The 142,500-nt window shown below is 41.6% G+C and overlaps 6 protein-coding genes across 10 annotated transcripts in view; 1 reads left to right on the top strand and 5 right to left on the bottom strand.

The window, feature by feature from the left end:
- The window catches only part of prkcg (protein kinase C, gamma), a 24,110-nt gene extending 7,330 nt beyond the window's left edge, over window positions 1–16,780 (bottom strand). The window contains exons 1-12 of one of the 2 annotated variants that reach the window (XM_088997879.1): window positions 16,623–16,780; window positions 16,430–16,545; window positions 13,367–13,436; window positions 11,671–11,869; window positions 7,705–7,736; window positions 7,530–7,612; window positions 6,102–6,213; window positions 5,515–5,643; window positions 4,595–4,751; window positions 3,339–3,540; window positions 1,737–1,934; window positions 8–181 (exon numbers count right to left, since the gene is read on the bottom strand). In XM_088997879.1, coding sequence (XP_088854005.1) covers window positions 8–181; window positions 1,737–1,934; window positions 3,339–3,540; window positions 4,595–4,751; window positions 5,515–5,643; window positions 6,102–6,213; window positions 7,530–7,612; window positions 7,705–7,736; window positions 11,671–11,864 — 1,281 coding nt within the window. In that variant the 5' untranslated portion in view covers window positions 11,865–11,869; window positions 13,367–13,436; window positions 16,430–16,545; window positions 16,623–16,780. The remainder of the gene's footprint in view (window positions 1–7; window positions 182–1,736; window positions 1,935–3,338; window positions 3,541–4,594; window positions 4,752–5,514; window positions 5,644–6,101; window positions 6,214–7,529; window positions 7,613–7,704; window positions 7,737–11,670; window positions 11,870–13,366; window positions 13,437–16,429; window positions 16,546–16,622) is intronic. The other variant, XM_088997878.1, reaches the window with a different exon arrangement.
- A 6,973-nt stretch (window positions 16,781–23,753) lies between these two features.
- grin2db (glutamate receptor, ionotropic, N-methyl D-aspartate 2D, b) lies at window positions 23,754–73,282 on the bottom strand. Its single transcript, XM_088998205.1, has 16 exons — window positions 73,135–73,282; window positions 52,989–53,338; window positions 51,390–51,596; window positions 48,438–48,704; window positions 44,230–44,558; window positions 42,510–42,624; window positions 38,019–38,224; window positions 37,352–37,520; window positions 36,764–36,917; window positions 36,445–36,570; window positions 35,790–36,019; window positions 35,530–35,690; window positions 33,642–33,711; window positions 33,415–33,532; window positions 29,299–29,534; window positions 23,754–28,807 (listed from the first exon to the last, which is right to left on the bottom strand). The coding sequence occupies exons 2-16, from the start codon at window positions 53,274–53,276 to the stop codon at window positions 25,688–25,690; spliced, it is 5,796 nt and encodes a 1,931-aa protein (XP_088854331.1). The 5' UTR covers window positions 53,277–53,338; window positions 73,135–73,282; the 3' UTR covers window positions 23,754–25,687.
- Window positions 73,283–86,903: 13,621 nt separating this feature from the next.
- Window positions 86,904–102,665, top strand: pitpnc1b (phosphatidylinositol transfer protein cytoplasmic 1b). Its single transcript, XM_088999555.1, has 10 exons — window positions 86,904–87,315; window positions 92,489–92,637; window positions 95,444–95,532; window positions 95,773–95,780; window positions 96,765–96,836; window positions 97,409–97,498; window positions 98,260–98,415; window positions 100,014–100,077; window positions 100,645–100,722; window positions 101,073–102,665. Exons 1-10 carry the CDS (start codon window positions 87,268–87,270, stop codon window positions 101,219–101,221), a joined length of 903 nt encoding a protein of 300 aa, XP_088855681.1. The 5' UTR covers window positions 86,904–87,267; the 3' UTR covers window positions 101,222–102,665.
- Window positions 102,666–108,911: 6,246 nt separating this feature from the next.
- LOC148897200 (uncharacterized) lies at window positions 108,912–121,225 on the bottom strand. Of its 2 annotated transcripts, none has more exons than XM_088999461.1 (16): window positions 120,968–121,225; window positions 118,735–118,811; window positions 116,362–116,415; window positions 115,108–115,163; window positions 114,996–115,041; window positions 114,779–114,901; window positions 114,526–114,686; window positions 114,323–114,448; window positions 113,683–113,848; window positions 113,468–113,603; window positions 113,204–113,297; window positions 112,595–113,092; window positions 111,968–112,066; window positions 111,730–111,873; window positions 111,564–111,618; window positions 108,912–111,487 (listed from the first exon to the last, which is right to left on the bottom strand). In XM_088999461.1, exons 2-16 carry the CDS (start codon window positions 118,787–118,789, stop codon window positions 111,108–111,110), a joined length of 2,193 nt encoding a protein of 730 aa, XP_088855587.1. In that variant the 5' UTR covers window positions 118,790–118,811; window positions 120,968–121,225; the 3' UTR covers window positions 108,912–111,107. The 2 variants fall into 2 exon arrangements, with proteins under 2 accessions (XP_088855587.1, XP_088855585.1); XM_088999459.1 differs by having other exon boundaries at window positions 114,969–115,041.
- A 6,663-nt stretch (window positions 121,226–127,888) lies between these two features.
- On the bottom strand, window positions 127,889–135,601 carry LOC148897201 (uncharacterized). 3 transcript variants are annotated; one of them, XM_088999340.1, is made up of 4 exons: window positions 134,957–135,600; window positions 134,687–134,883; window positions 130,068–131,924; window positions 127,889–128,888 (listed from the first exon to the last, which is right to left on the bottom strand). In XM_088999340.1, the coding sequence occupies exons 3-4, from the start codon at window positions 131,898–131,900 to the stop codon at window positions 128,562–128,564; spliced, it is 2,160 nt and encodes a 719-aa protein (XP_088855466.1). In that variant the 5' UTR covers window positions 131,901–131,924; window positions 134,687–134,883; window positions 134,957–135,600; the 3' UTR covers window positions 127,889–128,561. The 3 variants fall into 3 exon arrangements, with proteins under 3 accessions (XP_088855466.1, XP_088855467.1, XP_088855465.1); XM_088999341.1 differs by lacking the exon at window positions 134,687–134,883 and having other exon boundaries at window positions 134,957–135,601; XM_088999339.1 differs by lacking the exon at window positions 134,957–135,600 and having other exon boundaries at window positions 134,687–134,950.
- A 340-nt stretch (window positions 135,602–135,941) lies between these two features.
- ntd5 (ntl-dependent gene 5) overlaps window positions 135,942–142,500 on the bottom strand; it is a 13,579-nt gene continuing 7,020 nt past the window's right edge. Inside the window, exons 4-8 of the mRNA XM_088998527.1 lie at window positions 142,316–142,433; window positions 140,617–140,693; window positions 138,907–139,089; window positions 136,984–137,181; window positions 135,942–136,401 (exon numbers count right to left, since the gene is read on the bottom strand). Coding sequence (XP_088854653.1) covers window positions 136,310–136,401; window positions 136,984–137,181; window positions 138,907–139,089; window positions 140,617–140,693; window positions 142,316–142,433 — 668 coding nt within the window. The 3' untranslated portion in view covers window positions 135,942–136,309. The remainder of the gene's footprint in view (window positions 136,402–136,983; window positions 137,182–138,906; window positions 139,090–140,616; window positions 140,694–142,315; window positions 142,434–142,500) is intronic.

Below are 142,500 nucleotides of genomic sequence, written 5' to 3' on the forward strand. Positions count from 1 at the left end.
GTCCCACGTCAGTCTGGAAGGCGCAGTAGAGGGAGGTGAGAAAGTGTGGGCGCATCTGCAGCGCCAACACCCTCCTTTCCACCAGGGCGCTTTCCGTGTCCTCGTCCTGGAAGAGGACGTCCTTCTTCAGCACCTTGACGGCAAAAAGACGCTCGCTGCCTCGCTCCTCCGCCAGCAACACCTTGAGAGGCGAACATGGAGGAAAGTTCACACCGTTTCATTCTGACCCACTGGCGCCGCCATCTTGGATCTTTTTTTCGGCAGGCGTTAGTTAGCCCATGTCGCTAGCCATGTTAGCCATTCCAAAAATGTCACCGGCAATCAAACTGTTTCATTTTGTTGAATGGCGTCCACGGGCACGACGATAGATAGTCAAACTTCGGTTTTCATCCCATTCGCTTACTACTATTAGTACTACAAATACTACTACTACTACTATTATTACTTCTACCACCACCACTAATACTGCTACTAATACTAATACTACCACTACTGATACTATTTTCTCATTGGAGATGAGAATAAAAATGGAAATACTGTACTACTACTAATACCATGTCTACTACTACTGCTACTACTACCGCCACTACTAATACTACTAATACTACCAGCACCACTACCACTATTACTACTACTACTACTAGCACCACTACTACTACTACTATTAGTACTACAAATACTACTACTACTACTATTATTACTTCTACCACCACCACTAATACTGCTACTAATACTAACACTACTGATACTACTATTTTCTCATTGGAGATGAGAATAAAAATGGAAATACTGTACTACTACTAATACCGTGTCTACTACTACGACTACTACTACCGCCACTACTAATACTACCAGCACCACTACCACTATTACTACTACTACTACTATTAGTACTACAAATACTACTACTACTACTACTACTATTATTACTTCTACTACCACCACTAATACTGCTACTAATACTACCACTACTGATACTACTATTTTCTCATTGGAGATGAGAATAAAAATGGAAATACTGTACTACTACTAATACCATATCTACTACTACTACCGCCACTCCTATTACTACTAATACTACCAGCACCACTACCACTATTACTACTACTACTACTAGCACGACTACTACTACTACTACTACTATTAGTACTACAAATACTACTACTACTACTATTATTACTTCTACCACCACCACTAATACTGCTACTAATACTAATACTACCACTACTGATACTACTATCTTCTCATTGGAGATGAGAATAAAAATGGAAATACTGTACTACTACTAATACCGTGTCTACTACTACTACTACTACTACTACTACTACTACTACTACCGCCACTACTAATACTACCAGCACCACTACCACTACTACTATTAGTACTACAAATACTACTATTATTACTTCTACCACCACCACTAATACTGCTACTAATACTAATACTACCACTACTGGTACTACTATTTTCTCATTGGAGATGAGAATAAAAATGGAAATACTGTACTACTACTAATACCATGTCTACTACTACTACCGCCACTACTAATACTACTAATACTACCAGCACCACTACCACTACTACTACTACTGCTACTACTAGCACCACTACTACTACTACTACTACTACTAATACTACTATTAATAATAATAATAAGTCTGGTTCGACTGTAAGCAAAGTGCTATGTTGGGCCAAATGAAGCTCCTCAACTCACGGAGGGTCTGCGGTCTGCTTACCTTTCCAAAGCTGCCTTTACCGAGCACCATGAGGAAGTGGAAGTCGTGGATGCCCACCTTGCCCTTAACCGGCCCGTGGGAGTGGGAGCGGGCGGGGCGACAGGAGGTCGCGGGGGTCGGGGGCAAGGGGACCTCGTCGGACGGGGAGGTGGGGCCAACCTGAACCGGCGAGGGTGCCACACCGTCCAACTGGGGTTCCTGCGGAGGTGACGGTTGATCAGATGGCGTTCGAAGGCGAGGGACGAACTTTGACCTTAAGAGGTCGCTCATGGAAGAACGAGGGCGCGCCTTGGTGGATACCGTCAAGCACAGCGGTGGGGGGGGGGGGTCATCTAGAAGATATTTTTCTTTTTTTGAATAGCACTTGAGAATACAGTGATACCTCAGCTTACGAACTTAATCGGTTCCCAGAAAGTGTGTATAAGGCAAAAAATGTGTCTTCCAAACATTAATTTCCTATAGGAAACCATTAAAATGAGAATAATCCGTTCCCAGGTCCCCATAAAAAATAATTTTCAACTAAATAAGCCTTAAAAGTACACAAAATATACCTTACTTTATGTATAATAAATGTGCTACTGTATTATAATTAAAGAAATAAACGGTACTGTATAATAAAATCATTTTATTGACCTTTGTGATGGTCGTTGATGTAGTTGTCCTCTTGATGATATCCGAGTGAAGTTGCCGTGCTTTCTCTGCGATAATACCCTCACTCACACTGTCCCCTGCTAGCTGCTTTTCGTTAATCCAAATCAACAGAAGTTTTTCAACCTCTTCTATTGCCTGAGACCGTTGCTTGGACAACACGGAAACACCCTTAGCCACATTAGCAATGGTCTTAGCATACTGGTACTGGGACGCTAAATCACACAAACGCACACCTCGTTCGTGTTTCTCGATTATCTCCTTCTTCTGCTCGACTGTAATTTTCTTTTTCGGCCCCAAAAAAGCTAAAGTATCCACTCGATAACAAACCACGTCTGCACTCAAAGAAAAGTGGTGACGAAAACTAGTCCCCCAGCCAATGTGGCGCTCCGTGTGTGACCCAAAAACTAGTTCGTTTGCCAAGATTATATTTCGTGAATTTAATGTTCGTAAGGCGAAATGTTCGTAAACCGAGGTATCACTGTCGTGGATTTTTTACAATTGCATTTGTGTCACACTGCTTCCCAAAAATGCCGGGCGGAATCTAGTTTCTGGTGTACACCCCCCCATTGGCCACCAGGGGGCAGTATAAGACGGAAAAACTGATACTACTCATTGAGACGTCTCAACTCCTCATAGGTCAGTGGTACAAGGACCCATCACGGGGGATCATATGACGCTCAAATCGTCTGTCTACATGTGTTGCCGCACCGTGTTTGGTGTGCCGCTTCAATGCTTCCGGCACTGCAGCAAAGATGCTAATTAGCATTAACATGATGCTAAGTGCTTATTTTAAACGCGTAACATGCATTTATCGCTCTGTTGTGGTTTTATTTGCATATAAACACCCCAAAGCGTCTTTTCTAAGGATAAATATAGCACGTGAAAATGCTAAATAGCAACCTTCCTGTCTGGTTAACGGCTCAAAATGCGCCGGTGAAACGTTTGTCGTACCTGCAGGTCCGGATCGGGCACGGGGATGTTGTAATATTCTCCCTCGTCTTGGTCCAGCAGCTTGAACCAACCGCTGATGGGACGGCGGAAGATTTCGCTGACTCCGAAGGACAGCGCGCCCATGAAATCGTTTCGCGACGTGCGGTCCCAGTCCCAAACCTCCACCGACAGGCGACGGTCCCACTGGTGGCCGCGAACGGAACTGCACACACGGTTGACGAATTTTGGAAAATCACTTTCTGTCATGTCTCCATGATATAATAATAATAATAATAATAATAATAATAATAATAATAATAATAATAATAATAATCTTCTTTTCCTTTCGGCTTTTCCCTTCAAGGGGTCGCCACAGCAAATCAGTGTCCTCCATCTTTAGAGGTTTGATCCGCATGTTTGTTTTGGCTAATAATAATAATAATAATAATAACAATAATAATAATAATAATAATAATAATAATGATGTGAATAATAATAATACCAACACTAATAATAATACGAATAATAATAATAATAATGCTAACAATAATGAAAACAATGACAATAATAATAATAATAACACTAATAATAATAACAATACTTCTAATAACACTAATAATAACACTAATAATAGCACTAATAATAACACTAACAATAATAATAATAATAAGAATAATGTGAGTAATAATAATACCAACATTAATAATACGAATAATAATAATGCTAACAATAATGAAAATAATGACAATAATAACACTAATAATAATAATAACACTCATAATAACACTAATAATAGCACTAATAATAACACTAACAACAACAACACTAACAACAACAACAATAATAATAATAATAATAATAATAATAATAATAATAATAATACTCATAATAACACTAATAATAGCACTAATAATAACACTAATAATAGCACTAATAATAACACTAACAATAATAATAATAATAATAATGTGAGTAATAATAATACCAACATTAATAATACGAATAATAATAATGCTAACAATAATGAAAATAATGACAATAATAACACTAATAATAATAATAACACTCATAATAACACTAATAATAGCAATAATAATAGCACTAATAATAACACTAACAACAACAATAATAATAATAATAATAATACTCATAATAACACTAATAATAGCACTAATAATAACACTAATAATAGCACTAATAATAACACTAACAATAATAATAATAATGATAATAATAATAATAATTACAATAATAATCTCCCGCAGGCTTTTACTCACAAGGTAAAACTCTGGTTCCAGACTGGATTGAGTGTGGAGCGGATGGTCTTGGTCTTCTGTTTGCTGTGACTCTTCGGGTCGGGAATCAATTTCAGTTTGACGTACGGGTCGGACAGGCCGTTTGGATCCATGGGCATCAGGTTGCGAGCCTCCCGCACTGCCGATCACAAGACACGACCGATATTTAAAGGACAACCGACGTCACTTTTGTGTTTCCTAACTCACATCAGAAACACGTTTTATAGCATCTAAAATACCCAAAACACGCAGTATGATATTTTTCGTCAAATGCAAAACACCAATAAAAATGACTTCAAGTGTCCAAAATCTGCAAAAAATTGAGCTGCGAATTGGTCATTTTCAGAAAGTCCCGCCCCCAGTTCGTGACGTCACGCCAAGACATCTTGCTTCGCTGGAGAATCAAAACAATGGCTTCAGAATATGCTTTCTTGTTACACTTCCAGTTATGAATATGATTCAAATAGTTCCGAAGAGGAAAGCATACATGTTTGCAATCAATTAAAGAATTTATTCCGTGCCATTATGAGGCAACATTGAGGGAAAATGTCTCAACAAAAAAGAGGCACAAAATGGCGACCTCCTGTGGCCACCTCCGTTTCCACAGGCTGATAAATTCCTTATATGGAGCTTGGACACCCTCTTCTGGCGGCTTTTGGGTGCAACACAAGGTTTTCAGACCAAACAATACAGCAAAATACATTGACGTGATGGAAGGACTGCTACAATGTGTCTTTTTTTTTCAGTCACGGGGCGTTCCTTTAGTGACGTCACGTACGGACTCGTCACCAACTCAAAAACAAGACTTCCGGAATATTCAGCGCGAGTCTTAAAACGTAAAATATAGTTATAAGAAAACACAACCCCTGTCCTAATGCATGCTCCCGTTGAGCGTGTCTCACCTGTGACAAAAACGTCTTCCTTCTCGCCTCGCACCGTCAGGTGGATGCGGCCACGCTTCTCGGTGTGGTCCTGGCCGCAAAGACTCGGGACGCTGGTCTCACATCGTCGGTGGACGTTCATGTCGCAACCTCCAAAATAAAGTCAGGAAAAAAAAAATATATATATATATATATATATATATATATATACACACACACACACACACACACACACACACACACACACACACACACACACACACACACACACACACACACACACATATAACTCCCCCTGTCTCCCCACCCAAAAAGTAAAAACGAAAAAATATATATGTATAAAATATACACACACAAATATATATAGAGAAAGAGATAAACAGCTAGCTAGTTAACTAGATAGATGGAAAATATAATATAAATATAATATATATATATATATCAATAAAAGCAATATTTTCTACCAAATGCGGAATGGCCATCAGACCCGATAAAGTGAGAGGAAAAAAAACCTCCCTTTGGGTCAGGCTTTAAAACAAAAATCAAAGAAAGACGACTGGCCATAACTGTGCCCAATTTCTCTTTGGCTAAGTGTCAATTGTACCTACAGGCGCATTTCATGCCTTGATGAATGAGGCCGTAGAGCAGCGAGCCGCAGTGGTCGCAGAAGGTGGGGCTAGCGTAGGTGTGCACCTTGAAGGCGTGGCGACTCCTCAGGTCCTGGAAGGGAGGGGGAAAAAAAAAAAAAAAAACCTGATCGCCGCGATGGAACGGAATACTCGTCAATCAGAAATGGGCCGACGTGGAAACGGGATCAAGTGTATGTGCTTGTATGACTAGTCTTGTGAGGACCAATAACATTTTATACCATACGTAGTGAGGACATTTTTGACAAGTGACGACCTTTTGGCCGGTCCTCTCAAATTTTTCATTTTTAGAGCAGGGGTGTTAAACATACGGCCCGTGGGCCGAAACCGGCCCCCAAGGAGGTTTGATGAGGCCCGCTGGATAAGTTAAAAGTGGAGAAAAAAAAAATGCAAAAACGACACGGAATTTATACTTTTAATTGGGTGCAATTCAAGGATTGTCCACTAGCGGTGCTGTTTCGTTCAACATAGAAGAAAACAGCAGTTTCGACACCCTCATTAGCCAAAAGGCCATTATCCAAACAGAGAAAAGTAGATAAGGAGTGGAGAATTTTCAATAAAAAATGGACCATGTCATTTTTTTCACAGAGGGAGGGAAACCATTGTGTTTGGCGCGTTTTCAACAAGTTTCGGTATTGAAGGAATGATATTTGGTTATTTATAGCATATATGGTATAGCCCACTTGACATCTACCAAGGCCATATGTGGCCCACCATGTGAAATGAGTTTGACACCCCTGTTCTAGAGGGGCTATATATGCACCTGTTAAAGTTTCAGAAAGGTCCTCACAAATTCACCCAAAATGATTTTTTTTGGTGTGTATTTTCATTTCACTTGGATACACACACTTTTTACTCACTGTGTGTTTATGTGTGTGTGTGTGTGTGTGTGTGTGTGTGTGTGTGTGTGTGTGTGTGTGTGTGTGTGTGTGTGTGTGTGTGTGTGTGTGTGCGTATGTGTGTAGTTAATGAGAGGAAAAAGTTCATACCACAAAAAGTCAAACAATATTTTAACCAAATTCACTACAGGGGTGAGGACTTTGAATGTACCCATTCAGAAACCTCACTCCCGCTGCTCACCCACAGAAAAACTTATTCCGTGACTGTAAAGTGACCTTGAGAGTTTTGAAAGGTGCTTAAAATGAAATATATTATTATTATTATTATTAAATAAGTCCAAAATTTTAAAATAATTTAAATAAGGATGCGTATGTGGAACGGTCGCGGCTTGGAATTGAAGCGGATTTACGGAAATATGAGGCAGTCTCTTTTTAATGTTATTTTTTTATTAGTCTCTTTTTTATTAGTTGGCCAACCCCCCTGAAATAGATGATGAATGAATGTGCTTTTTCTTCTACGCTAATAAGATCAAAAGGAAAGGCATCTCACATCAGGTGTGGGCGCCGTCACCGAGCCGGGACAGGTGAAGGTCACAAACTCGTGACATCTTTTGTGTACCACAAAACTGCAAACTAAGAAGAAAAAAAAAAAGATTTGAGAGGCGCAAAAAAAGAGAGACGCTCAAGTCAGCAAATCATCGCCGTTTCGATCCGTGTGTGCGTACCTTGACATTGGAATCCCTGTTTGCCGATCCCCCTGCGAGCAAGCGAAGAAGAAAGAAAGTCCAAACAATTAGGACACCAAACGCCATTTTCCACAGCAGCAGCAGCAGCAGTTATATAACATTTTTTTCCCCCGCTGCGCCGCCTTGACACAGTCAAAGCGTCTCCTTGGCGCGTTCGTTGAATCATTCAAGCCGTTGATTGACCCCCGAAAGGCCACTCGGCATCAGGGCCTGCAGTCGATCGGCCATTTTGGGGCTACGGGGTGACAAATAACGGCCATTTTGGGGCTACAGGGAGTACATACCTGTCAAATTATACACTTTACCCATATTTTCATCATTTCAAATAATGTACGCCGTACTATACGGCAAACCAGCAAAAGTAATCCTCAATTGTCTATCTATCTATCTATCTATCTATCTATCTATCTATCTATCTATCTATCTATCTATCTATCTATCTATCTATCTATCTATCTATCTATCTATCTACAGTGTCGACCTACCTACCTATCTATCTATCTATCTACAGTATCGCCCTACCTACCTACCTACCTACCTACCTATCTATCTACAGTATCTATCTATCCATCTATCTATCCATCCATCCATCTATCTACCTATCTTGTCGCTGCGTACGGTCGGATTGATAAATGCACAACATGCGTATGCACAGTAAGCTATCTGTATTTCCGCGTTTGTTAGCGTTTTTTTTAATTACAGTGAGACCTCAACTTACAAACACCTTATCTTACAAACTTTTCATCTTACAAACGTCAAATTTATGAAAATTAAACCTTATAATAAGCACTATTTTCATAATACACACCCACCACGGCTGGCGGAGTGATCTTCGGCGGAAGCACACGACCGAACAGCACCAGAGGTTAAGTTACCAACAGTCCTTATGGAAGGTGACTGTCCTTCCATAAGCCATCAACAACCATCAAAAAGGTCAATAAAACTTTATTTTACAGCACAGTTTATTTCTTTGATTACAGTCGTCATGTAATGCGCCTCTCTTTCCAAACAGCAATTCCCTTTGACCTTCGACCTTCAACGCCATTCCATCAAGACATAAATGATCATCACAAATGTAAATAAAGTGACTTTATGATACAATGCAGTGTATTTCTTTCATTACAATACAATAGCACATTTATTATACACAGAATAAGGTATGTTGTGTGTAGTTTAAAGGCTTATTTAGTTGAAAAGTATATTTTATGGAAACCCGGGAACGATTTATTCCCATTTTAATGGTTTCCTATGGGAATTTTATTTTTGAGATACACACTTTTCACCTTACACACTCTGTCTGGGAACCAATTAAGTTCGTAAGTTGAGGTCTCACTGTATTTCAAATAACGTACGGCGTACTACAACTTATATACGGTAATTGTAATCATTTATAAGGGAAGCTATTAGCTAAGGTTGACAGGTATGGGAGTATACAGATAACGGCCATTTTAGGGCGACGAGGAGACTAATAACGGCCATTTTGGGGCTACGGGGAATATACAAATAAGATGCGCTTATACGAAAAGAGAGACCCGAAGTGGGAGGGGGTGAGGGGGTGGGGGGTGATGTGCCACACGTGAGTGATATTCTGCTTTTGACCAGCAGAGGGCATGAGAGAGACGGCTATGACGCAGCAATTCAGGTTCATCGGACGGAAAGAAATCATGTGTTCCTTATTATGAAATCAATATTTCTGTAACTACAATAAATAAATAAATAAATAAAACAAATAAAACAAATAAACGAATACAAATATAAATAACATAAAATAAAACAAAAAAATATGTAAATAAAATAAATAATTAAATATGTGAATACAATAAAATAAAACAAATAGATAAATAAAAAAATGTTGCAAGAAAACTCATCTTGGTACTACCAAAAGCCATCAAGTACCATGCCTACAAATAAATAAATAAACAAACTAATAAATAAATACATAAATAAAACAAATAAATGAATAAAATAAAATAAATTAAAGCAAACAAATAAACACGTAAATAAAATAAAATAAACTCATTAACTCATTCACTGCCATTCCCGAATTTGTTCGGGTTTTGTTTTTTTTCATGCTTGGGTGCCAATCAAGCGCTGGCCATGACCTCTGGCAATGTTTTTTTATTTTCCACAAGGGGGAAGCATTTCCTTTTTTTCCCCATGTTAGCGCTTTGCTCCAGCTTCAGCTGTTGTTAAAGCGCTATATGATCCAATATGTATGGATTGCATTGTATTTTGGACAGATGCCCTCATTTCATGCTCATATAACTCCAGACCCATATAACTTAGGAATTAACAATTTTTTTCTGCTGAAACAATGGAGTCTAAGGTTTCTTACGCTGCATTGAATGTTGATGTCGTCCTAAAACTCAATATTCTGTGGGTCCTGGAATTCGAGTGACAATGACAAAAACCCTGGCACTGGAGTGAACGCATTGTTTGATCGTCTGGCAGTGAATGTTTTAAAATAAATAAGTAAATAAATCCATAAATAGCCCATAAAATAAATACATCTATTCATCCATCCATCCGTTTTCCACCTCACAAAAGACCAAACAAGCAGCTGCTTGTTTGGTCACAACATACGAGTTTGACTGCCAGTCGCCATAGTAACGGAAGTCAGTTTCTGCATGGCGCACGGGCAGGCGAGCCGTAATTTCTATTGTATTTTATTTGTATTTTTTTGACACGACATGGACTAGTGTATCTCACCTCGGCCATTTTGTTTTTTGTAACTAAGCAAAAACTCAAGTGAAACGACGCCCGTGAAGAAAAGATTGCGATAGCGCAATCAAGATGGCAGCCAACTGGTGGGGAAACTACCCAGAGGCTGCTGGCACGCACGCACGCACCTGCGACTTCGAGCCTCGCCATATGTCACAGCGCACCCACTTATCCAACGTTCTGCTCAGCATCTCGACCAATGTCGCTCACCAGGATTCACACATTTTGCCTTTTTTTTTTTTTTAACCCTTGATGGGAAAAACGACTCCTATTGCTAAGCTCGCTAAATTTGTGAAATCCTTCTTGATTTGTAGATTGATCGTCCATATACGGTGATACCTTGGCTTACGAACTTAATTGGTTCCCAGACAGAGTGTGTAAAGCGAAAAGTGTGGATCCCAAAAATTAATTTCCCATAGGAAACCATTAAAATGAGAATAATCCGTTCCCAGGTCCCTATCTAGGCTATCTATTAACTATTAGCTATCCATTAGCTATCAGGCTAGCTATTAACTGTCGGCTATCTCGGTGTCTCTTAGCTATTTATTAGCTATCCATTAGCTATCTAGCTAGCTATTAGCTTTCTAGCTGTTGGCGATCTGGCTATCTATTAACTATTTATTAGCTATCCATTAGCTAGCTGGCTAGTTATTAGCTGTGTAGCTGGCTAGCTGTTGGCTATCTTGCTGTCGTTTAGCTATTTATTAGCTAGCTAGCTATTAGCTGTCTAGCTGGCTGGCTCTCTGGCTATCTGGATATCTATTCGCTATTCATTAGCTAGCTAGCTAGCTTTCTATCTATTTGAGTTACTACTTGTTGTCGAATTTGTCGTCGCGAGCTCAGTCAGTGTTGCTTGATAATCAATAGTGACTTTTAAATGATAGCTAGAGAGCTAGCTGTTAGCAATATAGCTAGCTAGCTAGCTATTTGAGTCAGGAAACATATTAGGTATCTCGTTAGCTGGCGATCTATTAGCTAGTTATCTAGCATTCTATTAGCTAGCTAGCTATCTATCTTTTTGAGTTATTCCGGGTTGAGTGAACACTGCCGCGTGAGGCTGCCGCTGCTAACCCACAGAAAAACCGTATCCTGTGACTGTAAAGTGACCTTGAGCGTTTTGAAAGGCACTTATAAATCAAATGTAATATTATATTTTTATTTTTTCGTGTGGGCTAAGGCGGGGAGGTGTTGGTGTTTGATGACTTTATGCGGGTGCGCGCGTACCAGATGAAGTCGGTGCAGTGGCTGCAGAAGGTCGGCTGCTTGAAGAAGCGAGCCGTGAACTGGTGATCTTTCACCTCCACAATCCTTTTGTGTTTGAGGGCCCCCTTCCTTTGGAAAACCGGCACCCTGGGCGGGGGCGAGAGGGGCGACGGCAGCGTCGGGGAGGCCGGCGTCGCCGAAACGGGGGCCGACATCACACCTGGGGAAAAAGAGAAGCCAGAATGGACTCACTGGAGGCGGAACGGAGCGTGCGCTCCGGTCACCCGAGTGTGAAATCACGATTGCAGAAGCACATGATGGCCATTTTCACCTCCGTGTCCTCCCCTTAACGTGTCCAAAAGATCAATGGCCGCCCGCATTAGAGCTTCATCACGTTTGTTAGAAGTCACCCTGTTAGGGGCCAGGGTCACTCTTTTAGTTTGGTCGTTAAAGGCAACGCCATGTTCGTTTATGTCAAAGTGCGGCCCGAGGGCCAAATGCGGCCCGTGGTCCATTTTCATTCGGCCCGGAAAGCCTCCGTCATGATATCAATCATGTCATGTCTAAAAAAAAATTGGAAATTTTCTAATAAAAAAAAATATAAAATGGAAATTTTCTAATAAAAAAAAACAAAAATGGCGATTTTCAAATTTTAAAAAAATGGCAAATTTCTAATTTTTAAATACATTTCAATTGATGATTTTCTAATTAAATAAAAATATTAAATGGCAAATTTTAAATAAAAACAAACTAAAATCGGGATTTTGTAATTAAAAAAATTAAAAATGGCGATTTTCTAATAAAAAAAAATAAAAATGGCAAATTTCTAATTTTTAAATACATTTCAAATCGTGATTTTCTAAGTAAATAAAAATTTAAATCGGCTAATTTTAAATACAAAAAAACTAAAATCGTGATTTTTTAATAAAAAAATCAAAAATGGCGATTTTCTAAAAAAAAAAATGCCAATTTTGCAAGTTAAAAAAAATATATATATAAATGGCAAATTTCTATTTTGTTTTTTTTAAACGGCCATTTTCAAACTGTGTAAGAATAATCTAAAATGGCCATTTTAAAAATTCGTAAACGTTTTCTAAAATATATGTCAAAAACTATCGGGCCCGTCCAGTCATGACTCTCCATTTGACATTTCCTCAAAAGCTTTTTTGGGATAACCGACGGCACATCCGGCTTACAAACTGGGCCACCATTTTCTCCAAGATTGGATCTTTTTAGCCATCAAGTGACAGGTGTGGAGGGAAAAAGGACATCATGAAGGAGAGAGAGCTTAATTCGGCGGCAAAGCGCTCTTTGGGGAGAATTTCCGTCACGAAACAATTAGCGCAACTGTCCCACATAGCGCCAACAAACTCTCCCCCTCCCCCACCACCGCTCGGCCCGGTCGCCATGTCCAACCCAACTTCCTCTGTTGCCCTATCAACAACACCCTGCGTCCACATCAGAGCCCGGGTTACCATCACCCCCATACTGCATCCCCCCCCCCCCCCCCCCTAATCGCCTATTGAAAACGTAGTTTGTAACCCGAGCGTCGCGACTGTCACACCGATGGATTTGGGTATCATACACGAGTTAGCCCGAAGCTAAAAGCAGCGTCTGGAAATGGGGGGGGGGGGGTGTTGGAAAAATGGGGTGTGGGGGGTGGATTGAAGATGCCAAGAGGGAGATATTCGACGTTCCATCATGCAAGGTAAAGTACCTGGAAATGTCAAGTCTTTCGGAGGAAGGTTGGCGTGGCGACAGGGGGGGGGGGTTTGAATGGCCGTCACCTATCGTCGAAAAGGGCGGGGGGGGGAGGGGTAAGATGCGAAAAAACAATCAAGAAACAAAGTAAATTAGCAGAATTGGAAAGGAAATGAGGCAGCGTAAATGACAAAAAAAAATCCTAATAAAAATAACAAACCAAGATGGACGTTTTCTCAAAACAAACAACGAGAGATTAAAAAAAAACCAATGATTGGACGCCTTCCTGGAAGCAAAAGATACAAGTTGTAAATATCCGACAAGCCGACGGCGAAAAACGGAGAAACGGAGAGGTGCAACTCGCTTTCTAAGATTCGCTCCTGTTTTTAGTGCCACGAAGAAAAAAAAAATTTCGAGAGAGAGAGAAAAAGAGAACGCGAACGAGTGAGCGAGAGGAGAGGCCATTCATTTGGAAATCTGGGTTACGTCTCTCAAGAGGGGCCTGGGGAGGTGGAGCGCCAAAAGGGCCGGGGGAGGGTGCAAAAGGCGCCCATTTAGCTAGCTAGCTAGCTAGCTAAATGCCCACCCGGAATATAAATTGTATAGTTAGCTATCCAGTTAGCTATCAGGCAACTGTATAGCTAACTATATAACTAATTAGCTATCTAGATAGCTATCTAGTTAGTTAGTTATATAGTTAGCTAATTAGCTATCTAGTTAGTTAGTTATATAGTTAGCTATCAGTCAACTGTATAATAATAATAATACATTTCATTTCTAAGCGCCTTTCAAAACTCTCAAGGTGACTTTCCAGTCACAGGATAGCTAACTATATAACTAATTAGCTATCTAGTTAGTTATATAGTTATGTATCAGGCAACTGTATAGCTAACTATATAACTAACTAGATAGCTAATTAGATAGATACATAGCTAGCTATCAAGCTAGCTATCAAGCAAGAATGAATGAAGAATGAATGACTTTTTTTTTGCCATCGTTTCTATTTATTTATTTATGCTACTTAGATAGATAGGTAGCTTGATAGCTAACTAGATAGATACATAGCTAGCTAGCTAGCTAGCTAACTGCCCATCCAGAAAAGGCGTGAGAGGCGGTTGGCACTTAATCGGCGGCAAAAAAAAAAAAAAACGTTCATTCTTCATTCATTCTTGCTTGATAGCTAGCTTGATAGCTAGCTAGATAGCTGGCTTGATAGCTAGACAGCTCGCTATGTATCTATCTAGCTATTAAGGTAGATAGCTGGATAGCTTGATAGCTAGCTATATAGCAGGCTTGTTATCTAGCTAGCTAGCTATCAAGGTAGCTATATAGCTAGCTATTTGTCTATGTATCTATTTTATTATGTGTGTAATTACGTATTTAATTATCTATTTATTTATGTATGTAGTTATTTTTGCTATTTAGTCGCCTCCCAAGCTGTCATGAGCAGTCCCAACCAGGCCAAATCTGGGTGACGACGCGGGTCGGAGGGCGCTGGGTGGGGGTGGGATTCTGGCTAACATGCGGGTATGTAGAGAGGAGAGAACAAAAAGGTCAAAGGTCTAATGAACGGAAATGTAGGTTATTAGTCTCCCGATGACCACGCTGCCAGACAATTAATTCACAATTCTAATTAGCAAGATTGTTCGAGAGCAAAACGGTGTCAGCGGCGGCCCGGATAAGAAAGCGCTAGCGGGCGCCATCATGCGCCAACCCACGTCTGCTTGCCATACGCATGTCGTCGCCGCGCCGCTCGCTGCCGACGTGCGCCTGTCCGTTCATTCAGCAATCAGGGTGTACGTCCAGGCGACAGAGATACTGGAAATTGCTGAATGACACGGCTTTGAGGTGATTAGTGAAGGAGGTAAAAGAAGCCATTTTGCTTTTGAACGACGAACGGGAACGCTACGTTGCCCAGGCCAGCTAACCGACGCTTCAAACTTGCGAAACAGACGGAATAATGTAGCTTTTTTTTGTCTTTTCTCTTACGATTGAATGTATCTAGCGATCTAGCTAGCTAGTTACCTAGCTGGCTACCTTGCTAGCTATCTATTTGCTATCTATTAGCTGGCTAGTTGTCTATTAGCTAGCTAGCTAGCTAGCTAGTTGAGCCAAGGTAGCACCAGGTAGCAAGCACCTCCATCTTAAACATTAGAAGCCTGTTCTAAAAAAAGTGATTGGGCACCATCAAAGTCAACAATCTTAGCGATCTATTAGCTAGCTAGCTAGCTAGCTAGCTAGTTAAGCCAAAGATAGTGACTGAGGGCACCAGATAGCAAGCACCTCCATCTTAAACATTAGAAGCCTGTTCTAAAAAAAGTGATTGGGCGCCATCAAAGTCAACAATCTTAGCGATCTATTAGCTAGCTAGCTAGCTAGCTAGCTAGTTAGTTGAGCCAAAGATAGTGACTGTAGGCACCAGATAACAAGCACCTCCATCTTAAACATTAGAAGCCTATTCTAAAAAAAAGTAATTGGGTACCATCAAAGTCAACAATCTTAGCGATCTATTAGCTAGCTAGCTAGCTAGCTAGCTAGTTGAGCCAAAGATAGTGACTGTAGGCACCAGATAACAAGAACCTCCATCTTAAACATTAGAAGCCTGTTCTAAAAAAAAGTGATTGGGTACCATCAAAGTCAACAATCTTAGCGATCTATTAGTTGCTAGCTAGCTTTCTATCTATTTGAGTTACAGTTATACCTCGGTTTACAAACCCCTTGGATTACAAACTTTTCTGTTTATGAATGTTAAATTTATGAAAATTTAACCATGGCATCCAAACTATTTTTCGGGATACACACGGAGCGCCACAATGAGTGATGAGTCGTTAATAGATAACTAATAGCTAGCTAGTTAGATCGTGAATAGATAGCAAATAGATAGCTAGCTAGGTAGCCAGCTAGCTGGTTAGATAGCAAATAGATAGAAAAGATAGCTAGCTAGGTAACCAGGTTATAGATAGCTCCCAGCCAAAAGCTAGCTAGATAGCCAATATGTTTCCCGATTCAATTAGCTAGCTAGTCAGCCATATAGCTAATAGATAGCCACAAACCCTTTGACAGAAAGATTTTCACCTACCGGGTCAGGCGGGCCCACTGAAAGACATTTTGACAGGAAGTGTCCCCCGGCAAATGTCCATCTGTCCACAGATGGTTCACTTGGCGTTCATTCTAGCGCATGTTTGTAGCGTCAACCTGTTTCGGATAGAATAAGCAAAATAAATTAAAGCCACTGCGAAACTTGAATTATTGAATTAATTCAGAAGACGCACATTTGCATTGAGTCCATTTTCTGGATCTTCAAATGGTCCATCCTGGGCCGCATGAGACATTCGTTTTTGTCCAACTTGCCTTGAATGTGTCCTCTCTGGTAACACAAACACACTTTATAACAGCAAAGTTAGCTCATGTGTCCGTTTGGGGCCTTGTGTGTGAAAAAGAGGAAGCGAAAGATGGCATATGCAAAAGGGGGTGAAAAAAAACATTTTTTTAATCCAATACAGTGATACCTCGGTTTCCGATCATAATCTGTTCCAGAAACCTGTTAGAAAACTGATTTGTTCAAAAACCGAATCAGCACTTCCCACTATAATCAATGTAAAAAAAAGTAATTTGTTCCATGTCAAGAAAACAACTTTTTAAAAGCACTTTTTCACTATTTTACAGCATAAACTGCACACATGCGTAATAGAAGAGCAGGTTATTTGTAAAATACTATGAAAACAAACATCACTTATTTTCCTTTTCTTTGTGATGGACGCTTGTTGTTCTTGGTCGGAGAGAAATGCAGCAGTTTTTTTTTCAATTTTTATTTTGTCCAACATGCCTTTAATTGCTCCTCTCTAGTTATACAAACACACTTTTCAACAGCGAGGTAAGCTCGTGTGTCCGTTTGGGGCCTTGTGTGTAAAAAAAAAAAAAGAGGAAGCGAAAGATGGCATATGCAACAGGGGGGAGAAAAACATAAAAAAACTAGATGAAAGGATGGTTTTTTTTTGCCTTGTCCGCAAAACCGATGAGGTGTAGAACCCCGCGGCACTGCACGCATGATGAAAGCAAGAACAACTCTGTTCCGAGACCCCCCCCCCATCCCCCCCTGCCACCCCCCTGATGCATTGTGCACTGTGTGCATGTCTGACGAATCACTTTCGATCTTAACTGTTACTAGTCTGCCACTTGGGGAAATACTTTTTTAATTTTATTTTTATTTTGAAGTAATTGGAAGGTCAATTTCTAAAAAATAAAATTATGGCCTACTAGGCATCCCACTGTGAAAATTATATAAAATTATCTAAATAAAATACAACTGAAAAAAAATCCTCTTGAAACCAAAAATCCTACTCTAAAAATGATATAAAATTAACTAAAAATAAATAAACTAAAAAACCCACTCTAAAAATGATATAAAATTAACAATTTTTAAGAGGCATTCCACTCTGAAAATTATGTAAAATTATCTAAAAAAACTACAACTGAAATAAAAAAGAATGAATTTTCTAACTAAGCAACCCAAGTTGAAAATGATATAAAATTAACTAAAATAAATAAATAAACTAAAAAACCCACTTGAAAAAAGATATAAAATTAACTATTTTTTTATGCAGCATCCCTCTTTAAACAAAAATCCCACTCTGAAAATTATGTAAAATTATCGAAAAAAACTACAACTGAAATAAAAAAGAATGAATTTTCTAACTAAGCAACCCAAGTTGAAAATGATATAAAATTAACTAAAAAAATAAATAAACTAAAAAACCCACTCTAAAAATGTTATAAAATTAACTCTATTTTTTACTAGGAATCCCACTGTGAAAATTATATAAAATTATCTAAAAAAAAAAAACTGAAAAATAATCCTCTTTAAACTCGCAACCCATTCTGAAAATGCTATAAAATTAAGTCAATTAAAATAACAGAAAATAAGAATAAATCATTTTCAAACTAAACAACCCACACTGTTGCAAAGCCCCCCCCCCCCCCGCCATGAGACAGCAAAAAGCGCCGCAGCTGACCTCATATCAACGTTAGAGGGCCATCTGAACGTCTGTAAGTGGATCTTATTAGAGCGTGAAGTCATTAGTGGGCGTCGCGATGCAATTAGCCATTAGCCCGTTGTAGCGACACAACGGGTGTAATTAGCAGATCACACAAGCGGCAGATCGGGGGCGGTGGGTGGGGAGAATGTTGCGCAATAGGCCGGCTTGTCAATTGTCGATACCCCCTGCGGTGGGGGGGTTCGTGTGTCAGGTGCTTATTTTTGTTTCAGGTGTCGCTTCGCGGTTTGCCGTGTTGATTACAGGGAGGTGTTGTGACATTGAAGGAGGCGGATTGTTTTTTGTGGGTTTTTTTCTCTGGTCGGATGGCGGCAAATCACAGCGGGGCAGATAAAAGAGGAGAGATGAGAGACCCCCCCCCAAAAAAAACAAAACAGCCATCAATCCCACTGTTTGCTACTGATTATGATGGCTGTGTGTCTGCGATCCCAAATTTGGTCTTGGCAGGGTGAAATGGACCACCACGATGTCTGTAAAATGTAAATGTTCATCCATCCATGCATCCATCCAAAAAAAAATCCATCCATCAACCTATCCATTCATAATCAAATCCATCCATTCATCCATTAATAAATCCATCCATCCATCCATCATCAAAGTCATCTATTCATCCACCTATCCATCCATCATCCAATCCATCCATCATCAAATCCATCCATTCATCCATCATCAAATCCATCCATTCATCTATCCATCATCAAATCCATCCATTCATCTATCCATCATCAAATCCATCCACCTGTCCATCCATCCATCCATCCATCATCCAATCCATCATCAAATCCATCCATTCATCCATCCATCATTAAATCCATACATTCATCCATCCATCATCAAATCCATCCATCAACCTATCCATTCATAATCAAATCCATCCATTCATCCATTAATAAATCCATCCATCCATCATCAAATCCATCCATTCATCATCAAATCCATCCATTCATCCACTCACCCATCCATCATCCAATCCATCATCAAATCCATCCATTCATCCACCTGTCCATCCATCCATCATCCAATCCATCCATTCATCCATCATCAAATCCATCCATCATTAAATCCATACATTCATCCATCCATCATCAAATCCATCCAGCCATCGATCATCAAATCCATCCATTCAAAAAAATCCATCCATTAATCCACCCATCCATCCATCATCCAATCCATCCATCATCAAATTCATCCATTCATCATCAAATCCATCCAGCCATCCATCATCAAATCTATACATTCATTCATCATCAAATCCATCCATCCACCCATTCATCTATCCGTCATCAAATCCATCCATTCATCCACCAATCCACCTATTCATCCATCATCAAATCCATCCAATCTATTCATCCATCCACGCATCCATTCATGCATCCATCCACACACCCACTCCCTGCATCCATTCATCTATTTTTTGCAGGGGGCGCTGTAGCCTATCCGAGCCATTTAGATTGTTCAATGAGCCCGCCTTTGACATTTTTAGGAACATGAGAGGAATCGAACCCAACCACCCGTTCAAGTGCAAACTCCATTTTCCACTCACTCCACCGTATCGCAAGAAACACAGAACCACAAGAAACAATGAAAGAGAATCAGATTTTTTTTATGAAGCAATTCTCAAGAAATAAGTGCAGCACGGACCCCCTCCAGCCCCCACCCCGGAAACACAAGCTCAAATAAAATCACACATTTTCAATTCGGACCAGTTTCAGGGTTAGTAACAACATCAAATTTGACGAGGAACCTAGCTTAGCAACCCGTTAGCGGAGCTTTTTGGCTTTGATTTCTGTGGTTTCGACTCAAAAATGGGTACAAACGCAACAACCCTGGACCTGCTGGGCACTACCAGCGGCACCCCGATGATTTCCTTGATATAATTCATGGCCGATTCTAGCCAATGAGGACCCTGTTTGAATGGCGGAGCGCCGCTCGTAACGCTTCCCAGGTTCACGGGTCCGAGAATTTATTGGAGGGGGGGGGGGGGGTGTTGAACCCCCGATGTCCTCGGCTGGACCGGACCGGGCGAACGACGGTAAATCGAATCAAACGTCGGAATTTAGGACGGCGGGTCTGTGTAAGCTCTCAGTCATACAGGAGTGGTCCATCGATGAAAAGGTTTCTTTAGCCGTCAGCTGTACTTCTTTGAGGGTGTCGGACGTTTTGCTTCTTATCCAAGAGGCTTCGTCAGCGAACAAAAATTTTGCTGGTAGCTATGGCCCTATATATATATATATCCCTACTGTCCAGACGTGGCTGTGCCAGATTTTGCTATTATTGGTCCCTGCTCTCAGTTTGGGTAAAGCAGAGGACTACTCCCTGCGGCGACACTGATTACTTGTATTGTCCTGCCTGAGTATGAGGTCCACAACTGGCCTGATTGCCCCATTTTCTCTGGTATCACTTCATCAGCATAACTAAGCCTATGTTGCCTAAGAAAACCATCGATCAAACCATCGATTTTCTTTCACTAAGATGTTAACCTCATTGTCGTCAAATGAGTGGCGGGGTTGAACCCAAAGAGGAGCAGAGTCGGTCAAAGGGGGATCCAAATGTATGTTAAAAATGGACGCTGGGGGGTAAAAAAAACGTTGACATGCATATAGCACAGTAATGGGGGGGGGGGGGGTCGTCCAGAGCACATGCAACACCTCTTGTGGTTTTTTTCGAAGACCAGAATGATCGAGACGTTTTATCGTTGCGCCCAGTCCAGACCAGTTCGTGCCGCGTTTGTCTTTTGGCTATCTTTGATTAGCATTTTGGGGCGAGAGGGTGGGGGTAAAGGAATTGATGCTACAATACCCAGCAGGCATCAGGTAGTGGCGGCGCGCAGGTCACCGTGGCGACACCATAGCAACGGCGGTCCGGTTCGCCCGCCCGGTGGTGCATTTACATCCCAGACTGGCTACAGTGACGCGGTCGGCGGATTCACACGTCAATCACATCGTTGGCACGGTAACTCTTGTCCAAAAGGCGACCCCACCCCCGTGTTAGCGATGAATCCATCGTCATCATCAACAATCACTCAAAAGGAGCAAGAACACAGTATCGACTGGTCTCTGTTTTTGATAGGCGGGAGATGGTGGTGAGGGGTTAGGGGGGGGGGGGGGCTCAAGAAAGGCAAGTTACTAGTTGCTAGCCGAGGGTTTGTGTTGCTAATTGCTAGCCAAACGAGCGGACAACAACGTCCATGGCTCCCAAGTAAAACAGGAGGCAAGCTAGCAAAACAGTAGACAAACTAGCAAAACAGGAGGCTTGCTAGCAAAACAGGAGGCTTGCTAGCAAAACAGCAGGCTCGCTAGCAAAATTGGAGACTTGCTAGCAAAACAGGAGCAAAATAGGAGGCGAGTTAGCAAACCAGGAGGTGAGCTAGCAAAACAGGAGGCGCGCTAGCAAAACAGGAGACAAAAAAGCAAAACAGGAGGACCACTAGAAAAACAGGAGCAAAATGGGAAGCAAGCTAACAAAACAGGAGCAAAGCTGGAGGCTCGCTAGCAAAACAGGAGACAAACTAACAAAACAGGAAGCAAATTGGCAAAACAGGAAGCGAGCTAGCAAAACAGAAGGCGAGCTAGTAAAACAGGAGACAAACTAACAATACAGGAAGCGAACAAGCAAAACAGGAGGCAAGCTAGCAAAACAGAAGGCAAACTAGCAAAACAGGAGGCTCGCTAGCAAAACAGGAGGCTTACTAGCAAAACAGGAGGTAAGCTAACAAAACAGGAGACAAACTAGCAAAACAGGAGCAAAACAGGAGCAAAACAGGAGCAAAACAGGAGCAAAACAGGAGGCTCGCTAGCAAAACAGGAGGCAAGCTAGCAAAACAGAAGGCAAACTAGCAAAACAGGAGGCTCGCTAGCAAAACAGGAGGCTTACTAGCAAAACAGGAGGCTAGCAAGCAAAACAGGAGGTAAGCTAACAAAACAGGAGACAAACTAGCAAAACAGGAGCAAAACAGGAGGCTCGCTAGCAAAACAGGAGACAAACTAGCAAAACAGAAGGCAAGCTAGCAAAACAAACGCACACCGAGGTGAGGAACACTGCCACGTAGGGCGGGTGAGGGTGTGGGGGGAATGGAGGGACAGAAAGAAAATCATGGGGAGTACGAAAGGAGCGACGGTAACCAATCGAGGTGTTGTAAATACAGATGAATCGCAAATTACGACATTTTTTTCCGCTGTTTTTTGTGTGTGTGTCGTCACAGGCACTCAAGTCTTCACAGTCATATAAGAAGGAAAATCCAAGTTGCTAGTTTGGCTACAAAGCTAAAACATTTAAAACTAGTTCAAGCTAACATTTTCTTCCAAAGATACCAAACTTAACTAATATATACACCCGTTGTATGTATGGATACCTTATATTTGTGTAGATATATATATATATTTATATTTATATATGTATATATTTATTTGTACATATATATTTCTTGATAAATGATAGAATCCAAATGATTTGAATACGATAAAATAGCTCAAGTTAAATCACAGTATAACATGGTACATTCTCCAAAAAAAACAGTATATTTTAATATATACTTCTTTTTTGTTTGTTTTCTCTCCTTCGCGTCAACTAATAAAAATAAACCAATAAAAATAGCCCAATATTTGTGTTCATGCAGTCACAGACTTGAGAATTAGCGCAAGTCAATAGCGCTCACTCGTCGGAATACGGCGGGCCGGGCAACCAAAGTGTTGCCGTGGTAACCGCCGTGGGCACCTAGCATAAAGCGCTCTCATTAGCACATCCAAAAGGCGCAGTCTTTTGCTTCTAATTCTAAACGGAAACTTTCCCGCCGAAAATCTTTTGAGATTTATTTTGGTTTTTAACATGCACCGATTTAGGGGGGGGGGGGGGTGACTTGAAAAGGGGGCGACGGCGCAAAAAAAAGGGAGGGAAATTAGCGCTTTGTTATGGTGAGAGATTAGCATTTTTCCCACTAATTTCCCAACGTAGATAAACAAAAAAAAAATAATTTGACCTCAGTCGAAGGAGTTCAAGGTCAAAGCAAGAAATCTTTCGTCTGTGACGACATGCACAAAGTCGTCCCGCCTTTGCCACCCCCCCCACCCCCCAAAAAAAACAAAACAAATAGCTACAAAGTTTCAAAGTAGGCGACTTTTTTTGCTACATCATCACAAAGCTACATTCCACAACAGTAGAAGAAGAGCTGGGCTGTGGCTGGTGAGGAAGTTAGGAAAACGCCTTGAAAAACCCTTTAAAACGCCTTGAAAACTGAATCTGTTGTTAGCGTTGGTAGCATTTTTTGTTTTACATACGCAGCGGGATGGCTTCTGACGCCGCTAGCAGCCATGCGCTAACGCCGATTTTTTTTCCGAAACTGAAGACAATGCATTTTGGGTACTTTTTTTCTGGGCGCTACATTGGCGTCCAGACAGCTCGAATTGATCCGGAAGGATTTCTTTAATCGATTGCAAACATTTATGCTTTCCTCTTCAGAACTATTTGTTAAGGAGTATCCTGACGAGACGTCACGAACTGGGGGCGGGACTTTCTGAATTTGTCCAGTTTTGAGCTCATTAGAGGCAGTTTTGGACAACTTTAAGTCATTTTTATTGGTGTTTTGCATTTGACTAAAAATATCATCCTGCGTGTTTTGAGTATTTTAGATGCTATAAAACGTTTTTTCTGATGTCAGTTAGGAACCAAATAAAATGGTGTCGGTTGTCCTTTTTAGAACTTCTGTAAAAAGAATACCCAAGAAACCGAAAATCAGCCACCAGAAATGAATCACATATTCGGAAAAATACAAAGTAAGACATGCGGCGGGACTATTGCTCGGTCAGACAGTCTTACAGAAGTTAGATTTATCCGCAACTGCGGTGGTTGAGGTGTCAGCGCCCCGAAACATTCACAGTATTAAACCCCCGGGATAACCATTCAAGGCAAAGCAGTACGCCAAAATCAGATCTACGGTCCTCGTAAATCGTCCGACGAAGCAAACTGCAAATGGACGATTCGTCTGGACAATAACGTGACGTCTTGGAACTGTTTCAACAGACTACGATGACCAATTGTGCTTCATTGTAAACTGGCTCCAAAAATCGACCTGGTGTGGTTTTGTAACTGGAATCCGGTCACCCGTCACTGCGGCTAGTCTTCTAGTCTTCGCGCTTCCCTCGTTCTTCATCTTTACAAAATGGCCACCTCGGCGCAAACAATCACCAACTGTTCGTTCTGTTAATTCAGATATTGAACTAGCCGTCAATCGGCGGTGGTCTCCAAAGCTGACTTGAATATGATGCCGCCATCTAGTGCCAAGTACAAATACTACAGCAATCATCCACTCGGTTTTCGAGCCGAATTTTAGCACTGTGGCCAAATCCTTCCCACTTCCAACACGAGCCACATCCAGCCTTCCTCTTTCTCCAAATACCGACTAACCAAATGAGAGAAATAGATTCATATAACATAAAACAAGATTGGAGATAAGATAAAAGCAAAGAAATTAAGAAGATGCTACATGACTTTTTTGTTTTTCATCTCTTTTCCGTTTTTTTGTTATTGTATCTGTTCTGGTTCTAGTCGGACCTGAAACTCATACGCAGGACCGGATCCTGGACAGTCCGACTCATTTCTAATCAAACATGACATCAGGAGGTGGCGGCGGCGTTTCGGGGTAGAGCTCGATGGGTCTTGGTAGCGTAGCAAAGTCAAAGAGTACATTGGTAGCATAGTCCCAAGCGCTCAGTGAAAGGTGATCCTGCTCATCCCAGGATGTGAGAGAACTGCTATTCAACTCATTTAAAAAAGCAAAGTAGGGGGTCGAGGGGAAGTAGTCCACCAAAAACAAAAGGGAGAGTACGTGTCCCTTTGAAGCCACCATAATCCTCAAAACCATAGTCCTCAAAACCAGAGGGAGGGAGACCTTTCGAGCATAGGACATATTTCGCCAGTGTCTACGTATGTCTATAAATATGACATCATTACTCACGGGTTGGAAACTTCAACTCATTCCTAGCTCTGGGTACCAGAACCGAGGATGACATCACAAAGCTCAACTCTGAGCGAATGAGAAATTCCGGAGCTGTCGGCCCCGCTGACGCGGCCTCGACTTCACTGCCGCCGTCACTGGAACCGTCCGTAGGGTTGTAGCTTAACCTGGTGTGGCGTCTCACCGTGGCCCTTACGAGAACGTGTACCATGGCGCTCTCGCGAGCTTTGCTTCCGGCGGCAATGGCCGCCAACCGATGACCTACACTTAGTAAGGTAGCCACGTTTCCGGGTCCGGCTAGCGCGGTGACGTCTCCCTCTCTGGTCTCCCCCTGTCATACCTCACTCTCCAGACTGGAGAAGTGAGCTGACCCTCGACGCGAGCACAGACTCTTGGCTTTCAGTGGCAGGTGAGGTGAGTAGAACCTTCGTGGCTGCGGCACGGAACGGAGTCTCTGGTATTGGAGTTTAGCACTGGCCTGAATCTGGCTGGGGCCAGGCATCCCCACCCCTACCGGGGGCGAGACCGGCGATGAGGAGGGCGGAGGCGGGATAGGCATTGGGAGGGTAGTGGGAGATAGAGATGGCTGCTGCGGTGGCGACGGTGGGGGTTGAGGTGAGAGCTCGCTGGGCTTTGTGCTGAGGTTCGATTGGCTTCCCGATTTAGCCTGACTAGGATCCGGTTTTGGAGGGAGAGGCTTAGGACGAGAGCCCCCGCTGAAACTGCGGCAGTGGGGGAGAAGCTCTTCCTGGCTATGCGACACTGAGGCGGGTCGTCTTTTGGAACGGGAGGCGCGTGAGCGGCTGGGTGGGTGCGGGTAGGGATGAGGGTGCGGGTAAAGGCTACAAGAACACACGGTGGCCCGGCGACTTTCGTCCCCTCTGTCCCTCGCTTGCCTCTTACTTTTCCTACCGGCAGACTTCCACTTTTTCTCCCCCTTAACCGGGATCTTGTCCATCGACCAGTATCTCCTTGGCGGAGGAAAGGCCGAGGGGGGCGGCGGCCACTGTGAGCCCAGCCCCCCTCTCCCTCCCCCCGATTCCCAACCGGCGCCTGGCCCCGAACTCCAAAAGTCAGCCCCGATCCATCCCTCCGCCCTGGTTCCGAGCAAGGAATCGTCCCGACTATTGATACTGCCTCCTCTCTCTCTGGAGGGGTACGTTCCGAAAAACCAACCGCCACCCACGGCTCCCATAGCCCCCATCCCGGAGCTGTTGGCCCCGCCCTCATCCCAGTACCTTTCAAAACGCCCAAACTCCCCCGAAGAATCGTCGTCCGAGTAACTGTCTTCTGCCCTTCTTTCTATTCTATCCCTTTCGGTTTCAGACACGGCTCCTCGCCCCACCCTCCGACGCCGTTCCCGAACTCCTTCCCTAACCTCCTCTTCCTCGTCGTCATCATCCGAGTCCCACTCGTGTAAGGAAAGACCCTCTCTGGTCTGGGCTTTGTCCTTTGCGTAAGGCATCAGCAAAGGACGGCGTTCTCCCCCTCTACCGCTTTCTTCCCTGTCCAGGCCTTCGCTTCGCCGCCGCTTGCTGGATTGAAGGAAGGGTTGCAGGGATGTGGACGGAGTATTTTGGCTATCACCCCTTCCGTTCACCCAAAATTTCACTGATGCAGGGAGTTTGTTCAGGTTGGAGTAGCGCTTAGTCGGGGCTCGGTGTCTGGAATGGGGATGGGATGACTTGCAATGCCTTTCTCTGCTTCTCCCACTGTCCTCCCCTTCCCGGTCATTGGCCTCCTCTGCGCCGGGTCTCTCCCGCTCACCTTCCCAGGAATCCCGGCGTTTCTCGCCAAACGTATTCCGATACTGGGCGGAAAAGGGAGAATAGTCCTGTATTCCCGCGTCCCTCTCTGCTTCCACCTCTCCCTCCCTCTCCGGCTCGATATCGCCATCTTCCGGCTCTGATCTTTTACCCCCGGTGGATTTCTTTCTTTTCTTGGTCTTGAGCGCCTTTTTCTTCTTCTTTTTCACTTTCCGCCGTTTTCTTTCTCGCTCTCGCTCCCTTTCCCGATCTTCCCTTTTCTTCCTTTTTTTGTTTTTCTTCTTTTTCTTCTTCTCCTTCTCTTTCCTTCTCTTCCTCTCGCGTTTTTGCCTCTCGGCCTCTCCGACGGCGCCGCTCTTTTCTCTCTCGCTCCAGCTTGCCCACCACTCTTGTAGTTGAGACAGCTGGCTGCCCCCCCTCTCTCTTTGACGTTCCCTGTCGCCCCAGGGTGCCCGCGGTCTTCTGGGGGGTACGGGCGGAGGCGCGCGCCCGTGGCTCAGGGAACGGGGCCGGATGATGGAGCGTTCCCTCTCTCGCTCCCTCCCGAGGAGAAGGCTGGATTCTTCCGTCAGCGCCTCATCGTCGTCATCTTCTTCTTCTTCATCGAGACCCCTGGAGGAGCTGTAAGAGTACGTTGGGGAGGTGGAGCGAGAAGACGAGGCCGACGAGGACGTGGACGTTGACGACGTGGTGGACGAAGAGGACGAGGACGTGCAGCGCAAGGACGCCGACGGCGAGGGTGGGGTGTAGGAGGGGCTGAGGGGTACGGGCACAGGAAGTGAGAGTGGGGGGGAAAGGGGGCGCGCCCTCCTTCCTCCGCCCTCCCTCACTCCATCTTGTGCCTCCACCCGCCGCCCCAGGGGCAAAATGTTCTCATAGAGCGGCCCCCCGCGTTCTTTGGGCTTCTTGGGCCTTCGCCTTCTCCAAAAGGATGAGGGGAGAGGGGGAGAGGGGTGTGGCAGTGGGGGTGTAGGTGGCAGAGGGGCTTGACTCTTGGGAGGCGCCCTCGGTGTTCCAAGAGATTTAACGGCCCCTTTCCCCTGACCTCCGCTGCCAACGCCGACCGCCCTCTTCCCTACCCCGTGGTCCAAGCCCTTCTCTGAGTAGAAGGCCACGCTGGCTGGAGGGGGCTGCGGGTGGCCCCTGGGCATCGTCTTGGGGGTCTGGGACCCTGCCTGCTGCTCCATGCAGGGTCGCAGTCCCTCGGGGTCAATAGGACCGTAGTATCTCTTGTAACCGTCGAGTCCCCCGCCTCCTGCGGCGGACGAAGTCCAGTTTGCGGGGACTTTTTGAGCAAAGGGTCCCATGTCCGGAATGCCCCCCCTGACGGCCCGAGGGTTGGCGGCCGTCGCGGATTTGGGTAGTCTCCAGCGATCCACCACGGCCAGCCTGCGATCTGGCCGGGGCAGGAAGGTGGAGCAAGGGAGGGGCGCACCAGCAATGGGGGCGCTGGAAGGACCCGCCGCCGTGGGAGAAGAGCCGGGCAGAGGCGTCTTATACACGGAATGCGGTTGCTGCTGGGGCGGTTGTTGCTGCTGCGCGAGGGCCAGCGCCGGGACGGTCATTGACGTTGAGATAACGTGAGCTTGGGACGGGACAGCTAGCATGGCTGTGTGGTGATGAGAACTCAACGATTTAGCAGCCCCTGGTGCTGTTTCATCTTCAAAGCTACAGCAGCTATACATGCCCTGAGGAGAAGAGAATAAAAAGCCAGGATGAGATATGGCCACAAAAATCCTCGTTCGATGCCTAGCGCGAAACACAAATGACTATTTGTGCACGATAGACAGATAAAAACGCTGTCGTTTGGTATTAGGTGACCGATTGGCCGTGAGAGTACATAAGCTCGAATAATGACAAGTAGGGGAGGAAATATGAGCTCCTATGTATTAAGCTCCGTCTAGGACGTCGTCAAAGGATCGGGATATCCAGGGATGTGAGCGGAATTGAATTTCCATGAACCTCTCCAATATAATTGATCCCAGACCGCATACTTAGAAAGACTTGCACTCTGTGACTCTGTGACTGAAACAGGCAGGCGAACTCAGTGTTCTGCCATTTGGTACTAATTCTGAGTTGGGATCATTGACTTCTTTTAAAGGCCGAGCAGTCGCCGTTCTAGCATCACGTGATAAGGTAACGAACAACCGTCGCCCAACCGACATTGAAAAAGACTTACCCTGCTGATGGCTAGTAGAAAATCCAGTTTGCCTGAGCTGGTGGCCATGCAATGGCGCAATTTCCAGTAGACCATGTGCTCCCAGGCAAACACCAGTAGGCTAAGGCCCATAGCCACCAGAAGCATGTAGAAGACCCCAGCCATGTTGTCAATATCCAGCTTACTGCTCATCACCTCAATTTTGTCATTATGGCAGATACCTGACAGCCAAAGGCGCTCCAGCATTTCAATTTCATCTGCAAAGGGGTACAAATGGTGGAAAGGGGGTGGTGAGAACCACGGTAAGAAGGGAAAAGACTTTAGGGTTAGATTCACAGAGATCGACATCGAGATTACCAGAGACAAAAACTGCATTTTATTGCATTGTTCTGTTTTAGCTTCCCGGTCTTGATGAGGTTGAGGGTCAATCATACAGAAGGATCTCAACTGCCCTGTAAACCTATGATTGGCTGCCAGGGTTGAGATCGACAGAGCATGGATGGAGATCCCGAGAGCATTTTTTTGCGTTGTTCAGTGTTTAGCTTCCTGATCTTCGTGAGGTTGAAGGTCAATGGTACAGAATGAGGTATCTCCCAAACAAAACACACAACAAAGAGGAAGGTCAGTCAGACAGACTCCAAAACAAACAACGAGTCATACAGAGACTTTTGGTTACTGAGCTCAGCCGGCTAACAGATCTCAACTGACCTGCCAACCTATGATTGGCTGCCAGGGTTGAGATCGACATGGCAGGGACAGAGATCGCTACAGCATTTTTTGCGTTGTTCTCTGTTTAGCTTCCTGGTCTTGATGAGGTAGGGGGTCAATCGAACAGAGTCCTGTGTTTAGCCGCCTGGTCTTGATGAGGTAGGGGGTCAATCATACAGAGTTCTGTGTTTAGCTTCCTGGTCTAGATGAGCTTGAGGGTCAATCATACAGAGTTCTGTGTTTAGCATCCTGGTCTTGATGAGGTAGGGGGTCAATCATACAGAGTTCTGTGTTTAGCTTCCTGGTCTAGATGAGCTTGAGGGTTAATCGTACAGAGTTCTGTGTTTAGCTACCCGGTCTTGATGACGTAGGGGGTCAATCATACAGAGTTCTGTGTTTAGCATCCTGGTCTAGATGAGGTTGAGGGTCAATTGTACAGAGTTCTGTGTTTAGCTTCCCGGTCTAGATGAAGTTGAGGGTCAATCGTACAGAAGGGGGTATCTCCCAAACAAAACACACAACAAAGAGGAAGGTCAGACAGACTCCAAAACAATCAACTCGGTAGCGAAGTTAAATGACACCGACAACCTCATCTCGACATAGTCGGCAGGAGTAAATGAAGATGAGAAAGGGAGCCCAGAGGGAAGAGGTAGCAACGGGCACGGAATAGAAAGCCGCGTCTAATGAGACGAATCTTGATCTAGGCATCGAGCGAGCGCGATTATCAAAAACCAAACAAACAGACGTGAGAGGCGGGAGAGAGAGAGAGAGGGAGGTCGAGATTCCGTCCTGATGACAAACATCGGGGGCCACCCCACCAGCCAGAGGGTGATCGCAAAGAAAGCGTAGGTCGGGAGTGACAGAAACGGGCGGAAGGGCAAGATCGTAATCATTTAATTGTGGCGGTGAGACGATCAGAACGGCGGCGGCGGTAGACTCGAAGGAATCCGAGATTGCCATCGAGCTCACCTGCCGGCCACCAGTTCACCTCAAACACAGACTTTTTGGTTAATGAGCTCAGCCGGCTAACAAATCTCAACTGCCCTGCCAACCTACGATTGGCTGCCGGCGTAACCATAGCAACGGAGTCGGGTTCACGAGGGAAACCGAGAGGCGTGCTCACCAACCGAGCTGGTAATGAGCGCTTTCTTGTCGCACTAATGGCGATGGAGCTGCAGAAAATAAAACCCTATACAGTGATACCTCGTTTTACGAACTCCTTGGCTTACGAACTTTTCGGTTTACGAACATTTTACCTTGGCATACGAACTATTCGCGAACGAGCCCGTTCTCCTAACAAGAAAATGGCAGCCGGCTTGTTTTGCTCCTGTATTCCCCACCCCCAGTCGTCGGTTAAAGCCACGTTTACAGACAGAGAGAGAGTGAAGCCATTCTCCAGAAAAGAAAATGGCCGCCGACATTTTTTTTGTCTTCTGTGGCTGCCGCTGCTAACCCACAGAAAAACTTATCCTGTGACTGTAAAGTGATATTGAGAGTTTGGAAAGGTGCTTAATCGTTAATTTTGGCAAAGTTGCAACAAATAGAAGTCCGATGCTATTAATAACAATAATAATACATTTCATTTCTAAGCGCCTTTCAAAACTCAAGGTCACTTTAGTTCACTCAACCCGGAATAACTCAAACAGATAGAAAGCTAGCTAGATAGCTAATAGTTATCTAGCCAGCTAGCTAATATAGTTTATGATCGACGGGGGAAGAAGCTGTTTAAATATCTGCTGGATTTGGTGCAGGTAGCACCTGCCTGAGGAGGAGACACTGGAAAAGGTGGTGGGCAGGGTGCGGAGGGTCCAGTCGGATTTTTCGACTTCCTTTTTTTGGACTTCCTGTCCATGTCGGGAACAAGGCGCGAATCAACGCCTGAGTCGTGATGTTCTTATTCCAACCAGGACTCATAAAGATCATTTCATTTTATTGTTTTTTTTTGTGTTTGTTTGTTTTTTGCCGAGCAGGGAAAATTGATATTGGGAGGGCGGCGGTAGGGGCTTGTTGCCATCTTACTCAAGCAATCTCTTCAGTGGACAATCATATTCCTCTTGGCGCTAGTCTCGGTTTTATTTTCCCCACTCCCAAACGAACAGTAAAGAGAGCTTTTCAGGCATCTTTCTTTCCAACGCTAACCACTAGCATCTCTGCTACATGCTAGTACACGTATTTTCACCGTCAATCGATCAAAACACACAACACAGGATACTCACTCTGTATTGTGATTGTCGACATATGCGACAAAATCATGCTGTTCTTGATTTTGATTGGACAGGATTGCGGGAAAATCTTTTTTTGCACAGCAACGACTTCATTGTTATTTATTTTTTTCCTCTCTTCACTTCTTTTTCATTTATCTAACTATCCAGCTGTCTATCTAGCTATCTATCTATCTGGATATCTAGCTAGCTAGCTACCTAGCTAGCTATCAACAGTGATACCTCAGCTTACACATTTATTTGGTTCCCAGAAAGTGTGTTTAAAGCAAAAAGTTTGTCTTCCAAACATTTATTTCCTATAAGAAACCATTAAAATGACAATAATCCATTCCCAGGTCCCCATAAAACATAATTTTAGCGAATTCGAAGCTTCATTACTCGACAATGCAAGGACGTAGACCCGTGCGGCACATGGTTAATGTTCATCCGGCCCGCAGCCTCCGTTATAAAATCAATAACATCTGTAAAAATGAATCCATTGGGCAGTAGCGATGTTCCAATTGTGTGCTAAGGGCTGCCATCTAGAGGCTCAATTAGGAACTGCAAATTAGTATTATACTAATTTGAATCTTACAAACTTAATTGGTTCCCAGAAAGTGTGTGTAAGGCAAAATGTTCGTCTGCCAAACATTTATTTCCCATAAGAAACCATTAAAATGAGAACAATCCGTTCCCAGGTTGCCATAAAACATAATTTTCTACTAAACAAGCCTTAAAACTACACAAAATATACGTTATTTTATGTATAATAAATGTGCTATTGTATTGTAATTAAAGAAATAAATAATCTAATCGCTATTCAATAGCTATCTTTTAGATGTCTCGCTGGCTGCCTAGCTATCTATTAGCTATCTAGCTTGCTATCTATTAGCTGGCTGCCTATCTGGCTAGCTATCTAGGTAGCTAGCTATTAGCTGTCTAGCAGCTATTTGGCTAGCTATCTAATAGCTATCTAATAGCTGTCTAGCTGGCTTATCTAATGGCAATCTAGCTATCTTTCCATCTATTTGAGTACTGCTCACCCGCAGAAAAAATATCCTGTGACTGTAAAGTATGTGAGAGTTTTGAAAGGCGCTTATAAATTAAATGTATTATTATTATTATTATTATAAATGAAATGTTTATTATTATTGTCGTGATACACCCCCCCTTTACAATTAATTGAATTACTCCCCCAACCCGTCCCCCCTCCCCCAGTCATTCTCACCATCTCCCACCAGCTGCAGAAGAGCCAAATCGAGAGGACGTTTCCAGCGTGAGTTTTTGTGCAGGGCGATACCGTAGCCTGTGGTGGCAAAAACCTTCCCCGAGCCTATGGTCATCACCTTGAACAGAGGGGGGGGGGGGGGTCACTTTAAACAAAGCCCATCGCATATGTCAACTTCTCTCTATTTACGTCGTCAGCACAGTGTGTGCTTGGGAGCTGGTCCGTACCTTACAACCTTCGTCCTTCCTGGCCATATAGTTCAACACTGCAGCGTCGTAAATAAATGCGTCCAGTTTTCTGAATAAGGATCAAAAACAAACACATTCATCATTTGGCGTGCGATGGACAATAAGAAGTTATCATATTTAAAAGTTTTATCCTGTTATATGTTTAGTCAACACTTGTGACTCAATACACAATTGAAGCACAGACAACCTGGGGTCAATCTGAGGTCAACAGACACAGCTTGTTAAACTGTCATCTTCATCTAGAAGAGAGGTCCCCAACCCCCGGGCCGCGGACCGGTACCGGTCCGTGGGTCATTTTGTACCGGGCTGCCCAGAAAGAAGAAATAATTTACATAAAATGAAAAATGAAAAACTACCAGATTACATCCATCTATGACTTACTCTAGACGCATGTCAAAACGCTTGCCTAGATCACGTGACACATACCGCTAAAATTAGCCCACCGTAAGCTAGCAAAATGAGTAATTTTATTTTGTTGTATTTATCCGCCGGTCCGTGAAAATATTGTCGGACATTAAACCGGTCCGTGTCGCAAAAAAAAGGTTGGGGACCACTGATCCAGGAGGTCTGGCCTTGGACAGAATTTAGGACTTGGGAAACTCCTTTATCACAAGAGCAATTTACGACTTGAAACCCGTTCACAGGAAGAGCTCATTAGCCAAGTTACAAATGTATCAGTTCATGGAAAAGACAATGTTTTATTGCTTACAGCTGTTCGTGCTTAGAACTCAAGAGGTGTGATATTCTAATCAAGAAAACTATGTTTTACTAATGTATCACTTTAATTTGCATATAGTCTCAATAAATAGCTTGGCAGAAGGCTGCAGAATTCAGACGTCTGTCATGAATGGCTGCGTCTCCTGCCGGCAGTAAAAGACAATCTTTCTGGGTTCGAGTTTGTCCACAGTGTCCGATCGAACATCTCTGACAGCGTGACCTGGCGCCAAATTGCCGACTCATTAATGAATTACAGAGTAGAAAACCACAACGAGACCCCCCCGAGGACCACGTTCCGAATTTCAGATTTTAGCACACAAACCCGGAGGAATAAAATGATGCTTGAGATGAGGGAAGCATACACGAGGGAGGAGGTGGAGGTGGAGGGGATCAGGATTTATATGCCGTGAAGAGCGCAGTGACAAGGGGAGGGGGGGGGGAGAAAATTTACACACTTCAGGGTGGGAAACGACAGAGTAGGGGAGGATTAGAAAGTTTAAATACGGACATAGCGAGGAAGAAAACACTTGGAGGATGAAGAATAGACCAAAAGTGAGGCAAAGAAGCTGCGATGCGATAGGAAGCACTCGAACGCAACCGCCGACTCATACACGCAGCCACAAAATGATTTGTACCACAAATAATAAATCAATTATGAAAGAAAGTAGGATTTAAAAAAAACTAATCCGATGCCGAGTCACTGACTGCACTGGGTAGCTCCTTCAGCCAGAGACCGTTACACCCGCGCTGCAAGAAAGGGAGGTACCGCCGCTCATTCCTACCGACTGTTCTCGGGCTTAGAATACAGGTAACATCCGAGTTACGAACCGGGTTGCGTTCCGACAAAACGGTCGTAACGCAACCCGGTTGTTACCGCGTCGTGTAAAATGGAGCATTTACGTTACTGTCAGTCCCGCCTTTACCGCCCATCACCTGTGTCCTTAGTTAGAAAACAGTTTTTGGAGTCATTTTAGGTAGTCACGTTTTCTTTTCACGGTCTAAATCTCGTTGTGGCTTCCTGTCTGGATTTGAAGTTTTTTTTTTGTTCAATGAGCAAAGATGTTCCCAGAATAGCCAAAGGACGTTTAAATGCTTAACCGTGATGGAAAAAAACAACCAAATAAGCGAGACTTAGTTCAGGCACACCAACCCGGTCTTGAGGTTGACAATGGCGTCCTCCACTCCTCTCTGGTTGTATTTGCCCATGTACTGGTGCATGTCTGGGTAGTTGGAGCGGATGTTTTTTTCCGTGCTGCCGTTGGGCACCGTTCCGAACTTTAGCGGCGGGTATTGCTCCTCGGGATGCTGAAACTGATAGCAGAGGAAAAGCCGTCAGACACTTCAGGCTACCCCCGTAGACCCCCTACACATTGTCTAGTACAGCTCCTGATCATTCAAGCGACAAAGTACCTTCTTGTCGGAGAGCCCTGACACCGTGTCAATGTATTCCTCCTGGATCATGAAGGCGGCCAGGTTAGCGGTGTACGAGGCCAGGAAGATGACGGCGAAGAAGGCCCAGATCAGCACCATGATCTTGCTCGTGGTTCCTCTGGGGTTCTCCACAGGCACCGAGTTATTGAAGACGATGGCCCATAAAAGCCACACAGACTTTCCGATCGTAAAAGTCGACCCGCCGGCCTCTGTCCGGAGAAAGGAGTAAGAAAAATGGTGAGCGGAAGAAACGAAGCGTTTCGAGGAAGCGTTCCGAGGAAGCGTTCCGAGGAAGCGTTCCGAGGAAGCGGTTTGAGGGAGTGTTTCGACTAATCGTTTCATGGAAGCGTGTCAATGCAGCGTTTCAATGAACCGTTTCAGCGTTCCAGCGAAGCATTTCGACGAAGCGTGTCGACAAAGCATGTCGACGAAGCGTTTTGACAAAGTGTTTCGATAAAGCCAGGTAATAGATAGCTAATAGATAATAGACAGACATTGGTCCCGATTTTATTTGGAGTCAGTTCTGGACTCTGAATTTGACGCACTAATCACTGGACCACCAGGTCACCCCGTTATAATAAAAATAATAATCATAATTATAATTAAAAAAAGCAATTTTGCACTCTGCACTCACTCTTGCTAGTCTGTAGACTTTGGTTGTAGCCCACCGGACTGAAGAACTCAAAGATGAAGACGGTCACGGCCACCACCGTCAGGCACATGACGAACATCATCACCCACACTGCCGGGCTGTAGGGTTCTTTGGAGGCAAACGGAAGAGTCCATTTCAAAAAAATAAAGAAATAAAGGCTAAAGACGCATTCCATTTTGAGCGGAACCGGTTTAGCTAGGCTAAAAAACCGCAAAGACGTCGTATTCTTTTGAGTTTGATGGTGTAGAGCACCTCAGCGTGTTTGGAGACTGCACCTCAAAGAGGAGTCCAGTCCTCTTACCCAAGAAAGCCGACGGCGACACGGTTCCGTTGCTCCGGGAGACCATGACGCTGATGCCCGTTTCCACAAAAGGGACGGAGAAATCCACCACCTCGGACCGTTCCTCGTTGATGGTCAGAGAGCCGATGGCCATGTCCGCCCGTTTGTAAACCACCTGCATGGGATGGACACCAAAGGCATTGGTTTTCCAGAGCGAAGCAGCCGAAAAATGGTATTGAACCGAAACGCCTGGTCTTTGATCGAGTTTGGATGACCTGATCAACGAATTGGCAGACTTGGGAAAAGCTGATCGAAAGGCACGGGTGAGTCATCTACGCCATTTTTAAGGATGGGCAGAGACCAGGTCTGCCTACCGGTTCAAGGAAGGTCTTGCTTAGGCCCCCGCTACCTCGATGGAGGCGCTCTGAGCGATCAAACATTTTAAAATAATTAAAAAACTAACTCCAAGAGCTAGAAGTTAGCTCACTGTAGGCCAAAAGATGGTCTGCCGCCTTTACTGACCGCACAGAGTCACAATCGTCGCAAACGTGTCGCGACGCATTGAGGAACGAAAATCCCGCGCGAGTAAACAACCCGGTCGGCACTCGCCTCTCCGATCATGCCGTTCCAGACTCCGTCGATTTTCTTGCCGTGCTTCCCATTGGTGACGAGGTAGAGGTCGTAGGTGAATCCGACAATCTTGGCCAATCGCTTGAGGATGTCGATGCAGAAGCCCTTGCAGCATTGCTTCATGGGAGCCACCCCCTCGTGGTTAGCGCTGCGAAAGAGTCGCGTGAAATGAAGGTTTTGAGGAGGTGAGCAAAAGAAAGCAGGTCGCACACGGCAACGATATGATAGAAGTTATCATATTTAAAAATTTCATGCTGTTGTATGCTAAACTGGCCGAACATAAGGCCCACAATGGAAGTACGAAAAATCTGGGGTCAATCTGAGGTGAACAGGCGGAAAAAAGTTTCCGTAACTCAAATAGATAGAAAGCTAGCTGGCTAATAGCTAGATAGCTCGTTGTGTTAAGTTCATTCTGTCTCCTTATTGTCCTTTACAAATTAGCTAGACAGCTATTTAGCTAATAGCAAGAAAATTATGTTTTATGGGGACCTGGGAACGGATTATTCTCAGTTTAATGGTTTCTTATGGGAAATAAATGTTTGGCAGAAGAACTTTTCGCCTTACATACTCTTTCTGGGAACGAATTAAGTTCGTAAGCTGAGGTATCACTGTACCCTTAATAAATCTGTAAAAGGAGGCAACAAACCTGGCGTTGAGAGGCCGCCGACAGGGTACCGAGTCCCGGATGCAAGTTCCCGACGCGGGATCCGCTAGTTCCACGATAACGAACGGTCGTTCCTCGAGCGTGACGACGCGCAGATGCTGAGCGTCGTCTGGAGGTTTTAGGAAAGGCCCGTAACGGGACCACGCCGGGTAGCGCAGTCTCAGGACGCCATTTTCCCACCAGCCTACCTGGGGAAGACGGAGAAGCGGCGTCAAACGAAAGGCGCCGTTGCGGATCGCTTGCATCATACGGTGGAAGGTTGACATGCAAATTAGAAGCTAGCAATACCGCTCCTACCATTACAAGAATCATTGAATGTAAATAATAATTATAATAATAATAATACGTTTCATTTCGAAGCGCCTTTCAAAACTCTCAAGGTCACTTTACAGTCACGGGATACAATTTTTCTATGGGTGAGCAGCGGCAGCCACATGCGCCAGCGTTCACTCAACCCGGAATAACTCAAATAAATAGAAAGTTGGCTAGCTTGCTGATAGCTAATAGATAGCTAGCTAGATAGCCAGCCAGCTAGATAGCTAGCCAGCTAATAGATAGCCAGATAGCTAATAGATAGCTAGCCAGCTAGATAGATAGCCAGCTAATAGATAGCAAGCTACAGTTTCTTATTTGTTAAAAACATTTAAATTATCCAATAAATGTTGTTCCACTTCACGATTGTGTCCCACTTGCTGTTGATTCTTGACAAAATATTAAAATTTCATATCTTTATGTTTGAAGCCGGAGATGTGGCGAAAGGCTGCAAGGTTCAAGGGAGCCGAATACTTTTGCTAGGCACTGTAGCCAGATAGCTAATAGATAGCAAATGATCACCCTCTAAGGCGCTACGCTAACTAATTCCGCGAGATTGCTTCGAAAATCAACTCATACAACACCGCAAATTGCCCACCAAGATGAACGACCTTCATTGCGACGGCCTCCCCCCCAAAAATACAAACAAAAATCTCCATCAGTGTGTTATTTACAACACCGTTATTGCTAGCTTGACATGGTAACATGTACCCAACGCCTCTAAATTACCATCGCAATGGCGCATTAGGCGCGACGGCGAGCAAAAATCACGCCCTTGCGAAAGCCTCGGTTGATTGATAGCACCAGATTTGTTGCGCCCGTCATCCGTTGACGCGTAGAGCCGCATAATAATCATTTTGGACATTACGGAGGGGGAGTAAAATGCTAAGCGGGCACACGTGACGGCGCAAGATATGGATTACAGACAAACGGACACGCTAGCCGATAAAGACGCCTTGATGTCATTTGGGCGAGCAATTCCAAGATCATAGCGGCGACGTATTGGATAAAACGTGTAAGCCCCGCCCCCCCCCCCCCCTACCCGCAGCTCGGACTTAATTCAAAATGGATGCCTTGCAATTAAAATCTCACACTTCAATCAGAGTCTGGCCGAAAGGACCTACAGGGGGACGACATGTGCTAAGCCCGTACGAGCCATTAGCGAGCGCCCGCCGCGTCGCGCTCTGACTCACGCGTTTCTTTGTCATGTTTTTTTCCATGGCCGTGGAAAAAAAAAAAATATATATATATATATATATATATATATATATATATATATATATATATATATATATCGCAATGTGAATTTGATTTACTGACTAAAAAGGCACAATTTTTTCCCTCTCTCTTGACGACAATTTTTTTTTCCCATAGGCACAGACGAAAATCACAACCCCGCGCACACATTTTCGGCAAAAAGCTATCAACACAGCTAAACAGAACACAATTGATGAGGAACTAGGTAAAATTATGGCAAAGAAAGCACCTACAAGGGATCATTCCTGAAGATGGTGAAAGAAGAAGGCTACGTTCCTCATCAAAAGTTTAATGCTGAATTTCATTCAATCAAGCCATCAACGATCATCATCACAAAGGTAACTAAAATGACTTTATTATACAATAGTTTATTTCTTTATTTATAGTGCAATAGCACATTTATTATACATAAAATAAGGTATATTTTAATTTATGTAATTTTTAGTTTATGTAGTTTTAAGGCTTAGAAAATTATGTTTTATGGGGACCTGGGAACGGATTATTCTCATTTTAATGGTTTCCTATGGTAAATTAATTTTTGGGATACACACTTTTCGCCCTACACACTCAAAAGATGGCGATTTTCTTTTAGCCGCACACTCGTTTCTTTTGTACAGCGGCGCAAGCGGAACATTTTGACGGCGGCTGTGAAAGTGGCCATCTTGGGAGTTGATTACAGCTTGGCAATCAGACCCCGTACAACGCTCAAATACACAAAAGTGAAGCTTTGACTTGGGATTTGAATTCTTTATGTATTTTAATCCCTTTGGAAATCAATTTGGATTCAAAGGCAATCATCGAGGGCGCGACCGATCCAGAGGTGGCATTTTTTTCTGAAAAGGCACTGACTCAAATCACAACGACGCACACACATTTTCGCCATTTCCAACTCGGTACGAATTCGGAAAATTATGACGAATTTATTGTCTCTGGGATTCAATAACATTCATTTTGTTCTCCCCACTCCTTTTCCGGCAGCCATTTTGATTCTGTTTAAGAAACACTAGCATGTTAAATATAAAGAAGCTAATCTTTGTGTATCATTGTTATAAAACTCTTATATAAATATCTTATATCTTATATATATATACAGTAAAGTCTCGTTATATCGATATTCAAGGGAGTCCGAAAAAATATCGATATAACCGGGACTATCGATATATCCGACCCTGTTTGCATGTAATTTTCTCAGTGCGTGCATAGAAATAGTATCGATATAACCGGGACTATCGATATATCCGATATCGATATAACGAGACTTTACTGTATATCTTATATAAATATATGGGGGTGGGGGTCAATTGAGACACCCCCTACCCGCCTTCCCGAAATTTAAACACAGCATATTTTCAATTTCAAAGCTAAAGCCCCTTCTGATTTTTTTCGTAAACGTTCCCAAACGTGAGGTTAAGGGACCCCGACAACCTTGGCTAGCCTTTGCGTAGCGTTTCAGCAGCCGAACGACGATGCTCTCGGCCCGTCGTTAATGGTGCAGTCATTCTAAAGCCAACGTTAAATATTCAGGGAGCGCCGACGGCGCGGATGTGCATACTCGGCAGATACGGGGGCGGGGCGGGGGGGGGATCTCTTATTATCCGCTTTGGCGGTGTTTGTGCGCAGCAGCAGCATCCACATAGGACACATACTGATTGCGTGCTTGTTTCTAGGCGGCGAGGCTTAGTGCATGTGTGAAGGGGGACGGAGGGGGGTCACGGACGAGGGTTAACGGTACCCTTGATTTGAGTCAAAGGACCTGCGTAGGAGCATTTAATTGAAAGCGATTTCAGGGACGTGGCAGGAGGAGTCAGCTGGTGACCGAGAGCACAGGGTGGGGGACTCCAATGGACTCTGCTGGGGTGTTAAGAATAAGAATACAGTAAAGTCTCGTTATATCGATATTCAAGGGAGTCCGAAAAAATATCGCTATAACCCGGACTATCGATATATCAGACCCTGTTTGCATGTAATTTTCTCCGTGCGTGCATAGAAATACAGTAAAGTCTCGTTATATCGATATTCAAGGGAGTCCGAAAAAATATCGATATAACCCGGACTATCGATATATCAGACCCTGTTTGCATGTAATTTTCTCTGTGCGTGCATAGAAATACAGTAAAGTCTCGTTATATCGATATTCAAGGGAGTCCGAAAAAATATCGATATAACCCGGACTATCGATATATCCGACCCTGTTTGCATGTAATTTTCTCCGTGCGTGCATAGAAATAGTATCGATATAACCGAGACTATCGATATATCCGATATCGATATAACGAGACTTTATTGTAATAGTAATAATAATAATAATATGACCGAATAAAATGATGCGGCGGGCCAAATTTGGCCCTCGGGCCTTGATTTGGACACCTATGCTTTAATGGCTTATGTACTGTATCATTACAGATGAAGAGCGCTTTAGCATGCAAATATTACAGTGTTTTTTTTTTTAATTTATGTATTTATTTTATTTATGTATTTAATTATTTTTGAGTACGCCTGTACGGCTGTTAAGAAGATTAAAAACGTTTCTCTCAAATTGCCTCGACAGTGAATCAAAGTTTTATGGTGTCGGTTCAACCTTGAAATGAACACGGTTCATTTCCAAATGAAATTCAAATAAAACAGCCTCCTTTACACCGATTACAGAGTTTGTGTCGGTTTTGTTTCACAAAAATAATCAAAAAGGGGGCGTTTTTATTTTATTTTTTAAGTGCTTCACTTCTTCTTTCAATCAATCAATCAATCAATCGATCGATCAATCAATCAATCAATCAATCAATCAATCAATCAATCAATCAATCAATCAATCAATCAATCAATCAATCAATCAATCAATCGATCAATAAATCAATCAATCAATCAATCGATCGATCAATCAATCAAAATCTGTTGTGATGTACTTACATCTTCCCATCCTCTGCCAGGCGTCCAGGAAATGACATCCAGGAAGGGATTGGCCAGGTAGCCGTCGGCGTCGAAGGAGTAATCCCGCCCACCAAGCGTAATGTTACTGAAGTATCTGCGTGAGGGGAAAAAAGACGCTCAGCTTGGACTTCATTCGCCGATGAGATCATGTGACGCGCCGCCACGTCCTCAAATTAGTCCCCTTTTGTCCCATAATCCCGCCGGACGGACGTTTTCATTGTCCGCCGGCGCCATGACGATGAACGATGATGTGCTTTGATTGGTTTACAAACGTCACAGCAAATAAGCGAGTAAATGACGTTTTAGGCTCATTTTCCAGTCTAATCCATCTCCTTTCCTCCCCCACAACGGCGATACCTCAGTTTACGAATGCTTTAGTTTATGAACTTTTCGCCTTACGAACATTAAATTCGCAGAATATAATCTTTAGTTTAGTTTTCGGCGGAAGAACACCAAACCACACGGTTGAAGTGCGCCACGGTGGCTGGCGGACTAGTTTCCCCACTTTCTTTGAGTGCAGATGTGGTTTGTTATCGAGTGGAGTACTTTTCCTATTATGGGACCAAAAAAGACCCCAACATAGGCTAGTGTTAAGCCGAAGATGACACAAAACAAAATTACGGTCAAGCAGAAGAAGGAGCTCATCGAAAATCACCAACAAAGTGTGCATTCGTGTGACTTAGCGTCCCAGTACCAGTATGCTAAGTCGACCATTGCTACGTGTGGCTAAGGTTGTTTCTGTGTTGTCTAAGCAACGGTCTCTGGCAATAGAAAAGGTTGATTTGGATTAACGAAAAACAGTTAGCAGGGGACATTGTGAGTGAGGGTATTATCACCGAGAAAGCACGGCAACTTCTCTTGGATATCATCATGAGGTAACTACTTCAACAGCCATCACAAAGGTCAATAAAATGACTTTATCATACAGTACAGTTTATTTCTTTGAATACAATACATTAGCACATATATTGTACGTAAAATAAGGTATATTTTGTGGAGTTTTAAGGTTTATTTCGCGGAAAATTATGTTTTATGGGGACACGGGAACGGATTATTCTCATTTTAATGGTTTCTTATGGGAAATAAATTGTTGGAAGATGAACTTTTGACCTTACACACACTTTCTGGCAACCAATTTAGTTCGTAAGCAGAGGTATGACTGTATTTTGTGTAGTTTCAAGGCTTATTTAGTAGGAAAATGTTTTATATTTATTAAAAAAAATGTGTTTTATGGGGATCTGGGAACGGATTATTCTCATTTTAATAGTTTCTTATGGGAAATAAATGTTTGGCAGACACACTTTTGGCCTTGCACACAATTTCTGGGAACTAATTTTGTTCGTAAACTGAGGTATCACTGTATTGTGTGTAGTTTTAAGACTTATTTAGAAGAAAATTATGTTTTATGGGGACCTGGGAACGCATTATTCACATTTTAATGGTTTCTTATGGGAAATAAATGTTTGGCAGACAAACTTTTTCTTTTAAGCTAAGGTATCACTGTAAATAAAAAAACAAAGGGAGACAATAAGCCCGAGCGAGCGCTCGGGCTTATCGTAAAGGTGAAGCATTAATATTCATGAGCTACGCTCTTCCCGCTAGAGATGCCCGGATAATTTGGCCGAGCTGACGCAGGAACGCCATCTATTTTAGCGTGGATGCTAAAAACCGCCCTCCCCCGTTGACCCGCCTCTCTCACCTCATCCTCCCCCGCATCCTCTGCGTCTGATTGGCATCGGCGGCGCAGTTGGTGACAAAGTTGGGCCCGCCCGTGGTCCCGTAATCCTTGCGCACCGCCACGGCGCCGTGCGTCAGCACCGACACCCCTCTGGCGATCCTGCGCCGGGGTTCGTCCCGCCATCCCTGAGGCCGCACGGCAAACAGAGCCCTGGGGAGGCTCTCCAGGCCCAAACCCGACAGCGCCGGTCCAACCGCGAACCACATGTGCGAGGCGCCCGCCTGACCCGCCGCCCAAGCCGCCCGGAACACCAACTCGGCCTCTTCTTGGGAGCAGTACAGCAGGCGGACCTGGTAGCGGGGTCAGGGGTCAAGGGGGGGGGGGGGGGGGGGGATAAGAGCGCAGACACACACAAGCTATTATTATAATAAATAATAATAATATATTTGATTTTCAAGCGCCTTTCCAAACTCTCAAGGTCACTTTGCAGTCACAGGAGAAGTTTTTTTTCTGTGGATGAGCCACATGCGCCAGCGTTCACTCAACCCGGAAGTAGTTCAAATTGAAAGAAAGCTAGCTAGCTAATAAATAGCTAAAAATGCGATTAGATAGCTAATAGATAGCTAGCCACTCAGCTAGACAGCTAAAAAATAACTCTTAGATCGCCATTAGCTATCTATTTTCTATCTATTAGCTAACTGGCTGGCGAGCTAGCTATCTGGCTGGCTATCTATTAGTTATATGGCTAGTTGTCTAGCCCGGCTATCTATTAGCTTTCTATCAGCTATCTATTTGCTATCTATTAGCTAACTGGTCGGCTAGCTAGCTATTTGGCTGGCTATCTATTAGTTATATAGCAAGTTGTCTAGCTGGCTATCTCTTGGATATCTATTAGCTTTCTATTTGCTATCTATTAGCTAACTGGCCAGCTAGCTAGCTATCTGGCTGGTTATCTATTAGTTATATGGCTAGTTGTCTAGCTGTCTAACTGGCTATCTACTGGCTATCTATTAGCTATCTATTAGCTAACTGGCCGGCTAGCTAGCGATCTGGCTAGCTATCTATTAGTTATATAGCTAGTTGTCTGCCTGTCTAGATGGCTATCTATTGCCTAGCTATTAGCTAGCTAGCTATTAGTTAGCTAGCTTTCTATCTTTAGTTATTCTGGGTTGAGTGAACGCTGGTGCGTGTGGCTGCCGCTGCTCACCCACAGAAAAACTTTCCCGTGACTGAAAAGTGACCTTGAGAGTTTTGAAAGGCGCTTATGAATGAAATGTATTATTATTATTATTATTATTAAGAGAGTAACGGGGGTCTGAAATACAAAATGGGCAACAAATTAAGAGAGAAAGGCGAAAATCTGCATTATAAACACACAAGCGCACACGCGTGCTGTAAAAAAAATGGAGGCGGGCGGGAGAAAATACAGACGAGGCGAAAACACAAACTGCGGCAAAAAGGAAGGGAACAAAAGATAGATGGCGAGAGATTGCGAGGAGGATTGATCCCGAGACCGCGCCGTCGACAGTAGCGAGGAGGACATTAGCATAAAAAGAAAAAACCGCAAGCGGCGGGAGAGCGGGGGACGCCGTGTAATGTAAACTCACACAGGCATCACTAAACGATCGCGAGCCTTTATGAGCCCTTTCGCTGGAAAAAAAAAATCGCAAGGCAACGCTATGGCGGTGCGGGAGTCAACACGCCGCCGGCGCTGCCCTATCGTAACGGTCATGTAGCGTTGGACATAAAAATACATGTATAGATAGATGGATGATGATGATGATGATGGATGGATAGCTAGGTAGCAAAATAACTAGATATAGTATCTAGATAGCAAAATAACTAGATAGCTAGATAGCAAAATAACTAGATAGCTAGGTAGCTACATAGCAAAATAACTTGATAGCTAGGTAGCAAAATAACTCCACAGCTAGGTAGCAAAATAACTAGATAGCTAGATAGTTAGGCAGCAAACTAACTAGATAGCTATATAGCTAGGTAGCAAAATAACTAGATAAATAGGTAGCTAGATAGCTAGGTAGCAAAATAACCAGATAGCAAAATGACTAGATAGCTATGTAGCAAAATAACTGGATAGCTAGATAGCTAGGTAGCAAAATAACTAGATAACTAGATAGCTAGGTAGCAAAATAACTAGACAGCTAGGTAGCAAAATAACTAGATAGCTAGGTAGCTAGACAGCTAGATAGCTAGGTAGCAAAATAATTAGATAGCTAGATAGCAAAATAGCTAGGTAGCAAAATAACTAGATAGCTAGGTAGCAAAATAACTAGATAGCTCGCTACATAGCTAGCTAGATAGATTGCTTGATAGCTCGATACATCGAGAGATAGAATCGCTCGGCAGCAAAAATACTAGATAGCTCGGTAGCAAAATAACTAGATAGCTCGATAGCTATATAGCTAGATCAATATCTAGCTACATAGCTAGCTAGACAGATTGCTTGATAGCTCGATGAGCCATAGATAGAATAACTAGGCAGCAAAATAACTAGATACTTACATAGCTATATAGCTTGATAACGAGATAGCTAGCTCGATAGATATTATTACCTTCATAGCTAGCTAGCTAGATAGATAAACACATTTTAACGAAGTTAGCTGGCACGTGCAAACGCTAGCAGTCTTAAGGCAGCAAAGCGGCCATGTCGGGGCATTAATGACGCCATTGAGACCCTGAACTAAAAGCACACGACAAGACGGACGGCAGGCAATGGAGGTCAGGTGGGGAGTGGGGGGGGGGGGGATCGTGTGGTGGTCTTGTCTCCAGGCAAAGAACGACGCAAGGGAGAGCCAAGTACAAGAAAACAAACGACAGGCAGCGTTTTCAAAGCCGAGTAGCAACGCGTCCGAGGGGAACGATGAATGTACAGTCGGTGTGATGGGAGGCGTTTAAAGGTTCAAGGTTAGATACGAGCAAATGACGTTTTGCGCCGTGACCTCCCGTCGTCTTTCCTGTTCAGTAACGAGCGCCATAATGTGGACCGTGTCGAGGCTACGACGCAAAAAGTCGAACAAGATGGTGTCGCATCTGTTTAAGCTCCACAGCGTCTCTGGAGAATTGATTAGGAAACCAAACCAAGCATTCAACCTTGGATTGGAATTGGACTCTTTTACAGCGACGTGAGGCGTATGTCGGGGATGGGGAGTTGTAAGAAAATGGACATTTTCATCCATTTGTCATACTTTTCCGACGACGAGTCAAATGTATTCACTTTTGAGTTAATGCGGTTTGACTGTTTTTTGTGTATTTGTGATGGTTGTATAAAAATAAAGTTATGTGTGTTTGTTTCTTTATTTATCTGTGTATTGTTTGTTTATTTGTGTATTATTTGTTTGTTTGTTGATTTGTTTTTTAGTGTATTATTTATTTAGTGTTTGTTTATTTATTTCTGTATTATTTATTTCTTGTTTGTTGATTTGTTTTTTTGTGTATTATATATTTATTTATTTGCGTATGATTTATTTGTTGTTTATTTATTTCTGTATTATTAATTTGTTGTTTATTTATATTTGTTTGTTGATTTTTTTTTGTGTATTATGTATTTACTGTTTGTTTATTTTTGTATGATTTATTTGTTGTTTATTTATTTCTGTATTATTTACTTGTTGTTTGTTTATCTATTTGTTTTTTTGTGTATTATTTATTTATTGTTTATTTATTTGTGTATGATTTAGTTGTTTGTCTATTTATTTCTGTATTATTATTTGTTGTTTTTTGTTTTTGTGTATTTATTTATTCTTTATTTGTGTATGATTTATTTGTTTATTTATTTATGTATTATTTATTTATTGTTTGTTTATTTGTTGATTTGTTTTTTTGTGTATTATTTATTGTTTATTTATTTCTGTATTATTTATTTGTTTGTTTATTTATTTCTGTATTATTTATGTATGTCTTATTTATTTGTTTGTTTATTTACTTTTTATGTGTCTATTATTTATGTATTTGTGGTTTATTATTGTTTGTTTATTTATGTATTATTTATTATTATTATTATTAATTATTATTTATTTGTTCTTATTTTCAATTCCCGAATCAATTCGTGAATGGCAGCGAATGAGTGAAAAGAAAAAGCCAACCGCGTGCTAACCATGCTAACATCGTGCAAAAAAAAAAAAAAAAAAAAAAAGTTGACAAATCCGTGAAAGTGATTGGCGCCGTTAAAATATAGATGTGTTGACCCCCCCCCCCACCCCCCACCTCACCTGCGCCTCGTTCTCCTTCAATAGCCTTCGCGTTCGCCCCCCGCCGGGGTCATCGGTGACATTGAGTACGACCACGCTCTTCTTCTCCCATCCGATGAAGGAGCCGTCCGTCAGGCCTTCCACCACCGACAGGAACTCCTGGTAACCATGGTGACGCGTGGACACCACCGAGAAGGACGTCCAGTCGTACTCCTCCAGCACCTCGAAGATCACCTCCAGTTGGAGGGCCGTCGAGGAGCTGAACTGGAGAAAGATGGATCCCGTTTCCTGGGAGGGGGCGGGGAGACAGTCGCAGACCAGGTTAGCGTTGGTTAGAGTTTTCAATGCGGTTTTTTTTTTTTTATGCTTTTAGTGTCTTTGTTATGGTTGTGTAAATAAAGTTTTGTGTGTGTTTGTTTAGTGCTGTTTCGGTTTTTGAACAAATCGGGTTTCGAACAGTTTTCTGAAATGGATTATGGTCGAAAACCGACGTATGTATATGTATTTATTGGTGTATTATTTATTTGTTTATTTATTTTTTGTGTATTATTTATTTGTGTCTTATTTTTTTCTATAATTGTTTATTGTGTATTTATTTGTGCATTATTAATTTTGTTGGTGTATTATTTATGTGTTTATTATTTATTTATTTGAGTATTATTGATGGATTTATTTATTTTTTGGGTATTATTTAATTCTATCTTTTATTCATCTATTTATTACTTATTTATTTATTTGTGTATTATTTATTTGTTTGTTTATTTTTATTTGCGTATTACTTATTTATTTGTTTATGTATTTCTTTGTTTCGGTATTATTTATTTATTATTTATTCATGTGTGTATTTATTTATTTATTTGTGTTTTATTTAATTCTGTATATTTTATTTATTTATTTATTTGTTTTTATTTGTGTATTGTTTATTTATTTGTGTATTATTTATTTATTTGTGTATTATTTATTATTTTGTTCATTTATTTTTATTTGGGTATTATTTATTTATTTGGGTATTATTTATTTGTGTATTTATTCATTTGTTTATTTATTTATTTGGGTATTTGTGTATTATTTCTGTGTGTATCATTTATTTATTCAGGTATTATATAATTCTGTATCTTTTATTTATTCATTTATGTATTTATTTATTTATTTGTGTATTGTTTATTTATCTGTTCATTTAATTTTGTTTAGTATTTATTTATTTGTGTAATATTTATGTCGCAAACCAGGTTAGAAAAAAATGAAGAATAAAATAAAATGGCGCAAAAAAAAAAAAAAAGTTGTTAAAACGATGGCGGAAAAACGAAGCCACTCTGCGCCAGCATATCATTTTACAGCCTGTCAACTCTGAAGGGCTTTTATTTTGATTGATGCGCAACGACGAGGCAAGTTTTAATGTGTGGTAGTGGGAGGCGGGGGGGGGGGGGGGGGGGGTGTTGTGCAGCAGCAGGTCCAGATGGGAGCCCTTTTAGGGAAGTGGATCCCAAGTGCCGCCTTTGGGCCAGCACCGCAGGCCCACTTGCTAGCATTTAGAGATTTGTAGCAGGCGAGTTGCTGCACGCCTGACCTACGGCTTCGTGCCAGAACACTTGTTGTCTTCATCGATGGGGGGGGGGGGGGGGCAGACGCGGTCATGAGACGAGTCGTCGTGGTAACATAGATCGCTGTGATTTCCAATTGTTGTTCCTGACGGGCAAAACACGGATTTGGGCCAAGTGTCACACGTGGGGGAATCGAAGCGGCTTGTGGAAGAAGCTGTCAAAATGTCCGCGTTGGCTATTTATTTATTTATCTATATTTATTTTGTTTATCTACTCATCTCTTTATGTATTTATATATGTATTTATCTATTTATTTATTCATTCATTTACTTTTTTAATCTGTTTATCTACCCATCCATTTGTATGTATTTATGTTAATATATTTATGCATGTATTTATTTATTTTATCTGTTTATCTACTCATCCATTCATCTATGTATGTATGTATATGTATGTATGTATGTATGTATGTATGTATATGTGTATTTATTTATCTATTTGTTTATTTGTACATTTGTTTATGTATTTATTTCTTTATTCATTCATGTATTTAATCTCTTTATCTACTCATCTATTTATGTATTCATGCATTTATGTATTTATGTTTATGTATTTAAGTATTTATTTATGTATTCATTTATTTATTTAATCTGTTTATTTTTTGTATTTACATTATATTTACCCATCTATTTATGTATTTATTTATATAAATCTATGTATGTATGGATGTATTTATTTATTTTATCTGTTTATTGATTTCATTTATTTATGTATTTATTTTAGCGGTTTATCTATTCATGTATTTATTTGTGCATTTATGTGATGTGTTTAAGTATTTATGTATGTATTCATTTATTTAATTCATTTATTTATTTAATCAGTTTTTTGTACTATATTTACCCATCTATTTATTTATTTATCTATTTATTTATGTTTATCAATTTCGTCTATTTATGTATTTATGCATGTATGTATTTATTCATTCATGTGTATGTATTTATTAATGTATTTATTTTAGCATTTTATCTACTCATCTATTGATGTATTCCTGCATGTATGTATTTATGTATTCATTTAGCTTTGAAAGGCGCTTGAAAATAAAATGTAATATTAAATGCAATATTATTATTCTTATTTGATCTGTTTATCTATTTTTTGTATTCACATTATATTTACCCATCTATTTATGTATTTACGCATTTATGTTTATGTATGTACAATGTAAGTCAATGTATTGACATATGTATTTATGTATGTATTTTTAAACAGGCATTTGAGTCACCTAAATGCTACAATGTCTCCCAAAATAAACAATAGCGCCACCCACAAAGTCCCTCGGAAAGCCCCCTCGCGAGTCCATTTTACGGCGCTGCGCCCAATCAGAGGCTAACACGCGCGCAACATCGGCCATTGTGGCCGCCGCCCCCTTTACCTGTGGCATCCTCCCCAGCCCCGCTCCCCCTCCGACAGCCACGATGGGCAGTCCCGTTTGCGCCGACACAAACTCCAACATGGGGGCCAGCGGACCCCAGGCCGTGCGGGGGGGCCGCTCCTCTTCGTAAACCAGACCCTGCAGGGGCCGCGCCACCAGCAGATCGCACAGCTGCGACAGCACCGTCTTTGGGCTACTGTCGTTCACCTTGAGGATGGGGGGAAGACAAGGAGGTGGTATGGGGGGGCGGGGGTAAAAATAATCATAATAATAATAATACATTCCATTTATAGGAGCCTTTCAACACTCTCAAGGTCACTTTACAGTCCCAGGATACGTTTTCCTATGGGTGAGCAGCGGCAGCCACACGCGCCAGCGTTCACTCAACCTGGAAGTAGCTCAAATAGATAGAAAGCTAGCTGGCTAGCCAATAGATAGCAAGCTAGCTGCATAGCTAATGTTTCTTGACTCAAATAGCTAGCTAGCTAGCTAGCCAGCCAGCCAGGGAGGTTGCTAGCTAGCGGTTGCCATATTCGCCAGCATTCACTCAACCCGGAAGTAAGTCAAATAGATAGCAAGCTAGCTGGCAAGCCAAAATATAGCTAATAGATAGCCAGCCAGCCAGCTGTATAGCTAATAGCTAACTAGTTAGAGAGCTGTCCAAGGAACTACATAGCAAATAGATAGCCAATAGTTAGCTAGCTGCAGCCACATTTGCCAGCATTCAATCAACCCGGAAGTAACTCAAATACATAGAAAGCTAGCTGGCGAGCCAATAGATAGCTAGCTAGATAGCAAATAGATAGCAAATAGATAGCAAATAGCTAGCTAGCGGCGGCCACATTCGCCAGCATTCACTCAACCCAGAAGTAACTCAAATACATAGAAAGCTAGCTGGTGAGCCAATAGATAGCTAATAGCTAGCCAGCTAAATAGCCATATAATAATAATACATTTCAATTGTAAGCGCCTTTCAAAACACTTAAGGTCACTTTAGTGGATCAGTTTTTCTGTGGGTGAGCAGCGGCAGTCACACGCACCAGCATTCACTCAACTCAAAATAACTCAAATAGATCGAAATCTACCTAGCTGGCTATTCGATAGCTAATAGATAGCCAGCTAGCTGGATAGCCAATAGACATCCAGCCAACTAGCTATCTAGTTAATAGCTAGCGAGTTGGATAGATAGCTAACAGATGGCCAGCCAGCCAGCAAATAGGTAATAGGTAGCTAAGAGCTAGCCAGACAACTGTCTCGCTAATAGATATCTAATAGATAGCTAGCTAGCTGGAAATATATAGCCAGCTAGCTGGATAGATAGCTAATAGATAGCCAGCCAGCCAGCTAGACATCCAATAGATAGCCAGCCATTAGCTTGCTAGACAGCTGGATAGATAGGTAATAGATTAACTTTGTGTTAGCGATACGCAGGGTGCAGGCAATATGCATGAGATGAAGAATATGGGCTATTTGCCAGCTAGCTTGATTGCAAAACGCCGCGCGCTACCATTCAGCCAAGCTAATGAATGATTTTTTTTTTTTCAACAATGGCCGCCCGCTCCCTTCAAACGAGGCCGACCAAGTGCGACAATCCACAACCTGTAGCCAGATGACGTTAGCGGAGCCCCACTGGGTGACCACGCTCTCCCCCAGGGAACCGTACACGCGTCCGAAGCCCGGGTACGCCGCCCGGCTCCCGGGCCCGGCCGGCGCCGCCTCGGCCTGCGCGGCGGCGCCGGCGTGGATGACGGCGATGTTGAAGTTCATGGTTGCCCCCGCGTCGCGTTCCCGCGGGCTTGGCCGCAGCAGCAGGTGGGGCGAGGCGGCCGCCGGGAATCGCCACTCGGCCAGGACCAGCAGGAGAGTGAGAGTCGGTAAGGCGACCATGGCAACCTGCCGGGGAGGGGGGGGGGGGGGGGGCGGATATGTACGGCGCGAAGAGAGGGTGCCTGGAACAGAGAAGGCGGCAGGAGAGACGAGAGATAAAGTTTAGCCTGAAATGCTTTTTTGGTCACCGCCAGGCGACGTACAAAAATGTCCACTCCAGTGCCAGGGTTTTTGTCATTGTCACTGCAATTCCTGCGCCCACAGAATTTTGAGTTTTAGGACGACATAAACAGTCAACGGGGCATTAGAAACATTACACTGTCTTCTTTCATCAGAAAAAAAATGAGTTAATTCCTAAATTCTATGGATCTGGAGTTATATGAGCTTGAAATGAGGGCAGATATCCAAAATACAATGCAATAATAATAATAATAATACAATAATAATACAAAAATTAAATTTATAAGCACCTTTCCAAACTCTCAAGGTCACTTTACAGTCACATGATAGGTTTTTCTGTGAGTGAGCAGCGGCAGCCAAACGCGCCAGCGTTCACTCAACCCGGAATAACTCGAATAGATAGAAAGCTAGCTGGCTAGCCAATAGATAGCTGATAGATAGCAAGCTAGCTATATAGCTAATGCTTCTGACTCGAATAGCGAGCTTGCGAGATAGCCGTCCAGGGAGCTAGATAGCAAAGAGATAGACAATAGCTAACTAGCGGCAGCCACATTCACCAGCATGCACTCAACCCGGAAGTAACTCAAATAAATAGAAAGCTAGCTGGTTAGCTAATAGATAGCTAGCTAGAGAGCCGTCCAGGGATCTAGATAGCAAATATAGCGAATAGATAGAAAGCTAGCAAGCTAGCTAATAGATATCTAATAGCCAGCTAGTAACAGCTGAAGCTGGAACAAAGCGCTAACATAGAAAAAAAGGGAAATGCTGCCCTCTTGTGGAAGTTAAAAAACATTGCCAGAGGCCACGGCCAGCGCTTTATCGGCACCCAAACATGAAAAAACAAAACCTGAACAAATTCGGGAATGGCGCTATGCGTCATATTTTCAATTCCCGAATAAATTGGTGAATGGCAGTGAAAGAGTATATTTCAACGATGCCTTTATGTGTTGATGGAATTTTCCCTTTCGTTTCTGACACTGTCGAAAATGGACAATTTAACGGCGGCCATATTCTGGGTTGAAAATCCATCGCGTAAATCGACGCGGAAGACCCAGGTTAGCGCACGCGCGAGCAGCCCTCGCCATGAGGAAAATAAAGCCCGTGCGGGAAGATGAACGAAACGGAAATGGATGGAGGGTAGCAGGAAGGATGGATGGATGGAAGGAATCGCCACGCCGGCCACGGAAGATGCCATTGTTGCTATCTGCCTTGCAAGGCTGTGAAGGGAACAACATGAGATGGCGGTGGGTGGAAGGGGGGGTCTGTCGAGGGAAGCGTGGCGTTGGCGTTAATAGCGGGCAGAGGCGATGATGGGGGGGGGGTGAGGTGACGAGGGGGAGGGGGGTGAGGTGACAAGGGGGAGGGGACGGTTGCGCTGCATGAATGATAACAACAATTAAGATCACCGCAGACACCCTCAGCCTCACAGCTGCGAGCGCGCACGTTGGGGGCGCACGCGCCGCATGAAGGCGCCGCTGCAGCTGCTAAACGATGGCGGGACGCGGGGGTTCATCCGCTGCGCCCCCCCCCCCCCCCCCCCACACACACAAAAAAAAAGGGGGAACGATGAAAGGTACCTGGGGGGGTAGCGCTGTTCCAAGGCGGATAACTGCTCTGACTCCCCTTGTCTCCACTTCCTTCCTTCATTCTTCTTTCTTTACTTATTTCTTTCTTTCTTTACTTATTTCTTTCTTTCCTTCCTTTTTTCTTTCCATTCCTTCCTTAATTTCCTCCTCTCATCCTTCCCAAATCCCTTCTTTTTTTGCTTTCCTCCTTTTTTTGGGAACGGAAAAATAAAAAAATGAGAAATGAGGCATGGCCAGGCTATTGATTAGCGGGGACGGGGTGCGCGCGTGTTCCGCCTAAATAAATACACTGCCGGAGATGATATTTTTTGCCGCGGGGACGTGTGTGTGTGTGTGTGTGTGTGTGTGTGTGTATATTCGCGTATGTGTGTTTATGTGTAAAAGAGGGAACCCGGAGAAAGGAAGTGAGTGCATGAGGCGGGTGAGAAAAAAAGAGACGGAGGTGTGGAAAGATGCGCAGTGAGAGAGAATGAGAAGATGCGTTTGTGATGGAAAAGGGGGAGGCACGCGTTATGGGGGAGGGAGGGGGGAGAGGTAGTGCGCTGTAAAGCGTGCAGGATGGATGGATGGATGGACGGAGAAGAAACGACAAAGAAGCGCCAAAGTCGGCCTTCTTGCTAGTGCGATATTTCCTTGGGAATTGGACAAAGGAAAAAAATAGGAGGAAATGTATAGAATAAATATTGAAATAAATAGAGATAGATCAATAAATAAATACAGACATAGATACATAAATACATAAATAAATACATAAATAGGAAGAAAAAATAGGAAGGCATGTATATAATAAATACATAAATAAATAAATAGATAGCTAATTAGATAGAGAGCTAATTACATTAATAATTAAATACATAAATAGATAAATAAATAAATAGATGAATAAATAAATAGATGGATGAATAAATACTAGTTAGTAAGAAGAAAAAAATTGGAAGGCATGTATATAATAAATACATAAATAAATAGATAAATAAATAAATACATAAATAGATAAATAAATAGATGAATAAATAAATACTAATTAGTAGGAAGAAAAAAATAGGAAGTATGTATATAATAAATACATAAATAAATAGATACATAAATAAATACATAAATAGATAAATAAATAGATGAATAAATAAATTGCTGAAAAAGTAAACAGATAAATAAATAAATACTAATTAGTAGGAAGAAAAAATAGGAAGGTATGTATATAATAAATACATAAACAAAATAGATAAATAAATAAATACTAATTAGTAGGAAGAAAAAATAGGAAGGTATGTATATAATAAATACATAAATAAATAGATACATAAATAAATACATAAATAGATGAATAAATAGATGAATAAATAAATTGCTGAAAAAATAAACAAATAAACACTAATTAGTAGGAAGAAAAAAATAGGAAGGCATGTATATAATAAATAAATATGGTCACCCACAGAAAAACCTAATCCTGTGACTGTAAAGTGACCTTGAGAGTTTTGAAAGGCGCTTAGAAATCAAATGTATTATTATTATTATTAAATAAATAGATGAAAATACTAATTAGTAGGAAGAAAAAAATAGGAAGGCATGTATATAATAAATACATGAATAAATAAATAGAAAGATTAATAGATAGATTAATAAATAAATACATAAATGGATGAATACATAAATAGATAAAGAAATAAATAAATACATAAATAAATAAATACTTGACTCATTAAATGCCAGACGTGCAAAAATGTGTTTACTCCAGTGCCAGGGTTTTTGTCATTTTCACTCAAATCGAGTTTTAGAACTTCATAAATATTAGATAATTCAGCGTTAAGAAACCGTTGTATATCATTTTTCATCAGAAGAGTTAATTCCTTAAGTTATATGGGTCTGGAGTTATCTGAGCTTAAAATGGGGGCTTGGGGGGTGCACAAAACACAATGCAATCCATACATATTGGTTTTTATGGCGCTTTAATAACAGCTGAAGCTGGAACAAAGCGCTAACATACTAAAAATGGAAATGCTGCCCCCTTGCGGAAGGAAAAAAAACATTGCCGGAGGCCATGGCCAGCGCTTTATCAGCACCCCTGCATGAAAAAGCAAAACCTGAATAAATTCGGATCCACAACACACTTTTCAATTCCCGAATAAATTCATGAATGGCAGTGAATGAGTTAAAAAAATACATATTTTTTAAAGAGAAAACTTTTTTGACATCATACTAAAAATAACTTTTAGCGATATGCATCAATTTCAAGCCAACTTGTCCACTACGCTGTTTGTGTGTGTCTGCGTTCGTTATATTTCATTTGGATCCAACATGGCGGCCATTGTGAAAAGCCTGACACACTTGGAAGAGCGCCGCCCAAAGAAACACCTGCGCTAGTTGGAAACTTTATTGCGCTTTTTAAGTAGCTGGAGGCAAATTAACTTCTTGGGAAAGGCGGCGTCATTCGACTGTGAGGAGCAGCAAAGGGAGAAATTGTCTTTGGGAAAGAGAAAAGCGTCAGGATGGAAAGATCCCACATGAGGATTCCGGGCTTGTGAGTTGGACTTAAAATGGAGGCAATAGCGTAGCGTGCTAAAAAAGTCGAGCAGTGCGGTACTCTGACTTGGTGCAAATACAGTTTATTCGGTTTACACGCTTCCCAACTGCCTTTCATTCGTTGTTTGCGGCAAAAGACAGCAGATCTCCGCAAGCTAGCAATGGAATGATAGCGATTCGCAAACGCTATGACTCAGCACATATTGTGCGGCTGTCGAGGAATATTAGCCAAGTTCGTTTGGCCCAAAACTGGGCCAGGTTCATTTGGCCTAAAATTGGGCCTGGTTTAATTAGTCCACAAACTGAGCCAGGTTTGTTTGGCCCATAACAGGGCTGGGTTTGTTTTGCCGTAAACTGGGCCAATTCGTTTGGCCCAAAACTGGGCCATGATAGTTTCTGTTGGTGAAGTTATCCAAACAGATTAGGTAAAATTGTCCGATGGTATGTTTCAAAATCATTCAAACGTATTGGCCCAAAACTGGGCCAAGTTTGTTTGGCCCAAAATTGGGCCAGGTTCATTTGGCCTAAAATTGGGCCTGGTTTAATTAGTCCAAAAACTGAGCCAGATTTGTTTGTCCCATAACAGGGCTGGCTTTGTTTAGCCGTAAACTGGGCCAATTCGTTTGGCCCAAAACTGGGCCATGATAGTTTCTGTTGGTGATGTTATTCAAACAGATTAGGTGAAGTTGTCCGATGGTATGTTTCAAAATCATTCAAACGTATTGGCCCAAAACTAGGCCAAGTTCCTTTGGCCCAAAACTGGGTCCAAGTTCGTTTGGCCCAAAACTGGGGCGTGTTTATTTTTGCTTTTTTTTCGTTTTTCATTCAAATGTATCGGCCAAAATAGCGACTTGATTTTAACTAATTCCCCTTTGTCACGCTGTCGTCAGAGTCAATCAGACCGCATCGCATTCGCCAGTGGATACACAACACGGCGATGGAATATATGCGCTGCGCTGCAAAGCTAAAGTCCGTTTACGAGAAAGCGCCCCATCTGGCAGAAACCCCCTCCCAAGTAAAAAATCTTGAATCTTTTCCTCATTCATACACAGAGCGTCCTCGCCCCGTCGCCGCAGCGCAATACCAAGACGACAGCGTGGCGCCGGCTATTTGCGTTGGTCGGCCATTGTGCGCGCGAGAAATGAAGAGAAGAGTGCAGCTGTAGCTCAATGCTCTTTGCGCTAATTGGCCCAGACTTCAATCAAAGCCGGCCGAGTGTGTCACAAGAGATCCGCCCCCCCCCCCCCCCACCCTTACGCCGCTTTGCAGTGCAAGCGTCTTAACTCCATGCCTCCCTCGCATGGCCTTCTGCAGCATGTGGAGCTCCAGTCGCCGTGTTCTTTCCTCTCCAAGGCAGACATTTGGCTTTATCGTTGCCTTCTTTTCAGTTCCCCCCGCACCCCACCGTGGCGCACCCCCCACCCTTTTCTCCCCTGCCCAGCAGCAGCTCGCCTTCTTCCCCCTTTGATCCGCGTCACGTCGACGAGCTGCCGCCAAGTGATCAGCGCAAGTGACTCAACAGTATAAGCTAGATGAAAATTATGGGGTGTACAAATGATCACGAGGGAGGGGAGGGGGGGGGGTTCAAATCGATACCACGACAGCAAGGGGGGCATATCCAAATTTAGCAAATTAAACATCTATCGTCATTTTTAGACCATTCGTTGTTGCAGACCACAAAGCTAACAATTAGCGGATTCTCCGGTGTGTAACGCGCAGCGGAGTACATATAAGGCACACGCACCTAAGTTAAAGGGACACTTGATTGTGATGATCATTGATCATAAGACGCACAATACAATACAATACATGCTAATTTATATAGCGCTTTCACTACTGCTGCAGCTGTAACAAAGCGCTTCACATAATAGTCAACACAAAGCAAAAGAATAAACACAACAGGAACATAAAAACATAGAAATGCATTTCTGAAATCAATTGTTTTCACCAATACTGTACATAATTAAGAGGGACTTGTATGTGAATATGGGTTGAATCTAGCTAGCTATCTAGATAGCTATTTAGCTAAGAGATAACCAATAGCTAGCTAGCTAGCTAGCTAGCTATTGGTTATGCTAATAGATAACTTTCTATCTATTTGAGTTATTACGGGTTGAGTGAACGCTGGCGCATGTGGCTGCCGCTGCTCACTCGCAGAAAAACTTATCCTCTGACTATAAAGTGACCTTGAGAGTTTTGAAAGGCGCTTCGAAATGAAATGTATTATTATTACCTTCAACGAATGGTGTATTTTCAAACTTTTTCTGTGTATAAGGCGCAGCGGAGTATAAGGCGCACCTTCACTGAATGGTGTATTATCAAACTTTTTTTACGTATAAGGCACACTAGAGTATAAGGCGCACACCCACGAATGGTGTATTTTTAAACTATTTCCATCTATAAGGCGCATCAGCATATAAGGTGCACCTTGAATGAATGAAAAAAAGATTTGCCAAAAATAATATATAAATATAGATAATTAAAAAAATATATATATTCCAAATACAGTGATACCTCGGTTTACGAACCCCTTGGCTTACAAACTTTTCAGTTTACGAACGTTAAACGTTAACATTTGGACTCGTTTCAACTTTGATAGTTCAAAGGCAGAGTGGAGACTGCAAGGTTAAAATATCCCATCAATCAGGCTCCACAAATAACCCGCGCAAGCCATCTGTACACTTGATGCAAAAAGCTATCAACCCAGCTAAACAGAGTTTAGATCAGAATCAGAATCATCTTTGTTGCCAAGTATGTAGAACACACAAGGAATTTGTTTCCGGTCGAACACGCTGCACTAGTATCATTAGCACAAAAAAATGCAAAGAGGCACTATACAATTCCAGTTGGGCTACTGTTGAAAGAGTTAATGGCTTGGGGGAAGAAGCTGTTTAAATGTCTGCTAGATTTAATGAGGAACAAGGTAAAATTATGGCAGAGAAAGCACCTCCAAGGGATAATTCCACAAGATAGTGAAAGAAGAAGGTTATGTTCCTCATCAAGTGTTTAATGCTGATGAAACCGGCCACTCCATCAGGCCATCAACAACCATCACAAAGGTGAATAAAATGACTTTATTATACAGTACAGTTTATTTCTATAATTATAATACCATAGCACATTTATTATACATAAAATAAGGTATATTTTGTTTAGTTTTAAGGCTTAGAAAATTAGAAAATTATGTTTTATGGGGACCTGGGAACGGATTATTCTCATTTTAATGGTTTCCTATGGGAAATTAATTTTTGGGATACACACTTTTCACCTTACACACTGTCTGGGAACCAATTAAGTTCGTAAGCCAAGGTGTCACAGTACTTGGCCGGTCGTCGCGACGGGTTTCGATTCTGTGATTCGGACGGTTTTGCTCGTGGTGCAGCTGCGGCGTTATTTTCCTCTCGTGACACTTCCGAAATCAACTGCTAATTTGCTGCTCAATCAGTTCATCGCCGCCGCAAGACGCTTGCGAACACGCTAGCGCTCAATTTTCTAGCGCGACTGTCGCAGTAAATAATTATTTGGCTTTATTCAAGGACATTTCCCGTTAGCCGGTCGGACGCGGCGGCTTGGCGTGATCTCTCTTCTGGCTCGACGTGTCCCGTGTTGAGCTACTCGTCGGGATCCTTGGCTGAGCATGATTCTTGTCACAAGTCTTACAATTTACTTGCAGCCAGGCAAGGATGAGTTACTTCAAGGAGAGCGAAGCCGGCTAGCCAGCCGTAGCTCATACCCCCAAGCCTGTCACACGCTGTTGCGGCGCAGCCAGTTAGCGTAGCGGTTAGCCCGAGCAGCGGGAAAAGCTAGGAGATTTGGTGTTCGGTTTCAAGATGGACGCAATAACAAGACTGTGTGATTTGTAACTGGCAGACAATGTGCGAAAATGTGTCCACTCCAGTGCCAGGGTTTTTGTCATTGTCACTCCAATTCCAGGACCCACAGAATATTTATATAGTTTTAGGACTACATCAACATTCAATGCGGCATAAGAAACCTTAGACTCTCTTCTTTTATCAGAAAAATTATGAAAAAAATAACTCATTCACTGCCATTCATAAATTTATTCGGGAATTGAAAATAGATTGTTTTTTTTTCATGCTTGGGTGCTGATGAAGCACTGGCCAGACCTCTGGCAAATGTTTTCCCTTCCACAAGGGGGCAGCATTTCCCTTTTGTCCATGTTAGCGCTTTGACAACAGCTGAAGCTGTAACATAAATAAATATGTACGTATTGTATTGTATTTTGAACAGTTGCCCACATTTCAAGCTTATATAACTCCAGACCCATATCATTTAGGAATTAACTATTTTTTTTCTGATGAAAGAAGAGAGTCTAAGGTTTAAGTCTAATGTTTATGTCGTCCTCAAACTCAATATTCTGTGTGTCCTGGAATTCGACTGACGATGACAAAAACCCTGGCACTTGAGTGGACACATTTTTTGCACATATCTGGCAGTGAAGGAGTTAAAAGAACTTTAACGGAAACGGTTGCGTACAAACACGGTGAAGCGGCATTTCGCCGTTACGCCGCTAGCAATTACTTTTTAGTTCAATACGTCTGTGTAAGCTCTCAGTCGTAGTTCAATGGCTTGAAATGTTTTGTTTATGTTTTGTTATCTGAGCTTGAAATGGGGGCTGCTGTCCAAAATACAATGTAATACATAATAATAATAATAATAATAATAATACATTCCATTTATAAGCGCCTTTCAAAACACTCAAGGTCACTTTGCAGTCACAGGATACGTTTTTCTGTGGGTGAGCAGCGGCAGCCACACGCGCCAGCGTTCACTCAACCCGGAAATAACATAATAGATAATAATACATAAATATAGACAAAATATAGAAAATATAAAAATAATATAAATTAACATAATTAATAATAATAAATATATCTAAAATATATAGTAAAAAAAGTAACTATAATAAAATCTAACATAAAAGAATAAATAAATAAATATAGTAAAATATAGAAAATATAATAAAATCGAACATAAAAGAATAAATAATAATAAATAAATATAGTAAAAATATAGAAAATAATAAAATCTAACATAGAAGAATAAATAATAAATAAATATAGTAAAATATAGAAAATATAATAAAATCTAACATAAAAGAATAAATAATAATAAATAAATATAGTAAAAATATAGAAAAATAATAAAATCTAACATAAAAGAATAAATAAATAATAAATAAATATAGTAAAATATAGAACATATAATAAAATCTAACATAAAAGAATAAATAATAAATAAATATAGTAAAATATAGAAAATATAATAAAATCGAACATAAAAGAATAAATAATAAACCAATATAGTAAAAATATAATAAAATCTAACATAAAAGAATAAATAATAAAAATAGTAAAAATATAGAAAATATAATAAAATTTAACATAAAAGAATAAATAAATAATATATAGTTAAAAAAAAAAAAAGAAAATCTAAAAATGAATGGCACCGGGAATCTCGACTTTACGCCGTCTAAACACACGTCGCGTACTGTTCGCCGCGCCGCAAGCACAAACTGCATCGCACTCAATCACTCCTATGTCATTATCCATCAACGTCTTTCAACACCAGAACCTTGCAGATTCACAATATTCAGGCGGAACATCCACGAGAGGGTGACGGATTTCAAACAGGAACTATCGGCCGAATTATAATACGTCGTAATTATCCCGGCGCTCATTGAAAAGGCACTCAAATAATCAGACAAGAGGATGGCGGCAAATGACGGCGCCACTCACGTTGCTATTATCCCACGCATCTTATCGTCTTTTTCGAGAAGAAGCCTTGACGTAAAAACACCAAGCTCAAAATTTCCATCTGTCCTTTTCGTACTCTGTAACCTTTCGCCGGTACAAACGGGAGCAATCACCTTGACATTCCGCTCCGGTGTGCCTCTTTGACGTCATTTTATTTTGACATTTCCAGTCCCCTTCCATTTCCTTGCGGTCACTGAGAAACTGTTTTGAGTTTCGGGTTAGCTCAGATATCGGATTTAAAAAAAAAAAAAAAAAATCGAGGATATTTTGGGCCCTCGACATCCATCCATCCATCCATCCATCCATCCATCCATCGGCTAGCTAGCTTTCTATCTATTTGAGTTACTTACGGGTTGAGTGAACGCTGGCGCGTGTGGCTGGCGCTGCTTACCCGCAGAAAAACGTATCATGTGACTGTAAAGTGACCTTGAGAGTTTTGATAGGCGCTTATATATTAAATGTATTATTATTATCATACTTTAGATTAGCCTTTATTTGTCTCACACTGGCGAAATTGACATTTCACAGCAGCAAAGTGATGAAAGGAAGAAGAAAGGAAAAGAAGAAGTAGAAAAACAAAATACTGGAGCTGCTGTGAAGGCAGTCACTCTCGCTGCGCCATCTTGAAGTCAAAAGAACAAAAAAGACAAAAAAGACAGACACTCCCCAATTACTAGACGTTCCGAACGGTCGTTCATAAGTTGAATTTGTTTGTAAGTTGCTTCAGTGCTATATTTTGTATGCAATTTATGTTTAAGGTTAATATAAGTGTGTCTAAGGTTTATGTAAGTATGTTTAAGGTATGTATAAGTATGTTTAAGGCTTGTATAAGTATGTTAAATAAAGTATATGCCCCATAAAAATATGTACATGTATAACTGGAGAGAATACTACATATGTTACTACAAAGATGTTCGTAGTTACCGTTGTTTGTAACTTGAATGTTCGTAAGTAGGGAAGCGTCTGTACATAGAAGTTCTCCAACTTACGAACAAGACACGGTCCGAGTGGTCGCTTGAATGTTCGTAAGTAGGGAAGAGTCTGTACATAGAAGTTCTCCAACTTACGAACAAGACACGGTCCGAGTGGTCGTTCGTAAGGTGAATTTGTTCGTAAGTTGCTTCAGTGCTATATTTTGTATGGAATGTATGTTTAAGGTTTATATAAGAATGTTTAAGGCTTGTACAGTATACCTGTATTGGTTTGTACTGAAAAATAAACATTGAATAAAATATATGTCTATAAAGATATGTACTGTACATGTACCACTGGAGAGAATACTACATATTTTACTAAAAAAAGGTTTGTATGTACCGTTCTTCGTAACCTGAATGTTCGTAACCTGAATTTTCATAACCTGAATGTTTGTAAGTAGGGGAGTGTCGACACAAAGACACAGAAGGTCATTCAATCCAAGCACTTTCCACACCGTCTTTGTCGTATGAAGCAGTTCAATAAAAGAGAAGAGGATCAAAGTGTCCTTTTCACCAATGGATCAGGGACATCATGGTGAAATGTGGACGTCTGCTACAAGCTATGTTTTGAAAGCAAACACAAAGTTGTAGCATCTATTGACTAAAAGAGATTGTCTCACGTCTCCTGTCCCTCGTACAGTAAATCCGCTTCAATTCCAAACCGCGGCAGAGTATTTTGAAGAGGTCTGTTAAGTTTTCTTTTATTTGCATCAGGACTCGAGGCTAACAGAAGACTATTGTATTTTCATCGATCGGAAGAGACCTGTTATTGCCCTTTTTCAAATCTTTCTTATTTAGCGCCACTTGAGCGAATTATTAGCAACGCCTCTCAGTATGCTAAACAGTTGACAGCTCAATCAGGGATTCTTTTCCTTTTCCGCTTGATGAAAATAGAGTTGATTTCGCAGCGGCGTTAGCTCGCCCGGCATTTGCATAATGTGTCGTACGTTCATGAATAACACGCTGGGCTCTGATTGCCGTTGCCGTTTTTTTTCTTAAAGCAAGTCGCCAAATGAAAAGCAGCAATGTTATGCCTCGGCGCTTTTCGGGGATATTCGGACCGAGCGCTAGTAAGGTTCGATCCTGTCACGATGACTCATTCGCCGCAATGGCGAAATCGCGCCCTCTGGTGTTCTAGTTGGGGAACACATTTATTTTGACTCCACGTAAACTTTATACTACCACTAATAATAATACATTTCATTTATAAGCACCTTTCAAAACTCTCAAGGTCACTTTACAGTCACAAAATATTTTTTCTGTGGGTGAGCAGCGGCAGCCACATGCGCCAGCATTCACTCAACCCGAAATTAACTCAAAAAGCTAACAAGCAAGCTAACAGATAGCTATGAAGTAGCTAACTAGCTAAATAGCTAGCTACCTAGCTAATAGATAGTAAATCGCTAGCTAGCTAGGTAGCTAGCTATCAGCATGGCGACTTAGAGAAGGGTTTTGCGGTTTTATAAAAAGAGCTTCTTTTACTCCGCTTTCAAACCATCTATTTTCTTTCACTTAGATTTTAACCTCATGGTCATCAAATGAGTGGTTGCTAGCGTTTAGGTACTGTTTAACGTCAATTTCTCCACTGCGAGACGAATAAAGGTACATCCGATCCAATCCGCACTGGTATCACCTCATCAGCATAACTAAGCCTATGCTATTTGCTATCTATTATATCCAGCTTGCTATCTAGCTGGCTAGCTATTTGCTACATGGCTATCTGGATAGCTATCTATTGGCTGGCTGGGTATTCTGCTAGCCATGACTTGGTCGCCAGTGTCTTCAAGACTGCGGCCTGGATTCTATCCTAAGCGCTTGCTAACCGCGAGTTGGCAAGCAGTGCATGCTTCTTTGTCTCCGAAACGCCTCTACTCCGGTTCTTGCTATGTTTTAAGGTGATTACGGATCGAAAGGAAATTCCGACCCTAACCCTAACCCATACAACATCACGGCAAAAACACCCAGAAGCCTTTTGTCATTTGCTTTCTCTCGTCGGGAAAACAGCGTGCAAATTCCCTAAGCTAGCGCGCAACATCAACATCGGCAAAAAAAGCCGCACGGTCTCCGCCTGAAAATTCCACATTCCAACTCGGAAAGCTTTTCCGAGGCGACTGACTCTGCACCGCCGGGTTAATCCGGTTTAGCACCAAAGGCCATGCCGAACGTCGACACATTGCTCGTTTCTATTTTCCACAACTCGCGTGACAAAAGGTTGCCCGGAGTCTTGACCCCTGCGGGCCACCGTACCGCCACCCCTAGAACGCCATCACAGAATTTCCTCCTTGAAATCACCACTTCCGCAGTCGTTTCCCGCGAGCATCAATCACGGCGATACCAACGTCTGCTTTAGCATTAGCATCAACGTTGCAAACGATCTACCTCTTTCAGCAAAATTCCAGGATAAGAACCACGGCGCGTGGACTTTTTTCCGAGCCACTTCTATATGACACTTTTCAAGTCAAAGTCAGCATTATTGTCAAATATGCTAAAATATGCTAATAGGAATGACATACAGCACAGATTAAATTAATGTCTTCTCGGACCCAAGCGTGCAAGGCACTTATAATGTGGCTAAAAAAAGAAACAAAAAAAAGTTTGAAGTGAAGTCTTGCAGAAAAAAAACCCCCCGATAAAAATAGAGTACAGCGTGTAGCGTGTACTCATAGTTCGGTGAGTGTGGCAGTGGGAAGAAGCAGGGGGGCAGGGCTGGGAGGGAGTGGGTGTTGTAAATATCGCTATTGTAATCCAAGAAGTTCATAAAGGGTCATATGAGATATGAGAAATTTGAAGCGCAATTAATATTTGAACGGAAAAGCTGAGGAACAAACGTCAGGGATGGGAAGATGATCGCCTTAGGAAGCGATCTGATGAATTTCGGAAGGGGATGGCGGGATGACGGGGGGAGACGAGGGGTGAGGCTGATGGGAGCCCGGAGACGTCGGCGAGCTGGTGAATGATAGAGGCGAACGTGGAGTGGAAAGAATAACAGAGAACAGAAGCGATCGTTTCGGTCCGTTTATCTGCGTCTGTGATGAGCTGAAAGGCCTAGCGACCATTCCCGTTTGTGATTGGAACACTGGTGGTTCTAGAAAATAGCATTTCTGGGCAATTCCAATGCTCCAATGCAGTCGCATGTTAGTTTACTTAGATATTGTAGCGTTCATTGTCAAGCTCATTATTGCAACGTTAGGTATAGTTAGCTTAAGCGGATGTGCGTTACTACATCAACTGCTAAGCTGCCTGCTCTGTTGTTAGTTAGCCGCCAACCTCTCATTCACTCCTTCACAGCCTGGCAACAAACTAAATAAACCAACTTCAGCCCAGATCGAGCTAGCGTGCCTGCTAGCTTATATACATCTAGGTAGCCTGTTATCATAGATAGATCTAGCCAGACTCCTATCTTTGTCGTTGAGAGCTTTAAAAGGCGCTTAGAAATGTATTATTATTATTATTATTATTATTATTATTATTATCTTAGATAGAACAAGCTAGCCTGCTATCTTAGATAGAGCTAGCTAGCTTGCTATCTTAGACAGAGCTAACTAGCCTTCTATCATAGATGGAGCTAATTAGCCACCTACTTTAGAAAGAGTTAGCTAGCCTGCTATCTCAGATAGCACTAGATATCCTGCTATCAAAAATACAGCTTCAACTTCAAACTGAATCAATCTCCACACATGAAAAATTAAATATTCAACCGATAAAAATATATATATTTTTTGTTTTCTGGAATGCAAGTAACTAACACCTGCGCCTATCTTAGATAGATCTTGCTGGCCTGCTATCTTAGATAGAGCTCTAGCCTGCTATCAATGATAGAGCGAGCTGGCTTGCTATCTTACATAGAGCTTGCTAGCTTGCTATCTTGGATAGAGCTAGCTATCCTTCTATCATAAATAGAGCTAGCTAGCCTGCTATCTTGGATAGAGCTAGCTAGCCTTCTATCATAAATAGAGCCAGCCAGCTATCTTGGGATAGAGCTAGCTAGCCTGCTATCTTACATAGAGAGCTTGCTAGCCTGCTATCTTGGATAGAGCTAGCTAGCCTTCTATCATAAATAGAGCTAGCTAGCCTGCTATCCTGGATAGAGCTAGCTAGCCTTCTATCATAAATAGAGCTAGCTATTCTGCTATCTTAGAGCTAGCTATTCTGCTATGTTAGCTAAAGCTAGGTATCCTGCTATCGTAGATAGAGCTAGCTTGCCTGCCATCTTAGATAGGAATAGCTAGCCTGCTATTTTAGATAGGGCTAGCTATCCTGCTAGCTTAGATTGAGCCTGCTATCCTGCTATCTTAAATATAGATAGCTAGCCTGCTAGTGTGAGGATGACCCTGCGTCAACCAGCATTTCTTGAGTCTACCTTTGGCCACAATGCGGGGTGTGATCCTGCGAAAGCAAAATACATAAAGTCATTGGATTTCAGGACGGGACTATCGATATATCCCATATCGATATAACGAGACTTTACTGTAATACATTTTCAGGACTTGAAGGTGGCTAAATCCATAGTCTTCGGCCCAACGAAGAAAATGTCAGTCTTTGTAAATCACAGAGAAGGAACAGAGCGAAACATCGCTGACTTTTTTTTTTTTTTTTTTAATCAATCATCCTCCCGTTCACACCATGACGCGCTCAAAGAATTACCCCGAATTAATGAGTAGAGTGGGATACCCAATCGGCTTCCCGGTTGTCTCATCTTCAAAGTCAATTTGTTGTTTTTTTTCTTGGCCCATCCGCTTGTCATCGGCGGACACGCCGCAGCGTCTCTTCAACGTCTAATTAGCCGAAGATGGCTGACGTCTTTCTGTAGCTCACAAACTCGGATTGTCCAACTTTACAGATGAACATTTTGTATCCAAAGCTTTTAGAATGTTTTTTATTCACTGGTAGACTTGTGGTCCCCATAACGTAGCAGTGTCCGAACTTGTGGTCCCCAGAACGTAGGAGTATCTGAACCTGTGGTCCCCATAGCACAGGGATATCCGAACTTGTGGTCCCCATAACGTAGGAGTCTCCGAACTTGTGGTCCCAAGAACGTAGGAGTGTCCAAACTTGTGGTCCCCATAACGTAGGAGTGTCCGAACTTGTGGTCTCCATAACATAGGAGTGTCTGAACTTGTGGTCCCCTTAGCACAGGGATATCCGAACTTGTGGTTCCCATAACGCAGGGGTGTCCGAACTTGTGTTCCTCATAATGTAGGGGTGTCCGAATTTGTGGTCCCCATAATGTAGGGGTGTCCAAACTTGTAGTCCCCATAACGCAGGGGGGTTCGAACTTGTGGTGCCCATAACGTAGTGGTGTCCGAACTTGTGGTCCCCATAACGTAGGAGTGTCCGAACTTGTGGTCTCCATAACATAGGAGTGTCTGAACTTGTGGTCCCCTTAGCACAGGGATATCCGAACTTGTGGTTCCCATAACGCAGGGGTGTCCGAACTTGTGTTCCTCATAATGTAGGGGTGTCCGAATTTGTGGTCCCCATAATGTAGTGGTGTCCGAACTTGTGGTCCCTATCACGCAAACAATTTGCATACTCCACAAAGTATTTCCAGTTGGTCCATAATGCTGCCGCTTGCTTCTTGACTGATACTTGTAAGAGGGAGCATATAACTGCTACTCAGGCGTCCAATCACTGGCTTATTTGGCATTATAAAACTGCAATTAATTTTAATAAATTCTAGCGAGACATTCTGTTTCATGTTTGCGTTTTTATTGTAATTTTCAGCTATCTTAAACACAAGTTTTGGTTAATTTGAAACAAAATTGAAATAACATTGAAAATTAAAATTGAATATTCACTGAACTTCACTTTTTTAAACACTAGCATCTTTGAACATGTGTAATTTTGTTGTTTGTCGCCATTTTAGATTTTGTTTCATGTAGAAAATCGCCATTTTGGAAAATTTGAAAATCCCCATTCAGTCAATGACTACTGGACTAATTTGCAGTCCTTAATTGAGCCTGTAGATGGCGGGACTTAGCATGCAGGTAGCAGCGCTACTGCCTAATGTATTCATTGTACATGCGGGCCAGACGTTATTGATTTTATAACGGAGGCTGCGGGCCGAATGAAAATCAACCACGGGCCGCAGTTGGCCCCCAGGCCGCACTTTGGATATATCAAAACTTGGCTTTATGTTTTGCTTGCGCTCGCGTTAGTTTTCTCACGACTTACTCGATAAAAATTTTGTTTCGTGAAAATAGACAAAAAATGTTAGTTACTTGCGTTCCAAAAAACAAATTTTTTTTTTTTTTTTCAGCGGTTGAATATTTAATTTCTCCCGAGAATGAGGAGATTGATTCAGTTTGAAGTCGCCCAAAATTAGTGAAACGCCGCGAGCTTCCTGAAATTGGGAAAGTCCGCATGGAAGCGCTTGATGGCGCCTGCTGGGACAGCAACAGTGAACGGCAGATGGTTAAATCGCTTGTTTTCAAGCACTTGCAAATGAAAAGAATTACGGCGGAAGCTAAATGCGACAAATATATAGTGAGGAGGTGGCGGGGGGGGGTCGGGGGAGGGGTACAGGGGAAACCCCCAAACAAATGCTGACATTGTTTTTCCTTTTTTTTTTTCAAGGAGAGTTAGGATAAAATATGACATCATATCATGAAACTGGGAACTTGAGACGCCATCTTTCTCAAAAATAAACAATAACTCATTCATGTGCAAAAACATGTGTCCACTCCAGTGCCAGGGGTTTTTGTCATTGTCACTCAAATTTCAGGACCCACAGAATATTGAGTTTTAGGATGACATTAACGTTCAATGCAGCGTTCGAAACGTTGCATCGACTCTCTTCTTTAATCAGAAAAAAAAGAGTTATTTCCTAAGTGATATGGGTCTGGAGTTATCTGAGCTTGAAATGGGGGCAGATGTCCAAAATACAATGCAATACATGCATATTGGTTTAACAGCAGCTGAAGCTGGAACAAAGAGCTAACATGGAAAAAAGGGAAATGCTGCCCCTTGTGGAAGGGGAAAAAAACATTGCCAGAGGTCTGGCCATCACTTTATCAGCACCCATCCCGCAATATTTATGTAGTTTGCAAATCAGTTATATGAATTACAATTTGTAATAATAATAATAAATGACGTGCTCCATATAAATAGATAATAGATAGCACATAGATAGCAAATAAATATATAGCTAGGTAGTCAGCTAGATAGCAGCCACATGCGCCAGCGTTCACTCAACCCGGAAGAAACTCAAATAGATAGAAAGCTAGATAGCTAGCTAATAGATATCCAGCCAGCAACATAGCTAATAGATAGAAAATATATAGCTAGCTAGGTATAAGGAACCTTAGACTCTCTTCTTTCATCAGAAAAAAAAGTTAATTCCTAAACGAAATGGTCGGGAGTTATATGAGCTTGAAATGGGGGCGTCTGTCCAAAATACAATGCAATACGTACATAGATATTGATTTATATAGTGCTTTAACAATAGCTGAAGGTAGAACAAAGTGCTAACGTGAAAAAAAGGGAAATGCTGCCCCATTGTGGAAGCGGAAAAACATTGCCGGAGGTCTGACCAGCACTTTATCAGCACCCCACCCCGCAATAAAAAACCAACAGGAGGATCCTTTTCACCAGCGGAAGCGAGAACAAAGCGCTAACAGGGAAAAAAAGGGGAATAATGCCCCCTTGCGGAAAGCAAAAAAAAAAAAAACATTGCCAGAGGCCATGGCCAGCGCTTCATCGGCCCCCAAGCATGAAAAAAAAAAAAAAAAAAAACCTGAACAAATTTGGGACCTCCGCACTTGCCGCCCACCCCTGACCCCTTACAAGGCAACATGTACAACTTTCATGGGCAACTTTACGCCCCCCGCGGGGGTCTTACCCCGCCTCCCCTCACCGTCCCAAGCCAAAACCCCGCTTGACCACTAGAGGCGCACCGCAGCGGCGGCAGAGCAAAGTGATGAGCAGGCATCGCTCACCTGTGGGTGCGAAGGAGATGATCGGAATGGAAGGTGGGGGGTGTGTGTGTGTGTGTGTGTGTGTGTGTGTAGAGTGCGGTAAAAACATGCAAAAACACCCCCCCCCCCTCCCCCACGGTTGCCAAGGAGGGAGACGGTTGCGACTTGCTCTCGGGGACTGCAGCAAATCATCAATAATGAAATAAAACGGCGGACTCAACTTCGGGGGTTTTCAGCGGGGGTCTCGGAGGACATGGACTTGTGAGGATGGACTGTACCGGGGGGGGGGGGGGGGGGGGGGGAAAGGGGTGCGAGGGGGGCTAGCGGTCGTAGCACCTCACCTCAAAAGTTAGCGTGGGAGCCTACAGACCAACTACTCACTAAAAATAAATAAATACAAAATGCGAACCCCCCCCCCCAAAAAAAAAACCAACCACAACGTCGGGTAGTTCGACTGGAAAAGAGCCTTTGTCTCCATCACCCCCCCCCAAAAAAAAAAAATCATCCCGGGACGAAAATGAGCATCAAGCGGAATTCAGATGGCGCATCCGCCGCGCCGTGTTAGCACTTAGCGACGGGGCGCAAAGTCTTCGCAAACTAACGCCCCCCCCCCCCTCATTTCTACCCCCCCCCCCCTTCATGACTCAACGGAATGCCGGCGAGTGTGCGTGAACGAAGCGCAACATGCGTCCGGTGAGTTTTTTGTTCGCAGGCGCACCAATGACAGAAGGGTCAAACGCGCTAGCCGCATGCACCGCGTTGCCCCCCCTATACGCCCCCTCCACGACCATTCAACATGCCGACAACCAGCCTCTTGCCCCCACCCCCATTTCTTGTCCATCTCCTTCTCCGGCGTCAATGACGCGACTTCTTTCCCACTCGCAATTAATCCGACAGACGTGCGCGAGCATGCGTGTGTATGTGAGAGTGCGTATGTGTGAGAGGATGAAAATAAATGGACTTACGGTTTTTTTCACCAGCCTGTCCCCCCTCTTTCCGTGCGTCCCTCCATCCTTTTTCACATCCTTCCGTTTTGAGGTATCCTTTTTTTGTGTGCGTGCGCGGGTGTGTGTGCGTACGTGCGCGTGTATGTGTGTGTATGTGTGAGAGCGTGTGTGCCCCCCCACCCACCACTCCACCACCTCCCCTCCACCCGCTGGGCTCCTCACACACACTCACTCACTCACACACATACATACACACATGCACGCACTCACACATACACACACATGCGCACGCACACTCTCACACACACACACCCAGAGAAATGCCGGGGCAAATATCTCTGAAAACATACATATATGATCTACGTGTATCCTCGGATCTCTCTCTCTCTCTTTCTCTCTCGCTCACTCGCTCTTGCTCGCCCCCTCCCCCCCTCTCGACTCTCACTTCTCTCTCTCTCTCTATCCCCCTCTCACACACACTCTCTCCCCTCTTCGCTTGTTCTTTGGTTAAAATTCAGTATCTCCGCCTCGTCACCTAGCAACCGTCAAGCTCTCTCTCTCTCTCTCTCTCTCTCTCCTCACCCCTTTCTCGCCCCTCCCTCCCTCCATCACCGGCGACACGTGTTGAATGCTAAACTTAGCGGAGCGGAATAAAATTAATAAACGGAATGGAGGCTGTAGCCAAGGACCCCCACGCCCCCCCCCCCCAACAGCAAACTGCAACCCATCACCACACCCCCGCCTCCCCCCTCCTCCCCCCTCCTCTCCATATACCGCCTCTCCTCTCCCGCTCTTTCACTCTTGCGCGTATCATAATGCAATATAAATATTTACCAGAACCACTCAGGCTTCTGATTGCGCCTCCCCCCTTCTCCCCCTTTCACCCTCCCCCTTCCTCCCCCCCCCGCCTCCACTGAGCTCTCCGTCATTAACCCCTCCCACTCCGCCCGCCCTCTTCCTTTCTCATGCGTCCATCCATCGACAGCATCAAACTGCGAGTTTCCCTCCACGCGATTGCTAACCGGTTAGCATTGCGGATGGCGGGTATCAAAAGTCTACACACCCCTGTTGAAATTGTTGCATATCAAAATGGGATTGTCAAGAATCATGTCAAAAAATGTTTTCTTGCTTTGAATGTGACCGATAACCTGCACTCGGATGTTTTTTTTTTTGTTGTTGTTGTTTAAAGGGAAAGCAATCGAGAGAAAAAAAATAATAATTTATGTATGGTTGCATTAGTGTGCACACCCTCTCAATTTGATCAAAATGAACATTTAACTCATTCACAAATGTATTCAAGGAATTGAAAATATGACGTTGAGCGCCATTCACAAATTTGTTCCAGTTTTTTTTTTTCATGCTTGGGTGCCGATAAAGCGCTGGTCAGACCTCTGGTAATGTTTTTCCCTTCCATGAGAGGGGAGCTTTTATCCGCTTTTTTTTTTGCCGTGTTAGCGCTTTGTTCCAGCTTCAGTTGTTAAATCAACCAATATGGATGTATTGCATTGTATTTTGGACATCCGCCCACATTTCAAGCTCAGATAACTCCAGACCCATATTACTTAGGAATTAACTCTTTTTTTTTTCTGACGAAAGAAGAGAAAGTAATGTTTCTAACGCTGTCTTGAATTTTTCTGTAGTCCTAAAAGTCAATATTCTGTGGGTCCTGCAATTCGAGTGACAATGACAAAAACCCTGGCACTGGATTGGACACCATTTTGCACATGTCTGGCAGTGAATGAGTTAAACTCCGATTAAGATGGAGTCACTACACCATTTAAAGTGCCATGTGTTAATCCCAGAGTAAATTGGAGGTTTTCTAGTAGGCTTTTGCTGACATTTTTCCCATACATATATTTTTTTGCGGGAATTTTGCGACAACATCCCAAACAATTGTTTGCGCGTGGCAAAATGGCCGCTGCCCAAGAGAGACGAACACAGGTGGAAATTTTCGCTTTCACTCATAACTCGACAAACGACGTATTATATTGACTTTTTTTTAATCTAATTTAACTTTATTGCCATACCGGTAACAAATGGAAAAATACGCCGCATCATCATAATTTACACCTAGACAGCATAGTGAACGTTTTTCTACTTCTTCCTTTCCTCTGAAGCAACTTATGAACAAATTCAACTTACGAACGACCGTTCAGAACATATCTCGTTTGTAAATTGGGGCGCTTGTATTAGTTTTTTTTTGTTTTATGTACTTCAGGATGGTGCCACAAGAGTGGCTGCCTTTCCAGCTGCTCCTGTATTTTGTTTTTCGACTTCTTCCTTTCCTTTCCTCTTCCTTTCATCACTTTGCTGCTGTGAAATGTCAATTTCCCCACTGCGAGACGAATAAAGGTACATCCATAAACCGATACAGGTTACTTATACAAGCCTTAAACATACTTTTATAAAATTTAAACATACTTATATAAACTTTAAACATACATTTCATACAAAATATAGCACTGAAGCAACTTACGAACAAATTCAACTTACGAACGACCGTTCAGAACATATCTCGTTCGTAAATTGGGGAGCGCTTGTATTTTTTTTTTTTTTTTTTTTACTTCAAGATGGCGGCGCCAGAGTGGCTGCCTTTTCAGCAGCTCCTGTATTTTGTTTTTCTACTTCTTCCTTTCCTCTGAAGCAACTTATGAACAAATTCAACTTACGAACGACCGTTCAGAACATATCTCGTTTGTAAATTGGGGCGCTTGTATTTGTTTTATTTTTGTTTTATGTACTTCAGGATGGCGCCACAAGAGTGGCTGTCTTTCCAGCAGCTCCTGTATTTTGTTTTTCTACTTCTTCCCTTTCCTTTCCTCTTCCTTTCATCACTTTGCTGCTTTGAAATGTCAATTTCTCCACTGCGAGACAAATAAAGGTACATCCAATCCAATCTGCGACACACACCCTCCCTCATCCGAGTATATTTCCGTGTCCTGACATCGTGAAACGCAAGCACGAAAAGACGCTGATGTATCGGATACGTGCAGGTCAAAGGTCGCCCGTGCATTGATAGGAACACAATTGCTTGACCGCTGGAGGGCTCGCTAAATGACAGACACTTCGTTACGTCTAATTAAACAATCATCAATAGGGAGGCAGGAGGGGGGAGGAGGGGGAGGAGCCTCCGCACAATTACTTTTTTTTCCAAAGGTTGGGGGTTCAATTCCACAGCGCCGGTGTGTGTGCTTTGGACTTTTGGAGTGTTCAACTTAAGGTTTGAAGCGGCCATTTTGGAATGTCAATATTGGAGTTGAAAATATGTTTATGGCTTCAAATTGCGTAATACCGAAACGGGAACCCAATTTAAAAATGGGGGGAAGAAACAGGTGGGGGGGGGTGTCCAACGACAAATTTTGTTGCCAACCGCTTGATTTGTAACTTTATTGGCGACAAGGACGCGACGCCCCGACGCAAACGGCGAGGATGAGCAAACGTCTGGGAAGGTTCCGATGGGAAGACCACCCTCACCTTGCACTTGACTCAACGTCCTTTTTCACAGTGGAGTTCGGACCACTTGCTAACCACTTGGAGGATTTTTTTATATTATTATTTTTGCTAACTGCTCGCTAACCGCTTGGGAAATTTTGTATTGTTTATCATTGTTTCGCTAACTACTTGTTAACCGCTTGCTAACCGCTGGGGGGATTTTAAAATTATTTTTGCTAAATGCTTGCTAACTGCTTGCTAACCAATTGGGGGATTTTTTTATTATTTTCACTAGTTGCTAGTTAACCGCTTGTTAACTGCTTGCTAACCACTTGGGGGATTTTTTATATTATTATTTTTGCTAACTGCTTGCTAACTGCTTGGGAAATTTTGTATTGTTTATCATTGTTTCGCTAACTACTTGTTAACCGCTTGCTAACCACTTGAGGGATGTTTTATTATTATTTTTGCTAACCACTTGCTAACCGCTGGGGGGATTCTAAAATGATTTTTGCTAAATGCTTGCTAACCGCTTGCTAACCAATTGGGGGATTTTTTTATTATTTTCGCTAGTTGCTAGTTAACCGCTTGTTAACTGCTTGCTAACCACTTGGGGAATTTTTGTAATTATTATTTCTGCTAACTGCTTGCTAACCGCTTGCTAACCACTCAGGGGATTTTTTGAAATGATTTTTGCTAGCCACTTGCTAACCGCTTGGTTTTTTTTTTTTTATTATTGTTATTGCTAACTGTTTGATAACCACTTGCTAACCACTTTGAGGACTTTTTATTCTTATTTTTGCTAATTGCTTGCTAACCGCTTGCTAACTGCTTTGCTAATCGCTTGCTAACTACGTGTGTTTTTTTTTAAACAGTTAATCGATGTGAGTTTTTTTCATTCAATTCATTTCGTTTGACAGGAATCTTTAACTGCAGCGTCGTAAACGTCTCAACACGCTTTTCGAGGTAGCGTTTTCTATTCGGCAAACCGCAAACGTTGCGCTCACGGAGAGGTAGAAAAAAACGTTGCCCTTTGCGAAAAAGTCCAGTTGATTAATTAATTGATGAAAATGGTCACACCACACCACACCATCCCCACCCCCCACCGCTGTTCCAGGCACTTGGAGCACACGGTCCATATGGCGCGACGGCTTCGAACGTGGGCCGATCAAGCTGACGGCGCTCCAGATGGTGCGGAAAGACGGGTGGCGCGCAATTGGGCCGCCCGATGTCTACGTGACGACTTTGTCCTACGGCGAGTAGGGGACTTGCTAACCGTTTGCTAACCGCTTGCTAACCGCTGGCAAACTGCTTGCTCACCACTTCGGTCTTTTTTTAATTGTTATTTTTGCTAACTGCTTGTTTGACGCTTACTAACCACTTGGGGGATTTTTGATGATTAATTTTGCTAACTACTTGCTAACCGCTGCCAAACTACTTGGAGGATTTTTCATTATTATTTTTGCTAACTGCTTGTTCACCACTTACTACCACTTGGGACCTTTTTTTATCATTATTATTTTTGCTAATTGCGTGCTAACCGCTGGCAAACCAATTGCTAACCATTTGCTAATTGCTTGCTAACCGCTTGCTAAGCACTTGGTTTTTTTTATGATTATTTTTGCTAACTACTTATTCACCGCTTGCTAACCACTCACTAAGAACTTGCTAATCATTTGAGGGATTTTTTTATTATTATTTTTGCTAACTGCTCGCTAAACGCTCGTTAACCACTTTCTAATCACTTGGGGGATTTTTTGTCTTATAGTTTTTGCTAACCGCTTGCTAACCGCTTGCTAACCACTTGCGAGATTTTTTTGTAATTATTTTTGCTAATTACTTGTTCACCATTTGCTACTTGGGGAATATTTTTGGGGAATATTTTTATTTTTGCTAACTGGTTGTCCGCCGCTTGCTAACCACTTGGGAGATTTTTTATTATTGCTTATGCTAACTGCTTGCTAACTGCTTGCTAACCGCTTGCTAACCACTTGCGAGATTTTTTTGTAATTATTTTTGCTAATTACTTGTTCACCATTTGCTAAGCAGTTGGGAGACTTTTTATGATTATTTTTGCTAACTGCTTGCTAGCCACTTGCTAACAACTTGGGGGTGTCAAACTCATTTTTCTTGGGGGCCACGTTGCATTTTCGGTGCAAGGTCGTTATGAATTTTGGTAAACTACATTCTTCTGACTTTTAGCGTGTGCGATTGTCGTTTTTGTGAGTTGAGAATGTCGCCGTTTGGTTTAATCTGATGTGATTGAACCCCCCCCCCTCCCCCCTCCGCATTATCTTCTATTTACGCATCTGTTTAGCTCGGAGCAAACAAGCAAATAGTAAGTCTGGCTCTGCATCTGTCTCACTTTCACAAACACACACACACACACACACACACACACACACACAAATACACTCGTGCACACACACACACACACACACATACACAAACATAGCAATGGACACATACACAAGTGACAAATTGGGGGGGGGGGGATACATCCATCTATCTATCTATGCCTACCTACCTACCTACTTATACCTACACACCTATATCTACCTTCCTATACCTACATACCTATAAGTGCCTACCTACCTCCCCATACCAGCCTTTACCTACCTACCCACCTATACCTACCTATAAATCTAGTTATGTATCTTTATATCTATTTGAGTGTGCGTGTTGAGTGCACGCTGGCGCGTGTGGCTGGCGCGTGTGGCTGCCGCTCCTCACCCACAGAAAAACTTATCCCGTGACTGTAGAGTAACCTTGAGAGTTTTGAAAGGCGCTTAGAAATGAAATGTATGATGATGATGATGATTATTATTATTATTATTAGTATTCTTTTTATAGCACTTTTCCATGAAAATAAATCCAGATGGGAATTTTGTCTCCCTCTGGTGGTCGAACATGGCTTTGTCTCTTCACTTCTGATAAAGCACCACTCGTCTTTTATTTGGAGAGGAAAGGGGGGGAGGGGCTGTGGAAAGGTGTGAGAGGGTGGGGGGGGGGGCGTAATCCAAGCGTCTCTTAATTCCTTCGCCTAACTAACACTTGATTAGCGCGTTTTACTTTGAAATGAACTCGCAGAGTTGATCTGGTTCGCACACTCGCCGGGATCGGAAAGTGAGAAAGAGCGCCAATTGAATTTTCTTTCAATCGCCGAGCGAATAGATGAGGTGGGGGGGGGGGGGGGGGAGGAAGGGGGTGCCGATGGGAAGGGAGGTAGGGAGGGGGGGGGAGGGGAGTCAGGGCGCAGTGCGGGGCTCTATCTGCCGCACCAGCTCAATGTGCTTTTAATCCATTCTTCTCTCACTCTCACACACACAAATCCTTTTGACTCCATCGCAAAACGAAATAATTCCATTTTTGTTTTTTTGGTCCTTGGCATCATTATTGGAGCGTGGCGTGGCGCAGCCCACACCCCCAAACCCGCATGACTTTTAACTCATTGACTGCCAGACGATGTGTTAAAATGTGTCCAGGGTTTTTGTCATTGTCACTCGAATTCCATCGGTCTTATTCGACTTACAAAAAAAATTAAAGCTAATGAGCCTGATGTCATTTACAGTAAAAATGGATTTGGACTCTTTACTACTTTTGACATTGTATCCATTGTATCCATTTGGTTCATTTTCCGATTCTACATTTTGTTCTTTTCTTTTTTTAACGTCTACTAAAGTCATGGCATTGAATCAATATTTATTTATTGATTTATTTATCGATCTATTTACCTATGATTAATTATTATTGACAATATTTACCTTTTTACATGGTGAATTGAAAACAAACAAACAAACAAACAAAAATGAAAGCTTTCGATGTTTTGTTGCTAGCTAATTTGATGTATTTAACTCATTGACTGCCAAAGGTTGTGCAAAAATGTGTCCACTTCAATGCCAGGGTTATTGTCATTGTCAGTTGAATTCCAGGACCCACAGAATATTCCGTTTTAGGACGACATAAACATTCAATACAACGTTAGAAACCTTAGACGTTCTTCTTTCATCATAAAAAAAAAGAGTTAATTCCTAAACTATATGGATCTGGAGTTATATGAGCTTGAAATGAGGGCAGATGTACAAAATACAATGCCATTTTTCAATGCACATTGGTTTATATAGCGCTTTAAAAACAGTTGAAGCTGGAACAAAGTACTAACATGGACAAAAGGGCAATGCTGCCCCCTTGTGGAAGGGAAAAAAACATTGTCAGATGGCATGGACAGTGCTTTATTAGCACCCAAGCATGAAAAAAACTGAGATTAATAAAGGCAAATCCAATCCAATACATTCGGGAATGGCGCTCGATGTCATATTTTCAAAGTCAAAGTCATCTTTATTGTCAAATATGCTAATATGCACGACATACAGCACAGATGTAATTAATTAATTAATTAATTACAGTAAAGTCTCGTTATATCGATATCGGATATATCGATAGTCCCGGCTATATCGATACTATTTCTATGCACGCACTGAGAAAATTACATGCAAACAGGGTCGGATATATTGATAGTCCCGGTTATATCGATATTTTTTCGGACTCCCTTGAATATCGATATAACGAGACTTTACTGTAAATAATTAAAGTTGGATTCCCAAATAAATTTGTGAAAGGCAGTGAATGAGAATAAGAACGGCGGTCAACTTTAAGATGGCCTCCATCATCCATCCGCAAACACGCGTGAGCGTAACTGATGAAATTCTTCGCCGAGATTTATGAATACGAAACGATATAAATTCTTCTTTCGCGTGGAATCGAACGTCGGGGACCCGATGACCATCTTCAAACATCTCGCCGGGCGATGGTGCGACTTGTTTGCGCGATGGCTAAGCAACGGATCAAAAAAAAGAGCGTCCGGATCCATCCTGTAACCGCGGTCGCACTTCGTTTTGTCTCGCTTGGGGGAATTAGATCGGGATAAGCGAGCGCCGCGTTTCATCCCGTCCGTTGGGAATCGGAGGATTGGCTTCTAACAAGATGTTTAAAAAAAAAAAAAATCAAACACGGATTCACATGCAAGGAGGGACCATAAAAAAAACCCGCAGTTCCCCAGTGAGGTGGTTAGGGGAGGGCTTCAGTGGTATCAAAAGACAAGCGACACCAGAAAAATGTTTTATCACATCTAAAATATCTAATATCTAATCTAGGTGGAATCGAACCTGCGCACTGTGAGCTTATTGATTCGGTTTAGCTCTTGTGTTGCAAAAAGTTATCTTAAATCCAACTGACAAGTTACTAGTTGGCAGGATATTTATTAGCTATCTATTATTATGAAGCTAGCTATCAATTAGCTAGCGAGTTAGCTTACTACCTATTTAACTTTTTCCGGGTTGAGTGAACGCTGGCGCGTGTGACTGCCGCTGCTCACTCACAGATAAACTTAACATGTGACTGTAAAGTGACCTTGCGAGTTTTGAAAGGCACTTAGAAATGAAATGTATTAGTATTATTACTATTAGCTAGCTGGTTGGCTATCTGTTATCTAACTATCCAGCTGGCTAGCTGTCTATTAGCTGTCTAGCTTGTTAGCCTACTATCTATTAGCTATCTATTATATAGCCAACTGGCTATCTAATAGCTAGCTAGCTTTTTATTTTTTTGAGTTATTCCAGGTTGAGTGAATGCTGGCGCGTGTGGCTGCCGCTGCTCACTCACAGAAAAACTGATCCAGTGACTGTAAAGTGACCTTGAGAGTTTTGAAAGGCGCTTACAAATGAAATGTATTATTATAAAATACCCAAAACACACAGGCTGATATTTTTAGTCAAATGCAAAACACCAAGACTTCAAGTGTCTCAAAACTGCCACAAAATGAGCTCGGAACTGGCGAGATTCAGAAAGCCCCGCCCCCTTGTTTGTGACGTTACGCCAGTATACTCCCTCACAAACTGCCTCGCTCCAGAATCAAAACAATGGCTTCAGAGAGTTCAGATTCGGAGAAGATGCTTTCTTGTTACTCATCCAATTATGAATATGATTCAAATAGTTCTGAAGAGGAAAGCATAAATGTTTGCAATCGATTAAAGAAGTCCCTCATGACTCCAATGTAGCGCCCAGAAAATGCACAAGATGGCGCCCAAGCTCCGTCGGAAATGGGCTGATTTGTCCGCTGGGAATTTGTGTCAACTTACACCTTCTTTATGCGCGTTACCGCAATTGGCTAATTTCGCGATCAACACGGTGTTTTCAGATGAAAAAAAAAGTACCCAAAATGCATTGTGTGGCGCTTTGTTGGTCAGGGGCGTTCCTAATGTGATGTCACTTCAGGAATTGCCATCAACTCAAAAACAAGACTTCCGGAATATTCAGCATGAGGTAAAATATAGCGACATGCGGTGGAATCTTTGTAAACTACGCTCAGTAGAAGTCATTTGAAGTGATTTTACAAATGATGGACACGACTTGTCCGGCCGGAGGCGTCGGTTGTCCTTTAAGGAAGGTTCTATTGTTGTTTTTAGCAACAGTTTGTTACGCAACCGTGATGAGATTACAGAGAATCTGACAAAACACAACACGCCCGGATTGTCAACACAAAAAAGTCCCTCGCGTTCCTGAAACGCCCCCCCCATCATGGCCGGACAAGATCCATCGTTCACCTGCTCAGATGGGACACCAGCCAACCTTTGACCTTGACTTGTGAAGGCGCCACCTGATTGAAAAACCGGCAATGCGGCGATGGCAGCCAGCCCACCGCTTAATGATCTTCACCCCCCCCCCGTCGCTTTCATCTTCTCACCGCTCAGCATTTTTCACCGCAAACGTAATGGCGGCGGAGGGGTCAAAAGGTGACGGCATCCATTTTTCATTTGGGACGGGGGCGGTGGGGGTGTTGAAAAGGTGAAGCGGCGCGACAAAGTCGTGGCCAATCTCATCACGTCCGCTTGCTTGTCGGACAGAAGCAGATGGAAAAGGACAGCGAGAGGTTCATAAAAAGGTTTCGCCCGGAGACTGCGAAGTGCAACGTCGGCGGCCTCGCAGGAGGAAGGAAGTCATTAAAGCATCGATTAGCCGGATTTGATCGTAGCTATCCGTCTTATTTGCATCGCAAGAAAATGGCAGAGAAAAAAAAAATCGCCTAGCCCACAAGTGACGTAGCCCACCATTGACATAGCTCACAGGTGATGTAGCCCACAGGTAACATAGCCCATAACGAACGTAGCCCACAGATGACATAGCCCACAAGTGACATAGCCCACAAGCGACATAGCCCGCAAGCGACATAGCCTGCAAGCGGCGTAGCCCGCAAGCGACATAGCCCACAAGTGACATAGCCCACAAGTGACATAGCCCACAAGTGACATAGCCCACAAGTGACGTAGCCGACAGATGATGTAGCCCACAAGTGGTGTAACCCACAAGCGACGTAGCCCACAGGAGACATAGCCAACAAGTGAGGTATTCTACATGTGACGTAGCCCGCAAGTGACGTAGCTCGCTAGTGATGTAGCCCACAAGCGATGTAGCCCACAAGCGACGTAGCCCACAAGCGACATAGCCCACAAGCGACATAGCCCACAAGCGACGTAGCCGACAGGTGACGTAGCCCACAAGTGACGTAGCCGACAGGTGACGTAGCCCACAAGTGACATCGCTCACAAGTGAGGTCGCCTACACGCGATGTAGCCCACAAGCGACGTATATCCGTATATTTCATACATTGTGTATCTTATTTTGAAGGCACTTTTAAACATGACCATAGTGACCATAGCGTGACGCGAGCTAGCGGCGAATCACGATCGCCCGTTTTGGTCCCCTTAACTCATTTATGTTTCCCTTCCACAAGGGGGCAGCATTTACCTTTTGTCCATGTTAGCGCTTTGTTCCAGCTTCAGCTTCTTGTTAAAACGCTATAATGTATGTGTTACATTGTATTTTGGACATCTGCCCTCATTTCAAGCTCATATCACTCCAGACCCATATAACTTAGGAATTAACTCTTTTTTCCCGGTGAAAGAAGAGAATCTAAGGTTTCTAACGCTGTATTGAACGTTGACATAGTCCTAAAACTCAATATTCTGTGGCTCCTGCAATTTGAGTGACAATGACAAAAACTCTGACACTGCAATGAATGAGTTAAAGTTTAGCAACAGCTTGAAAAAAAAAAAATGGTTTCATAATTAGCAAACGACCACTCAAAACATCCCATCATGATAATAATATATAAACGCGCATTCCGACGTCGGCAGTTTATTTGATGGTGAATTAGCGACCGGTCTGGCAAGAAATCCCACTGTAGCGTACAAAGTAGCGCCTTCAAAAAAAGACAGAAAGAAAGATACAGTAGTTTGATTGACATGTGAACTTTTGTAAGCGACTGTAATAATCCGCCAAGAGCAACGTTTCAAACATTTCTCCATCCAAGGCGCCATTTTGGCATTGGAACGTTTGATCGGATTCATCAAACAACACGGAAAGCAATATCCACAAACACACACACACAAAAAAAAAATCAATGATGCTAATCAATGCCTCAATCAAGTCATGAATGCACTGTCGTCGCTCGTCCCTTAAATGGTGCTGAGTCAGAGCTGAGCGTGCGCCGAGTCCAGCACGGGCCGGACCTCCCGTGCCGTCTGACACCCCCCCCGAGCCCCGCCCCTCTGATCTGATAAGATAAGGCGGGACCAAAGAGCAGCAGAAATGTGCTTTGGGTGCACTTTGACGAGAGCGCAGACACGTTGGTTGCTCACATGCTTCGTTTGTTAATTTAGCAAAGAAAAGTGACAAGCAAACAATTTGCGGGGGAAATGGTCACAATATGGTTTTACAGGGCAATTAATGCAACTGCCGTTAGCTTTGAAAAAAAGACGTTGAAATAGAGCGGCCAAGTCTTTGAATATCTCGGAAAACGTACAGTAAAGTCTCGTTATATCGATATCGGATATATCGATAGTCCCGGTTATATCGATATTTTTTCCGACTCCCTTGGATATCGATATAACGAGACTTTACTGTATTTATTTATCTTTGTATCTATTTAACTATGTATTTATCTATGTATTTATCTGTCTGTCCGTCCGTCTATCTATCTATTTATATATTTATCCTTTTATGTGTTTGTTTATTTATTTACCCATCCGTGTCTATTTATGAATTTATTAGCGTATCCATTTATTTATTTGCCTGTTTATTTATTTACTTATTTGTGTTTATTTAATGACTTATTTTTTTATCTGCCAGTTCGTTTATCTGTTTATTTATTTAGTGTAATTATTATTAATTTATTAATTAGTGTAATTATTCTTAATTTATTTACATGTTTATGTGTTTATTTGGTTATTTATTCGGTTATTTATCTGCCTGTTTATTTACTTATTTGTGTTTATTTAATTACTTATTTTTTTATCTGCCAGTTCGTTTATTTGTTTATTTATTTAGTGTAATTATTATTAATTTATTAATTAGTGTAATTATTATTAATTTATTTACATGTTTATATGTTTATTTGGTTATTTATTCGGTTATTTATTTTCCTGTTTATTTATTTTGGATTGGATTGGATTTGCCTTTATTAGTCTCGCAGTATTAGTAGTAGTAGTATTTGCCAGTTTATTTGTGTTTACGTGCGTGTTTATGTACTTGTTTACGTGCGTGTTTACGTGAGTGTTAGGTACTTGTTTACATGCGTGTTTACGTGAGAGTTTACGTGCGTTTACATGCGTGTTTACGTGAGAGTTTACGTGCGTGTTTACGTGACAGTTTACGTGAGAGTTTATGTGAGTGTTTACGTGTTTACATGAGAGTTTACGTAAGTGTTTACGTGTGTGTTTACATGTGTTTAAGTGTGTATTTATTTATTTGCCTGTTTATTTATTTACCCCTGTGTTTATTTATTTGTATGTTTATTAATTTATCGCTTTGTTTATTTATTTGCCTGTTTATTTATTTATCAATTTATTTATTTATATGTTTATTTGTGTGTTTGTTTGTATATTTATTTGTTTATGTATTTATTTGTTTGGTTATTTATTTATCGATGTATTTATCAATGTATTCATTCTCAATTTATGTACCTATTTATGTGTTTAGAAGTTTATTTGGTTGTTTATTTATTTGTTTTTTTTTGTAATGAATTGTTGGGTCAGAGCGTTTTTCTTTTGCGTACCCGCCGTGGCCGCCAGAGAATAAACCTTTTTCTTTTACCACTGAAAAAGGAGACGAGTGTAAAAGAGGAAGTGCACACAGGTGAGTCGCTCGCCAAGTACACAACGGGCGTGGCGTGCACTGCAAAAGGGGGTTGGGGAACGGTGGGTGGGGGGGGAGAGAAAAAGATAAGCAAAGGAATGCGAGGCCAAGTGCAAAGCCAGCAAAGGGAGGAGACTGCAAACGCAAGCGCGTGGTAAAAGACGCAAACAAAACAGCAAAGGTGTGGAACAGGTACAGTCGCTTGTTTGCCACCATTGGCTCCCTGTCAGTCAGTTGAAAAAAAAATAATAAAAAAAAAACACAACATCCAGCACGTCGAAGGAGGAGGGGAAAGGCGGAGAAAACCGCCGCAAACATCAACGGAAACTTCCAACTCAATCGCAGCGTAAAGACGACAGACTCGGGAAAAAAAAACAAGCGCCGCGGCAGCGGGTGTGGAGGGAATCGCCAGAAGACGAAGGAACGTTTCCCCAAGAGACGTCAAAGCGCTATCCCGCAGGGCGTCTGAATGCAAGGCACCCAAACAAGGCACCTAAAAACAAAGCAAACAAGTAAATCGGCAGCGCCATGTTGGTGAAAGAATACCGCATTTGCATGCCGCTTACGGTGGATGAGGTAAGTTGTTTTTGTTTGTTTTGTTTTCACAACTGGCGGCAGGATTTACGCTAAAGCTACCCGACTAATCTGCCGCGGAACTTTGGGACGTGTTGAGTCGTGTTTATTGTTCGCTTTGGTTGGCGTATGCCTTGATTTTTAAAAATTAACCCGAAAAAAAAAAACATATTTTTTAAATGTGCAGTATTAATAAATAATAATAATAATAATAATAATTTTCATTTCTAAGCGCCTTTCAAAACTCTCAAAGTCACTTTCCAGTCACAGGATAACTTTTTATGCTGGTGAGCAGCGGCAACCACACACGCCAGCGTTCACTCAACCCGCAAATAACTCAAATAGATAGAAAGCTAGCCAGCTAATACAACAACTTCATCCTTCATCAAATCTTACAAAGCGTCTTTTTTTACGGTCAAGGGCGGTCCTTTAGTGACGTCACGTACGGTCTTTCTGAACATTCAGCACGAGTCTTAAAAGGTAAAATGTAGCTATATGCCGTGGATGTATTATTATGATGATGATGATTATAATGATGATTCTTATTCTTATTTTTAATATTATTATTATTAGTATTGTTAACAAAATTAAAATCAAGGTCTTCTAACAATGGGGGGGTATGCCTAAAACTAAAAGGTAAGACTACCATGAGCACGTTTCCGTCAATGGCAGTGCAGAACTGGAGAAACGACTTTGAGAAGAACGGAAAGATGATTAGAAAGTGAACGAACAAAGGGATGCCGCCTAATTGGATGTTTAAGTCAAGGCGCCTCTGTTGAAATGCCAGCTATTTTGTAGTTATTAATTTTTTTGGGGTGGGGGGATGAGGCCAAGATAGGTCACGATCAATCAAAACATTGGACACCATTTTTTAGCACGGTCATCCTGGAATGGGGTGAGGTCCAGCCACCTGCTGACCCTTTACGGTTTTCATTCATTTACTTATCTATTTATGTATTTATGATTGGTTGATTTATTTGTTTGTTTATTGGTTAATCTATCTATTTCTATACATTTCTACATATATCTATTTATATCTACTTATCTATTTATTTATTTATGTCTTGGTGTATTTATTTATTATTTCTTGATTTGTGTTTATTTGTTTGTTTATTTTTGGTAAATTTATTAATGTATTTATTTATTTATGTGTTGATTTATTTATCCATTTATCAACTTGTCTGTTTGTTTGTCGATTAATTTATCTGTTTATTTACTCATGTTTTTATGTACTTATTTATTTATTATTTGTTGAATTATTTAATTGTTTGTTCATTTATGTTTTGTTTATTTTTAATCTATTTATCCATTTAACTTTTTGCCTATTTATGTGTTGATTTATTTATATATTTATTTACTTATGTGTGTATTTATCTATTTATTATTTGATGATTTATTTATTATTTGTTGAATTATTTGTTTGTTTTTTATGTTTATTTTTTTATTTGTTTATTTTTTGTTTATGTTTTAATCTATTTATCCATTTAACTTTTTGCCTATCTATTTATGTGTTGATTTATTTATCTATTTATTTACTTATGTGTGTATTTATTTATTATTTGATGATTTATTTATTATTTGTTGATTTATTTGTTTTCTGTTTGTTTATTAATCTCTTTGTCTGTTTATCTATTTATTCATATTTTTATTTATTTCTTATTTGTTGAATTATTTATGTGTTTATTTGTTTTTTTTTATTTATTTCTTTCTTGTTTATTTCTTTTTTGTTTATTTATTAATCTATTTAACCTTTTGTCTATTTATTTATTTATCTACCCTTTTGTCTATGTATTTATTTATGTATTTACTTATCTATTTCGGTTTCTTGCCCTCCTGTGTGTTAAGGTCAGGGTATGTCGTAAATATTAGTCGACGGTGGGCAAAGGAAGCGCTTTTGAGATTGTTTGTGATGAAGGGCAATAAAAATGAATGCCACTAGACATGAGACCTGAAAGGTGACCTTTGACCTTCAAATGATATCGTGTGAAATGTAGCATCTCCCCCCCCCCCAAAAAAAAAAAAAAAAATAAATCCCTAGATGATTTGAATGAGTCCAAAGTAAATGTTGCGTGTTAACGCTGTCGCGTCACGAGAGCAAAAAGGAGGAGGAGCGTCATCAAAATGTCATTGTTGAAGGCTAATGCCTCAAAATCACCCTTTTCAACTTGTTTATCTTTTCAGCGTGACAGAAAATTAATTACATTTTGTTGACGAGGATTTTTTTTTCTTCTTTTTTCGGTCCAAGCCCCCTTCTTTTTTAATCAAATCAGACAACAATTATTCATGACAGATCATGTTTAGCCAAGCTAAGATGGATGCAAAGGAGGATGGGAGGGGAAGTCCAAAGCTGAACTTGATGAGAGGTCGCGAGGATTGTAAACCAACAGCAACACTTCATGATTAGCATCAAAATAACATGTTTGTCCTTTGACAGCGCGGATTCATCCCATTTGGGTGAAACGGCGCTCGTTCGTTTATGAGTGGAAGGAAAAAAAAAAACATTGAAAGGACAACCGACGTCTCCGGACAAATTGTGTCCATAATTTGTAAAATGTCTTCAAATGACTTCTACTGAGCATATTTTACAAAGATTCCACAGCATATAGCTATATTTTACCTTTTAAGACTAGCGATGAATATTCTGGAAGTCTTGTTTTTGATTTGGTGACGAGTCCGTACGTGACGTCACTGAAGGAACGCCCCGGACCAACAAAAAGACACATTGTAGCAGTCCTTCCATCACGTCAATGCTTTTTGCTCTACTTTGGTCTGAAAACGTCGTGTAGGACCACAAAGAGGCAGACAAAGCTCCATATAAGGAATTAATCAGCTTGAAGAAACGGGCTGATTAATTCCTTACACGGCTTTGTCGCTATGTTCTGCCTTTTTTGGGTGTGACATTTCCCACCCCTGATGCCTCAAAATGACACGGAATAAATTCTTGAATCGATTGCAAACATGTATGCTTTCTTCTTCAGAACTATTTGAATCATATTCATAACTGGATGTAACAAGAAAGCATATTCTCCGAATCTGAAGCCATTGTTTTGATTCTCCAGCAAGGCAAGACGTCTTGCCGTGACACATCGAACATAGGTGCGGGACCTTTTGAAACGGACCACTTTCACTTTTGTTGGTTTCTTATCTATCTTTTATTGAGGTATTTATTAATATATTATGAAGTTCATGAAAATGACGTCATCATGTGGTTTCAATGTGATTGACAAGGCCGGCGTGTTTGGACATGCGAGGAAGGCCTTTCTGGTTTGTCCTCTGAAGTCATCATTTCAAGGCAAAGAAAATAATGGCGGCGGCGGCGGAATTTAACACAGAAGGACGTCGTGTTTTGGCAACAACTTCTGTCACTCATCCTGTTGCATTGACGGCTGAATCGAAAGCAAAATTGGTTTTAGATTTTCTTTCCGGACAAATTTAGGACGTTGAATTTTTTTTTTAAACTGGTCTGGCAGACCCTATTTGGAACTTGCATCTTGTCAACAAGAGGCAACTCCTTAGCGGCTGATCAATTTCTCCAATGATTGACTATAATAATAATAATAATAATAATAATAATAATAATATAAACTAAATAATTTAAAATAAATAAACAAAATAATTTAAAAAAAAAAAGAAATAAAATAATTAAATAAAAATCATAGAAATTATAAGTCATAAAAATAATAAAAATAAAAATAGTAACAATAGTAAAAATAGTTGCAATAATGAAAATAAAACAAATAATAATAATAATAATAAAAATAATAAAAATAATGTCATTTATGACTGTGACCTTGAGAATTTTGAAAGGCAAATTATTATTATTATTATTATTATTATTATTATTATTATTATTATTAGCCCTATTTGTAACTTGCATCTTGTCCACAAGAGGCAACTCCTTAGGGGCTGATCAATTTCTCAAATGATTGACCATAATAATAATAATATTAATAATAATAACAATAATAATTTAAACAATAAATAAAATAAACAAAATAATAAAAACAAAAAAATGAAATAATAAAATAAAAATCATAGAAATCATAAAAGTCATAAAAATAATAAAAATATAAATAGTTGCAATAATAAAAATAAAACAAATAATAAAAATAATAATAACTAAAAATAATAAAAATAATTAATGTCATTTATGACTGTGACCTTGAGAATTTTGAAAGGCAATTTATTATTATTATTATTATTAGCCCTATTTGTAACTTGCATCTTGTCCACAAGAGGCAACTCCTTAGGGGCTGATCAATTCCTCAAATGATTGACAATAATAATAATAATAATAATAATAATAATAATAATAATAATAATGATAACAATCAAAAATAATTTTTTGTACTATTTAGTGGCACGTTAACACTCCCCAGCAGCGCTTAAAGGTGGCACATAATCAATACGCCATTAACAGCCATCTTGCCCTATTGAGCATTGTGTGTACATTCCAGGGGGAGGGGCTTCAGAATGATGTCGTATGTTTGTTCGTGATGACATCGGACACGCTTTTATTTGCCGTCGCCGGACAAACACGCGGCTATTGAACAACGCGGCCAACCAGAACAATAAAACATGTTCTTGTGTACACGTCCAAGGTTTAGCAAACAAACGCAATGAGAGGAGTCAGTTTCCATTGAGCTAGCAAACTACAAACACTTTGGGAGTCAAATAGCAAACGCGCACACACGCACAAAAATAAATAGGAACTCATAAAACTTGAACGCATTGGTTTTTACTAAAAGTCAAACTCCCCCTCTTAAAATGTTAAAAACAGGGTCTGGAGGTCACGGTCGTAAGTACGGGTGGTCGTAAGTCGAACAGGCCGTAAGTCGGATGTTACCTGTATGCCCATTTATTTGTATGTTTGTCTATGTATGTATTTATTTATCTAGTTATTTATGTGTCTATTTATATTTATTCATTTATCTATATATCGATTTATGTATCTATTTATTGATATACAGTAAAGTCTCGTTATATCGATATTCAAGGGAGTCGGAAAATATATCGATATAACCGGGACTATCGATATATCCGACCCTGTTTGCATGTAATTTTCTCCGTGCGTGCATAGAAATAGTATCGATATAAGCGGGACTATCGATATATCCGATATCGATATAACGAGACTTTACTGTATTTGAAATCCCATGTCTCGCTCTGCCTCCAGTACAAGATCGGGCAACTGTACATGATCAGCAAGCACAGCTGCGAGCAGAGCGGAGGTGGCGAAGGGGTGGAAGTGATGAAAAACGACGCCGATACACACCCACAGCACGGCCCGGGACAGGTGACCGAAAAACGAATCTACCTCAGCAGGTAAGAAGGATTCACTTTTTTTTCCTTTTTTGGGGCATCGTCGTGGCGCACGGCCCAAAAAATAAAATGACATTTTTGCCGTTCATAAATATAATTTATATTACAGTGATACCTTGGCTTACAAACGTAAGTGGTTCGCAGACAGAGTGTGTAAGGCGAAAAGTGTGTATCCCAAAAACTAATTTCCCATAGGAAACCATTAAAATGAGAATAATCCGTTCCCAGGTCCCCATAAAACATAATTTTCCACAAAATAGGCGATACAACTACACAAAATATACCTTATTCTTTGTATAATAAATGTGTTATGGTATTATAATTAAAGAAATAAACTATACAGTATAATAAAGTCATTTTATTGACCTTTGTGATGGTCATTGATGGCTTGATGAATGGAGTGGTCGGTTTCATCAGCATTAAACACTTGATGAGGAACGTAGCCTTCTTCTTTCACCATCTTGAGGAATGATTCGTTGTAGGTGCTTTTCTGCCATAATTTTATCTAGTTCCTCATCAATTGTTTTGTTTAGCTGGGTTGATAGCTTTTTGCATCAAGTGGCATCAAGTGAGAGATGGCTTGTGTGGGTTATTTGTGGAGTCTGATTGTGATGGGATATTTTAACCTTGCAGTCTACACTCTGCTTTTGAACTATCAAAGTTGAAACGAGTCCAAATTTCACTGTTTTCTATCCATTTTGTCACTCTTTCTCTGTCATCTGCCGGTCTCTTTAATGTTTAAACCACCTCCCCTCACTGCTGCGTTCTTGACCAATCACGTGGCTTTAACCAAAGACTGGGGGCGGTAAATAGAGGACAAAAACAAGTTGACTGCCATTTTCTTGTTAGGAGAACGGGCTCGTTCGCGAACGACACATCACTCATTGTGGCGCTCTGTGTGTATCCCGAAAAATAGTTTGTATGCCAAGGTTAAATTTTCATAAATTTAACATTCGTAAACCAAAAAGTTCGTAACCCAAGGGGTTCGTAAACCGAGGTATCACTGTATATATATATACAGTAAAGTCTCGTTATATCGATATCGGATATATCGATAGTCCCGGTTATATCGATACTATTTCTATGCACGCACGGAGAAAATTACATTCAAACAGGGTCGGATATATCGATAGTCCCGGTTATATCGATATTTTTTCGGACTCCCTTGAATATCGATATAACGAGACTTTACTGTATATATATATATTTTTTTTTAACTGCTAAATTAATTTCTCATCCCTAATCTCACCGAAGTTATTAACCTCAAGTGACCTCAACGCTTATTCTAATCACCACTTTAAAGCCGCCAACTCATCTTAATATAAAGTCTGAAAGAAGTCCGGAAATGTTCACACACACACGAAGGATTTTTTTGAGTGACACTTTCAGGCAAAAAATAGTGCGTCCAAATGAAAAACAAATTACTGTAGTTTATTCAATACATTGTGAACATGAAGATTGTAAAGAGCAATACATTGGGGAGACTAAACAAATTCTCAAAAAAAGACTATCAACAATCTGCAGTACATATGCACCTAAAAGCTAGCAACCACTCATTGGACGACAATGAAGTTAAAATCTTAGCGAAAGAAAATAGATGATTTGGAAAGGGGAGTAAAAGAAGCTATTTTCATAAAACAGCAAAACTCTTCACTAAATCGCCATGGTGAGGTGAGGTTCAATTTGGATCGTTCCTACAACAGATTTCTTAGGCAACATAAGCTTAGTTATGCTGATGAGGTCATACCAGAGTAAATGGGGCAATTAGACCAGTCGTAGACCCCATAATCAGGCAGGACAATAGAGGTAATCAGTCAGGACAATAGAAGTAATCAGTGCAGCATCAGGGAATAGTCCTCTGCTCCCCCCCCAACCTGAGAGCAGGGACCTATCATAGCAGAGTCTGGCACCGCCACGTCTGGACAGTAGAGATATACAGTAAAGTCTCGTTATATCGATATTCTCGGGAGTTGGAAAAAATATCGATATAACCGGACTATCGATATATCCGACCCTGCGGCATGTAAATTTTCTCCTTGCGTTCATAGAAATAGTATTGTAATAAGCAGTACTATCGATATAACCGATATCGATATAACGAGACTTTACTGTATATAAGGCCGAAACTACCAGCAAAAGATTTTAGTTAGCTGACGAAGCCTCTTGGATAAGAAGCGAAACGTCCGACACCTTCAAGAAGACGACGGCTGAAGAAACCTTCTCATCGAAGCTTCAGCCGTGGTTAATATAAACCAATATGTATGATGTGTGTATTTTATTTTGGACAGCCGCCCCCATTTCAATCTCATATAACTCCAGACCCATATCATTTAGGAATTAACTTTTCTAAGGTTCCTTACGCTGTATTGAATGCTGATGTCGTCTTAAAACTCAATATTCTGTGGGTCCTGGAATTCGAGTGACAATGACAAAAACCCTGGCACTGGAGTGGACACATTTTTTGCACATCGTCTGGCAGTCAATGAGTTAAATAAAACCCGGTCGATCCAGTCAGTGATTGCCGCTGAAAACTGCAAATTGATAGCAAATATAAAGACATCCCCACCCAACCACATTTGGCTTGCATGAAAATTGACGCCCGAGGAAAAAAAACATGATTTTCACGACTTGGTGTCAACGTTAGCCAAAACTTGCCAAGTATGAGTCACGCAAAACAAAAACAAAAAAAAAACGGCGTGAAGAGAGTCGCCCAGAGGTAATCAGCCGACAAAACTCATTTCTTGAATTTCTTTTCTCTTTGTGCGTATGTCTCCACCCCCCCACGTCGTTCCTCCCGATGTGGTTTCAGCAAACTGCCAGCCTGGGCAAAGAACCTTGCCCCGCGGTTCTTTTACGTGACGGAGAAGGCCTGGAATTTCTACCCGTACACCATCACAGGTGCTTGTTGCATTTGTTTGTTTGCAGCGCCGCTTTTCACACCCATTCATTATGCACACCCGTGTTTACTTTCAACTAATGTTTGCGCCAACGCCATCAAATATGGATCATATTTGCACGTATGTGTGTCTAAGCGCATATGCATGAGATGAAATCCATGTGGGAGTAGCTAACGTAGTTTCACCCCCCCCCCCCCCTCCCCATTCCTTTTTTTCATATTCAACATCTTCGGCATGACAGAATACTCGGTAAGTCTTCTTCAGAGCTCTGACCCCAAATTAATCAATCGATCGATCGATCAAATCCAGTTTGTCATCAGATATCGAAAGCATCGATCTGTCTTTTCTCTGAAATTCCTGTGACTTCTCACGTTCCTATTTATAGTTTCAAATGTGTTTACATTTTAAAAATGTAAACTTTCAATTAAATTGAAACATTGAAAATTTAGAATAATTGGAAACATTGGAAACATTTTGAATTTTTTTAACGAAAAAATGTTTCAAAAATTTGAACATTTTTGAAAAAACAACTAAAAAAATTGTAATGAAAAATGTAAAAAAAAAGTAAAAATTTGTGAATGTTTTTAAATTTTGTGAAAATGTGTGAAAATATGTGAAAATAATTGAACATTTTGCAAAATTTGGAAACATTTGTGAAAATATTTGAACATTAAAAAAAATAGAATTGTTTTTGAAGAAATGTTGAAATTTTGTTGAAAATTTGTGAAAAAATGTGAAAAAAAATTGTGATTTTTTTACAATGTAACATTTGTGAAAAATTTGGAAATTTTTGAACATTTTTGTAAAATGTAGAAAATGTGTGAAAAAATGTTGAATATTTTTGAAAAATGTTGAAAGATGAAAGTTGAAAAAGGTAAAAGGTAAAAGTTGAAACAGGTAAAAAAATTCCAAAATTCAAAAATTAAAAAATTAAAAATTAAAAATTTCACAATTTCAAAATTTCAAAAATTATATATATTTATATATATAAAATAAAAAAATACTAATTACAAATTATAAATTAAATAACTACATAACTAAATGGATCAATAAATAAATAAATGCATAGATACATTAAAACAATGGTGAGATGGAGTTTGTTCATTTCTTCTCAAGCATTTTACGTTTTCATTTCATTTCCATTCACCACTTTAAAGTAGTTGGGAATCATTTAGTGCGTTTTTTTTTTTTTTTTGTCACCTCTAACAACGTTGCTTTGCGCTCACCTTCCAGGCGTCATTTCTACCCAAGTTCAGCATCCGCATTGAGACGCGATTCGAGAACAACAACGGATCCAACGACGATGTGAGTACGGTCGAAGTAGAGAGAAAATTGGCCACTGTAGTTGCCAACGTCGGGTTTCTAATTTCCGAACCACTTTGAGATTGTGCCAGGTTGTTAGCAACACTCATGTCTACGCTGTGTCAATATTACGAGACGTAGTGTCAAGTTCCCTTGACACGGATTACATTTAAAAATATAGGGAAAATCCGACTTACGACCACCGACCACCCGTACTTACGACCATGACCTCCAGACCCTATTTTTTTATTTTAATTCTACGCCTGACACCGCAACGCGCTAGCTAACATGTAGGACAATTTTGGCCAGGCAGCCAGCATCTCACTCTGGCACAGAAATCGATCGTATTCAACAGTTTGAATGGATTTCGACTTACAACCATTTCGACTTACGACCGTTTGGTCGGAACAGAACTCGGTCTTAAGTTGGATGTTACCTGTATAGATTTCACGAATGCCATTCCATAGCTTTCTACTTGAACTTGATTCTATTCGGCGACATTTTGTCAGGTTTTTTTTTTTTTTTTTTCGAATCTCCTCACATGCTTTCTCTCTCTCTCTGTGTTTCGGACGAAGACATTCGACACGCCGACACCCGCCGATCATGTGACTTTCCTGGATATCCTGAGCGACCCAATACCCGAAAAGTACTACAAAGAGTCCGAGGTGCGTCCAGTCATACCACACGTATGCAATCAGGCAATGAGTGCCCAGAAGCTCCGTAAAATGGAACTAACAAAAAGGTGTCCACTCCAGTGCCAGGGTTTTTGTAATTGTCACTTGAACTCCAGGACCCACATAATTTTGAGTGTTAGGACTACATAAACATTCAATGCAGTGTTAGAAATATTACACTTTCTTCTTCCATCAGAAAAAAATAGTTAATTCTGAAATTATACAGCTCTGAAGTGATATGGGTTTGAAATGAGGGCAGCTCCATTCCATCAAGCCATCAACGACCATCACAAAGGTCAATAAAACGACTTTATTATATAGTACAGTTTATTTCTTTAATTATAATACCGTAGCACATTTATCATACGTAAAAATAGGTATATTTTGTGTCGTTTTAAGGCTTAGAAAATTATAAAATTATGTTTTATGGAGACCTGGGAACTGATTATTCTCATTTTAATGGTTTCCTATGGGAAATTAATTTTTGGGATACAAACTTCGCCTTACACACTCTGTCTGGGAACCAATTAAGTTCGTAAGCCAATGTATCACTGTAATTCCAATAAATTGCTGTTATATGGAAAAGAACATCCGCCAAGGTTGACCCCCGTCACCCCCGTTTCATTTCCGCATTTACTCGTCCGGCAATCCCCCACGTGTCCTCTCAACACACCCCGCGAGGCCCCCGGCAGATTTTTCCGCTAGCTCGGCACGTTTGCTTACGGGGTCGGCGTTTTTTTTTCTCTGCGCAGGACCTTTCTCGCTGGCAGTCGGTTAAGACTCAGCGAGGCCCCCTAGAGGAAGGCTGGAGGAAGGACCACCAGCCCATCATGTGCTCCTACAAGAAGGTGCAGTGCAGCTTCCCGGTTTACGGCTTCCAGACCATGACTGAGGATTTCATTCACAAAGTGAGATCTTTTTATGTTTTGGTTTTTTTTTTTTTTTTTGCATTTCACTGCATGCTTTTTATTTAGAATCTATCTCCTGTTTCTATTTATAATTGTATTTTATTTATTGTATTCTATTTATAATTGTATTTTATTTATTATTGTATATATGCTTGTCTGTGACTGTGAAGTGTCCTTGAGAGCTTTGAAAGGCGCTTGAAATAAAATATATATTTTTTTACTACATATATATTTTTGTTATTATTCTTTCATGTTAGATTTTATTATATTTTCTATACTTTTACTATATTTATTATTATTTATTCTTTTATGTTAGATTTTATTATATTTACTTTTTTACTATATATTTTATATATATATATATATATATATTATTATTATTATTATTATTATTATTATGTTATTTAATTCTTTGTATATTTTGTCTCTATTTATGTATTATTATCTATTATGTTACTTTCGGGTTGAGTGAACGCTGGCGCGTGTGGCTGCCGCTGCTCACCAGCAGAAAAAAATATCCTGTGACTTCAATTTCAATGTAAAATATTTTAAATGTAAAATTGTAAAAAAAAAAAAAAATGCAACAATTTAAAATGTTCACATTTTAAAAATGCAAACTTTTTACATTAAAACATTTTCAATTGAAACATTATAAATTTTAAAATTGAAAAATTGAAAATGTAATTTTTTTTTAATGTAAAAATTTAAAAAATACAAAAATGTAATAACTTTAAATTTTACATTTTTTTTATATTTTAAAAATGTTAACTTTTTACATGAAAACATTTCAAATTTTAAACATTGAAAATGTAAAATATTTCACATGTAAAACTGTAAAAAAAATGTAACAATTTAAAATTTTCACATTTACATGTAAACATTTTCAATTGAAACATTTCAAAATGTAAACATTTGAAAATGTAAAAATAAAAAAAATAAAAATGTAAAAATTCTACATTTACATTTTAAAAATGCTCACTTCTGACATTAAAATGTTTCATTTTTAAATGTAAAAATTTAGAAAATTTTAACATTTAAAAATGTAAAAGTCTTCTTTGTTACGCGATGGGAATAACATGCGAGCAGCTAATTAGGTTGCAGTTTTTAATGATCGTGACTAATTAAGGAAACAATATTCGCAAAGTACACTGCCAAAAACAAAAATTGCGCCGGTTCCGGGAACTAGACCAGTGAGCAGTAACATTTCCCAGAAAGCCTTGTAAAAGCGCACACCCCGCCCACTCAAAAATAAATATTATACAATACATATTGGTTTATATAGTGCTTTGGCAACAGCTGAAGCCGAAACAAAGTGCTAACATGGACAGCTATCAAATACAGGAAATAATCATCTGAATTAAAACAAACAAATGTCCCCATTGTGGGACGAATAAAGGTTTTCTGATTCTGATTCTGAAATACGTTAAAAAAAAAAAAATCAACCTATGTTATGATTACGACAACATTTTCATTGATTTCTGAATAATTATAATCAATGAAAATGATCCATAAATGAGTGTCAAATTCAAGTGTGCGTAGAACTGCATTTTTTTTTTTTTTTTTTTTTAACTGTCTTTGTCATGTCTTGTTTTGGTCAGAACATTCGGGACATCCTCCTGATTGGTCACCGGCAAGCTGTGGCTTGGGTGGACGAATGGCACGGTGGGTCAAAAAAAAAACACCCAATGAACATCGGTGACAACAACATGCAATCATGCAACTTTACCTTTGCCATCCTGGTGTCAATGGACATTCAAATAGCCCCGGAATTTATTCGGGAATTGAAAATATGACGTATAGCGCCAGTCCTAAATTTGTTTGGGTTTTGTTGTATCTTTTTTGGGTGCTGATAAAGTGGTGGTCCGACCTCTGACAACATTTTTTTTTTAATCTTCCACAAGGGGCAGGATTTCCCTTTTTTCCATGTTAGCGCTTTGTTACAAATTCAGCTGTTGTTCAAGTGTTATATCAAACAAATTGGATGTATTGCATTGTATTTTTTACATGCGCCCCCATTTCAAGCTCATCAAAAATCGGAAATTTTTGGGCCAAAAACCGAATTGATCGTGAACCAATACGTTGGAAAAGAAAGATTTGACTGTACGAGACTAAAAATGGAGAGTCCGCACGTTAATTCTTTTGGCCTGTCGTCAAAACCAAAACGCGGTTGTCATTTTTCATCTATCGGGAAAGCGGGAAAAACTAACGTTGGCCTTTTTCGACTCGTAGGACTGAGCATGGAGGAAGTGAGACAGTACGAGAAGATGATGCAACAGAAGACCAACATCAAAATGAAACAAGGCACAGGTGAGGGTGTGAATCCGAGGTCTGACCAGGAATGTGCACGTCTACTACAAGCTAAATGTTGACAGCAAACACTGTAGCGTATTAACAGCAGCCGAAGCTGTAACAAAGCGATAACATGGGGAAAAAGAGAAATGATGCCCCATTGTGGAAGGGGGGAAAAAAAAAATTATTGCCAGAGGTCTGGCCAGCGCTTTATCAGCACCCAAGCATGAAAACCCAAAACCTGAAAAAAATTCGGGAATGGCGCTTTACGTCATATTTTTAATTCCCGAATCAATTTGTGAATGAGTTAAGATGGCCGCAAACTTTTAGGATGAATCTCAATGTGATTTTTTTTTCCCGACTTTTAGGATCTCCGACCTCGTCCATCCCGACGTTCTCTCGCTCCATGTCGGTGACGGACGAGCGTACCCTGAAGAAGATGGGAAATCCCGATCCTTCGAGCGGCTCCGTCGTACCGCAGGGTCCCGTCCGGCTCAGTTCCAGTTCCTCCGAATGAGGACGTCAAACGCAGTCGATATTTGGAGTTTGGCGTTTGTGTATATAGAGGACGAAAAAACTTGTTTTTTTGGTTGTTTTTTTTTCCGGAATATTTCTTCATGGAACAACAACTGCACTTCGTCGAGATTGTTGATGACAATGCCTGACGTGACGTCACGTCTTGAACGCGCCTGACCGAGAAAGCGACACGCAATGCATTTTGGGTACTTTATTTAGTCTGAAAACTTCGTGTTGATGGCGAAATTAGCAGGAAAGTAAATAACACGATGGTGAATGGTTGTGTGTTGCAGCAAGACTACTATTTGATACTGGTTGACACAAATTCCCAGCAGACAAATCAGCCCATTTCCAACGGAGCTTGGGCGCCATCTTCTGCATTTTCTGGGACGCTACATTGGAGTCCAGGCGGCTCGAATTGATCCGGTCCGACTTCTTTAATCGATTGCAAACATTTATGCTTTCCTCTTCAGAACTATTTGAATCATATTCATAACTGGATGAGTAACAAGGAAGCATCTTCTCCAAATCTGAACTCCCTGAAGCCATTGTTTTGATTCTGGAGCAAGGCAGTTTGTGACTCATAGTGATGTCACGAACAAGGGGGCGGGACTTTCAGAATCTCCCCAGTTTCGAGCTCAATTTTTGGCAGTTTTGGGACACTTTAAGTCATTTTTATTGGTGCTTTGCATTTGACTTAAAATAGCCTACGTGTTTTGGGTATTTTAGATGCTATAAAACGTTTTTCTGATGTCACTTAGGAAACAAAAATGGTGTCGGTTGTCGTTTAAATCTGGATATACACCCACATTGCAAGGTTCCTTCCCGAGCCCATTTAAAATTCTGAACCTCCGCCAAACAACAATTTCTTTCAACCAAACATTTTCCACATTGAAAACGTCGCACAAAAATCATTGGCTAGCAAATGTCACCACACTAATGTGGAACTAGCTAGCCTCAAGATGATTCAAAAGGAACCCTTGAACTGTTAAAGATCAAACGTCAGCCGAGAAATGGTGATTTGGTGTAGTTTCCAGTTTGCCTGGTGCTCATACTGTAGCTGTATTTTTATTTAAGACAAACATCCTGGGGGAAAACAGGCTAGCTTTAGCGGAGTGTATCTCACAAGCAGTTAGCGATCAATGCGCCACGGCGCCTTGGCCAAAAGGTCACAGCGGGCGTATCGACACGCGGCATCGAGGGGTTTGATCTCTTTGCCGGGAGCTGAAAAACGAGGTCAAAACGTGGCTAAACGTCAATCGAGAGGTATTTTTTGCCGAGATTTTTCGCTACGTTTGCTATGAAAGAAGAATCTTCCGGAAGGCTGTCTGAGAGGAAACAGTAGCGTAGCGTTTGATGTAGTGTACGGTTTTCGAGGAATCACACGGGAACGGATATGGTGTATTTTTCTTCAATTGTTTTTCAATAAATACAATTTATCTCCAGTGACTCGCCGCTTCTGTGAAATCCGCACGGACTAGAGAGCTAGCTAGAGACCTTGCTAGCTCTCTAGCTATCTAGCTAGATAGCTCATACATGTTAAGTCTCACGATTCGGTCGTGAGACTCACATTATTTTAACACGCACCACAGAGTCGTGAGTATGAAAATCTCCCGATTTAGAATTTCTATAACTTAATATGTATGACAGCTAGCTAGCTATATAGCTAGATAAAAAAGATAGCTAAATAGCAAGAGAGAAAGCTAAAGAGAGAGTTAGTTAGAGAGCCATCTATCTATCAACTATCTATCTACATATATATCTACCTAGATAGCTCTCTAGCTATCTAGCTACCTAGCTATTATTTCTATAACTTAACATGTATGATAGCAACATAGCTAGATAGATCGCTAAATAGCAAGATAGCTAGATAGTAAAATAGCTAGATAACAAGCCAGCTAGATAACTAGATAGCTGGATATCTAGATAGCTACCCAGATAGCAAAATAGCTAGATAAAGACATAAATAGCCAGATAGCCAGATAGCTAGATAGCAAGATAGCTAGATAACCAGATAGCTATATAGCAAGATATTCTAGATAGCCAGATACACAGATACACACACAGGTTCCACTTGCATATCGCCTGCTTAAGACTTCAACTTCTTCTTTTCCTTTCCGCTTTTGCCTTCAGGGGTCGCCACAGCAAATCAAAGTCCTCCATCTAACCCGGTTTTGTGCATCCTCTTCTCTCACACCAGCTACCTTCACGTTCTCTTTGACAACATCCAGAACTTGCTTAAGACTTCAACCGCCGAACTAAACTCGAACAAACTCACAACCCCTGTCAAGTCTCAAATCACGACAACCAATTTTGTGCTCTTTCTTCACGCTAATAGAGAACCCGCTCTCCGAGAACATCGTATAAAGTCATTAAAGTAACCATTGTGAAAACAAAATGGCCTCCATCAGAGTAGCGTGTTTGACAGCGCCATTGGAGAAAGGAACGCTGCGTGCGCCGCACGTTATTAGATTGCGCCGCTGCGGTAGAACAGCAAACAAGATGTCCCCCGCCCTTCGCCGCACATTCCCCGTGTCAGCAATCCACTTACGAGGCCACTCGACCACGCAAATGACTTTGAAAATCCTCCCGCGCGGTCTCCAATTTGTAACGGCAGCCCGGGATTACTATTCGCGCCACTTTATCGGGCAGCCGGCAGAATGAAAAAACTTATTGGCAATTAGGAGGAGCGAATATGGATTAGCGCGCGACCAGAGGCGCGCGTCGGCGCCTCAACGGGATCGAGTCGAACGCCGCTGCGCTCGTGCGATAATGGTCGTCAACGCCAATGGATGGCCTCGCTAGTTCTTTGTATTTCCTTAGCGGCTGATAAGTAATTGCGCGGTAGCTAACGAAAAAGAGTCAAGTGTTAAAAAGTTAGCAGCACTTGCCCTCCGTCAACAAAAGTGAGAATGAACAAAGCAATATTATCGCGTTTGATCAACGTCGTGATTAGCCAAAAACAATAAAACTTCCCAATTTTAAATGTCACGTTAATGTTAACACGCACCACAGTTGCGAGTATGAACATCTCCAGATTAATGATTTCTATAACTTAACATGTGTGATAATTAGATAGCTAGCTAGGTAGCAAGATAGATAGCTAAATAGCAAGATAGCGAGCTAGAAAGCTAGCTAGAGAGCTAGCGAGAAAGAGAGATCTATCCATCTATCTAGCTACCTAGCTAGATAGCTCATACATGTTAAGTCTCACAATTTGGTCAGGAGACTCCCGATTTTCTACCACAATACTCACAAAATAATTTTTATACTAATTGAATATATAAACAAATAAACAATGAAAGCATTTTGTGTTTTATTGACTTCTCATTGACACTTTTGTAACGCTCACATTATGTTAACACGCACCACAGAGTCATGAGTACGAAAATCTCCCGATTAATGATTTCTGTAACTTATTATGTATGATAGCTAGGTAGCTAGCTATCTATTCACTATCTAGCTGGCTGGCTATCTAGCTAGGTATCTGTTGGCCATCAATTGGCTAGCTAGCTCGCTAGCTTTCTATCTATTTGACTTACTTCCGGATTGAGTGAACGCTGGCACATGTGGCTGCCGCTGCTCACCCAAAGAAAAACGTATCCTGAGACTGGAAAGTGACCTTGAGAGTTTTGTGTCAAAGACGAGGCCCGGGGGCCAAATCTGGCCCACCACATCATTTTATTCAGCCCGCAAAAGCAAATCAAGCATGTTAACGGTTGTTATTTTGTTTTATTGTTTTGACAGCGGCTGCCTTTACAGCAGCTCCTGTATTTTGTTTTTCTACTTCTTCCTTTCCTTTCATCACTTTGCTGCTGTGAAATGTCAATTTCGCCACTGCTAGACTAATCCAAACCAATTATTCTTGATTTCAGATTTGAAAACTAGTCATTAATTAATTTGTTGCGGAGGTAAAATGTGGAGGGGGATGAAACATCGCTACGCACGTATGAACATCTACACATCAAAACAGGGCTTCATTGTCACAAATGTTTCTTCGCCGCGCAATGGCCTCGGACGTGCATTGGAGGCCCCGTTTGAGGGTCTTCTTCACCAGAAAGAAAAGTGACAAAGAAAGACGTCCTTCAAACGAATATATTGTCATAAAACGGAACGCCAGGCCGCCATTTAACATCAACGTCCGACAGGTGCTGTCACGCACGTCGCCTCGGCGTCATCCGGCGCGTCCTCGCCTACTTAGGCACGCGTGTGTGTCAGAACATTAATCATAGGAGCCGAGCAGGAGGCTGACGGCTGCGCTCTCCATCTGTCTCTGTCGACAGCGATGAAGTTTGGGTTTTTTTTCTTCTGCTGACGTGCAGGGCAGCAAACGGTCAGCCCGGGCCTTCGTGCGGCGTTATTACAGGAGATGCTGCGCAATGAAAGGCCAACGCTGCGGCCGGTTGTGTGTACGAGGTGGCGAGGTCCAGGTTTGGGTTTGCAGTCTCCCCGCAGGGGTGTTTTTGCTGAGTATGTGTGGTGTGAAAGGTTGCAAATGAGTCCATTTTGCGGCTGAAACCCCAAATTTAAAATTCATGCGCCAATTTCAAACCTGAACCACAGCTCCTGTTGGTTCATATCTGATGAACGCCAACGACCGGTTCATGAGCGAGGAAGACTACATCGGCCCCATTTCTTACGCTGCATTGAATGTCGATGTAGTCCTAAAACGCAATATTCTGTGAGTCCTGGAGTTTGAGTGAAAATGACAAAAACCCTGGCATTGGACTGGAAACATTTTTGCACATTGTCTGGCAGTGAATGAGTTAATAACAGTTTGAAAAAGCAACATATCCATCGTTAGGAAGCTAGAGATAAAAATAGTAGACATATATTTTTAAACATAATATATATTTTATAATGTAAAAAATTGAGATAATTAACGATATAATCTATTATTTTATAATATAATATAATCTCTCCCTCTCTCACTATATATATATATATATATATATATATATATATCTCCATATATATATATATATATATATATATAAAAAATATATATAACCACACTATATACATACATACATATATTATAAATAATTTTAAGTTTGTTAAATATAATATTATAAAAATGTATTTATTATTTAAAATACCTATTTTTATTCATAATATTAAAAATATATATCATTATAAAATATCTATAATATATTTTTTACAATTATTTATTATATTTTAAAAACATATTATAATAAATATGTTTTTACATTATAAAAGATATATTATATTGTAAAAAATAGTATATATATATATATATTTTTAGAATGTTATATATAATATAAAAATCTGTATTTTTTATTTATTCAAAAACATTATTAATATATATATACACACATATACATATATACACACACACACACAAATACATATATATATATATATATATATATATATATATATATACTGTTTTTGAATGAATAAAAAATACATATTTTTATTCATAATATTAAAAATATATATCATTATAAAATATTAAATATTTATATTATAACAATTATTTATTATATTTTAAAAACATTATAATAAATATGTTTTTACATTATAAAAAATATATTATATTGTAAAAAATAGTGTATATATATATATATATATATATATATATAAATAATTTTAAGAATGTTATGCTTTAGAATGCATGCTGTGGTTAATCCCGACAGAGGTGCTACATTGCACGTTTTTGTTTAACCTTGGAGGAACGGAAGCTTTCACATCCTCATTAACATGGATGAAGCTACCATCGCTACCGGGCGGCTACACCTCAACCTTTCTGCTAACTAATCACGCAACGACGAGGCTCACTAAGGTACAGCAACGCGTGCGAAGACCTCTGACATTTTTTTTCCACTTTACAAAGATGAGGTTGTCCCGATTTTTTTGCATGACAAAAACATTTGGAGAGAATCAAACAGACAAGTGGAACATTGGGACTCGTTTGAACCCTGATTGTTACACATAACCCAAATCCAAGGCCAAAACCTCACCCAAAAATCCCTTTTTTTCCCCAAAACGAAAGGGAGGCAGATGTCATCTGAATAAAATTGTTATTTCTTTTCATCCTAAATAAAACAATAGTTTTAATTTGCCCCATGTTCCATTCCAAGACTGACTTCCCGGAGGTTTCTTTCTTTCTTATTTAACGCAGTAAACGGTCAGGAGCGCATAAATATCCTTCGATACTTGACCCGTGTCTCCCCCGAGTAGATTTCTTCAAGGAGCTCATAAAAATACATCTAATGAAGCGTGTCAGAGATCCGCGCCGCAGACGGCGCTCAGGCTGTCGGCGACCATGTTTTTTTATTCGCGACACGCTCGCTTGTTGTGCTTTCGCTAACAGTCACTTTGGTTTGGTACGTTCCAAATTGGTACAAATAATACTCCATTTCATTTATAAGCGCCTTTCAAAACTCTCAAGGTCACTTTACAGTCACAGGATCAGTTTTTCTGCGGGTGAGCAGCGGCGGCCACGCACGCCAGCGTTTACTCAACCCAGAAAAAAACTCAAATAGATAGATAGCTAGCTAGGTAGCCAATCGATAGCCAAGAGATACCTAGCGAGATAGCCAGCCAGATAGATATTGAATAGATAGCTAGCTAGATAACTAGCTAGCCAGCCAGCTAGATAGCCAGCTAGCAAGCCAGAGCTAAAAGATTGCAAATAGCTAGCAAATGATAATACTAATACTAATACTAATACTAATACTAATACTAATACTAATACCAATACTAATACTCATACTAATACTAACAATAACAATAACAATTAATTCATATTAACTTAAAAAAAACTTTGTTTCATTTTACGTACGCTATTATATAAAACATAAAATCAGTCGCCATTTTGTAAAGGCAGACGCCATTACTTGTAAGATTGATTGCCGTACCTGCATTTGTTGAACTTGTTTTGTTGCTCCCGATTCACAAAAGCAACTTAAAAAATGGCTTCGTGTCCTTGTCTGTCGACGATGGAGGCTAAATTCCGAAGTTCGTCCTTGTTGGTTGGCTCGACTGTCGCCATTTTTCCCCCCACGAATGGTTCGAGTCTTCATGTCGAATACAAAATGGCGACCAGCTCACCAAAAAGCCAACACACTAACTAGTTTAAACCTGAATTCCGTAAATTAAAATGTAATAGTCACAAAAACACGTCATTCAGCGTCCAGCTTCATATTTGGGGGGGGGGGGGGGGGGGGTGCATAGGAGAACATATTGAAGAGTGCCTACCGATCGTAACTTGTTACTAATCACGCACACTCGGCCCATTTTACCTGAATGTAAACGACGCAACCACACCGTTAGGAAATTTCAAAATAAAATAACGACTGTTTTAGTCTACGCACCATTCAAACATTTAAAAGTCGTTTTATTTTCTTTTAATTCTAGAGCATTTTTCAAAAGCTACTGTAACCCCAAACGCTGCCCAACGTGTATTATCTGAAGTTTTGAAAGAAGTCAAACTTTTATTTTCTTAATTCTAATCAACTCTTCGGGCCAGTTACAAAACATTAGACCGAAAACTAAAATTAGTGACATTAAAGACAACAAATCCACACTTTAGTGTTAAATGTTGCCTCAATTTGGTTTTGCTTTCCTTTTTTATGGGGCAGGACAAATTTGAGGTTGAATAAGACAATTTTTACACCAGTTGTTATTTACCTGTTTGATTAAAAATAAAATAAAATAGACACACATTGAAAATCTATTAAGACTTTAATTATATGAATGCTTCAAATGCATTTTTAGGGCATCAATAAGTTATACAATAAATAAAATGATAGCAGCAGAAAAAAACTTGAGACATCCATGTATTATTTCTGAAAGAGAAATACATCCGTGGTATCAGAATTGAGCTGGTCAAAACAATATTGGAGGCCACAAAAATAATAATAATAATAATTGAATAAAAAAGCGCTGGAAGTCACAGGAGGCAGCATTTTACTCTCCTGCCGGTTTTTGTTTCTTTGTTCATGTAGCAAGAAGCACTTGCAGATGACACAGTAACCAATAAAAAAACACAAATGCTAATGTAGCCTTCTCGTGCATGTCAAGTTTTACCAGTCGGGCTTCATCGATTTCAGAGCCTCTCAAAAATCTTTTGGGTCTGATGATACCCTCATAATCTCATCCATATGCAAAACAAATACTTAAAGGACAACCGACGTCACTTTTTTGTTTCCTAACTGACATCAGAAAAACGTTTTATAGCATATAAAATACCCAAAACACTCAGGCTGATATTTTAGTCAAATGCAAAACACCAATAATAATGACTTAAAGTGTCTAAAAAGTACTTCAATTTGAAACCGGAAGTGGCCAGTTTCAGAAGGTCCCGCCCCCATGTTCGTGGTGTCATGGAAAGACATCTTGCCTTGCTCGAGAATCAAACCATAGCTAGCTAGCTAAGAGTTAGATAATAATCACTCAACCTTTTGGTCCTACACGACGTTTTCAGACCAAAGTACAGCAAAATGCATTGACGTGATGGAAGGACTGCTACAATGTGTCCTTTTTTTCAGTCAGGGGCGTTCCTTCAGTGACGTCACGTACGGACTCGTCACCAACTCAAAAACAAGACTTTCGGAATATTCAGCGCGAGTCTTAAAAGGTAAAATATAGCTATATGCGGTGGAATCTTTGTAAAATACGCTCAGTAGAAGTCATTTGAAGCCATTTGACAAATTATGGACACAACTTGTCCAGAGACGTCGGTTGTCCTTTAAGTCATTTTTATAGGTGTTTTGCATTTGACAAGAAATATCAGCCTGCATGTTTTGGGTATTTTTAATGCTATAAAACGTTTTTTGAACAATAAAATGGTGTCGGTTGTACTTTAAAAATTACTCCACAAAATTTGAAAGTTGCTCCTCGGATTAAATCACTGATCGGCAAAACCGATGATGTAAAAAAAAATAATGATTAGTAGCTTCAGCCGGCTATCTTAACCTTTGCATGCCGACTGTGCGTCTGGCATGGAGGTGAAGATCTGGTGCCATACTCAAGCTGCGCTCGCTGTGCCCTATCCGGTTTTTAACATGCCCACCAAATGGCTGTGATTCAATCGCTCAAAACTATCGTTTTGGGGGTGGGGATTTAATTGAAGCAAGGAAGGAGGTGTCGGTAGGGCATCGAGAAGGATGAAAGGGAAGGTGGAAGATAGGAATGCAGAGTAGAAAGAAAGAAGGAAGACAGAAGCGACCATTGGATGGAAGGAAAGACGGCCATATTAGATGGGATAGATTGCTGGTACAGTGATACCTTGGTTTACGAACATAAATCCCATAAGAAACCATTACAATGGGAATAATCCGTTCCCAGGTCCTCATAAAACATAATTTTCCACTAAATAAGCCTTAAAACTACACAAAATATACCTTATTGTATGTATAATCAATGTGCTATTGTATTGTAATTAACGAAATAAACTGTACTATATAATAAAGTCGTTTTATTGACCTTTGTGATGGTTGTTGAAAACTAGTCCGCCAGCCATTGTGGCGCTCCGTGTGTTTCCCGTAAACTAGTTCGTATGCCAACATTATATTCTCGCCAATTTAATGGTCGGAAGGCAAAAAGTTCGTTAGCTAAAGCGTTCGTAAGCCGAGGTACCACTGTACGTGGAAGGATGAAACGAAGGCCCAGGTTGGAAACCTGAGCGGAAGGCTGTCTGACCTGGGCGGGGGGGAAGGATGAAGAGAGGACCGCATGCACCAGAAAGACAGAAGGACGGTCGCAAGTGAGAGACCGCCGCTATAAATTGCAGGGAACAAAGAGAAAAAGACGTCCGGGTCCGAGGCAGGACAACAGAGACAGACAAAAGTCAGAAAAAGATGAAAGACAGCAGAGAAACTATGATCGAAAGGGCGGACTCCGAATCGCCGGTCACTTGATCACCACTGCTCTATCATCAGATCCAACACTCGATTGATGTTGAGATCCGAATCCAGACCGAAGTCGGTCTCCGCGAAGGGAGGCGGAGGCGGAGTGAGCAGCCTCAAACCGGACGTCAGCGTCTCCAGGATGTCGGCGGCCTCGAACGCCGCCTGCGCTCGACGTTTCCGCGACCTGCCAACCGTGTGCGCCGGTGGGGAGGTGCAAAGAGGCGGAGGCGCCGGTACGACGTGACTTGGGGAGATGGCGGCGGGAGATGGCGGGAGTTCCAGGAGAAGCGAGGAGCAGAGCGGTAGGAAGCTGGTCTCCTTGTATTTCTGGGACTGATTCGTTTGAGGGGGAGGGGGAGACGACGGGACACGAGATTCGTTGACCGAGTCTGGAAAGGAAACAAGAAACAAATAGCAAGACCCTTTGGATGTTCAGGTCGGCTTTCTCATCCATGAGATACTCACCGTCAGAAGCAGAGTCCTCATCCAAAATGTCATCGATGGACTGGCGAGGGTCCATCTGTGGACGAGAAAGTGCATGGGACAATGAAGTACTGACACAGATATCTGGACTTAGTCATCTGCGGTGGATCCTTGATCAGCCTACTGCGCCCAATTGCCGCAGACCCACCTGCGCTTTCAGGATCGCTTCCTGTAGCTCCTCCTCCAAGCTACGAATGCCAGGCGAGTTTTCGACTGGACTTGCCGTGATCTGCACTGGCAGCTCAAAGTCTCGTCCAATCGTATCGGCGGGCCATGGCTGAGAGCAGAGTACCTTCACGTGGGGATCAAATGTTGAGTAGAGTCGGCGGATCGGACGATGTGGCGAGTCCATGTGAAAGGCTTTGAGAGAGGTCTGGCTGGATTACCTGAGTAAACAACACCTCGGTTGGAGTATCCGTTTCCATCTCCCCTCTTCTGCGTCCCGGTTCCTGTTGCAGGAAAGGATGAAGGGATCTGGCACAAGTCTGGCAGACAAGGAGAAAGTAGAACGGTGTCAAAGATGTACCGACTCTTCCTTGCCTTTGGTCCTTTTGCACTACTTGCTGTTCTCTAAGAAGCTGAACGCAAAATTAACGGGGTGCCATCTTTGAATTGACGGAGGCATTTCCATGGACGTCCAATTGGTCTTTCTGCCACTCTTAAGTGAGTGGTCACCTTCTTATGAGAACATCCTGTTTCGATTGGGAGGTTCTGGTGATCAATTGTCACGTGTCGTCTGGGTCTCACAAGGTCAAATAGGATCGTTAGAATACAGAGTCAAATGGAGAACAAGAAATGTACCGGACAATGACTATGGTCAATTTTGTCGTTCAGCGCCTTGTTTAGACAACAGCAAGTTGTCCAAAAATTGTCCAAAAGGCACTCAACGGTTTAGAAACCGTCAAATCTAAAGTTCTTTACGCAAGCCAAAATCCAAGTCCCCGTATCTGTTTTTACTTGGGAGCAGTACGGGTCTCCACCAAAATCCAAAGACCCAAAACCTTTTCCCTCACTTGTTGGACAGCGTTGGCCGGCGGTTCTCTTGCCCTGCAACTGATCCTCTCGTTCTTGTCCAAATCGACATTCAGTTCAGTCCTCCAGGTGGCGCCGCACTGCAGAGGCGACGAGGACGACATGGGTAAACTGGGACTCGGTGTTCCGGAGGCGGTACAGGCAGGAGCGAGGAAGACCGCATTGAGAGGACCGCACTGTTCGCCAGACAGACTGACGGAGAGACCATCCGCGACATTTAAAATGCCGTTGGGAACCCCGTGATCCGGGATGTACATCTGTCGGTTAGGACTGCTTCCGAGCGAGTCTGCCGAGCTGCGGCGGGCCGGAAGCGGGTGACGGGGAGTCGGGGACTCCGCACCGACCCCCGGTGGGCAGAGGGGTACGGGAGTGGCACACGACGGGGGCAGCTGGAAGGGGCGAAGGCGCTGCAACAGGGCCGGCTTCGTGCCGGAGACGGGGAGGCCTCGCTTGCGCAGCTGCTGCCTCAACTCTGACACCTGAGGAGGCCAAATCGCGCCAGGTCATCCGAGGTTGCGCTCGGTACTAACTGCGGATATGACCCCGTCGGGTCCAAGATACTTCTGGATTTACGCCATCGCTTCTCTTACTTTGAGGTCGACGAGGTTTGCAGGGAGGAGCTCCAGTTTGGGCGCATTGTTTGCGACCTTTGGAGTGTGGTTGATGGCGGCGGGGACGGGTTCACTAAAAGAAACAAAAACCAAAGATCCCTTAGGTTTATTTCAAGAAGATTTTTAGGGTTTGGATGGCAAAACGTTTCAGACAGAGGTGGCTGCGGACCCCCCACTGATCAGACATTGGCGGCCATTTTGGTATGTGTATACAAGTCCCAGGAATGAGGAAAAACTGAATACCTGGGCAGAACAGCAAGTTGTTGCTGTTGCCGCTGAAGGATTTGCAGCTGTAGAAAGACTTGTTGCTGCTTGAGCAGATGAGAATTGGTGGCGCCTGATGGATGGGTAGGGGGGCTCTTCTGTTTGGCTCCTCCCTCTTGAAAAACAAAACAGACAGCACAGGTAAAGCATAGGTCTCAGGTTTCAGCGGAGGGACGTTGAGAGCAGTTCTCTACCTCCGGGTCCAGACACCCCTCTCTGGTCGGGGGGAATGTACTGGTGATACTTGAGTTTCTTCATCTTAGGTTTGGGGTCCCGCGGTTTCCGTGAGCGAGCAAGGTGGCTGAGGTTGAAGGCCGGCGTCGGTGAAGAGGAACTAGCAGGACTGGGAGGCCCAGCTGTCTGTGAGGGTTCAAAGCAGCGGGTCAGTGGAGTCGCTGTGAAGCTGGCGTACAGGGTCAGGGGGGTAGGGGTTATCGGCCTTTGCACCATGAGGGGTGTTAAACTCGTGACAACTTTGCAGTGGCAAAATATAAAAGCGAGCATCTTGTTAAGGTCAAGATCTCAATGTGATTTCAGATAACAAGGCAGCACATTTGCTGCCTACTAACAGATTTTGAGATTCGGAATACAGGCGACAGAAATGAGTTTTTGGCGCGGGGGATTTGGGACCCTGATCAGAACTTTTTAAAAAAGTGAGAAGCTACTCCTAACTGTCATGGGAAACCAGATGAGGTGTTCTGGGCACGTCCCACCAGCACCGGGGAGGACCCGGGACATGCTGGAGAGATTCCCAGGTGGACTGGATACGCCTCGGCATCTCTCAGGAAAACCTGGAAGTGCCAACTCTGGGATTCCCTTCTAAACCTGCTGTACCTTTGGCAGCAGTGGCGGGGTCGGGGAAATCAGAAAGATCCCGTTGGGTTGATTTGCGGCCGCGGTGGAGTTGCTTTCACACAGGGGCTGGCGGTCCTCGGTTGCCGGGAGCAAAGCCAAACCGGACTACAAGGGGGGACCAAGCAGTTTCATTTAAATAAATCGCAGTTGGGAATAAAAACAAATACGGGAACGTGTCTCACCTGAATATGAAGCGGACTGCGGTTGAGGGGCCGGCCCGCGGATGACAAGTCACTCAGCGATTGGTCATCGGAGAGCCCCGGTGGTGAAGGAAAGTCCAAGGACGGCGGTGGGGGAAGGACGCGGCGCTTGCTCGGCGAGGACATGTCATCTTCGAAGACATCTGCGGACAAGGTGAAAGAGGCGGGGCCTTTGGAAATGAAACCAAAGGACGCCATGGTCCGAAGACTAGATTGACTTGCTTGCGTAACACACAGTTGTCAAGGGGAAGGCGATGGGCTTTGTCTTTGGGCTTAGGGGGCGCGGGTGGATCTCGGATCCCCTCTTTAAGGTCTCGACGAGCCTTCTTCTGCCTTGAGGGCCCGCATTCGCTCTTCTCTGAAAGGATCGATGGCAGGAAAGTTCAAGTTTCAAGTGAACACCCCTGCAGAGATGCGTTGATCACCTTGCACAGTGCCAGGCGGGACTATACCAGAGGGCGTCTTGGGATGTTTACCGGCACCATTGTCAGTCGGACGCTGCGTCGGGAAGGACAGTCAAACGAACGTTATTCGTTTGACACCACAGAGGCGTTCACAACTCACCTGAGCTTCATTTTTGTTTTTTTCTTCGTTTTTAGAGGAAGTGGTCGATTTTAAGCCTGTAGGGGAAAAAGTCTTTATAAACGTCTGTGTAAGCTCTCAGTCATACAGGAGTGGCCCATCAGGGGCAATCAGGGCCAGTCATAGAACATAATCAGACAAAACAAAAGAAGTAATCAGATTAGCTTCAGAGAGTAGTCCACTGTTCCCCCCCAACCTTAGAGCAGGGACCTATCAGAGTTAGGTAACAGGTACAGGTAACATCCGAGTTACGACCGGTGCGAGTTACGACCATCCGGACTTAGAACCACCAGACCCTTTTTTTTTTATTCTACGCCTGGCACCCCAACGCGCAAGCAGCCGGCAACGCGTAATACAATTTTGGCCAGCCAGCATGTCACACTCTTGCACAGCAATCTACTGCGTGACTACACTCAGTACAGTAGTTATACAGTTCAGATACTGTATCGGCAACATCTCCTGTAGTACTGTACAGTGCTTTTTTCATTCGACGTCCACCTGAGTCTGTGCGTGCGCGTTGGCCGACCTCTTCTGGCCGAGCGATTTTACATTACAGTTACAGTAATAAAAATCGATAATATGAAATATAAAAATGATAAAAATGACACTAAAAGGTATTTATAAATGAACTGTACAGTAAACAGTTTTGTATACATTACAGGTACAGTGATACAGTAATAAAAATCAAGAATACAAAATATAAAATGTAAATATAAAATTTATAAATGAACTGTAAACAGTTCGGTATATAATAGTATTCAATAGAAAACGTTGCTTAAAAACAACAGAGTGACATCGTATACTATCCTGTCGTGTAACTGTCACGTCGGCCATTTTGAATGGATTTCAACTTACGACCGTTTGAGTTACGACTGTTTTGTCGGAACGGAATCCGGTCGTAACACGGACTCTATCTATAGGGCCAGAGCTATCAACTTTAGTTCGCTGACGAAGCTTTTCGGATGAGTAGCGAAACATCCGACACCTTCAAAGAAGTACAGATGACGGCTGAAGCAACATTTTCGTCTTTGTAAACAGAAATCAAACACTCAATGGACAGAGTGAAACTTCAACACTCTGCGAATTGACCTTGAAAGGATCCAATCAGGATCCAAGTCATTGCCAATCAATCACAGGATTCATATCCACATACAATCGTTCGTAATTTCATCCCCGATTTCATCCTCGTAAAATGAAAATGAATATTTTGCTTTCATGGAAGCACGTAAAACCAACCTAAGTCTGCATTGATCTCGCTCTGTCTTCGGTTCTGAATCCTCAACTGCAGCACTGAAAGACAAAAAATAATAAATAATAAAGAGTCAAGCATCGGCATGGATGAGGCCATCGTTGGCTTGGGGGGCCTCCGCGAGGTATGTTAGATAAAGCCCCCCCCCCACCCCCACCCTTGATCAATAAATCACATTTGACACATAGCAGTCGGCTCGTATTACCTAATGGCTTCGGAACGACCGCGTTGGACGCACACACAAACAGGTGAAGCCAATGATACATTTGAGTGAGGGGAAAGTGGGGCTGGGGGGACGGCAGAGGGTGAGGGGGCGGGGGTCTGGCCAGGGTGGGCCATTGGAGGCCAGTAACTATTTATCTCGCTCTAAATCTATTTCAGTCAGACGCCAGCCATCCACCGCACCCCCCCCCCCCCCTTCAGCTGTTGCGGCATTTCATGTAGACCTCCCGGTGCCCCCCCCCCCTCTCCTCACGTCATCCTCACTGGTACTTCCAGTGGACTTTGCACAAGGAAAAAACTCAAAACGAACCGCGGAAAATTTTAAAAGACCCCTTTTACTTCAGTTTGATGACAGTGAACAAGGCGACCCCCCCCCTCCCCAAAATAATGTTCTTGCAATCTGCATTACATCACGGCCCGTTGCGCCCCCCCACATTCAGCCACATATTCTTGACGTTATCTCGTTTCATCACCCCCTCACTCCAAAGACACAATAACATAATGTACTATATATATATATATATATATATATATCAGAATCAGCATCAGAATACCTTTATTCGTCCCGCAATGGGGAAATTTGTATATATATATATATATAAATTTATTACATTTATTATACATAAAATAAGGTATATTTTGTGTAGTTTTAAGGTTTAGAAAATTATGTTTTATGGGGACCTGGGAATGGATTATTCTCATTTTAATGGTTTCCTATGGGAAATTAATTTACATACATACATACATACACGCGCACACACACACATATACATACAGACACACACACACACACACACACGTATATACATACACACCTCTTTCATCTAGAATTGCTTCATCTCACAAAAGGGTACAGCAGGTGCTGAAGAATGAATGACTCTGTCTTTGTGTTGTCATATTTGTTATTTAGTTTTTTTTAGTTCAAGATGGCGCCTCGAAAGTGGCTGCCTTTGCTGTGAAATGTCAATTTTTCCACTGCGAGACGAATAAAGGTACATCCAATCCAAATACATACATGTAAATACATAAATAAATCTGATGAAACATTAGTTCAAAAAAGCCACTCCTTTGCACTTTTTAAAAAAATAAAAACGCACCCAAAAATGGAAGGAGTTTTGCTACGTATTTTTTTTCAACAGACATTGAGAAGCTCCATTATCATCCAGACATACACATCCTATATCTCCTTTTCACCGAAACAGTTGTGGCTTCTCAATAAACCCCACTAATGGCATTCATTCCTCGCAGAGGATAAATAATATATGTTGGTAAGTATTATGACATCAATGGCCTATTATGTGCTATATGACACATGTTCAAAAGGGTTCCAACATACACTTTGTTCGTTCGCCTGTCTATGGCTTTTTGCTATGATCGTTAGCATTTAGCCAAATGTGCTTTTTTTCCCCTTAGCCGTGCGATAAGCATGTTTACAAGCAACACGTGTTGAGAAAATTCAATCCAATGAGAGGGTATATTCAAAGTGATATTCCAGTCTTGGCATTCACCCCTTTTACACGCATGACGCTACGCACACGCAAAGCAGCTGACAACCCCCCCCCCCCCCCCACCCCAAAAAAAAAAAAAAAAATGAAATCACGTGTTCCAGCAGCAGGTGTTGCCCCACCTTGGGGACAGCCTGGAAAACCATGATGTCATTTCCTCCGCTTGAAAAGACGACAGCCGATTGATTGTGAACCGTTATCGCAGAATACTGCTTTTTTTCTTAATAATACTTTTTTAATATATATAAAAAGGTTTATCGAGTATCGGGTACGTCACCACGTATCGTTTCGTCAAGTCACCTATCCACAAGACCAACATACCGATACTTTGGATCACTTTGAGACCATCTTGGTCTCTCAGTAAGCCGCATTTAGATTTTTCATTCTTCACAGAAGATAAAGAAGGAATGCCTTGCTAAATTAGTAGCGCTAATGTGCTGCGCTATATGCAGTTTCAAAAGGTCACAACACTGATTCGATTCGTTAGCATTTCTATGGCAATTTTGCATTGTTTTTTAGCATTAAGCTAAAGCTAAGTTTTAAATGAATTATCTGCAAAATGGCCACCCACTAGTGACGGACAGACGGGTTAGCCAATGACATTGCGTTTTGCTTCCGTTGGCGTGCGCTCACCTGAACGGAACTTGTTCCGGATGAGGAGCGACCTCTCGGAAGCGAGCAGCGTCATGGCGGTCTTTTTCGGTGTGTCCCTACGGGGGGGGGGGGGAATAAAAAATAAAAGTGCGCGAGGATTGTTATATTATATAGTTTATGTTTTTGTTCAAAAATTGTGTTGACAAAACTGGACAGATGCTGTTGGTTGTTAACCTGTCTATGGAGTTTGTGATTAGTAGTCAAAAGCAGATCTAAAAGTGGTTTTAAAGGACAACCGACGTCTCCGGACAAGTTGTGTCCATAATTTGTAAAATGCCTTCAAATGACTTCTACTGAGCGTATTTTACAAAGATTCCACCGCCTATAGCTATATTTTACGTTTTAAGACTCACGCTGAATATTCAGGAAGTCTTGTTTTTGAGTTGGTGACGAGTCCGTACGTGACGTCACTAAAGGAACGCCCCCTGACCGAAAAAAAAAAAACATTGTAGCAGTCCTTCCATCACGTCAATGTATTTTGCTGTACTTGTTTGGTCTGACAACGTCGTGTTGCACCCAAAAGCCGCCAGAAGAGGGCGTCCAAGCTCCATATAAGGAATTTATCAGCCTGTGGAAACGGAGGTGGCCACAGGAGGTCGCCATTTTGTGCTTCTTTTTTTGGGTGAGAGATTTTCCCCCAATGTTGCCTCAAAATGGCATGGAAGGACTTCTTTAATCGATTGCAAACATGTATGCTTTCCTCTTCAGAACTATTTGAATCATATTCATAACCGGCCGGATGTGTAACAAGAAAGCATATTCTCCGAATCTGAAGCCATTGTTTTGATTCTCCAGCAATGCAAGACATCTTGGCGTGACGTCACGAATTGGGGGCGGGACTTTCTGAAATTTTGGACACTTGAAGTCATTTTTATTGGTGTTTTGCAAAATATCATACTGCGTGTTTTGGGTATTTTAGATGCTATAAAACGTGTTTCTGGTGTCAGTTAAGGAACAAAAAAGTGACGTCGGTTGTCCTTTAAATACACAATATGTAATTCTCTTTTGTTTGATGTTTAGTGTGACCTTTGGTCTCGGCATTAAACAGCCTGCTGCATCTTCTTTGGCATGTTTTTCTTCTTTTTTAATTGTAATTATTTTTTAATTAAGCATGCTTAATCAATCACATTTTATTTGTGGATAATTTTGTTTAAATTCGGGAGAGTGTTCGTTTTTTCGGAGGGCGGAATTTTTTTCTAGGCTAGCTAGCTATGCTAACAGACTACTTTTAATAGTGGATAATTTTGGATACATTCCCAAAAATATTACTGTGGGTCTTTTTGGCTGAAATTCTGTAACTTTTTTCTAGGCTAGCTAGCAATACTAACAGACAAATTTGTTAGGTGGATAATTTTTGACAAATTCCCTAAAATATTACTGTTTTGTTTTTTTGCTGAAACTCTAACTTCTTTTTGCCGAGCTAGCTAAGCTAACATATAAATTTTAATGGTGGATAATTTTAATATCACAGTGTTTTTTTTCTGAAACTAACTTTTTTTCTAGGCGAGCTAGCTATGCTAACATACTAATTTTCTTGCTGGATAATTATGGAATAATTCCCGAAAAGAGTGGTTTTTTTTTGCTGAAATTTTGTAACTTTTTATCCAGGCTAGCTAGCTAGCTATGCTAACTTAAACTAATTTTGGGGGTGAATATTTTGTCTTAAATTCTGTAAATACTTCAGTGGGTTTTTTTTGGGTGAGGGGTCATTTTGCTAAAATTCGTTAACTTTTTTTGTGCACTAGCTCGCTATGCTAACTTAGACTAATTTTATTGGTGGATAATTTTGGTGAAATTCCATAAAACATTCCAGTGTTTTTTTTTTTTGTTTCTCTTTTTAGGGACAGGTAATTTGACTACATTCTGTCACTTTTTTTCTAGGCTAGCTAGCGAGCTATGCTAACTTAGACTAATTTGGGGGGTGGGGTTTCCTTAAATTCCATAAAACATTCCAGTCAGGTTTTTTTTTAGGTTTGCTATGCTAACAAGGTCGAATTTGATCCAAAAATTCAGTAAAAATATTCTGAATTTCTTTGATTTTTTTTTTTACCTGTCAATCATTGCGACTGAGTTAACCCTCTGAAAAAAACTTTAGAGGAAGAAGGTATGACCACCTTCTTCTTCTTCTCTCAAACAACAAAGTAACGCGAGTGCGGTTAGTCAAAGACAAACAAGAACATTCTGCCAATGGAGGAAAAAAAATAATACTTACAGAAGGAGAAACTGAGCGGTCGCACCGGGTTGGTCCAACGGCACTTGATTTACGATGAAATTGAAAAGGACAATCGAACGAGGAAGACGACGAAGAGAGCAACAAGATGGCCGAATCCTTTTAATGGCAACTTCCTCCTTTCATCGTGTCTTCATGTCCGCCTTTTCATCGCCGCTTCATTTCTGAGCCGCTTCGTCCTTCTTTTTCCGTCCGTCCGTCTGTCGTTCTTCAGCCAACTCAGCCAGTTGCCTCCTCTCACTCCCCCCCCCCAGTATTGCCCCAAAGCATCATGGGTAAGGGGTGCCAACTGGGAGAGATTCTCTCACCCCCCCCCACCACACTTCAGCCTCGCCCACTCTATGATTGAGACCCCCCTTTTTTTTTTTAAATCAACAAATTAATGCTTTCTCGCATGAATAATAATAATAATAATAATACATTTCATTTCCAAGCGCCTTTAAAAACCCTCAAAGTCACTTTCCAGTCACAGGATACGTTTTTCTGTGGGTGAGCAGCGGCTGGTTTCATCTGAAAGCTTTTTTTGGAGACGCTTCAAATAAAAAGAACGAGGAATTGAGGGAAGAAAATGAAAGTAACATATCTGTCGCTCACGCTTAGTCTTGTCTAAAAATAAACAATAATAACAAAAATAACAAATATAGAGTGTGTTTGTTGCATTGGGACTGGTAAAGTTGGGGGGGGGGAGTGAGGATGTGGCACGAGCACCTGTTCCTCCACTTTGATAGACGGACGGGCCTGTGTGTGTGTGCCGGTTCAGCGGTAGAGGAGGGGGCGGGGGGGCTGTAAAAGAAGGCAAAGGACAGAAGGCGGACGCGGCGCCGCTTCGCTTTGTGGATGAGGAGGCATGGCAAAAGCTTTGAAGTTGGCAGTGTGGGAGGGAAGTCGCCATGACGGTTACGGTGTGGGAGCGTAACTGGGGGTGATGGTGGGGAAAATTGCATCGGGGGGGAGTCGGAAAGTCAGAGTTGATTTTTTTTTTTGCTAGTTGAAGCGTGTGTTTTGGTTCATTTGAAACATGCACATTCAAATTAATTGGACATTGAACTTCACCTTTGTTTTAAATGTAGGAAATGGCCATTTTAGGTTTTTTTTTCATGTAGAAAATTGGCATTTTAGAAAAAAAAAATTATGTGGAAAATTGACATTTTAGATTTTTTTTAAATGTAGAAAATTACCATTCTAGATTTTTTTCCATGTATAAAATTGCCATTTCAGATTTTTTTAAATGGACAAAATTGACATTTTACTTTTTTCATGTACAAAATTGCCATTTTAGAAAAAATAAAATAAAATGTAGAAAATCGCCATTTTACATTTTTTAAATGTAGAAAAATGCCATTTTAGATTTTTTTCAATGTAGAAAATCACCATTTTAGAAAACAAATTAATGTTGAAAATCGCCATTTTAGATTTTTTTAATGTAAAAAAAATGACATTTTAGAAAATAAATTATTTTGAAAATTGCCATTTTTGAATATTTTCAATGTAAAAAAATCACCATTTTAGATTATTTTTAAATGTCAAAAATTGCCATTTTTGTTTCTTTTAAATGTTGAAAATCGCCAATTTAGAATTTTTTACGTAAAAAAATATCACAATTTTATATACAGTAAAGTCTCGTTATATCGATATCAGTTATATCGATAGTACCGCTTATTACGATACTATTTCTATGAACGCAAGGAGAAAATTACATGCGCTCAGGGTCGGATATATCGATAGCCCCGGTTATATCGATATTTTTTCGGACTCCCGAGAATATCGATATAACGAGACTTTACTGTATTTTTGAAATGTATAAAACGGCAGTTTAGAATTTTTATTAATAATTAAGAAAATTTGTAGATTTTTTTTAAATGGAGAAAATCGTCATTTTAGAAAAAATAATTTTGAAAATTTTAAACTTTTATTTTTTTAATGTAAAAAAAAAATCACAATTTTAGATTTTTTTTATGTAGACAATCGCCCTTTTAGATTTTTTTTATGTAGAAAATTACAATTTTAGAAAAAAATAAGTGTTGAAAATCACAATTTTCGATTTTTGTAATGTAAAAAATGGCCATTTTAGTTTTTTTCATGTCAAAATTGCCATTTACAAAAAAAATAAAATGTAGAAAATTGCTTTTTTTTTTAATGTAGAAAAAGTGAGGTTTCTGAATGGGTACATTCAAAGTCCTCACCCCTATTTTACTTTACCTGTTTTACTTTTTGTAGTATGAACGTTTCCCTCTCATTAATGTACCTACGCTTGTCTGTGACTGTAAAGTGTCCTTGAGAGCTTTGAAAGGCGCTTAAAATGAAATGTATTATTCTTAACCACGCACACACACACACTCATAAACACACACAGTAAGTAAAAAGTGTGTGTATCCAAGTGAAATGAAAAGACACACCAAAAACTCATTTTGGGTGAATTTGTGAGGACCTCACCTGTCAAAAATGTCCTCATTACGTACGGTAGAAAATGTTAGTGGTCCTCACAAGACTAGTCATACAAACACACACGCCATTTTCAGTCAAAGTGAATGTAAATTGCTTGTTAGCCGCAGTCCGGCTGCCTTTCTGACTCTCTGCTCAACACCTGCCAACGTCCATCTTTGCTCCCACAAACCTCTCTACCCCCCATCCGTGTGTTAATCCAGCTCTGAAGCCTTGCGTGATGTTAACCTTTTTCTTTGGCGCAATATCAGATTTCTTAGCGAGTCTCCCTGCGGCAAAACGCACAGCCTTGAGCATGAGGCCACAAATGCAAATGGCCTATGCGAATCAATCACTTGTATTTTAATGCGTATCTGTTTTTTATGCACTATGATTAGTATAATTATATGGCAAGGTTGTGCAGGCAGGAGTTGAATCTGTTGAATGAGCCCGCTTGAGAATACAGTTCCATAACCGTCTCTGGTATAAGAGTGCCCTCAAGTGGACAATAATGAACACTACAGTTTCGTTTGAGTTGGCATCCGCCTTCAATTTTGTTTTCCTGACGACTTAGAAGTGCAAACAAATTGCACGTCTGAGTTATTTTCTGGCAGGAATGTTGAAATAAATAAATAATGCTCACCGTGGACGCAAGCGTAGTTCTGTTCGCACACCGCCAGTTCAGCTGTATGCTCGTCGTCGTCATGCACTTGATGGCTTCGTGGCTTGACGCGACACTGAATCTATAAAAATTCGGCAGACTAGATAGACAAATGTTCAAAAACTGGTTATAATTCTTCATTATTACGAATATAAATCACGAGGAAACACAGTAATACAAAAGGGAATCAAGTCGAAGTCGTGGTTGTAGCATGAACTGCTAATTACGATTAGCATGTTTATACTGTGTGGTCAAACATGGCCGCCAAGTGACGTAGACGAAGAAACGTCGTCTGTAAACAACACAATTGCGATTTTGGGGAGCCTATTTTTTTTTTAATTATTATTATTACTATAGTGGACTCACAGAAGGACCAGACATTTTTATGATTAAAATTATTGCGATGTATATAATTATAAAAAAGCGGAGCTCTTTGAATGCATAGCTGTCAACCAGAGGCAGTTGGCAATGTTACAAATAATGGCATCTGCCCTTACAAAATGGCGACTCATCTTACATTTTATATAGCGTACGTAAAATCAAACAAAAATAACTTTTTTTAATAATTTAAATTTATTGCATTGTAGCCTTTTTCAATCAAATAATGTGCTCAGCTGCATCATGAATTATAAATTTTAAGAATAACTTGTAAATCTATGTAGCGCTACTTGGCAAAAATAATTTATCATGCATTATTGTGCAATCATACCATATCACAACAAATCTATTTACATTCTATAAAGCAATTTTACCGAAAGTCTTATTTATACAAATGTCGAAATGTTTTCTGAGATAAAAATATCAGTAGCTATACGTATATAAAAATATAGCTTTGTATGTACCTTTCATTGCTTAGCAATTGATGAAAATGCAGAATTAACAATAATTAAAAAGGTTAATTAATAAAGTTAACTTACCGATGCAATCTTTAAGTCATAAAAAATTATTTTGTTCATACTGAGAAGTGATCAGCGATATTTGCAGGCAGGTTGTGTTGGGCAACAAATTGGCAGAACAAAACCTCTGCTTTCGTCACAAAATCCGATGTGTGTGATTTTGTTTAGAAGCAAAAATTGTTCATTTATGAGCTCGTAGCTTTTCATGCTAATCGCAAAGCGAGATTCTCGCCATCAAACGGCTACAGGCTATTTCGGTGCATTATAATAATGATAATAATATTTTTTTTTATAAGCGCCTTTCAAAACTCTCAAGGTCACTTTACAGTCACAGACTAAGTTTTTCTGTGGGTGAGCAGCGGCAGCCACATGCGCCAGCGTTCACTCAACCGGAATAACTCAGATAGAAAGCTAGCGAACTAATAAATAGCTAATAGACAGCAAGCTAGCTAGATAGATAATATGTTTCCTGACTCAAATAGCTAGCTAGCTAGCTAGCATTGTCTCATTGCTGTAACAGTGACAAAATCAAAATGAGGAGAAATAAACGTAATGGACGGGAAAACGTACAGATTTTGAATGTACGCATTTAAAAACAGTGCTTAGTTGTACAAACTATGCCGAAAATCATCCAACTTGACAGGTATGTGAGTGATGGCAGTCCGATCAGCAGTTTTTCGGTACATGACGATTAGTCATCCAGCCACGGGTCAGAAAATGTTGCTTCCTCGTATACTCGACAACATCATTATAGCAGGGACGTTAGTGTCGCAGTAGGCCCGGATTAAAATGATCTACGTTGTTGAATGTTTTAAAAATATATATAATGGCGGCATGTTGTGATGAACTGAGCCCACAAATCGGCAATGGAGTCAATTAAATCTTACATTTTAACTCGCACACACGCGCACACACACACACACACACACACACACACACACACACACACACACACACACACACACACACACACACACACACACACACACACACACAATCATAATTTATTCTCAGAGCTTGTTCCAACCTTGGCACTCCCCCTCAATTTCCAAGTCTGTATTGCCAGCCAGCTAGATAGTTATAGAATAATAATAATAATAATAATAATAATAATAATAATAATAATCCATTTCATTTCTAAGCGCCTTTCAAAACTCTCAAGGTCACTTTACAGTCACAGGATCCGTTTTTCTGTGGGTGAGCAGCGGCAGCCACATGCGCCAGCGTTCACTCAACCTGGAATAACTCAAACAGATAAAAAGTTAGCTAGCTGACTAATAGATAACTAATAGGTAGCTAGATAGCTAATAGATAGCATATAGATAGCAAATATAGATAGCTAGTTAGGTAGCCACCTTGATAGCTAGTTAGCACCCTCCCCCTCAAAAAAAGGGCAAAACCTTGGTTGGAAGTTGTCAAACTGTATTAAATACAATTGAATATACTTCACAAATAAACAAATCATGATATTTTTTAATATAGATATCTACATCTGTGTGTGTGCGTGTTGTTATAACTCGTTTGGTCTTGAAATACAGGTAACATCCGACTCACGGCCGAGTTCTGTTCCGCCCAAACGGTCGTAAGTCAAAGTGGTCGTAAGTCGAAGTCCATTCAAAATGTTAAATAGAGACTCGGAGGCTAAATGACACGCAAACTCCCCCCCTCTGATGCCATCACACGGTCGATTGCTGTGCGAGCGTGAGATGCTGGCTGGCCAAAATTGTCGTACGCGTTGCCGGCCTGCTAGCGCGTTGCGGTGCCAAGCGTAGAATTATTTTTTTTTTAAAATAGGGTCTGGAGGTTGTGGTTGTAAGTATAGGTCGTCGTAAGTCGAGCCGGTCGTAAGTCAGATGTTACCTGTATACGTTTTAACTCATTCACTGCCATTCAAAAATGTATTCGTAATTTGAAAGTATGACGGAGAGCGCCATTCCCGAAGTTTTTTTCATGCTTGGGTGTCGATAAAGCACTGGCCATGGCCTCTGGCAATGTTTTTCTTTTCCACAAGTGGGCAGCATTTTGCTTTTGTCCATGTTAGCGCTTTGTTCCAGATTCAGGTGTTATTAAAGCGCTATAGAAACCAATATTGGATTGTATTTTGTACAACCGCCCTCATTTCAAGCTCATATAACTCCAGACTCATAATTTAGGAATTAACTCTTTTTTTCTGATGAAAGAAGAGAGTCTAAGGTTTCTTACACTGCATTGAATGTTTGTGTAGTCCTAAAACTCAATTTTCTGTGGATCCTGGAATTTGAGTGACACTGACAATCACTGCCAGGGTAGTGAAGTGGACACATTTTTGTACATCATCTGGCAGTCAATGAGTTAAAATACATCAAATTAGCTAGCAACAAAATATAGAAAGCTTTCTTTTTTGTTTGTTTGTTTGTTTTCAATTCACCGCATAAAAAGGTGAATATTGTGCTAAATAAAACAAGTGCAAAATGACTCACAGTGTTTATGTTGTGTTCAGAAATCCAGTTTACGTGTTTTCTTTTAAGCACTTGAAGGTCTCGCCATTGATTGTGCCGGAATGCAATTGCATGGAAACATGTTGGGGATTTCAAAATAAAATTGCGATTTTTGATATCGTGCTGTCAAAATCAGCTCATGATAAATAAATTAAAAAAGTCTTTGTTGCTCATTAAAAGTGAAAATAAATGTCTTACACATTCACAAGGATTTTTTTTTAACTCATTCACTGCCATTCCCGAATTTGTCCAGGTTTTTGGTTTTTCATGCTTGGGTGCCGATAAAGCACTGGTCAGCCCTCTGGTAATTTTCCGCTTTCATGAGGCAATAAGAATAATGATAATAATAATACATTTCATTTCTAAGCGCAAAACTCTCAAGGTGACTTTACAGGCACAGGATACGTTTTTCTGTGGGTGAGCAGCGGCAGTCACATGCGCTCAACTCAAATAGATAGAAGGCTAGCTAGCTAGCTAATAGATCTTTTTTTCTTTTTGGCTAGCTAGCTAATAGATAACCAATATATAGCTAGCTAGAGAGCTAGCTAGATTAGCTATCTGGATAGATAGCCATCTATTAGCTGTCTGCCTAGCTAGGTAGCTATTAGCTATCTGGCTAGCTATCTAGCTAGCTTTCTATCTTTGAGTTATTCCGGGTTGAGTGAACGCTGGCGCGTGTGGCTGCCGCTGCTCACCCATAGAAAAACTGATCCTGTGACTGAAAAGTGATCTTGAGAGTTTTGCGCTTATAAATGAAATGTATTATTATTATTATTATTATGGATGTATTTTTGGACACCTGCCCCCATTTCAAGCTCAGATAACTCCAGAACCAGATATCTAACTTAGGAATTAACTATTTTTTTCTGAAGAAAGAAGAGAGACTAAGGTTTCTTACGCTGCATTGAATGTTGATGTTGTCCTAAAAGTCAATATTCTCTCGGTCCTACAATTTTGAGTGAAAATGACAAAAACCCTGGCACTGGAGTGGACACATTTCCACATCATCTGGCAGTGAATGAGTTGAAGAATTCATAATTCATTCCTAACAATAAAAATGGCTTTCAAAAACATAAATATAAATATTGCAAGCGCTCCCATTTTTGTCCGTCGGGGACATTTTAAGTCTCCGTTTCAGAATCAGAGTTTTCCAGATGAGACATGACGGTGGAGCTGTACCATTCAGCAGGCTCCTCCCCTTCTTGTTCACGTCCGCCGGCGCCGCCGCCGAGCATTTCCACGGCCACTTGGTGAAAAGGATGCTTGCGTTTGGTGTGGCGTCGCAGCGTGTTGCGCTCGGCGAAGCGCGTATGGCAAAGTTGGCACTGGTAGGGTTTCTCGCCCGTGTGAACCCGTTGGTGGCGTTGAAGCTCGCCGGCTTCCCTGAAGCGTTTGGCGCAGATGGGACACACAAAGTTCCTCTGACCCGTGTGGATGTGCTTGTGTCTCTGGCGGAGTGAATCAAGGACAAAAAAAGAAATAAATATTTTTTTTTCTAGCGTAGCCAAATTCCGGTTTAATGCTACTTTGATTTACAGGATAGTTTGGGACTAGTTTATTCCGCAACAAAGTCTCATCGCTGAAGCTATCTTGCTAAACTGCCCGTTTGAATATTTTTATTATCCCATTGTTAGCTAGGATCATGCAGATAGCTTAGCTTCAGTGCTATGGCACACATTAGCAATAGCTGATAATCACAGAGGAAAAACGTAGAGTTGAGAAGGGCAGCTGGCAAACTAATGCTAAAAGCTAACTTTAAAAGTTAATGTTAAAAGCTAATGCTAAGAACTAACGCTGAAAGTGAACGTTAATAGCTAATGCTAAGATCTCACGCTAAAAGGGAACATTAAAAGCAAATGCTAAACGCTAACCCTAAAAGTGAGCGTTAACAGCTAACGCTAAAAGCTAATGCTAAAAGCTGACGCTAAAAGTGAACGTTAAAAGCTAACACTAAGAGCTAATGCCAAAAGTGAACGTTAAAAGCCAATGCTAAAAGCTAATGCTAAAAGTGAACGTTAAAAGCTAACACTAAAAGCTAATGCCAAAAGTTAACATTAAAAGCTAATGCAAAAAGCTAATGCTGAAAGTGAACGTTTAAAGTTAATGCTAAAAGCTAACGCCGAAAGTGAATGTTAAAAGCTAATACTAGAAGCTATCGCTAAAAGTGAACATTAAAAGCTAATGCTAAAAGCGAATGTTAATGCTAAGAACTCACGCTAAAAGGGAACATTAAAAGCAAATGATAAACGTTAACCCTAAAATTTAGCGTTAACAGCTAACGCTAAAAGCTAATGCTAAAAGCTGATGCTAAAAGTGAACGTTAAAAGCTAACACTAAGAGCTAATGCCAAAAGTGAACGTTAAAAGCCAATGCTAAAAGTGAATGTTAAAAGCTAATACTAAAAGCTATCTCTAAATGTGAACATTAAAAGCTAATGCTAAAAGGGAATGTTAAAAGCTAATGCTAAAAGTTAATTCTAAAAGTGAATTTTAAAAGCTGACGCCACAAGCTAATGCTAAAAGTGAACGTTAAAAGCTAATGCTAAAAGCAAACGCTAAAAGGGAACGATAACACCGTGTAGCCTGAATCCTGGCCCGATGCGTGACCATGTTTTCCTCAGCACTCACCTGCAGATGGCTGGAGCGCTTAAAGGCTTTGCCGCACTGCTGGCAAACGTGAGGCTTCGTCTGCGAATGCGTGATGGCGTGGCGCTCCAGATCCGACACGTAAAAGAAGATCCGCGGGCAGAGCTGACAGTAGAGCACCCGTCGCGCACAAGGGTCGTTGTTGGCGGAGTCCGTGGGAGAAAGAGGGTCCGCCGGGTCCAGCGGGTCCAATGGCTCCAGTTTCGGTGGCGAAGGCGGAGCGGCGGCGCTGGAAAAGTACAAGTGGTCGTCCAGGGGTAAACGTTCCGAGTCCGCCAAGGGGTCCGGGTCTTCCGACCGGGCGTCTGAGGGGTCGGACGTCAAAGTAGCAGTAGCAGCGGCTGTTCTTAAACATGATGGCTTATCGCTCTCATTCGAGATCTGCTCGGTAGGTATGGCTTCAGTTCCAACGGGGGAGGAGGAAACGGGGGTCTGACCAGGGGCCAGGATACTGCCGGATGGCGGCCCCGATAGGATCACGGGGGGGTTGTTTAGACCCAATCCCACGACGGGGCAGGACAAGGTGTTACTGGAAGCGAGGGGAAGGGAAAGCTGGGACACCTGACCGGTGGCGGGGTTCAGGATGGCGATCGGGGTGGAGGTGGACCCATTGGAGGAAAGGAGGAGGAACATTGGACCAGAACCATCAGCGGCGACGGGGGTGGCAGACATTGGAAGGGAAAAACTCAATGGAGCAGAGGGGAGCAGAATGGGATCCCCGGTGGAAGGTGCGGTCAGGATCTGGATGGGCTGGTTGGGGATGGCCGGTCCACTGCCTTCGGAGGGACGCAGGACTTGAGGCGTCAGGGACGGCGTCTCGGAAACCCCCGAAGGCGTCAGATCACCGCGAGGTGCATTTAGTGCATCAGCCAAACTTTGGCTGAGGTCTGAACCTAGCGGGTTGGGTAACTGCGAGGCCCCTTCGCTCTCAACCGGGCCTTCAGAGACTGCGACGTCCACTTGCGGGACCCTGAGTCCGTCCGGACTGAGCGTGTACGGAATGCCCTGGTCGTCGATGAGAAGAAGGTCCTGGGTAAAGACGGATGCGGGGTAAAAGGAAGACAGGTCCACTTCGTCCTCCTCCACCACGTCGCGGTCTCCCTCGCCCTCGTATTCGTCCACTTCCATAATCAGCGAACCGTCCCACGGGTCCAGAAATCGGTGCTGCCTGGGGTCTCGGTTCTCTCTTTTTTTGGGCAGACTGAGGTCTAGCGGCTCGCTTTGCTCTTCCGTCCAGGCAAAATCCTTCAGACAGTCTTTGACTTGCCTTTCGAAATCTTCTGTCTTGACCCCATGACCCGCTAAGATCACTCCACCGGCTACTGCGTGAGCTTCTTTCAGAGTTTCTGAAAAATCCGAGTGATTGGTCTCTGCGACCAAAACATGACCACTAGCGTGCATCCCTGCCGTGAGCTCGACTCTCTGGTCCTTGGTCTTGACGAAAGGTATTTGGTTTGGTTTTTGTGCACTACTGAAAGGCGACTCTTTGGTGGGTCTGGCGGCGGTGTCGGCGTTGGGCGTCTGGCGCGGGGGCAAAACCACAATTTGGTTTCTGATTGGTTGCCTCGACCCATGTGTCTCTCCCATTTCCTGGGGGGCGGGATCACAAGGCCCGTCCCCCACTGGCTTTGTCCCGTTGATTGACAGAGCATCCTGGTTGACGGGGAACGACCAGAGACTACCTGCCCCGGTAGCGTCTGAACCAGTGCCCGGTAGCTCCCTCTTTGGCTCCGATGGCAGCACTTGGTGCGATTCTGAGCCACGTCGGACCTCCGGGCTGCCTGTCGGCAGGACTGTAGCCACCTGAACCTCCATTTTGGGTCAAACCCATTTAGACATCTTGAGTTTAAGAGCAAAACAAGGCGTTAGACAGTCAAATGAGCACAGCAAAACCAATACAGTGATACCTCAACTTACGAACGCCTTGGCTAATGAACTTTTCGCCTTACGAACGTTAAATTCACAAGAATTTAATCTTGGCATACGAACTACTTTTTGGGATACACACGGAGCGCCGCAATGAGTGATGTGTCGTTCGCGAACGAGCCCGTTCTTCTAACAAGGAATTTTTTTTTGTCCTCCATTCCCCGCCCCCAGTCTTCGGTTAAAGCCGCACGTGATTGGTCAAGAACGCAGCAGTGGGGGGGGGGGGGGTTTACAGAAACACAGAGCTGCAAATAAAAATAGATTGGCAGACGACAGAGGGAGTGAGAAAATGGATAGAAAACTGACATTTGGACTCGTTTCAACTTTATTGATAGTAAGGCAGAAGAGTGTAGACTGCAAGGTTAAACTATCCCATCAATCAGGCTCCAGAAATAACCCGCACAAGCCATCTGTACACTTGATGCAACAAGCTATCCACCCAGCGAAACAACACAATTGATGAGGAACTAGGTAAAATTATGGCAGAGAAAGCACCTACAAGGGATCGTTCCTCAAGATGGTGAAAGAAGAAGGTTACGTTCCTCATCAAGTGTTGAATGCTCATGAAACCGGACACTCCATCAAGCCATCTACGACCATCACAAAGGTAAGTAAAACGACTTTATTAGACAGTACAGTTTATTTCTTTAATTATAATACCATAGCACATTAATTATACATAAAATAAGGTATATTTTGTGTAGTTTTAAGGCTTAGAAAGTAGAAAAGTATGTTTTATGGGGACCTGGGAACGGATTATTTTCATTTTAATGGTTTCCTATGGGAAATTAATGTTTGGGATACACACTTTTTGCCTTACACACTCTGTCTGGGAACCAATTAAGTTCATAAGCCAAGCTATCACTGTATATGACATAAATATGTGCGGGGGTTCTCGGGAGGGGGTTCATGTAATCAAGTTGTTCGCACAAGAAGTCGGAATATGTCTTGAATGTTTCGTATTTATGACCCAAACTATTACCTGTTACTTACTGAACAATTGCATCAACCACCCGCTATACTTTACTACCGCGCTAGCGTAGGATAGCGCCAAATAACCACATAGCATAAAGGCCTTTTCACACTGTCACCAACCCGAGCGATTGTCAACGTGAGGTTCAAAGAGGTCTCAGTTGTCTACACAACTTAGTGTCAATATTGACTCAAACTAGGACTTTGCAACTGCATTAGCTAACATGGCTAGAGCGTAGCATGAGAATACGTGGTCATGTAGCACAAAGTCATACTCAGCGCCATCTTGTTTTTATTCATCTCAGGGTTTTATCATGTTAAACAAAATGAGTATTTAGTAGAAAAAAATTACTGAACTCATTCACTGCCAGATATGTGCAAAAATGTGTCCACTCCAGTGCCAGGGTTTTTGTCATTGTCACTAAAATTCCAGGAGGCTCAGAATATAGAGTTTTAGGACTGCATTAACATTCAATGCAGCGTAAAAAAAACCTGAGACTCTATTCTTTCCTCAGAAAAAAATGAGTTAATTCCTAAGTGACATGGGTCTGGAGTTATCTGAGCTTGAAATGGGGGCAGCTGTACAAAATACAATGCGATATATACATATTGGTTTCGATTGCGCTTTAACAACAAATGAAGCTGGAGCAAAATGCTAACATGGAAAAAAGGGGAGATCCTGCCCCCTTGTGGAAGGGAAAAAATGCCAGAGGCCATGACCAGGGCTTTATCGGTACCCAAGCAAGAAAAACTAAAACCTGAACAAATTCGGGAATGGCGCTCTATATCATATTTTCAATTCCCAAATAAATTTGTGAATGGCAGTGAATGAGTTAAACAAAATTAGTATTTGTAATAATAATAATAATAATAATAATAATAATACATTTCATTTATAAGCGCCTTTCAAAAATCTCAAGGACACTTTACAGTCACAGGATGTTTTTCTGCGGGTGAGCAGCGGCAGCCACACGCGCCAGCGTTCACTCAACCCGGATGTAACATAAAGTTAAAAATAATAATAATTTAGTAGATTATTTTTAATTAACTAATGTGTTAGTTGGCAATTTTGATGACCGCAGTTACCTCCTGTTTTTTTTCAGTTTGAATCATTATTATTGATATTTTCTGTCCACTACACCCAAATAATTTTTCTGGATATGCTGTGGCGCATTCCGTCTTACGTACACGTACGTTGTGCTTACGTCGCCGTCGTAGCAACGAAACTGCGTCGTAAAACCGAGGAAGGAACGTATTTGGGTCAAGTTAAGTGAGCGAGATGCTAATGAGCCTGTCACGTGACCTCCCTAAACTCCACGACGTCCGATTAAATGTAACGTTCACTGACACTCGGTTAAATTACGAAACACGGCGAAAAACATCGTACGTATATGCCTTGCGTGGGGGGGTGGGGGGTGTAGCCGAAACACACCGCGCGTCGTCTCTTCTACTTCCTCATCGAAACGCACCGCGGGAATGACACGATGTTCACCGTTTTAGTGATCGTGTCGCAAAAAAAAAAAAGCGAGAAAGGAAAGCGTTGAACGAGAGAAGGCGGACAGTAGGACGCCATTATGCACAGAGTCCAAGGTGCGAGCTGTCAGTTGAGCCGTGACAGGCGTTCGAACCCGCGGCGTCGCCAGCCGGCACGTTGACGGGTCGTCCCGACAGCCGAGAAACACGCGGACGAGAGTTATATTTACAGTTTGGGGGCGCGGGAAGGCACACCGCCGCGCCGCTGCTTCTTCCTCGAACCTCCAGCCAGCCATTTTAGAAGCCGAGGGTCCGAGCGCGAGTCGGGCGAAAACTTTACGGCCGCATCCCCCGCCGCCAACGCCTCGGCGGGGGTCGACGACCACCGGGCGACGCTTTTGGTAATCCAATTATTATTATTTTGGATCTATGAAAGAAATAAAAATTGAAAATGCGCTCCACCCATTGGTAGCCGCCGTGCTAGGAAGAGACTGGCTTACCCGAGCCGCGAACACTTCCGGTCGACCAAATATGTCTGAGCTGCGTGCAGGGTGATGCTGGCTGGGGCTCGGCGAGGGAGGGGTCAGGGGGGGGGGAGTTGCTATGGCGGAACAGCCTACCGGGTCCGAGCAACGGCCCGTGCTCAGCCTATTAGGCATGGCGGCTGCCGTGGAACCTGCAGCCTGCGGGCTCCCCGCAACCGCCGGGGAGACGTCGGAGACCGCGTCGGGGACGTTTTGTTCAAGTCTGATGACATCCGGGTCGGGGTGGGAGTCACGCTTCCTGTACTCGAATCGAGTTGGAAAGAGAGAGGCAATGGAAGCAAAGAGTGGGGTGGCTTTGGGTTTGGATAGATTGAAAGGACAACCGACACCATTTTTTGGGTTTCCCAACTGACATCAGAAAAAACGTTTTATAGCATCGAAAATACACAAAACACGCAGGCTGATATTTTTAGTCAAATGCAAAACAGCAAGAAAAATGAGTTAGAGTGTCCCAAAACTACTTCAAAATGACCCCGGAAATGCAGAGTCAGAAGGTCCCGCCCCCTTGTTGGTGGCGTCACGCCAGGACGTTTTGCCTTGCTCGAGAATCAAAACAATGGCTCCAGATTCGGAGAAGATGCTTTATTGTTACTCATCCAGTTATGAATATCATGCAAATAGTTCTGAAGAGGAAAGCATAAATGTGTGTGTGTGTATATATATATATATATAGATATAACACACATATACATATATATACATACACACATATATATATATATATATATGTTCATACACACACACACACACACACACACACACACACATATATACTGTATATATAAAAATACATACATACTAATATAATGTATAAACTAATGCATTCACGTCGGTCAGAAAAGGGAAAGTCGGGAGCAAATTTTAGTCAATGTTAATTTTATTTAAAATCACTCGTCACCCCCCCAAAAAAACACCCACAAAAATTCCCCCCAGAAATGCCTTCATCGTTCAGAAATGTAACTTTTATTTTTAATGGCTCACAAACTTCATTGTTCACAGTTGCTTTTCTTTTTTTTTTAATCCAAACAAAAATATTACTTCCACCATGTTGCTTTTATTTATTATGGTTTTTGTTTTGAATGTATTCTTATTTCTTTCTATGTAAAGCATCTAGTAAAATATCCATTGGCTGTGTGCATAATATTAATCATGTGGTATTGTCAAATTATAACAGTTGTTTTATGAAATATTGTGTGTGTGTGTTTGGTTTAAAAAAAAAAAGTAAGAACAGGGTTCAAACCATTCACCAGGAGTCACAGAGCAGGCATTTTTACCCCTCTGAACCACCGCAACAGGCGGCGTCGAACGTCAGAAGGCCTCCACGTCGGCGGTGGCGTCGCACGCCGTGATCTCGGAGACGAGCCGGTGAGGGAAAAACGTATACTGCACCCACGTGGGCTCTGCCAATTCAAAACGACCAATCACGGTCGGCAACTTGGAACGGTCGCCGGGCAAATGACGAGCGAAAAAAATTAAAATTAAAATTAAAAATAAACATAGTAATAAGAATACTAAGAATAACAATAACAATAATAATAATCATCATCATAAATTTCATTTGTAAGCGCCTTTCAAAACTCTCAAGGTCGCTTTACAGTCACAGGATCATTTTCTGTGGGTGAGCAGCGGCAGCCACACGCGCTAGCGTTCGCTCAACCTGGAAGTAACTCAAATAGATGGAAAACTAGCTTGCTAGCTACCAGATATCCAATAGATAGCCATCCAGCTAGCATGCTAATAGATAGCTAATAGATAGTCAGCTAACTAGCTAGTGAGCTAATAGCTAGCTGGCCAGCTAATAGATAACCATCTAACCAGCCAGCCAGTTAATAGATAGGTAGCCAGCCGTATAGATAGCTAACAGATAGCCAGCAAACTAGCTAGCCACTAGACCGCCAGCTGGATAGATAGCTAATAGAGCAATAGATAGCCAGCTATTAGCTCGCTAGCCAGCCGGATAGATAAGCGTGCGGGCGACCTACCGAGGTAGCAGGGCGGCGGCTCCAGCTCGCCGTCGAAACACGTCCGCGTGGCGCCGAAGCTGCACGGCTTGCGAGGGTGCTGGCAGAAGAAGGTGACGTTCTCTCCGTGAGGGACCGTCCCGTCGGCCATGTCGGAAGGCCAACGCTTGGCGCCGTCAATTATCACGCGGCTTCTCTCGGCGGGGACGAGGCAGCGGGCTGCGCAAAAAAGGGGAGACGATTGGTCGCAGATGTGACGTTCGGATCACTTGGGGGGATTTTTTTGTTCATTGCGGAACCTGCCGGTTACATGCTTGGCTTTTCTATGGGTACTCCGGTTTGCGCCCCGCATTCCAATAAGTGAATACTCTACTCACCCGCAGGAAAACGTAACCTGCGACTGTAAAGTGTCCTTGAGGGTTTTGAAAGGCATTTATAAATGAAATGTATTATTATTATTATTATTATTATTATTATTATAAATCACCGGTGTCCAAGTTAAGGCCCGCGGGCCAAATCTGGCCTGCCACATCATTTTCTTGGGCCCGCGAAAACAAACCAAATTTGTGAAATTCCATAATAGTTGCTAAATTCAGAGCCAAAATTTCAAATTATCGTGTGTAAACCGCAATAACAGTATTTTTTATTTCAAATTTGAAAACTAGTTCTTCATTAACTCATTCGCTGCCATTCCCGAATTTATTCGTGAATTGAAAATATAACGTACATCGACATTCCCGAATTTGTTTGGGCTTTGTTTTTTCTTTTTTTTTTGTAATAATAATATTATTAATACATTTAATTTCTAAGGATCAGTTTTTCTGCGGGTGAGCAGAGGCAGCCACATGCGTCAGCGTTCACTCAACCCGGACGTAACTCAAATAGTTGGAAAGTTAGCTAGCTAATAGATAGCCAATAAATAGCTGGATAGATAGATAGCTAGATAGGTAGCTATAAAGCTATATAACTAACAGGAAGTGGCTCAAATTGATAGAAAGATAGCAAGCTAATAGATAGCTAATATAGTTAATAGAAATCTAAGATCTAGTGAGCTAGACAGCTAGCTATCTAGATAGCTATATAGCTTCTTCTTTTCCTTAATATAATAGATATGTTTGTTTACTTATTTATCCATGACTTGATCAATTGATCAGATGACTAATTCTCCGCCATGCTGGCTCATTACATTAGCATTTAAATTGCTATTTTTTTGGGGTGCTGATAAAGCGCCGGCCATGGCCACTGGCAATCTTTTTTTCTTTTCCACAAGGGGGAACATTTCCCTTTTTTCCATGTTAGCGCTATATAAACCAATATGTATGTATGGCATTGTATTGTGTTTTGGACATCTGCCCCCATTTCAAGCTCATATAACTCCACATCCATATAACTTAGGAATTAACTTTTTTTAATGATGAAAGAAGAGAGTCTAAGGTTTTTTTACGCTGAAGTGAATGTTTATGTTGTTTCAAACTCAATATTCTGCGGGTCCTGGAATTGGAGTGACAATGACAAAAACCCTGGCACTGGAGTGGACAAATATTTGTACATCTGGCAGCAGTGAATGAGTTAAGACCTGTGGGCCAAATCTGGCCCGTCACCTATAAATGAAATTTATTATTATTATTATTATTATTATTATTATTATTATTATTATTATTATTATTATTATTATTATTATTATTTCATCCGACATCCAATTTGTGAAATTCCATAAAGCACAATAAAAGTCATTATTTTTTTTTACTTTTAATTTGAAAAACTAGTTATTCATTATTGTTGCATGCTCTATATATGAAACATTGGAATGGCTTCCCCCAAATTCAAAATGGCCCCCGGAGAGGAAACCACAACTACAATATGGCCGACATTGAAAGATAGCCTTGCTCTAAATCGACCCCCTTCCAAGTCGTGATCCCGCCCGCCACGGCACCCGTCACTCACCTCTACAAGATGGCGGCGGCGCGCTCCAGCTGCCGCTAGACAAGCAGGTGACCTTCTGCGGTCCGTCCAGGAGGAAGGTTTTCTTACACAGGAAATGAATGTCAAAGCCCACCTCGTACTCCGTCTTCTGGACGGCCACCACGTAGCCCTGCGCCACTTCGGGAGGAGGCTCGCAGAGCACCTCTGAAGCGTGCATACAAAAATGTTTTGGGTGCTTCGTAGCGGGTTTGCTAGTAACATGATCACGAAAAAAAAAATGTATTTATGCCACTCAAAATGGATTCACCCATTTCTGGTTGACTCTCCTTTTTATTGATATATTATATACAGGTAACATCTAACTTACGACCGTGTTCCGTTCTGACCAAACGGTCCCAAGTCGAAATGGTCGTAAGTCGAAATCCATTCAAAATGTTGAATAGAGACTCCGAGGCTAAATGACATGTGTATATATGGGTCTGGAGGTCATGGTCGTAAGTACGGGTGGCCGTAAGTCGAGGTGGTCATAAGTCGGATGTTACCTGTATTTATATATTTCTCTTGGCTCCACCATATCCAGTACTTCACTCAAAATTTGTACTGAAAGTACAAAGTATTATTACTCAAAGTATTATTACTCAAATAGATTTTTATTTTTTACTTTAGTTTAAACTAAACACACTTTTGTTTTACTGATTGGGAAAAAAATGCTGCAAACAAACACTGAAAAATACAATTTTATAAATTCACTACATAATACTACAATAATTTTTAACAATCGAATCCATGAATATATTTGTATGTTTTCTATTGGTCAGATGAGATTTTGCAAGGTTTTATTTTTTTATTTTTCGTAATGGATGCAGTACCACATGAAACCGCTGGAGGGCAGTAAAGCTCTGTCAAAGCTCTGTTTGGGAAGCTTTGCGTTTCCTCGTGTTGAAAAATAGAAATAATAATAATAATAATAATAATAATAATAATAATAATAATAATAATAATAATAATAATAATAATACATTCCCTTTATAAGCGCCTTTCAAAACTCTCAAGGACACTACAGTCACAGGATATTTTTTCTGCGGGTGAGCAGCGGCAGCCACACGCGATTTTGAACAGTTGAGGAGCCTTCATCAACATCATTATCATCATCATCATCAGCGTCATTATTGTGGTTATTATTGTGGTTACTATTGTGGTTATTGTCGTTATTATCGACGTTATTATCGTTGTTATTATCATGGTTATTATGTGGTTATTATCGTGGTTATCGCCGTGGTTATTGTCGTGGTTATCGTCGTGGTTATCGTCGTGGTTACCGTCGTGGTTACCGGCGTGGTTATCGGCGTCATCGTCGTCGTCATCGTCGTCATTATCGCCGTCATTATCGTCGTTATTATCGTCGTTATTATCATTATTATCATTATTATCGTCGTTCATCTCCAACTGCTTCATGTCACAAATAGGGTACAGCAGGTGCTGAAGAATGAATGACTCTGTCTTTGTGTTGTCATATTTGTTATTTAGTTTTTTTTTAGTTCAAGATGACGCTGCGAGAGTGGCTTCCTTTCCAGGAGCTCCTGTATTTTGTTTTTCTACTTCTTTCTTTCCTTTCCTCTTTCTTGCTACACTTTGCTGCTGTGCAATGTAAATTTCTCCACTGCCAGACGAATAAAGGTACATCCAATCCAATCCAAACATGGCAGGTGTGTCCGTGCACCGCTCACTTACTTTTACAGATGGGGTGCGGGTACTGCCAGGTTCGATTCTCCCGACAGTAGTTGACACTGCTTCCGACCACGTCGACCCTATGCGGGTAAAACGAGACAGATGGCTCGTGACTATCAAGAGGAAACCCAAACATTGCACACTGAATTTTTACAGTCTTTTTACAGTTTTATTTCTACAGTCAAAACTGGGTTTTTGACCATAATCCGTTCCAGAAACCTGTTCGCTAACTGATTTGGTCAAAAACCAAAACATTTCCCATTGTAGTTACTTACTTTATCAACATGGCAGGGATAATATTAGTGGGCCTCAATCTGCAGTACATATGCACCTAAAAGCTAGCAACCACTCATTTGATGACAATAAGGTTTAAATCTTAGCGAAAGAAAATAGATGGTTGAAAGGGGAGTAAAAGAAGCTATTTTCATAAAACAGAAAAACCCTTCACTAAATCGCCATGGTGGGGTGAGGTTTAATTTGGATCGTTCTTACAACAGATTTCTTAGGCAACATAGGCTTAGTTATGCTGATGAGGTGATACCAGAGCAAATGGGGCAATCAGGTCAGTCGTAGGACAATAGAAGTAATCAGTGTAGCCTCAGGGAATAGTCCTCTGCTTCCCCCAACCTGAGAGCAGCAAACATAGCAGAGTCTGGAACATATATATATATATATATATATATATATATATATATATATATATATATATATATATATATATATATATATATATATATATATATATATATATATATATATATATATATAGTATGGTCACTTTACAGTTACATATTTTTTTTCTGTTTTTTTCACTCAACCCGGAAGTAACTCAAATAGAATAGTCAGACAAATAGATAGAAAGCTAGCTAGCAATCCAATCGATAGCTAATAGCTTGCTAGCTAGATAGCTAGCCAGCCAGGTAAATGTATTCTTCTTCTTCTTATTATTATTATTATTATTAGTAGTAGTCGTAGTAGTCGTAGTAGTAGTAGTAGTAGTAGTATTAAATCTATAATTCTCTAGAATCTAAAAAAAACACATCAATGAGGCATATTCTGTAATGTAAAAATGTAATGTTTTGCGATTTTTTCCCCCATGTTTTTCAATGGACATTGCAGCCCTTCTTCTGCAATGCGCGCCTTGGCCACCTGGGGGCAGTATCATAGAGATATACACTGTTCATCAGTGTGGTTATTCGACTCGTTCTTCACAGAGGCTAACAAATACAGGTAACGTCCCCGACTTACGACCACCCGTACGTACCTCCAGACTCTATATGTAACATTTTAAGAGAGGGAGTCATTTAGCCTCCGAGTCTCTATTCAACATTTTGAATTGATTTCGACTTACGACCATTTTGACTTGCGACCGTTTGGTCGAAACGGAACTCGGTCGTAAGTCAGATGTTACCTGTATATATCCACTGGTTTCATTATGTGTTTAGGATGGTAGTGGCTCGGGCCAGCACTAACCACCCCCCGCAAAAAAAAAAGGCTTCCCTGCCATTCGTCATCCGTCGACCCCCCTTGGCTCTCCAAAACACCTCATCCTTCCTTTTTTTTCTTCTTCTTCGCGCTCTGTCACTTCCTCCACATCCACCCCCGTACCACTTCAGGTTCGCATGCACAGCTGCAGCCTACACGCATACTGACGGAGGCTGAAAGCCTCACTCACACTCCACCCCCAGTTGAGCTCACTCACCCTGACAGGCATCTGTAGCGGATGGCCGTCCCCACGGCGGCGGTGCCCTCGATGGCGAAGGCGCCAGTCACCTCTTCAGGAAATAGACACGTCCCGCTTGGTTCAGGGGGAGCAGATTCTAGGGTGGGGGGGCAAATAGAGAAATGAAACGTGAAAAGAATAATAATAAATGACAAATGATAAAT

The sequence above is a fragment of the Hippocampus bargibanti genome, linkage group LG06 (genome assembly GCF_051943395.1).
Source record: "Hippocampus bargibanti isolate YZ-2025 linkage group LG06, ASM5194339v1, whole genome shotgun sequence".
Lineage (NCBI taxonomy): Eukaryota > Metazoa > Chordata > Actinopteri > Syngnathiformes > Syngnathidae > Hippocampus > Hippocampus bargibanti.

Excerpts from the sequence above, each read along its gene's own strand:
- LOC148897201 (XM_088999341.1), bottom strand. The coding sequence starts at position 131,900 with ATGGAGGTTCAGGTGGCTACAGTCCTGCCGACAGGCAGCCCGGAGGTC. Across the intron at positions 128,889-130,067 it reads AGCGCTCCAGCCATCTGCAG|AGACACAAGCACATCCACAC; the intron begins GTGAGTGCTGAG and ends TCACTCCGCCAG.
- pitpnc1b (XM_088999555.1), top strand. The coding sequence starts at position 87,268 with ATGTTGGTGAAAGAATACCGCATTTGCATGCCGCTTACGGTGGATGAG. Across the intron at positions 87,316-92,488 it reads TGCCGCTTACGGTGGATGAG|TACAAGATCGGGCAACTGTA; the intron begins GTAAGTTGTTTT and ends CTCTGCCTCCAG. Across the intron at positions 100,723-101,072 it reads CAAAATGAAACAAGGCACAG|GATCTCCGACCTCGTCCATC; the intron begins GTGAGGGTGTGA and ends CCCGACTTTTAG.
- LOC148897200 (XM_088999459.1), bottom strand. The coding sequence starts at position 118,789 with ATGACGCTGCTCGCTTCCGAGAGGTCGCTCCTCATCCGGAACAAGTTC. Across the intron at positions 115,164-116,361 it reads CGAGATCAATGCAGACTTAG|GCTTAAAATCGACCACTTCC; the intron begins GTTGGTTTTACG and ends TTTCCCCTACAG. Across the intron at positions 112,067-112,594 it reads CGGCCAACGCTGTCCAACAA|ACTTGTGCCAGATCCCTTCA; the intron begins GTGAGGGAAAAG and ends CTTGTCTGCCAG.
- grin2db (XM_088998205.1), bottom strand. The coding sequence starts at position 53,276 with ATGGTCGCCTTACCGACTCTCACTCTCCTGCTGGTCCTGGCCGAGTGG. Across the intron at positions 36,571-36,763 it reads GTCGCCGTCGGCTTTCTTGG|AACCCTACAGCCCGGCAGTG; the intron begins GTAAGAGGACTG and ends TTGCCTCCAAAG. Across the intron at positions 36,020-36,444 it reads AAGTCTACAGACTAGCAAGA|AGGCCGGCGGGTCGACTTTT; the intron begins GTGAGTGCAGAG and ends TTCTCCGGACAG.